Genomic DNA, 112,128 nt, shown 5'->3' on the forward strand with positions numbered 1-112,128 from the left:
GCTATCAATGTAGCTATTTTCTTCTGGAAAGTACTCCTGTGCCTAAAGAAGGTCAATTCCTAGGAGAAAATGCATTTTATTCCAGCATCTAGTGAATCGATAGTGGGCATTTTTCTACCTTTCCATTGCCCTAGTCTCTAAGCTAACCCAGAACAAGGATGTAACTCATCTACCTACAGATCTTCATGTAGTTGTTTCATGAAGTAGAACCTCTTTATGCACTTGGACAGAGAGTGGATGAGAAAATATGTGTTCCTTTATAATAAAAAAATAACCCAACCTGACATAGCTTTTTCCCTTGTTTTCTTTCAGGTTGGTTATTTCAGCCAGAATGCACTTCATTCATATGTAAAATATGTATGAGAATATGCTTGGGAAATATGTTGAGATGCCAAGACAGGGAGCAAAAAAAAAAGCAAAGAATATGTTATCACAGTTACAGTGTGAAGAACAGGAAGGAGAATTTTGTCATTTTGAGGTAAATGCCTATCTATATGTAGTGTTTGACAGTTTGGGACAAGTTAGTTTACCACTGATATATGTAATGATCAAAGGCATATTTCTTAAATCATAATTTTAATGACTTCCTAAAAGGAGAATATACTGAGATCTCATTGTAAAGCAAAGCATTTTGAATATGCTATTTGTTGATGCTGCCAGAAAGAATATTCTGTATATAAATAATTTTATATGTTCCTATTTATTTACTTTCAATAAATATTTTTATGTATAGGATTATAAAATTAAAACATGAGTTTGATCAATATCTCAAAAATACTCATAGAAAGAATCTTCATTCACAGCTCCTCAGCACTCAGCCGTGTTATGACATATTTCCAATATTAATAACACTATGGATGCAAAGGAATTTTTCATTTATTCTTTTGATCTGGTTCTCAGAAATGCAAGTTCCTTTGGAGTTCTTTATTGACTAATGAAATGCTGGTATTTGTCCTTGGCAAACCTCACAGGACTCTGGACAGCATGAAGGAGGCCATTGAAGGAATTTCCTTACTCCTGTCACAAGGCCTAGCAGTGAGGGCTATTCTACAGAAAAACTTCCACGTGATGCAGAACTGAAGGGAAGTTTCTCTCCTGGAGAAAACCATGTGACTTCTTCCTCAATGCATACACTTCAGTTGAGAGCCTGGACCAGTACCTGAGCAGGGTCAGTTGCGTCAATGTTTTCCACTGGCTTGCGGTATTTGAATGATTATTCTTCAGTTTTTGACATCCTGACTTTTTGACTGCCTTGTATGTATTGAGTTAAGATTGCTACCATTCCGTGTTCATAAAAGAATTGGAGATCTTGGCATTTTTTAAAACCTCTAGGTCTCATTCTGAATTGCTACAGGTTTTTTTTTTTTTTGGTCATGGGACTGGGTGTTGTCCCTGAGCCCTTTCAGCTCAAAGCTAAAGCTCTTGCCCTACCCTGGAGCCCCAGCGCCACTTCTGATTTTGTAGTCGTTAATTTGAGATAAGAGTCTCATTGACTTTAGAGCCTGAGCTGGTTTTGAACCGTGATCCTCAGATCTCAACTTCCTGAGTAGCTAAGATTACAGGCACGAGCCATGGTGCCTGGCCAGCTGTTTATGTTTGTTTGTTATTGTTATGTCTTTTTTGTTCACAGTGGGGCTTCCAGTATCCTCCATACTTGTGTTCTCTATTCGTGGGATAATTTCAACAGTTGCTCTGACTTTATTAATGTTTATCAGATAGTATACTGAAGAGCATTTTATACATGTCCCATACCTTCTCTTGTCATGTCCTCACTCCCCACTGCTGCCCTTACTGCAAAAGGTCCTCTTGTACATTCCTATTATTCATCTTTAAAGTCTAGATTCACAAAATGGAGAGAAAATGTGACATTTGGCTCTCAGTGTGATGTATTTGGCTTAGCATGATGAGTTCTCCTGTCCATTGTCCTCATAATGATTTCACTCCATTTTTAGAGCAGACTCATTCCTCATTTTGTCCACATATAGCAGTTTTGTATATACTCATTGATGAGTAGGCAATAGTTTTGATTCCTGTGTTTCAACATTTTTATTGTTGTTGTTGTGAGACCTGAACTCTGGGCCTGGGCTCTTTCCCTGAGCTCTTCAGCTCAAGGCTAGGGCTCTAACACTTTGAGCTTCAATGCCACTTCCGTTTTTCTGGTGATGAATTGGAGAGTACTGTGCCATGTATTTCCTGCCTATGCTACTTTGAACTGTGATCCTCAGATCTCGTCTCCTGACTAGTGAAGATTGCAGGCGAGAGCCACTGGTGTCCAGCTTCAACTCTTTTGAATAGTGCTAAAATAGGCACAAAGGTACGATGAGAAAAGTTATGTTTTGTGTAACTTGACTCCATAAGGATATGGAAATTAGCATATTTTAAGTTTCTGTGGAAGCAGCATCTGAACTGGTTTGGAAATGAACACTGCTGTCTAGACACATCACTGGCCATGCTCACCACCTGCGTGATTTCACCTCACAAAACCTGATTGTCCTGCACCATCTCAAGCTTATCCTCCATGCTTGAGCTCATATGCTTACAACTGAATGTGAGCAGATAATTTTATGGACCTGTAAACTTTAAAAATGAACTCTGTTTCATGAATAAAATTGTGTCCTTTGTTCAAACACAAAATCTTTTTCTATGTGGTTTTGTTATTGTAATATATAGTGGGTTTACAGTTATATTTGCCAGATAGTAGGCACATGACTTCTCACACACTGATACTCCTCATGTGTTGTCCTCATTCCCCTTCCCCACCCGATCATCTTGTTTTATCCCCTTCCATTTCTTATTTCAAATAAACAAATAAACGTATGTACATTATACCTGACAACAAAGTCAGATATTGTAACGATATGAGATTAACCAAAGGGCAACAAAAGAGAAGAGAAATAACATAGTACATTAAGAACAATAATCACACAAGATAAAGCTCTTGTTTCCATATTCTGGAGATCCTTTCATTTAGCCTCATCCTATATGGCCTTATGTATCTAGGTTTTATGCGATTGTAATCCTCTACCAGGAGAATCCTAGGTGCAAACACAAAATCTCTAAATTGTAATTTTCTTGACAACACTTTCACATTAATTTTTTTAAATAACATTTATTGCTGTAAGTCTTTTGGGTGTGATGGTAGATTTCATTTAAGTTCTAAGCAAATAATTGGATTTTACTATGCTACAGGTCAAACTTCCTGTGCCACACTTGTGAGCTCTATACCTTTGTCTTTAAATTCTCACTGTCTTGCCATCACTAGAATGCCTGCTGGATAAGTGAATATTAATAACTTCTATGTTAGGTATTGTGGGAAACCAATATGAGTCTGGGGTCTAACAGAGTTATACTCGAAAGGCCTATATTGAGGACAAAGGGTGAAGAGTACAATCTGCCTGCCTTCATGCAAGGGTGGAGTGACCTTTTTGCCTAAATTCTCATGGGTCATGACAGTGTGCTTTGATAGTATTCCCAGACTTGTTTGGTTACCCTCTCCCTCCAGGAGATAGATTTGCTGAAAATAACTTGATAGTTGAGACTGGATGATTCTTTATACAAACAATAAGTCTTCTGAGAATTCTTGTTATTATTCAAGTATGGAACTGTAGCTTGATTGCCAACATAAGCAATTGCTTTCTGTTCACTTGTACTAAGGTATAAAATAGACAAGCTGTTTAATAAAGTTGTCAGATGCAGCAATTGCTCTGGCCCTCCCAAACCCCTCTGTCTCTGTCTTATTTTCCTTTTAACCTCTCAGCCCTACTCTTCGAGGACCCTTGACTGGCTGGCTCCGGCAAAGTATGGGGAGTGTAAGTTATCAATGTGTTTCTCCTATTTGGATTCTGTGCTTACTGTTCTTCTCTCATCTATAGATGTCATGTAACCATTTCATCCCACCTTATGATACAAACCCGGTAAGTTTCCGTGTATGCACACCTGGAAATGCGCAGACTGTGACACATGCCAGCCACTGCTGGGTGTGTGAGAGTACACTGATGATGGTTTTGCTGTTTATCCAGTGTTTGAATATTTCTACACCAAGATTAAAAATTACAGAAGCAAAATATTTATTGGAACACCTAGAGAAATATGTTATCTGTCCCAGTTGTTAAAGTAGCCATTTCCACCAGTGAGCCTTGGCTCAGAACTCTGATGGGATTCTCTAGATGTTTGAACATACAGAGAAGTCACACAGGCCTGTGTTAAAAATGAGATTCAACCATGTCTTCCTACTCAGCTCATTTCCACACTGGTGCCCAAAACATGTTTTGATATATAATTCATGAGATCCGGCTAGGGAACACGATGTTTAGAAATCAACAGGGAAATTTGAACTTTCTTGAAGTTAATGAAGAAAATAATACTCAGCAGCACACTCACTTCAATATGGAAGTTACAAGTTGTTTTCCAAGAGGTACAATACATGGGAGTATGGGCAGTATGCCTGAGAGACAGGAGTGGAGTGGGGGTTGGTTAATGCTATCGAGATGAGGTTGGTCAGATGCAATAGCCCTTAATGTTTTAAAGCAGCTTCCACAAAATAATGAAGTAGAAGTAAGGCAACTTATTTGAACTAATCAGATAATTCTGAAACAAAAAGTTGGAGTAATTCTGAATCTTTCCTTAGCAGCAATCAGTGACATGTGGCTAAGGTCACATAGAAATGCCAATGATATCCAAATACAAATAAATTCAATAAACCAGATAACAAAGTGAGATACTATACCAATATGCTACAGTATCTCACTTTGTTATCTGATATATTGAATTTATTTGTATTTGGATATTTGAAATTTGATAGGGAAGGGGGGAAAACCAAGACGGGTGGCGGGTGTGGGGGGGAGGGATACGGGTACCAAGACATGTGAAAGGGTATCAATGTATGTGAATTAATGCACCTTCTATCTGGCAAATATCATGTAACCCTTTTACTAATTGCAATAAAAAAATAAAAATTAAAATTAAAAAAAGGAAGAAATGCCAATGATACAATCAGATCACTACCTTAATTTGCAACAGTCAAAAAGCATAATATAGCTAAAAAACTAGAAGAAAGGTTGATGAACAGTTCTTTCCTTATGACTATACACTAATGTTTCCTGTGGTTTTGTGGCTTATTTTCTAGTTCACTTGCTATGTGGGATACAAAGCTCATTTATCATCTGCATCTGTGCTTCCATGATGCTTCTGTTCCTCCCTGCTGGCACCACTGTTGGCTCTCTGTCCAGCCTATCTGATTGATAAAGGATCTGCAGAATTCCCATCCGATATGGTGGTGGGCCTTTCAATATAACAGAGTTGTGGGGTACAGAAAACTGATTCAGGCTTCATTAGCTACTCTGTATGTGAAGTTTGTTTCCATTCCCTCCAGTAAGTTTGAGCTGCATACATGTACTGTGGCCATCTGCATTTGACCTTGTAGCTCCTCCTACTTGACTTCCAAAGAGAACAGGAGCAATTGTCTTTCCACATAGTCTACTGTTGCTAATTTTCAAGATTGAATATAAGGCTTTACTGTTATTGATAGCCATTTCCAACTCACCAGCATAATGCTGGACGGGAAAAGCACAGTTCAAGACTTCAAGCATTAGCAAGGAATACAGAGTCATGGGGCATAATGCCATAAAAGCAGTGTGCATGCATGCACACACACGCACACAACACACACCCATTATAATTTCTTTGAGAATGTGATTTCACTAGAATACCCAGTCACAAAACTATAATCAACGGTTTTTCTTGACATAGTTGTTGTTCACATAATTGTCCTCATTATCCATGCTAAAGAATGAAATTATAGTCAAATACCATGTAAATTCATTCGACTTACTTTTTTCACACACTTTTACTTCAATTTATCTAAGCACCATTTTAAATGGTGCTTATGAAGAAGGATATTTCCTGTTTTTTCATAGACATGAGACTCTACAAAAGCAAAGTTTTATGCTACATTGATGAAAATTTCTTTCCTGGTTAACCAACCCAATGTTAAATGTCCTCTTGTTTAACCCATTTTAAAGCTAACATACTTTGTAGGAACTTATGTCCTTACTCCACATCTAAAATTCTGCTTCCATGTTCCCTCTTCTCACTCTTTGCTGTGCTAATGCTTCCTGTCTGACCTGCCTATCTGATAGGGAAAAGGAGCTGAAGGATAGAAGCAGGACCCTCATCAAATGGGGCAGTCAGAGTAGGAGAATTCTTTGGTATTAAGTGTTGATCCTGGGTTTGTTTGCTCCTTTGTTTCTTAGGGCCTTCTCACTTCAGTGGCTTGTGACTTCCATATATCCATTGTGGCAATCTTACTAAGCATTGTGTTTGTTAGTAGTTGATTTCACAACAGACCATAAGCAATTATCTTTTGTCCTTTTCAATTGTTTTCCATTTATTTTTGTTGTATGAGAACTCAGTCAGTGAAAAACAGAGAAGCCAGATTTTGAGAGGCAGAACTGGGAGTCTTTATTGGAGAGCCAGTGACTGCAGGGAGACTTCTGTTCAAAGACCTGCAGCCTAGCATAGAGCTTGCACAAAGCTTTTAAAGACAAAAAAACACATGATTTGGGTGAGGAGCAGTCATTCTCTGGAGCCAATCTTCCCTAAAGCCAAACAGCATGACATCTCCATATTCTCTGAAGACAAGCTCTCCTAAAAATGGCTTGTTTCACTTTGAAGGTTTTGTAGCTGGATGAAAAGCCCTTATCACCCAGCTTGGTGCCAGGATGGATGAGAGAACAAGGTGATGGTGTGGAGACCCAGTCTCCTTATTTCATTTTGACATCTGAAAAAATTTCATGCAGATATTTATGGGCTGTTATGCATCCTGTATATTCTTATCATATTCCAAAATGATTAAACACAAATGACAAGTTAACACAACAATGATCATGTCTAGTGGAGGAAGTGACAGTGGCTGCAAACAAGCTGTTTTCACCATTAAGAAATTCAGCACATATATGAAAAAAGAATCTGGAAGTAATTATGGAAGAAATCGTACATCTTTCCATAGTGGATGGTCCACAGTAGTGTACCCATGGCCTTGAGCGTGTTTGGTATGTGCACTGCCACTTGAGATCCATCTGTAGCTCCTTCTCCCCACCACTGTTTTTGTTGGGTACTGAGATGGCAATTGAGGGGCCTGTAATAGACAAAGCTCTCAAGATAGAGTCACTATTTCACACTGTCCCCAAACCTCCAGAGAGCCACAACTGAGTTAATGATCAGACAGCCCATTGACCTGATCAGGGTTTATGTTTTCTCAAATACATATATCTTAGTACTTTACCTTCCTTTTGTAGAAATCATAATTAGTTTATGTCAGCTTCTGGAAGATTTATTTGGGGTCATTTTATCTCATTTTCTCAATGAGATCATGCCAAATGGCTGTATGTCCTTTCTCTGTCTCTACCTCATGACTCTTTAGTAGATGTAATGGTTTGGGTAGCTCTGCCCAGTCTGTTGGACTCTCATAGAAGGAAATTTTGCCTAAAAATCATCACAATTGGGTAGCTGAGTTGAAATGGGAAACCAAATAGCCAGCAAGTACGTAGTAAATAGTCGACACTGAGGGGATGGTGTGGGGAAGGGTAAAAAGAAAGAAATGCATCATTTAGTCATGGCTAAAATGTTATTATTGCTTAAGAAAATACTCTGGGGTTGGTAGTGTGGACTAGTGGTAGAGTATTTGCCTAAAATACAGATAGTCCATATTCAGTCCCTCTGTACCACATACACGTAAAAAAGCCAGAAGTGGTACTGTAGCTCAATGGCAGAGCAGTAGACATGAGCAAAATGTGTCCAAGGACGGTCCCTAGATCTTGAGTTCAAGCTACAGAACTTTCAAAAAGAACAAAAATAATAAAGTACTCGGTCATGGGTCCCAGTAAATCCCTCAGAAGCCACAGTAGGCCATAATTGCTAAAACATTTCAGGCTCCCCTGCAATTACCTTACATAGCCACCAGATGGTGATGTGCCCATGAACTATTTTTTTTTTTTTTTTGCCAGTCCTGGCCTTGAGCTCAGGGCCCAAGTCCTTGTTCTTAGACTTTCTCAAGGCTAGAGCTCTACCACTTGAGCCTTAGCACCACTTCCAGCTTTTTACTATGTATGTGGTACTGAGGAATTGAATCCAGATCTTCGTGCATGCTAGGCAAGCACTCTACCACTAGGCCAAATTCCTGGTCCAGCCCATGAACTATTGTGCACGCTGCTTCCAGCCTGCTCAGGGATTCAGAAAACTCTGTGTGTGTGTTTGTGTGTGTGTGTGTGTGTGTGTGTGTGTGTGTACTTGTGTTGGAGGGTTTGAACTCACAGCCTAGGCAAGCCCCCTGAGTATTTTTTTGGTCTAGTACTCTGCAACTTTAGCTACAGCTCAAGGATTGTTTCTTTTGGGGGTGGGCAGGGGAGATAATTAATTGGAAATAACAGTCTTGTAATCCTCTTTCCAGGATGGGCTTCATACAATAATCCTAAATTTCATCTTCCTGAGTAGCTAGGGTTACAGGTGAGAGTCACTAGCAACCACTGAACTATGGGTTTATAGATGTAAAGGTGAGGCAGGGGTGGGGCGGGTGGGAGGGCTGTTGTGTGACTTCCTATTAGAATCCTTGTCTACCATGCCAAAGGGTGGAGGGTTAAAAATTAGGAATACAAGTGGTTTAGAGGCATAAGCTGGGACTCACAGGAGCAGTCTGCAGCCAACTAGTAACGAAAGGAAGGAACCTGAAGAACTGTATGTGAGCCCTGACCATCAAGAACAGAAGAACAAGAACAACAGGGTTGGGGAGGCCATATACTGCTGGGCAGCCTGGGTGGGCATCAAAGCTACGTAGTGTGGAAGATGAACAGACTGTGATCATAGCTAGTTACCTGATTGATGGATTGATTCTTCATCAATGGACAGGGCCATCGAGGTCACAGAGGAGGGGATGCCTTGGGGCAACAACAGGAAGATCCTGGGAGTTCCCAAGCAAGACAGTGAGTGAAGAAAACTCTGCTTTGGGGAAATGAACCTAGCCTTGAACCAGTAACTTCTAAGCCTGATTTGGGGAAGGAAAAGCATGATTGATCTCATCTTAGTAAAGTGGACAACTTGACTCATACACTGTCAGGCACTTTCCAGAGCTACCATAAACCCTCTGCATGCAGTTGTTTCCAGGAAGCATCTGCCTGGGACTCCATATCCCCATGTCCTCACCCTGCAGACAGAGGAGTCAGGTAAGTGAGAGTGGGCTGCCCAGCATGGGCCAGCATGACTAGTCTGACCCCTCTTCACACCTCCTGCTCACACTTTCTTCCCTCAGAGGGCCTGGATACACTGAGCAAGGCTACAAACATGGTAAGTCAAAAGACAGCCCACAGATTACACAATGAGTAAATGCTAAACATCTCCAGTCATAAAGGAAATGAAAATCAATCCAACACTAACATTGCATTTCACTCCAGTAAGATTGGCCAAATTCAAGAATATGAGTGGCAACAAATACTAAGGAATGGAAGGGAAATGGAACTTAGTACACTGTTAGTTGTTATTATTAAATTATTAATTCATATTGTGATTAAATGTTACTAATATTGGTTGTAAATAATTTATTGTTAGCATTAAGTCATCTTTAAATTTACAACATGTATTAAGCACCATAACAGAGGTAAAGAAAATTTTGGTAGTTCCTAAATGTTCAATTCCAATGTGTGTAAAGAAGACTGTGACAAAGAAAAGTAAGAACCACTCATTGTTTCCCTTTCCTTCCTCCTTCCCTCCCTCTCTTCCTTCCTTCCTTTCTTCTTTCCTTCCCTGATTTCTGCATTTTATCCACTAGTTTAATTTAGCTTTAATATTCTGTTCTTCCACATAGTAAATAAAAAAGGGAACTAAAGTAGAAGATGGAAAGGGAATGAAGTATCCAAGGCAGTTTTGCTCTTGTCTTTGTATATGCAACAGATGATGATTAAATGTTGCAAGAAGAGAATAGAGTCTGGCACCAGAGTTTTACACCTGTAATCCTAAATATTCAGGAGGCTGAGATATGAGGATCATGCTTTGAAGCGAGCTGGAGGAATGATATTAGAAATATTTCTTTGGAAATAAGCACTGAAATTTACAAGATGAGGTGTGATTCTAGAGGTAGATCACCAGATAAGAGAAAAAGAAAGAGAAAGAAAAACTACAAGTTCTGGTGTATAGGAGGGGGTAAGAGAGCTAGGGGGAGGAGCAGGACAGAAGAGGGGAGGGGAGGAGCAGAAGCAGGGGGTGGAAAGAAGAGATGAAGAAATTGAAAACAGAAAAAAGGGAGAGAAATAGTAGATAACAGAACAATTTTACCTAGAATTGAATTACTCTGAGCATCTGAGTCCACCCAGCAACACACCCTAGAGTGAATTTACAAATACTCTTCCCATGGGAATCAGAGCCATCGGTAGGGATGACTCCAGGGCTGCACCCTGTTGAACACAAAAGCCTTGCTTACTTCTGGTGCTAGTAAAACCCAGATGTGTTCAAGAAAGGATGAATATTTCAGGAGACTCAAATCCAAATGGAGAGGGAAACACTGATAGGCAGAGGGGAGGATGGGGGAAGTGGGTCACAAGACCATCTGAGGGAGACATGTCTGGGGGGAGGAGGTGCTGCTCCACCTTGAAACCCACCACTCCCAGCATTGGCTGCGTGTCCTGGGGAGGGCTGGTGGCAAGCTCTTCAGCACCCAGGGAGGAACCAGGATCATCTAGGGCTGCAAATTCCCTATGCAGTGACAGAAAAATCACCTGTGGCCAAAACTCACCACAGGGAGCTGCCAGTCATTCCTGGGGTCCCAGGTATCACCAGTGAGGAACCCCCGAGGTAGCCAGTCAAAGCCATCTGGCCAGCAGTCCAGAAGATGCACCAATAAGGGACCAGGCATGGGACGAAGGGATGCTCCTGAGCCGCTCAGGCTCTTGTCAGGAGGAGAGTTACACCAGCCAGGACTTAGGAAAGAAAGTTACCCTCCTGGGCCTTCAGTTGTCCTGTGGACCACCAGGCCTTGCTGCTCACACACTGGGGGCCAGGGGTCTATGAGAGAGGCAGGACCGATAAGTGAGCGTGGGCTTCTGCTGGGGCCTAGGGGGGAGCTACCAGGAGATAGGACCTGGATTGGACGTGGACTTGCTCTGGGGGGATGGGGGTTACAGGAAGACAGGACCTGGACTGGACGTGGACTTGCTCTGGGGCGGGTCTACAGGAAGACAGGACCTGGACTGGACGTGGACTTGCTCTGGGGCGGGTCTACCTGAAGACAGGACCGGGACTGGACGTGGACTTGCTCTGGGGCGGGTCTACCTGAAGACAGGACCTGGACTGGACATGGACTTGCTCTGGGGCGGGTCTACCTGAAGACAGGACCTGTATTGGACGTGAACTTGCTCTGGGGGCGGGTCTACCTGAAGACAGGACCTGGACTGGACGTGGACTTGCTCTGGGGCGGGTCTACCTGAAGACAGGACCTGGACTGGACGTGGACTTGCTCTGGGGCGGGTCTACCTGAAGACAGGACCTGGACTGGACGTGGACTTGCTCTGGGGCGGGTCTACATGAAGACAGGACCTGTATTGGACGTGAACTTGCTCTGGGGGCGGGTCTACCTGAAGACAGGACCTGGACTGGACGTGGACTTGCTCTGGGGCGGGTCTACCTGAAGACAGGACCTGGACTGGACGTGGACTTGCTCTGGGGCGGGTCTACCTGAAGACAGGACCTGGACTGGACGTGGACTTGCTCTGGGGGCGGGTCTAACTGAAGACAGGACCTGTATTGGACGTGAATTTGCTCTGGGGGCGGGTCTACCTGAAGACAGGACCTGGACTGGACGTGGACTTGCTCTGGGGGCGGGCCTACCTGAAGACAGGACCTGGATTGGACGTGGACTTGGGCAAGGGCGGAGCCTCAACCAGGATGTCACCGATGCAGCCTCAGCTGGATGCTGGGACACTGGGAACATTCACATCCCCGTCTTGACGGCCATTTCCTCCAGCTGCACCTAGGGGACTAAGTTCTGTCCCCATGGCCTTCCTGGGGAAGGAGTGGCAGGACTCCTTTTCACCCTCGGGTTTCCCGGCAGCCCGGGTCACCTGTCCTGCCGGCAGTTTTGAAGCGGCCTGGAGCCCAGGAGCACCCAGCAGCGGCCTGTGGGGGAGGCCCGGCCCGCAGGTCCACTTGGGATGTCAGAGCCCAGACTGCAGAAGAGGTGACCGCTGCTCGTGGAACCTCCATCCTACAGGGGCTGCCGGGCTGGCCGAGTGGTGGGGCCAAAGGCCCAGACTTGCTGTTCTCCAGGCCTAGGAGTTGGTGCCTGCCTGACCCAGTGGGCCGCCTGCAGTGAGAGAAGAGGCATCTAGGCAGTGCCAGACTGGGGGATTTGCCTGGCGGACCTGCCGAAGTTATTCCATGGCCTGGCCTAAATTGCTGCAGCCCCAAAGCCCCAGGGTTCTGGAAACATGGGGAAGGGGCAGGAAGGACTGTGAGTGAAGGGATGGAGGCCAGCTCCTCTTCTTCCCCAGATGAAGAGCAAGTATGCCAGATTGTCTCCCTGTAGCACCTGTATTCAGACTGTGGCCTGCCTGGACTGGCTTCCAGAAGATTTGACCCTGGCCATGCAGTTGCTAATACTGAGTCCTGAATTAAGCAAGCAGAAGAGGTGATGCAGGCCAGGTTCAAGGACGAGGGAATGCATGAGGGACAGGAACAGGATTTCTGGAGGCCATCGTAGTTGTCCAGGAGTGGTCTGTGTGTTGAAGCAGAGCATTCAGTCTTCACTACCTCAGGTATTAGTAAACTGGGCACTCATGGAGAGCCTAGCATGCATCACTTGCACCATCAGATGGGAACTAGTTACCACCCTTAGAATCGACAGGGAAAGTGGATTTTTCTTCATGTTCGCTGCAAGCTAATTCATCTACCCTGCATTTCACTTTTTTTAACATTGATTTTTACATCCTATTTCAAATGTCATGTTTAACAAAGGGAATCTCAATATACAGTCACTGGCTCATAGATTTTAGAACATAAATAAAATTAAGCTGAGTCTTTGTATGGCATAGATAATATTAATCTACATAATAAAACATTATGTCTATAGAGTATTTTGCCCATCATAGTTTTATGTCTATGTAGTTATGTTTATATATACTGGTTAATGTTCTTTCTTTACATTGTCAGAGTGAGGAAACTATCACTCCATATCACCCAGAGTGAAACCCCATAACTAATAGCAGTCATATTTCCTGTTCTTTTCCTGACTCTCCATCAGAGCTATAAACAACTACCAATGTATCTGTGTATTTGCTTTTTCAGACTTTTCACGGATTGTTTTTCTTAGTATGCTTTGGAAGTTCCTCCTGGTTGTAGTATGTATCTATATGTCTATTCTGCACTCTTTTGGATGGTCAATACCCCATCGCATAGACATGGCATATTTCAAGCATTCATTTGTGTTGTTACTACTTTTTGGGTGGTTTGAGTAATACAGCAGTGAATATTTGTGGATAAGTGCTTTCATTTCTCTTGGGTATGTACACAGCTTACATTAGGAGTATTGAGTCCTATGGTCACTGTGAAGATCTGCCTCATTACATGCATTTTCCAAAGCAGTTGCATCACCTTGTAGTCTTGTTCCCAATTCTTCCCCATGTCTCTTGTCAGCCTTCAGTATTGTCTGTGTTTTTGGGTACAGCCAGCTGTATTTCAAATGTTTTCATTGTGAGGAAAAATTCATTCGGTTCTATTTCCCCTCAATAGTATTGCATAGAGAATCTGTAGTATTCTGAAAAACTTTTTTCAGTATGTTGAGAGATTCCTTTCTCACCATTCCTGTGCATATTGACACATAAGTTACAAATAATCTTGTATTAGCTTATATTAATTTTAAGGTGGAGAATTGGTTTGCCTTTTTTTCGTACAGGTATACAATATATTGTAATCAATCTTCCTTTATTACTTTCCCCAAATTTTTTCAACAGGTTTCCTTGCTCTGTCAGAATTTTTGCAATCAAACTAGCTATTTCAATATTTACCCACTACTTTTATTTTACCCACCCTTCTCCATTTATACTTAGGTAGTCCTTTAGTCAAATTCCTGCTGTATATTTATCCATATAGGCCTAAACATGAATATATACTCCTTTTAGTTTTTGATTCCGCATATGAATGAAGACCTAATTTTTGTGAAGTTAGTTTGCTGGGTTCTATGAGATGTTCTCAAATTGCCTCCCATTTTGTTGCATTTTTAATTTGTATGGCTGTGTAATATTACAGCTATACAGACATTATATTAAGCTCATGAACAGTCTTTATGAAAATAAGAAGTCATGTTTATGTCTACTCTTCCTACACATTACTTTCTATAACTAGGACAAATTCTGAAGTGGATAGGTCGTATTGACTTAACTGTTTCAATTTTCCTTGGTATTGACATTGGTTTCAGCATTTTGGTATAATGAGAATTACTAATTTTGTTTGCATACTTATCATTTTGTAATGATTAATTGATTAGCATTTATGAATAGTACCATGGGGTTTAATTATGATATTCCTATATATATGTACATTGAACTTTGAATGAGTTTCTCCTGTCCTATTCCTTTTTATCCCATTTGTTCATAAAGGATTTAATAGGTTTCAGCAGATTCTCTCCATATATAGGTGAGTGTCTGTATGAAACATCATCTTCCTCATACCTGGTTTCCATCTCCCTCTCTGACTTATTTAATCAGCAGGTTTCCCTTTGTTGTGTTTTTGTTTCACTTTGTTTTGTTTTTTTATTACACATATCCCATTTTTACTATTGTTTATTATCATTACTTTAGATCTAGTTTCCACATGAATGGAAACCTGTGCTATTTGACATCTTGAACTTGGTTTATGTCAGTCAACATGATGATCCTAGTTGCATTCATTTGCCTAGAGACAATGATACTTGACTCTTCTTCATGTGAATCAAACTCCATTGCTTGTAAGTATTACATTTTTTCCTTTTGCCAATCCTAGCACTTGAACTCAAGGCCTGAGCACTGTCCTTGGGATTTCTCAGGGCTAGGGTACTACCACTTCTGGCTTTTTCGGGCTTTTGTGTAGGTAGTACCAAGGAATGTAACACTGGGCTTCGTGCATACTATGCAGGCACACTACCCCTAGGCTATCCTCTGGGCCTGAGTGTTACATTTTCTTTACGCATTCATTGGTTGTTGTTTACCTTGGCTGAGGCACAGCCTAACTGTTGGGAAGAGCACTACAATAAAAATGGGTATTATAAATGTTTAACTGTTTTAACAACTTACACTTCTCCAGATGTATGTCCAAAGGTCATATAGCAGCATCTGAGTTTTATGTCTAATCAATCCTTTGACTCTTTTGCAAAGGTCACACAGCAGGATTATAAGGTTGCTCTATTTTAGCCTATCCCAAGTGCCCCTAAGTAGGAGAATTTTAGGTCAAGCCCTAGAGTTTGTTCTCTTGGCTTGCTTGCTGGTACTCAGCCACTTAAACCATACTCCAGCATGGCTTGTTGCTGGTCACTTTGGAAGATGAAGTACCATGGTCTTTCCTCCAGGGCTGGGGGGGGAACTGTCATCTATCAGGTTTCACTCTACTGATTAGCTAGGGTTAATGGAACTAGCCAACATAAATAAATAAATATATATGTATAAATACATTTATGTATATACACACATATATACTGATACATACACATATATACATACACACTTATATGTGAGTTTGTGTATATATATTTGTCTATATATTTACATACAAGTATGTATATATTTATAGCATCCTATATGTATGTGATTTCCACAGTGGACACATGAAATTACATGCCCACCCACTGTAGTGTATTGTATAAAGGATATTTTCCCCATGTCTACTCTTACAACCTCATCATCAGCATTTGTTGTTTGCTTTTATAATAATTGCTATTCTCACTGTGGTGAGATTGCAGTCTCAGGGTCACTTTGCAAATGAGGTGGAAACTGTTTATACTTCTGCAACCTGAAGAAGTCATTTGCTAATTTATTAATTGGTTTTTGTTTGTAGAATTGTGTATTCTTCATATTAACCCTTATGTGTTTTATAGAGGACCAAGATTTTCTCCTATTGTGTAAATTGTTGCATGAATTTATGGTGTCATTTGATGTGCAGAGACTTTTTAATTGATTGGAATCCTATTTGTCAACTAATTCTTGTTCTTATTTTCTTGAGTCCTATCCAGGAGATAATTTCCTGTCTCTCTTGTTCACTGCCACCCTGTGTTGTTCTGTAGTGATGTCAAAGTTTCCAATCTTAATATAAATAGCTTTGATCCATTTTGAGTTGATTTTTGAACTGTATAGAGAGACTATGATTGTAGGTTCACTCTTCTACATGTAGATAAGCAGTTGTTCAAAATTGTTAAACCATACTTTTGATTCCTTTTTCCAATAATTGTATGAGGATGGCTGTGTGCATTTAATTTTGAGTCTTCTATTTTGTTTTCTTAGTTTTCTAAGGACCATGTTGTTTTTATCCATGTAGCTTTACAATCTTTTTTAAAGTCTGGTAGTATAAAACCTTTAGTGTTTTGATCTTTTTACCCAGGATTATTTTTACTACCTGGGATATTTTATGTTTCCCTATGAATTTAATGATTTATTGCTATGATGATTTCAGGAAAAAATCACTGTGAAGTTTGGGTGAAATTTTCCAGAGATGTGAAGATTACTTTCAGAAAGGTTTAAAACTGATATTAGTAAATAATTACCATGAAATAATGATACATGTTAAGGCTTTACTGTAACTATCCCTTAATTATAATGATGAAGTCCTATTAATATAAATTCCGACAATTCAGTTTTCCATGTTTTAATGCCTTTATCCATTTTTTGAAGGATTGATAGAATATGCCCCTCTAGTTATTATTTAGGTTTCCTGCTAGGTATTGTTTTAATAAAGGCTGGTATTAATTGAAGAGCTTAATTTTTAGTGTATATTTACTACATAAAGCAGTATATCCATAATATTTGCCATGTGTATACACTGCATTTTAATAGGAAGAATCTCATCCTATTTCTCTTTCCATCTCCCATTCCTCTGTTCATTAACAGCCTTTTTATTTACTATAGTTTGATTATATTTAGCCTCCATGTTGGTGTTTCTGAGTATATGTGTGTGTAAAGGCATATATATATATAATATACATGTACTGGTATGCCTTTAAAGTTTGGATAACAGCAATAATTGAAAATGTGATATTTTCTTTTTGAGCTTGGTTCATCTCAATCACATGATCGTCTCCAGGACTGTCCACTTTACTGTAAATCACAGGATGTTAGGGTATTTAAAAAAAATTACTGAGGATTTACGGAAGACGGCATGGAACTGAGGACCCAGACATTAACCCACAGACCTATGGTCACCTAATCTTTGATAAGGGAGCCAAAAAAATAAAATGGAAGAAAGAAAGCCTCTTCAACAAATGTTGCTGGCAGAACTGGTTCAGCACCTGCAGAAAACTAAAGTTGGATCCTTCTTTTTCACCTTGCACTAGGATTAATTCCAAATGGACCAAAGACCTCGAAGTAAAGGCTGATACACTGAAAACTTTACAAGAAGGAATTGGAGATACTCTAGCTCTCCTTGGCACAGGTTGAAACTTTCTTAATAAGGACCAAGAAACACTGGATAATTGGGACTGCATTAAACTGCAGAACTTCTGTATGGCAAAGGACATAGCTAGCAAATTAACTAGAAAGCCTACAGAGTGGGAGAAGATCTTCACTAACCATAGAATAGACAAAGGCCTCATATCTAAAATATATGAACAGCTCAAAAAATTGAATCACTCCAAAAGTAATCTCCAAAGAAAAAACCATCCCATTAAAAGATGGGCCAAAGACTTAAAGAGAGACTTCTCTGAAGAAGAAATAAGAATGGCCTATAGACACATGAAGAAATGCTCGACATCTCTAGTCATAAAAGAAATGCAGATCAAAACAACTCTAAGATTCCACCTCACTCCAGTTAGAATGGCCAGGATCAAAAAATCTATTACCTGCAGATGCTGGAGGGGATATGGACAAGGAGGGATCATTACTACACTATTGGTGGGAGTACAAACTCATTCAACCACTATGGAAAGCAAGGCAGTCCCTCAAAAGTCTAAATATAGAACTCCCCTATGACCCAGCAATTCCACTACTTGCCATTTACCCAATCATGCAGAAACAAGGACATACTAAATCCACCAGCACAACAATGTTCATTGCAGCACTGTTTACCATAACAAAGATATGGAACCAATCCAGATGTCCCTCAGTTGATGAGTGGATCAACAAGATGTGGTATTTGTACACAATGGAATTCTATGCTGCTGTCAGAAAGAATGACACCGCCCATTTGTAAGGAAATGGAAAACTTTGGAAGAAACCATATTAAGTGGAGTAAGCCAGACTCAAAGGAACACAGGGTCAATGATTTCCCTCATTTGTCATAATCAGTAGAAACCTTGGGCTCTCCTAGCAGAGATTCACAATAGAACCAAATCCTAGATTCGTAAGGCCATATAGTATGACGCTAAATGTAAGGACGTCCAGGATAAAGAAACAAAAGCCATATAATGAGTGATTGCTGTCCTTAACGTACCATGTTATCTCTCATCTCTTTTACTGTCCCTTGGTTATCTCATATTATTACAATATTTCACCTTGTTATCTGATATATTTTATATGTGCTTCATTGCTTATTTGAAATAGGAGAGGGAAGAGGGGAAATCAAGTTGTGTAGTGGGAGGGGTGAGTGGAATGGGGACCATGACATGAAAAAGTGTATGAATATATATGAAGTAATGTACCTTCTATCTGGTGAATATAATGTAACTCTTATATTAATTACAATAAAATATATGAGAGAAAAAATAACGGAGTCATATTCCATTGTATATATGTACTACAATTCTTTATTTAATCTTTAGTTCCTAGACACTTTAGCTGAATCCATCATATGCTTGTGGTAATCGAATTGAAATAAACATGGTATGCATGGGTTTTCCTGTATATTCATTAGATTCCTTGAGATATATCCCCAATCGCATTATGGCAGGGTCCCAAGCTAAATCTATTTGTAGAAGCTACATCCTTCATCAGGGTGTTTCAAACCTACACCTAGTATTCTTGAATTAGATGGACCCATGTTTTCTTACTCTCCCTGTATCTGGTATTATTCAGCAGCATTTTCATTAGTAAGATTGTGATACTGTCTCCATTCACAGATACATTCTATTTCAGTAGTTTTCAACATCTATCATTCTCTTTTCCTCATTTCCTTCTCATCTAATAAAACATTCCCATAATAATGAAGATACTCCTGTATTTTTGTATATGATCCCATGTATCCTTTTAAATATGTTTTTGTACATATGAGAGGAAACATGTGATTTTTCCCTTGTGAACCTGGCCTGAAAACAATATAAGTTCATCTTTATGGATGAATAATACATATTATGTAGCTATACCCCGTTTATCAATTCATTTGACAGTTTTGGGTCAACTGTTTCCATATGTTGGCTATTTTAAACAGTGCTACAAAGATTGTGTGTTTGCTTGTGCTTCTATCATATCCTGATTTACATTCTTTCAGATACATGACCCAAAATGTTATCACTGTATTGTGTGGTAAATGTATTTTTAGGTTTTTGAGGAACCTCCGTATCAGTTTCCATAGTGCTTGTACTGATTTCTGTTTCCTTACCATTTGTTGTTGTTTGTGTTGTGAGTGATTGCCAATTCTGACTGATGTTGAAGAAGTTCTCATGTTTGGTTTGTATTTCTCTAAGGGCAAGGAATTTTTGAAGACTTCTTCCTGATTGTATTCTTTCAAGATATGTCTCTTCCGTGTGTTTGCCCATTTGTTGGGTTACTGAGTCCCCCTTTGTGGTCATTTTTTTTCATAGAAATCTCCAAGGAGTCATATCCAGGGCATTTTAGCTTTATTTCATTTAATTTTCCTCTGTTACTGTATTCAACCATAACTATGATGTATAGTGTTAAAAATGTTAATTTGCAGTGATTTATTTCTTTTCATTTCTTTTTGAGGGAGGCAGCTCTTGCTTTTTGTCTGGTCCGGATGAGCTTTGTGCACTCACCTTGCTGGGTGGGATAGGCGTGCAACACAGATCCCAGCCATTGTGTCTCCCTTGGAGCTAGGATAACAACAGTTAGTTCAGATGTGCTTTCAAGAACTAGTATTCCGGTGTCCCCAAAGGCTGAGGGCGGGGACGCGGCCAGGTGGTGGCGCCTTGGGACTCCAGGCAGCAGAGGCCGCCGCTGCCTCCCCGTGTCTGCCTGGGCGGGTGGCCTCCATGGAGATGCCTCTGCTTGTGGAAGGGAGGCGGGTGCAGCTGCCGCAGACAGCTTTCAAGGTTTCATAGGCTATAGATTTTAAAAGGCTCACCACCACCTAAAACAGTTCTGTGTGAATGACTTTCCATAATGTTTGGTATATTAAGTATATTTTCAACACAATCAGTGTGAAATTCTTCTATGTTTTCCTTCTCTTAGGTGAATGATTTGTTACCTAGTGATACTATACTGAGATATATCCGGATTACACTGTAGCAGTGTTGACCCTCAACAAATGTAATATGTAAGTCATGGGATTCAAAGATGCTAAACCATGAGTAAAAGTCCCAAGCTTGGCTGATGAAATTGAGAATATACCTATACTTTCTTTGTTAATAAATGTCAACTCTATGGAAATGATATGTCACACATTCACAAATTAAACACATTTCTTTTTCTTTCTTTCTTTCTCTTTTTCTTTTTGTGGTCTTGGTACTTAAAATTCAGGACATTAGCACTGTCCCTGAGCTCTTTTGCTTGGAGCTAGTTTTCAGATACTTTGTGCCACATCTCCATTTCTGTTTGTGAATTGCAGATGAGAGTCTCAGGGACTGTTGGCTGCGGCTGGCTTCAACCCTGAGCCTCAGCTCTATCTCCTACAGAGGAGAACTACCAGCGTATGCCAGCACCACCAGGCTTCCTTCTGTTTAAAATACTGCAGTTGAGATGCTGTGATAGGCATGCCTGAGTCCATGTAAACTGGGCTCTGGCAGCAGCTGTTGATCCAGCATGAGCAATTGGTGAGTGGATTTACCTGTCATCTGAAAGTAAAATCATTTTGTAATATGGTACCAAGACAAAGTTGATATTACTGCCCAACCATATCATGTAACTATTATCTGTTTTGAAAATAAATACCAAAGGAAAGAGGTCAAAAGAAACTTTCTCATAGGCTGTTCTAAAGTTAACTATGAGGAGCTAAAAGAGTATCACAGGTGAGGCACTCAAGTCACAATGACTAGTTTGAAGTGAGGAGGAATTCAGATATGAAGTAGCTAAAGGAATCAGGAGAAATGTGTCCAAAGCCAGGACTATTTCACCTGAAATACCACCATCATGATGGATAGGAATCTTGCTTCCGCTGTGCAGATCTTTTTCTCCATAAGACAGGCAGGAAAGAAAGCTAGTATTGGTGGAAGCAAGGAGTAAAGGGGAAACAGAATCAAACATTTAGATGATATATCAGCTGGAATTTTTTTTATAATGCGTGAAGTGGAAAACAGTGAACACGGATACAAAATTTAAAAGCCATATCAGCTGGAGTTTCTACATAACGAGCGAAAGGGAAAAGAGGAGACCTGGAAGCAGAATTTGGGTGATATATCAGATTCAGCTTCTACATAGCAAGGGAAAGAAAATCTAGGAAACAACAAAACCACAGAAAACATTGGTGTAGGTTCACAAGGAAAGAATTCTTCATCAGTCTTGTCTAAAAGCTTTGTTTTTTAGAGATGAACATTTAGTTAGATCCCAATGTCTCTTTTTTAGGAAAACGCAAGAAATACCCTCTTGAATATATATATATATATATATATAATGTATAGTTAGTCTTCAATGAATTGCAGCTAATTTGTGTGAAAAAGTACATATAGGAAGGGCCAGGTGTATGGCCTAGTGGTAGAATGCTTGCTTAGCATGCAGGAAGCCCTCGGTTCTATTTCTTGGTAACACATACACAGGAAAAATTGGAAATGGTGCTGTGTTTCAAGTGATATAGCACTAGCCTTGAGAAAGCTCAAGGACAGTGCCCAGGCCCTGAGTTCAGGCTCCAGAATTAGCAAAAATTAAAAAGTATATATAGGATTTTACATAGTATTTGACTGTGCTTAATTTAATGATTCAAAGCAGATCCCATATCTATCTAGAGAGGTCAGCTATGATAGGTCAAATAATGAACATAGATAGGCATATGTATGAAGATATACAGAGACTAAATAAGTATGTAGGACCGATTATTTTCTTTGATTTTATTTTGTAGGATGGGGACTTGAACTCTGGGCCTATGTGCTATTGTACCTGAGCTCTTCAGCACAAGGCAGGGGCTATACCACTTGAGCGATAGCACTACTTTTGGGTTTCTGGTGGCTAACTGGAGATTCCAGTCTCATTGGACATTACAGTGGCAAGGCTGGCTTTGAAATATGATCCTCAGATTTCAACTTCCTGAGTAGCTAGGATTTTAGTCACATGATCCCTGCATTATGGAAACTATTTTGAATGTCACAGCTGTGCAGCTCTATCTGCGCCATACTGTCCTTTTAAAGTTGGGTGAATGATTGAGACACCAGTGAGGAGATGGGGTTCTTGATGTTGCAGTGAACAGTAAAGAGAACTCTTAGAAAACTCTGATAGGATAGCTTGTTTATAAGACCCTATTCTGAGAGGCTGTACACATTTTGTAGACTGCAATGACAAATGATCACAGAAAAAGTAGCTTCCACAGTAACAATTTACATCACAACACTGGGGGATATAGGGCTCAAATCAAAGGGCCCACAGCTACTTGGCCCCTACTCAGGGCTGAGGAAAAGGAAATTCCTTGTAGATCCCTTTTCCCTGTTTTCCTGGTTGTGGACAATTGTCAGGCCCATGATTCCTCCTCTAGATTGCTGCCCTACTTGGCACATGCCATTCTTATTTTTTCATATATTTTTTATTGTAATTAATAGAAGGGTTACATGATATTTGCCAGATAGATGGTGCATCACATCACATACATTGATAACCTTTCACATGTCTTGGTCCCCATTTCCCTCCCCCCCACCCCCACCCCTCATCTTGTTTCCCCCCCTTCCCTATCCAATTTCAAATAACCAAAAACAAATATATCTGATATATCAGGTAACAAAGTGAGATACTGTAACAATATGAGATAACCAAGGGACAGCAAAAGAGATAAGGGATAACATAGTACTTTAAGAACAACAATCATTCATTATATGGCTTATGTTTCTATATCCTAGAGATCCTTTCATTTAGTGTCCTACTATATGGCCTTTTTTTTTTGCCAGTCCTGGGCTTGAGCTCAGGGCCTGAGCACTGTCCTTGGACTTTCTCAAGGCTAGAGCTCTACCACTTAAGCCTCAGCACCACTTCTGGCTTTTTTCTATGTATGTGGTACCGAGGAATCGAACCTGGGTCTTCATGCATGCTAGGCAAGCACTTTAACCACTAGGCCAAACTCCCGGCTCCTATATGGCCTTTTGTATCAAGGTTTTGCCCTATTGCAAATCTCTGCTAGGACAGCCTAAGGTTTAAACTGATTATGACAAATGAGGGAAACCACTGAGCCTAAGTTCCTTTGAGTCTGGCTTACTTTAGTTAATATGATTTTTTCTAAGTCTTTCCATTTCCTAACAAATGGGGCAATGTCATTCTTTCTGACAGCATCATAGAATTCCATTGTGTACAAATACCACATTTTTTTGGTACAGTGAATATTTTTTCAAATTCTAAATCCAAGGGTTATGACTCAATGAATAGTGTGTAGATATCAATAACCTTGGGTAAGCATTGAAGTCTAGGCATCAAGAATGATTTTAATTGTGGAAATGAACAGTGACTGGGTGTTCCAAAGAAATCATATTCTCAAAGAAATTAGGGAGTGTGTGTGTGAGAGTGTGTGTGTGTGTTTATATGTGTGTTTGTGTGCTAGTACTCTGGTATTATGACATCTGCCACTCTGCTCTTGTGCTTAAGTCTGATACTTTCTTTTCAACTCTTCCTTTCCAGTCCAATATTTTGTTGCCAATATTTTGAATTGGAAATGTCCTTTCAAAGCCATTTCTACTCTGATTTCCTTCCATTTATTATCATCAGTCCTCTCAGTAAATGTCATTATTGACTTGAGCAGTGGTTCACCAATCCATTCCTGTCCATGCTGAGGGCACAACAGGGGTTCATGTGATGAGACTGCGTTGCCAAATGCTAGTCTCATCCCATGCAGCTTCATCTAGTACAGGCTTCGGAAGTCAAATCTCAGTACTGCAAAGAGGCCTGGTAGGGATAGCAGAGGTGGAGGGGTAGCTCCTGTAGCAGATCCAATGCTTGGCATGGAGAAGTCCATGGTTTCAATACCCAGCATTGTAGATAGAAAATGATAGTTTTCTTTACTTTTTAGACTCAATTTTTGCGTATGTGTTTGATTTCTTCGCAGTGTGAACACTTACACCCAGAGGGGAAAGTTGTCCCAGTCCTGGCCGGCCCTGAACATCTGGTGAGTCCCCCGTGTACTTCTCATCACAGTGCTAACCAATATGCAATGTTGTAACCATAGACAATACCCATGGCAGGCACACAGTGTCAGTACAACCTTGTTTTCAGTTTTGAAAATAAACAGGCCACAATGGAACACACCAATAAACAATTGTTCCTATTCTCTTTGGAAGTCAAGTTGCAGGATCTACGAAGATAAATGAAGATGGTCACAGTGAATATATGAAACTCACACTAATTGAATGGAATGGAATCAGATTTCACATACAAAGTAGCTAATGGAGCCTGAATCAGTTCTTTATACCCCACACTTATGTTACCTTGAAAGACTCAGCATCACATTAGATAGAGGTCCTGCAGATCCTTTTATCAATCAGAGAGGTAGGACAGACAGCCACTAATACTGCAACCAAGTAGGGAACAGAGGAGCTATGGAAGCAGAAATGTAGAGGATATGTCATCTTGATTTCCTACATAGCAAGTGAAATGGAAAATAAGGGAAGCCACAATGCCACAGTCAACACTGTGCAGATTCATAAGGCAAGATCTCTTGGCCAATGTTGCATAAAAACTTTGTTTGGCAGAGGTGAACATTTATTACAGTACAAAGTATCATTTTCCAGGAAAATTCAGGAAGTACTCTCTTGCATATACAATATATAGATAGTTTTTGATGAATTATAGATACTTTGGGAAAAAAGTAGGTGTGAGAATTAACATAGTATTTGACTGTGTATAATTTAAAGATAAAGTAGTGATCATAAGGGGAAGGAAATGTATGTCTAGAGAAGTCAGCCATGAGGGTCAGATACTGGAATATAGATAGGTATGTGTATAAAGTTGTACAGAGAGTATGCATCAAGTGTGTGGGCAGTATTTTGAATGTCACAGTAGTGCACTTTTATTTGTGCCATTCCATCCTTTCACGAGTTGGGTGAATGACTAAGATGAATGAGGAGAATGGAGTTCTTGTTGTTCTAGTGAGCCATAAAGAGAACTCTTAGAAAAATCTATAATCAGATCACCTCCATGAGAGTTTATTCCAATGGATTGTGTATGTTTTGTAGAGCTCAGTGACAAATCACAATGAAGTAGCTTCTGCACTAACAATGTATTTGAGAGCACTGAGGGAGGGGATTCAGTTCTGCAAGGGCCCATGCACACTTGGCTCTGACTCAAGGATGAAGAAAATAATTGAAGCACAAAGTCCCATTTTGTTGTGGTAGTTTTCTTGCCCATGGATTCATCCTCTAGTTTTCTGACCTACTTGGCACATGCCATTCTTTCTGTACAGTAAATACTAACATTTTTTGGCCAGTCCTGGGCTTGAGGTCAGGGCCTGAATCCTGTCCTTGGATTTTCTCAAGTCTAGAGCTCTACCACTTAAGCCTCAGCACCATTTCTGGCTTTTTTTTTCTATGTGTGTGGTACTGAGGAATTGAAGCCAGATCTTCATGCATTCTAGGCAAGCACTCCACCACTAGGCCAAACTCCCATCCCAATGCTAATTTTTTGACAAATATGAATCCAGGGTTTATGAGTTGATGCATAGAGTATAGACATCATTTATCTTGGGCGAATCATTAAAGTCTTGGGATCAAGACATGATTTTAATTGCTGAAGTGAAGAGTGACTGGGTGTTCCAAAGAAATCACATACTCAACCAAAGAAATTATGGATTGTGTAACCTGTGTGTGTGTGTGTGTGTGTGTGTGTGATATGTGTGTTTATGTGTATTCATATGATTATGCACTGGTATTATGACATGCCCCTCTGCTCTTGTGCTCTAATATAACGCATTATCACTCAAACTCCACATTTGTAGTCCAATGTTTTGGTGCAGGATTGGAAATAGCCATTCAAAGCCATTTCTACTCTGAGTGCCTTTCACTTGCTATCATCAGATCTTCCACGAAATGTTATTCAGTGGTTCACCAGTCCATTCCCTGCCATTCTAAGAGAAAACAGAGGTTCACATGATGAGGCAGCATTGCCAAAACTCGAATCACTCCCATGCAGCTTCATCTACCCCAAGGTTCTGAAGTCAAACCTCAGTACTGCAGAGAGGCCTGGCAGGGATAGAAGAGGTAGAGGTGGAGCTCTAATATCAGATCCCATGCTTGGCATGGAGAAGACCATGGTTTCAATACCCAGCAATGTAGATATTTTTCTGTACTGTTCTGGCTCAATTTTTGTGTATGTGTTTAATTTCTTCACAGTGTGGAATCTGACACCCAGAGGGGAAATGTATCCCAGTCCTGGCCGGCCCTCAACATATGGTGAGTCCATGTACTTCTCAACTGAGTGATAAACAATGTAAAGTGTTGTAACCGTAGACAATATATATGACAGTCAATCAGTATCAGTACATCCTTGTTTTAAGTTTTGACATAAATAAGACTTTCTTTGAAAGTCAAGTAGTAGGATCTATAAAGGGAAATGAAGATGGTCACAGTTCATGTAGAAAACTCACACCAATTGAATGTATTGGAAACAGATTTCACATAAAAAAAACAGTAATGGAACATGAATCACTTCTTCATACTCCACTCCTCTGTTACCTTGAAAGGCATACTATCACATTGGATGGGAGCCTACAGATCTTTCTATCAATCAAGGAGGCTAGAAAGACAGCCAACAGTAGCACCAGCAAGTGGGAATTGAGGGAGTCATGGAAGCAGCAGTGTAGATGGTATATCAGGTTGATTTCCTGCATAGCAAGTGAAATGGAAAATATGGAAAGACACAAATCCACAATATAAGTCTTTGTCAATCATTTTATAAAAGATTTCTTTATCAGAGGTCAACATTTCTTTGGACCAAGAACCTCATTTCTAGGAAATTCCCCCTTCCAAAAATAGTATATTTTGTGATTGTTTTTGATGAATTGTACCAAATTTGGGTGAAAAATAGTTTTAGGAATTTCCACAGTGTTTTACTGTGTATAATTTAATGATTCAAAACAGATCACACGTATATCTAGAGAGGTTAGCATAAAAGGACAGATACCAGAATATGGATATACATGTGTACAAAGATGTTCAGAGACTGAGCACAAAGAATGTGGAGAACTACTGGAGTGTCACGGTAGTGCGATTTTGTCTGTGCCATTCCATCCTTCTGAAAATTGGGTGAAGGACTCAGACTCCAGAAGAAAGTGAATTCTCCCGGTCCTTGTGAACAGTGAACGGAACTCTTAGAAAACTCTGATCAGACCACCTGGGCATGAGACACAGATCGAAGGGTTTGTACACATTTTCTAGGACTGCAGTAACAAAGGAGCACAAAGGAAGAACTTGTGCACTAATAATTTACCTCCCACGACTGGGGATTATAGGTCTGAAAGTGGCTGTGAACATTTGTCTCTTGTTCGAGACAGTAGAAGGGAATGTCTCCACAAAGTCTCCCTTTTGGTTTGGACAATTGTTTGGCCCATCCACTCCTCCTTTAGATTTCTATCCTATTTGGCAGATGCCATGTTCTTCTGTACAGTTAATGCAACCTTTTTCCTAAATGTGAATCGAAGGTTTCTGACTCCATGAATAGTGCACAGACGTCATTTATTTGGGTAAAGCCTTAAAGTCTTGGCATCAAGACATGATTGTAATTGTTGAAATGAATGAACAGTTGCTGGGTTTTCTCACAAGATCACATTCTTCATCAAGGAAATTACCAATTTGTGTGTGTGTGTGTGTGTGTGTGTGTGTGTGTGTGTTCCTGTGCCATGGGTGTTGCTTCCACTCTTGATCTGTACATTCCCTCATCAGCATTTTGCTGCTGAACTGAATTAGCCTTTCAGACACATTCTTTTCCTTAGTGACTTTGTTTTTGTCATCTGTCTTCAGTTCTCTCAGTACATGATCCAGTAGATCACAGAGGTCTGACAGTGGTTCATCTACCCATGCCAGATCATCCTGAGAGCACAGCCAGCAAGGGATGATTGAGTCAGCATAGACAAAAGCAATCTTCTGTCCTCAGAAGCTTCATTCAGCACTGGGCCCAAACTTTAAGCTGCAGGTTCAGAGACAGGGATTGAAGCTATAGAACAGTTAGATACACAACTCAAATGCATATCTAGCGAAAACCATAGTTTAAACCCCCAACCTTTTAGGGAAATGCATTGTTTCTTCTCCCAGTGTCCCACTTAATTGTCTCTATGTTTTGTATTTTGTTATAGTGAGCACCACACATTAGAGGTCCTCCCATCTGAACTGAGCGCAAATGTTTGGTGAGTTGATTTGACATCTCAGTGTACAACCGTTTTGGAGTCTGAGGACAATACAGATTATACAGACAGCCTAGGAATATCTTTATGAAGTCATTTTGAATATTGACACAAATAGAGGATGATTGAGTTGGTCAAAAAACACTGGTGGATTGGTTGCTCTGTAGTCTAGGAAGCAACCAAAATTTTCATAGTGTCAGTGCTTGTATGTTGCTTTCTATTAGCCAACAGAGGTGACAATCCTACTCAGAACTAACCCCATGGTGAAATGTTGTGTAGAGCTTAGTATTAAAGTTCTTATTGAGCGTGGATTGACCCTGCATTCTCCAGAACGGTGATACTGAAAAGCCCACCATTATATTGATGGAATTCCTGCTTCTGGCCTACTGTCCATTGTTCCTATCTGAGAGTTGAAATCAGTAAATATATCCCAGATTATTGAAGGAATGGAGGAAGCAGAAAATTAGGGAATTCAGGGTTGAGTTCCTTTGACTTGCATTGAAAGTTACACAAGATGGAATTAGGCATTGTGGTAGATGTACTGAGAAAAATTCTTCCATCTTGGATGAAACCTTTAATTTTCTGAGGTCCATATTTAATATCCCCAAGAGATACAATTCCATTTCTATGGAAAAATGGAATACTGCTTTTCATTTAATAACATGCCTCTCAGTTTTGCACTGCAGTACCAGAGAAAATCACTCGAGGGAACACAAGAGCTGGAGATGTAGATGTAGCTCAAGTGGCAGAACATTTTCCTAGCAGGGGCAAGGCCATGATTTCGATATCCAGCTTGTATAAAACATGTTTGAGTTCCTCTACATGGTCCAAATCAATTATCTGTTTCTAATTTTATTTCATTACTAGTGATGTCACGATGTTTCCAGCCACTGCGGTTTGTGACTCAAACATTGACATTTGGTGAGTTGTCTATCATCTGAAAGTTAAACTGATTTCAATGTAAGTACAATGCCCAATCAATATGGCAGCTTCTCAGAGAGTTCTCATGTAATCCTTGTGTGTATTGAAATAGAGAATGATAGCATAAATGAACACACACTTGATCATGGTCTGCTTTGAAGTGAAACCTAGCAACCAAATCCTTATTTACATATCAGTGCCTGCATGCAGCTTTCACAGAGCCAACAGTGGTAAGAATCCCAGTTAGAAACAGTGAGAATGGTCTTAATGGTTTCTCAATGAAAAGAACAACAGATCTTTTTCATTCTCCAGAATTCTGATACTCGCTATCAGAACTGATGAGAATCCTTCTTCTTAGGCTACCGTTCCTTGTCCATTTGTGAGAGGCAGTTAAAAAAACAACCAAATAAATGAAAGGACAGAGGGAGTAGAGCAGACTTAGAATGCAGAAAATTAGAAGTTCTAAAGCACTGAGTTCCTCTGAAGTGAGTTCCAACTAGCATTAAACTGCATAATATCAATAGCATTGTGCTAAGTTTACTAGGAAAGAAAACGACTTTAATCATGCATAAAAGTTTTCTTTTACAAAAGAAATTAATTTTCCTTTCCAGGGAAAAATGAAAATACCTTTGTTCATTTTGCTAAGTTATGTATTATTTCTATTCCTATGAATTGATTTGTGTTAGGTAAACTGTAGCCAATTTGAATAAAAAACTAAGATTATGAGTTCACATGGCATTTGATTCTATCGTTTAATCCTCTAGCACGAATGGAAAAGATCCAACAGAAGTTGGGACCGAAGAATTGACAAAAAGGTCAGATATCTATATGTAGATAAAGATATGTAAATATACATGGTTGTTAAACAGAGTGTTTCTGGGAATTATTTTCAAAATGTTCTCAGTGCAGCTTTTGTCTGTAATATTACTCCTTTTCCATGGTTGTTGAATAAATGAGAAACGAGTCTCACAAAAGTGTTTTGCTATTTTAGTAAGCAGTGAAGCAAAATTCCTAGACAATCCACACCTTGCTGATATATGAGATCCTACTAGAATTAGATTTTTTTCCTTTGGTGTTACAGCAGTGACACACAATTCCATGCATTTGTTCTGACCAAATGAATTTTTTCAAGGTGAAGAAATAAAATGCCATACCAAAGAGACTACAAGTTTGTTTCATTGTGAAAGGGGTAAATAACCTCTTGTACAACTCTTTCCCATATTTTTGCTGGTTATGCCCAGTTCTCTGATGGGTGTGCTGTTTCTCTAGATCCAAAACTTAATTTATGCATTATATTTTCATTGTACACTTCATGCCACATTTTAAACACTGTGGTTCTAAGGTTGGTGCCACTATACTGGTGAAAGAGATGAATCCATGGCATTATGATTTTATTTTAATTCTTACTGCTCACATGTGAATACAGGGATCATGAAAAAATTCACATTTCAAATAAAAGAGTTTGGAGACAGATTGGGTCCAAGAGCATAGGGGATGGAGGCACTCTGATACTATGGCTTCTAGTCAGGGCTTCAGGAATATTCTGCTTTCTTGCTTATACCTGAGGCTCTGCTTCTGGAACTACACATACAGGGCAACATTTTACTGGATCCTTGGAGATGGACAATTACAAAAATAAATTTCTACCCTGGATGTTTTCATATTGCTGTCCTCTGATCTTTGCCACCTGTGTAGAGATAATTATACATATTAACCAAAAGCATGCACATCCATCGTACATTCTGGTGAAAGCCCAAGTGGAAAGATCATTGATCAAGCAAGCCTAGGCACAAAGATTCACATACCATGAACAGAGAGTATCACAGATAGTGCTCTGAGTTGAGACCTGAATACTGGAAATAAGGGGTGTTAGGGACAGAAAATCTAGAGATACAGCTCCATTGGCAGATACTTGGGTGGCATACTCAAGATCATAATTTCTATACCTAGTAGAGTCAGAAAAAATGTGTGATTTTTTTCCAACATGGTGCAACCTGATTTTTGTATATGTTTAATATGTCCACAGTGAAGACAACGACTTAACAACGGTTGTTTTTCATTCTAATGAAGACAACAGTAATTGGTGATTTGATTTTTTTTAGTAATATATTATTCTGGAGGATAATGTGTCTTCAGACTACACAAGAGTGCCTGTCCATATCTGCAGGTAATCATGATCTGGTTTGAAACTTATTAGAAAATGATAGAGTAGATCAAAATACACTGGCTCATGGGGTGCTATGAAGTCAAGTACTAGCATCTCAAATCCTTAGATCACCACAGTGCCTGTCAGCTAGTCACATGAGCCCAGGCAGCTGGGAATCCCTTTCTGAAACAAAAAAGTAATCCCAGCGGTCTATATAGCCCATGAAGGAAGACTATATCCTTCCTTCTATACATGCCTGCAACCACAATCAATGGTAGCCCTGCTTCTAGACTTCTGTTCCTTGTCCCTATCTTAGCGGCAGGAAAGTCACCAGGGAATAGAGGACACCTAGAATGCTGATATTTAGATGATATCCAAGTCTTGATTTCCATTGAAATTAGTTGAACTGAAACCAGAAGAGGTTATTCTCCATCAGATCAGGTAGATTTATTGGGTCATAGTATTCTTAACTTTTAGGGAAAAGTCTTACCTTTTGCAAGTAGAAGAGTTTAATTTCTCTAAGACGCCTCCAATTGAGTTTCCTAGCTTGCATGGATACTGAACATAGCTATCCAAGTAGACAAATGTGGAGACTGAGAATTGTGATGTTCATGGAGGTTTCCAGCACTAGAGCACACCATTAACCTAGTTTCTATCTGATCTGAATACAGGGTGTGTGGGAGTCTTTCTAACTTTGTTTCTTTAGATAAAACAGAACCTTATCTGGATAAAAGAGAAACATGCCAGGAAAGCAATGTTTCGTGTCCCTGTTGTGTTTAAGACACTGTAAAAACACCCACACAATCTAAAAGAACATTTCATTCAAAATGCTTTGGTATGAGATTTTTCAGATTGGGTGAAGGACAAAAGAATCCTGAAAGAGCAAGAAACAAAGAATTTGGAAAGAGCCAGAAACAGGCTGCAGTTGGCAGGGCGTAGAGGAACCTTCAACAGCAGGTGAAGCTGGTTCTACAAGTACCCACTCATCATCACTGTTGATGGAACCCCACCTCACATTTATACGTGTTTCATGTTTATTCTGGTGGATATGGATGGATGTAAGAAGTTAGTCTAGGGACTTAATCAGGAATTTCTTGGTTGCAATGAAGATGTGTCCCTCCAGAGTGTAATTGTACTTAAAAAAAGGGGACTATGCATTGGTATTAAGATGATAGGTCCTTCAATATGAATCCATCAGCTTTTCCTTTGCAGAAGTGTAATGTTCAGGTCACTATCACAGGAAAACTCATTTCTAGTTAAAGATGTTAGATATGAATTAGGATGATATAGATGAACATTCAAGGTCAGTTATTACCAGACTCATCAAAGAAATGCAGTGATTGGCTTTTCCAAAGTTATATTTAATAACAGTATCTATGTACTTCTGTCCATATTGATAGCAGACACCTCAATCCCAGTGTACATTGTTCAGAGGCCCAGCTGCAGGTCTCTAGTTTATGGCCCTTGGGTTACAGCGTGAAGTCTCTTATGATGGTGAACTTTCGGGGTTAGTGACAGACACTGGGATCAAGAACTTAAATAGTATACAAGAGATGTATACTAGGAGAACAAACTGAATCGGGAGGTAACAGAAACCATCACCAAATGCTGTATCCTTTTTGCATCTGAGAAGAAAGGCAGAGGAAGCAAACATTTTCCTATATGCAATAGGTGTTTAATGCATCATAAATTTATACAACTCAGTAAATTGTAAAGTCATATACAAACTTCCAAGTAATTGATTTACATGGGCATAAGGTTCCTGTAGCTATAAGCTTCGGAATCATTTTTATGCAATATTTAAGAATTTATATATCAGATCTGATATGTGATCAAATGTATGTTATCACAAGTGTGCACATATACATATGCAGAGATATTTATAAGGAGTGAACACACAAAACACATGAGTTAATGATAGCTAAGTGTGTAGAGCACATGATTGGAAGTGGGCAGGATGAAACAAGAGGAGAAAGGAAGAAGACGTTCAAATTTGTAAAACGACCCTCTTGAGGGTTTGGAATTGCTGTGTCATTTTAACTGTCATGCTTGTCAGTGATGTGTCAGGGGATGACATCTGTCTTCAGATGAAACTGAGTGAGGGAAGAACAGGTCATGAGCAATATACTTTATCTACCTTGCTCACATTAATAACATATTCCTTCAGCAAATATGAAATACATTACCTATGGGTCTGTGTTGGAGTCCTTCTTGGACATCTAGGAGGGGGGTAAGGTGGTGACGGAGCCCACAAATAGTCCCTGGAACAGACTCTGGAGACCAGACTCCAGACTCTCAGTGCAGTTCGCTAAATACAGATCGAGTGGTGGACGCCACATCAGCAAATGGGGACCTCCCTGTGTATGACTGTCAGCCAATGATGTCCTGAGACACGCCCCACTTGCTAGGAGTACCCGGGAACTCCTATTTCTGGTGGGAGGGGCCAGGTGCCCTCTGGCTCTAGAGTGCTTGGGTCGCTGAGTGTGTACATGCTGAAGCACAGGTGGCAAGCAGCGGGGCTCCTAAATCACTAGCTAGGAGTCCCCGCAGTTTTCCCTTTTTCTTTATTTGTTGACACTCATAACGGAATGTAGGATGGGGCCCAAACCTTGTGCAAAGATATTAGCTAGATGGCATCCAGGTAAGCCTGGATAAACTCAACCAACTTAGCTAAAGCAAACATGGGTCCTGCTGCTGTGGAAATGAGTGTGGTGGGCCAGAGAGAACTAGGGCTAGGTGGGTTTAAGATGGGACTGGCGTTAACGGGAGTCACAGCCCCCATGTACTCCCCAGCATGCTTTGAGGGAAGACAATAGGGTTGCAGTTCCTCTGATTGTATTGTTCATAATCATATCACGGTCCCATGCCAGGGTAGACATAGGATGAGGTAGCTTTGAGGAGAGTGTGGAGACAGAGTCTGTGGCATCCACAGCCAGCAGAGCAGTCATCCAGGGTGGTTTTTCTGGATAGGTCGGTGTCCTAGGTCATACTGGTGAGGTCGCAAAGGTGGAGGCAGAACTCAGGTCATCTGGCTACGGCTGGCAGCCTTCTTCCAGGGGGGGGGGGGCTGGTCTCCCAACTGGCGCCGGAGCTAAGGTGACTGAACCCTGGAGGCAACTCAGAATAGCGACCACGATGGGGAAGAAATGAGGCAAATCACCAATGTGCTCCCCTTTGTGACCTGCCGGACTACCCTTTTCCACATGGACTCATCCCGTATCCTACCTCCAATCCCTCACAGAGAGAGAGAGACAGAACAATTTCATAAACTTGCTCAAGCTGTCTATCAGAAAAGTGAAGGTGCCTGCTCTCCAAGATCCCTTTCCACATAATTGCTTATAGAGGTCCACTTACCTACTAGTTATGCCCCACGTCTGGGCACCAGTTTTTGGGGTCTTTCTCAGACTTCTAGGAGGGGGTAAGATGGTGACAGAGCCCACGAATAATCCCAGGAACACAGAGTCTGGACACCAGACTCTCAGTGCAGATCTAAGTTTATTTTAGAAAACGCGATGGCTAAATACAGATCAAGCGGTGGTTGTCATGTCATCAAATAGGGACCTCCCTGAATGCGACCATCAGCCAATGGTGTCCTGAGACAGGCCCCACTCGCCGGGAGTATCCGAGATCTCCCACTCCAGGTGGGAGGGACCAGGCATCCTCTGATTCTGGACTGCTTGCATCACTGAGAGTGTACATGCTGAAGCACAGGTGGCAAGCAGCATGGCTCCTAAACCACTAGCTACAAGTCCCCACAGGTCTGCAGTAGATTGCAGAAAGAAACAGACGTAGAGGCTAGTGAGCAGCAGAACTATTTGTATGAAAGATCAAGGTCATGTAAGTATTCCTTATAATATACAGCCCTGTCATCATGTGAAACTAGTGTTTACAATGCCCCTGGGTCTAGCTGTGCCCCTCTGCCAGCTTGTTCTGATCCTAATCTCTAACAAACTGAAAAGACATTTACCCTCACTTTGTATTGTTTTATAACAATGTAGATATTTTTAATGGTGGGTATAAGAAATTGCTATGAGAAGTGGAGAATGTGGAACTTAGCTGTGAGAAAAGAAGAAATTTGGAATGAGAAAACAGGGCCATTAGAAGCTAACAGCACTGCTTTTACTTAGTTGCAAACAATGAGCATAAAAGTTTTGTTGTATGGATATGGCTTTCTTGTATGGAATTGTCCCAGACCAAATATGTCCCTTCCCAAACTACTCTCTCTTCTTTCTGTGGAAAGGTTGTTGCCAAGTCTCAAAGTGACTGGATTGATATGGTAATAATGTTCATTCTTGGCACACATACTCTGAAGATTATCCCAACCTGTGAATGGAGGATATTGCAGTATCGTTCAGAGCAAGTAATGACTCCATGGTTACTTTCTCTCCTCTGTCTTCAGTTACTTGGGAAAACTGGAGGTTTTGATTACATATGATGAAGATCATAGATAGATGACTACCCTGCCTTCTCCTTAGGAAGTTGTGGCCTAGTGTCTTGGTGACTCAATGAGTAATGTGTTTTCTTTATCTTTGGAGATGACCTTGCACCTGTCTTCTTTTCTGACCCAGTGAGCTAGATACACAATTACTTTAGAACGCTTATTGTTAATATTTTATCACCAAGTATATTTCTTTGATAATCTTAAACTGTAATGTTGTGCTGATTTGAAATCAAGTGTGAGAAGAAAATCTCAGTTATAGGGAAGAAGCATAGTCCACTGTTTTGTGACTTGTAAAATAATTTGACCCAGAATATGAAGTTTAATTATTCATGTGATATCTGACTATATGTATTTTTTGTTCCTATAGCACATCTGCATTTGAATTTTGTTCAGCACACGATGATGACAGTGTGACTGAAAGGTAAGCTATAATCCAAGCCATATAATAGAGTGCTAGACAAATGTATATGTAGAAGTTTATGTACATATTTTATATGAATGTATGTACAGACACATGGACACATAAGTATCCACATTCATAAGGCTGGAGCTGAGCCCTTGTATTTGAAGAAATACAAACAGCATGAAAGGAGCGGTGACATGTGTGATGCAGTGCAATTCAGAAAGTGAAAGATTCTGTGTTGGATCACCAGTGCTGCTAGGAAAATGAAAGAAATATGCATCAGGAAGGGTCTGCCTGTCACACTGACTGTGTGGTGTGTGGAAATTGGAGGTGATCCTATGTAGAAGCCAGCATGGAAAACAAGTTATTGAGACCTTTATCTCAAGCAGTGAGCCTGTCCTAGGAGCTCACAGCTGTATTCCCTTCTCCCAGGAACACAGATAACCAGGTGATGATCTGAGGCCACTTCCAGACCTAGACAGAAGGAAGACCTTCCTGGAAAGACATCTAGAGCACCAAATGACTTAGGCCATTACTCAGGTGGTCGAGTGTTTGCCTAGCAGGCAAACAGAATGCCCTGTCATCACACTCCAGTGTGACAAAAAGTGGAAGCATTCAGTAACTTTCCAACAAGCTCCTACTGGGCTCTGTAAAACATTAGGTGTGACTCCTTCTGTGCTAATACACCACTGACTCTGTACCCACCTCCAAAACTCCCCACCCTGTGACTACTATTCTACCTCAAACTTCTTGACTATCATGTTGAGCTGTCACATTAAAGTTAGTATGTTTTTCAATATCATCACTTTGTTTTCATTTGCTTCAAGACACTTTAAATTTCTTTCTTGGTTTATCAGTCCCCCGATCATTCAAGTGTCTATCACTTAACTTTCATGCGTTGTTTTGTCCTCTATCTTTTTGTATCTCTATTGCTTTTGTAAAAATAAGATACATTGGTATATCCAATTTTTGTTTCAGTTTCTTCTAACCTGGTTATTAGCTTAACATGTGATTTTCTGGTAGAATGTATATTCTTCAGTTAGAAAATGAAATGTTTTGAAGTGTCTTCTAGACAAATTTGAAATGTGGTAAACTTTGATGTTTTGTGATTGACATTTTTGTCTGAATGATCCTTCTTTTCTAGCAATGGCTATGAATGCATGTAATATACTCTTCAAGTATATGTCTCCTTGTAGGTCTCATGATGTTGGTTTTATAGAAAAGCATTTTCCTGCACTATATACCTCTATCTTTACAATAACTATTCCTGGTTGTTTATTTGATGTATTTGCCATAATTTCCTGCTCTTCTTGACATCTTTTTCCAGTGATTGCTGTAGTCTGGGTTTTTTTTACATATCAAGAACTGCTTGTTATTACTTTCATTTGATTTTTTCTAGACATACACTCTTCCTTTCCATCCTCACTCTTAAAAATGGGTATTCAGCAGCCAGCATATCATTGGGGCAGGGGTTTTCAAACTTACTCTACTACCATTGGCACTTTCATTGGATACAATAATGCATATTCCCCTGTTTCTGATTGATCAGAAGAGACATATTGCTCCCATTCTCATTTATTTCTGTCATATATCCTTGTTTCATTGCTTCTTTGTTATTTGTTGGCTGCCAACCCAGAGAAGGATTGATTCTCTTCTTCTTTGTGTATTAGCCTAAAATTGTACCCTGTATGACTGGCAGTAAGTTGACTTAGTGAGTGTCAGTAAAGATATGATTAAAATACTTGATTATCATCAAAGTACATATTTATTTCAGCTTGAAATAAATGCTTTTGTGGGGTCTGTGGTAATATTAACAATCTATTGTTAAGTGAAGGATAGTTATACAATCAGTAAATATTAATATATCATTTTTATTATAATCAAAATGATGACCTAGTTTCATCTATCTTCTGATTTTATCTATCATTATGTATGGTATCCTATGAGGTAGCAATTTGCTATGAGTAGTGAAAATTGATCATTTGTATAAAGTAGATTGTTCTTTGACTGAACATATATGCTAAAGTTATGTGTCATGCCTGCCTATGTATTCCAATACACTTCTCTCCTGAAAATTGGCTGTAGGACATAATGTGTGATCTAGGATGGAAATGTGAGTTAATATCCTTGAAGGCTCTCAATGATCTGATGGTATTTACATATATACATATCTATGCGTATTCCTAATGTCAGAATGAAGGCAAGAAATATGTGCATACACAAACAGATGTCAACATGTTAAACAAGAAGTAGCAGAGCAATATGGTATAGGCATGAGATCCCAGCTGTGAGACATAGGTAGGAATACTATAGTCTGCTGTCAAACCTAAGCAGTGAAGGAAACTCTATGGGAAATGTATGAGAGGTAAGAGATTTTGCCCCAAAATGAAGAACTGTCATCTGATACTACAACTGAACTTCCTGAAAGAAACAAAAATGAAGGGTAGGGTCTAAATATACATACACTCTCACCTATGTGTATCTATGCATATTTGCATGTTGGTAAGTCCAGACACACGTGAATGGATAGTTACAGAAAAGAAAGTGATAGAGATTAGAGAATTTAATTTTAAGTATTGATGACACTGCAGAGCCTTTGATATTTTTCTAAGACCCTTGGGCTCTAGTATCAATAGAGACCTTTCTAAAATCTTAGGTATTTCCAAGAAGAAATACCATGAATTCTTCTTGTTCCTAATCTATTGTAGTGGCCAAAACCAATTCAGTGTTATGCTGTAAGACTCAGCAGGTTAAGAAATTTCTCTCCGGTGACTCCATTTTTTCTAGCTAGAGGATAAAGCAAGTTACAGGGGTTCTGTCTTGTCTGTCTGACTGACTGTCTCTGTTTCTCTCTCTCTGTCTATTCTCTGTGTCTCTGTGTGTCTCTCCCTGTCTCTCTCTATGTCTCAATGACTGAGAAAAGGTTGGTCATTAGGGGTTTTAAATTTGATGTGTATGTTCCAGAAATGCCTTACTGTTAAGGTGTGTTTTCAGCCCCAAACAAAAATTTGCCTAATTATGTGCTGGATGTCTGTCTCAAGAGATGATGATGAAAAGACCAGAGAATCTTTTCATGCCCATGATCATCCCTGATATGTCTCATTTCATTGCTGTGGGAAGGAGGCTGGCTAAAATAGAATGACTTGCCTAGGATTTCACATGTTCTGGGGAAAACAGACAGCTGAAGACAGCTCCCTCACACCATTTGCGATATTTTTAGTGGATGAGAAGTCTTTTACCATCAAGTGATGGTAGGAATTTTATGTGAAAGGTAATACCGAAAGCATGTCTGTGTGTTTGTTTGCACATATATTTTGTAGATTAAGGTAAATAACTCATGAACTACAAATCCTTTTATGAATCAGAGAGGCTGAACAGACAGAGGACAGTAGTGCTAGCAAGGAGGGGAGAGAGGAAGCAGAAATGTAGATGGTTGAGCAGCTCCATTTTCTTCATAGCAAGGGATATGGAACATAAGGAAACCCACAAAATCACTGCAAAAAGTGGTTTAGGGTCATGTGAAAAAAACTCCTTTTACACCTTGCATAAATCTTTGTGTATCACATTTCATTGGAGAGAGAGGTCTCATTTCTAGGAAAACACAGGAAATAACCCCTAGCATATAAAGAGTATTTAGACTTAGTATTCAGCTAGTTATAGCTGTTTGGAGAGAAAAAGTAGTTTTAGGAATTTCCATAGTATTTGACTGCGCACAACTTAATGGTTCATGTTGGTAATGAAGAGCAGAACACTCAGAGATCTACAGAGGACAGCCATAAGAGGTCAGATACCCAAATACAGTCAGACTTGTGTAGAAAGCTGTACCGAGATGAAGGAACATGTTAATGGGAACCATTTGGAAGGTCAGGGAAGTGCAATTTTGTCTGTGCCATTCCATCATTTTGCAAATTGGGTGAAGGACTGAGACTCCAGTAAGGAGAGGGAGTGCTCACTGTCCTGGTGAGCAGTGAAGAGTTCTCTGCTTCTGGCCTGCCACCCATTGGTGCAATGTGAGAGTAAGTCAGTAAAGACATCCAGGATTACTGAAAGTAAGGAGGGAATAGAAGGAACAGAGGAAGCAGAATATTAGGTATGACCTCAGGGTTGAGTTCCCTTGAACAACATCATATTGAAAGTCATACATATTGAAAGTCATGCATTAGGTCCAGTGTTAGGCTACTGGGAAAAATTCTTCTACCTTGGATTAAAACAGTCCATATTTAATTTCCTGAAAAGATTCAACTGCATTTCTGTGGTAAAATGAAAATACTTCTTTTCATTTGGTTCTGGTCTCTTAGTTCACACCAGAGTACTCAAGCACAGTGCTAGATGGAACAAAAGAGTTGGAGATGGAGCTGCAGCTCAAGTGGCAAACATGATCCTAGCATGAACACAGACATGGTTTAAGTTCCCAGCCTCGTAGAAAAGTTTGATTTCTGCAGTATGTTCCAAATGAGTTTTCTGTGTCTTATTTTATTTTATTGTTTAGAGATGACACAACGTTAACTGCAATTGCAGTTTGTGACTCAAGAATTAACATTTGGAAAGTTGTGTTATCTGTCATCTGAGTGTAAATTCATTTGTAGTGTGAGTTTAGTGTACAATCTATGTGACAGCTTATCAGTATCCTCATGTAATAGTTATTTTTGTACTGAAACTAAGTAGAAATTGATAGAGTCAATTAGTACATACTTGGTCATGGTCTGCCATGAAGTGAAATTAGCAATCATATCCTTATTTACCTATTATCAGTGCCTACGTGCAACTTGCACTGAGCTAATAGAGATACGAATCCCAGTCAGGAACAATTAGGTTGTCTCAGTGGTTCTGAGGTGAAAAGAGTTGTTGGGCCTCTTTCCTTCTCCAGAAATCTGTTTCTTAGACAGGCCCACTGTCAGTTCTGATGAGAGTCCAATTTCTCGGCTGTTGTTCCTTGTATTTTGTTGATAAGCAGTTAAGAAAAGAGCTAAGTTGGTGAAAATAAGAAGGGAGTAGAGCAGACTTAGACAGCTGAAAATCAGATTGCATAAAGGACTGAGTTTCTCTGTAGTGAGTTGCATGTACAATTAAACTACATGATACCAATAAACATTTTGTTAATTTTAAGAAAGAAAATTTCTTTACTTGTGCATAGAAACTTTCTTTTGAAGAGATAACAGTGTAAATTCCCAAAGAAATTAATTTCCTTTCTAGGGAAATGTGGAGACAGATTTCTGATGTTCAGGGAAAATCTTCTAACAAAGGAAATGACATTAACTAAGTTTCTATATCATCTCGATATTGTGTGCCCGGGAATCTTTCTAACTTTGTTTGGAAAAACAGAAATATATAAAAGATATGTTTCATGTCCCTGTTGTGATTGAGATCCTGCAAAAACACTAGCACAATCTAAAGGGCATTTCACAATCCTTGGACACACACTACCAAATCCCCACTGTTGACTACTCTTCTGTCTTACACATCTGGAATATCAACTTGAGCTACCACATAAAAATTAGTGTGTTTTGCAATAGAATCATTTATTTTTCTATTTGCTTGAAGTAATTTTTACTTTCTTTCTTGGTTTATCAGACCTCTGATTGATCAAGTACTTATCAATTTACTTTCATGTCTTATCAAAATCCCTAAAGTCTTTGGGATATTTGTAGCTCTGTCTTTATAAAAATAAAAGATACATAGAGCCTGTATCCTAGCTACTGAAGAGTCTGAGAACTGTGGATCGTGGATCAGACACAGCCCTGGCAGTAAAGACCTAGAGATTCCTACCTCCCATTAACAACCAAAAAACCCCCGAAGCAGTGCTGGGGCTCAAGAAGTAGAGTGGTAGCTCTGAGCTGAAGAGCTCAGGGACAATGCCCAGGCTCAGAGTTCAAGCCCCTTGAATAACAACCAAGTGATACAATCCTTTCTGGACGAAGCAGTGGAGATCTAATCAGTAATATCGGTGGGAAACTCTGGAATTCTTATCCAGTTAACTTCCTGAAAGCCAGAAGTATGGCTCAAGTGGTAGAGTACCTTCTTAACAGTGAAAGCTAAGGGAGAGCACCCAGGCCGTAAGAGGAAGCCCAATATTACCTGCACATAAACACAGTAAAAAAGAGAAAGAAGGAAGTCCACCTCCCTATCAGAGACAGTCACAGGCCTGATATGAATGGATGGAAAGAGATATTCCAATATGGCACCCAAAAGGAAGCAAATGTAAATGTACTCCTATCTGGCAAAGAAAACTTGAAAGTATTACAACATGAAAGTCATTTCATTTTGCTAAAGACACTGCAATGATTAACAACAAAAAGGCAACTAATCCTCAATGCACCCAATTTGACACAACAGACATCGCTGAACATAAATGAGTAGATGGATCCCAACCATGTTAGATCCTTTCCAAAGAATCCGCAAGAAACCAGATTCAACTGAAGGCCAAGAACTAAAGACAGCACATATCTGCAGAACATTCCACACAACATTCTCAGAATAAATATCATCCCAGCAACCCTCAAGCTTTCTACAAAGGAAATTAATGTTTAGAGCATACAGGCAGCATTATTCTCTTTTTCCCTTTCCCTTCCTCTAATATTCCTCTACAGTAAATATTCAAAGAGGTTTCTTGGCAGAGTATAAAGGAAGTCTTAACAGTCACATATAAGAAAAGACAATGTTACTGTTTGCTATCATACTATGATGGAATTCAATTGGAAATAGACAAAAGATAAAAGACAGAAAATATTGAAATACATAGAAATGGAACAAAATGCTTTGAATGGTTAATTGATTATTGAAGAAAGAAAGGATGGATATGTATTCAAGTCTATAATAACCATTAGAGAGTCTGACTATGACATTTGGTTTCATCATATAGGGACACCTCATCCTATACCACAACCAAACTTGACAAAACAAACAATAATGAAGGGTAAGGTCTAAATATATATATGTACTCTCATCTATGTGCATCTATGCATAATAAAATGTATGTAAGTACAGTCATACATAAAAGGATAGTCACTGAAAAGAAAGTGATTAGGATTATTGAACTTTATTTTAGGTATTGATGACACTGCCGGGCCTTTGATATTTTTCTAAGATTTTTGGGCTGTAATATCAGTAGATAACTTTCTAAAATCTTAGGTGTTTCCAAGAAGAAATGTCAAGAGTTATTGTTCCTAATCTATTGTTGTGTTCAAAGGCAATTTAGTGTTTTGTTGTAAGGCTCAGCAATTTAAAAACTTCTCTCTGATAACTAGAGGAAAAAACAAGTTACAGTTGCGAGCTCTCTGTCTCTCTCTCTCTGTTTCTCTGTCTCTCTCTCTCTGTCTCTCTCTCTCTCTCTCTCTCTCTCTCTCTCTCTCTCTCTCTCTCTCTCTCTCTCTCTCTCTCTGTATCTCTCCTTGTCTCTTTGTCTCGATGAATGAGAAAAGGCTGATTATTAGGGGATTTTTAATTTGATGTGTATTTTCCTAAAATGCCTTACTGCTAAGGTGCGTTTTCTGCCCCAAACAAAAATTTGCCTAATTATGTGCTGGATGCCTATCTGAAGAGATGATGATGATGATAAAAAGACCAGCGAATCTGCTCATGCCCATGTTCATCCCTGATGTGTCTTATTTCATTGCTGTGGGAAGGAGACTGTCTGATATAGAATGACTTGCCTAGGATTTCAGTTGTTCATGGGAGAAGTGGCAGCTGAAGACACCTCCCTCATACCATTTGTGATTTATTTAGTGAAAGAGGAGTTTTTTTTTATCATCAAGTTAGGGTTGAAATATTATGTGAAAAGCAAATATTACTAAACAGCCAAAGCATGTCTGTGTTTTTGTTTCCACATATATTCTGTAGGTTAAGGTGAATAAGTCACGAACTAGAAATCCTTTTATGAATTAGAGAGGCTGGAGAGACAGAGGACAGTAGTGCCAGCAAGGAGGGGAGAGAGGAAGCAGAAATGTAGATGAATGATCAGCTCAATTTCCTTCATACAAGGGAAACAGAACATCAGGAAACCCACGAAATCAGTGTAAACAGTGCTTTAGGGTCATAGGAAAAGAACTCCTTGTGAATCTTGCATAGGTTTTTATTTAGCACAGGTAATCATTTCATTGGAGAGAGACGCCTCATTTCTACAAAAGCACAGGAAATACCCCCTTACATATATAGTATATGTAGAGTTTGTTTTCCGGGTATTATAGCAATTTGGGAAGAAAAAGTCTCTTTAGAAACTTCCATAGTATTTGACTGTGCATAATTTAATGGTTCATGTTGATAATGAGGAGCAGAACATACATAGATTGACAGAGGACAGCCATATGTGTCAGATACCCAAGTATAGACAGAGTAGTGTACAAAGCTGTACAGAGAACAAGCACCGTATTTGTGGGAACAATTTAGAAGGTCAGGGAAGTGTAATTTTGTCTGTGCCATTCTGTCTTTTTTGCAAATTGAGTGAAGGATTGAGACTCCAGTATGGAGAGGGAGTTCTCCTTGTCCTGCTGAGCAGTGAAGAGTTCTCTGCTCCTGGCCTGCCACCCATTGGTCCAATCTGAGAGTAAGTCAGTAAAGACATCTAGGATTACTGAAAGTAAGGAGGGATAGAAGGAACAGAGGAAGTAGAATATTAGCTATGACCTCAGGTTGAGTTCCCTGAAAGAGTATTGTATTGAAATTCATACAAGATGTCAAGAGGTACTGTGGTAGTTGTACTGGGAAAAATTCTTCTACCTTGCATGAAACCGTTCCATATTTAATTTCCTGAACAGATTCAACTGTATTTCTGTGGTAAAATGAAAATACTACTTTTCATTTGGTTCTGGTCTGTTAGTTCACACAGGAGCAAAGAGCTAGAGGGAACAGAGGAGCTGGAGATGGAGCTGTAGCTCAAATGGCAAACATGATCCTACATGAACACAGTCATGGTTTTAGTATCCAGCCTTGTCGAAAAGTTTCATTTCCTCTGTATGTTCCAAATCAATTGTTTGTGTCTTATTTTATTTTTTTGCAGATAACACAATGTTAACTGCAATTGCAGTTTGTGACCCAACCATTAACATTTGGTAAGTTGTATTATCTCTCATCTGAGTGTAAATTCATTTGTAGTGTGAATTTATTCCACAATCTATATGACAGCTTCTTAGTGTCCTCCTGTAATCATTTTGTTTGTATTGAAACTAAAAGAAAATGATAGAGTCAGTTAGCACATACTTGGTCATGGTCTGCTATGAAGTGAAAAGTAGCAACCATATCTTTATTTACCTATTATCATGGCCTCCATGCCACTTGCACTGAGCCAATGGAGGTAAGAATCCCAATCAGGAGCAATGAGGTAGTCTCAGTGTTTCTGAGGTGAAAAGAGCCGGTGGGCCTCTTTCATACTTCAGAAATGTGATATTTGGACTCTCAGTTCTGATGACAGTCCAGCTTTTGGACTCTCTTTTGGTGAGAAGCAGTTAAGAGAACAGCAAGTTAATGTAAGTAAGGAGGGGGCAGTGCAGACTTGGAAAGTTGAAAATCAGATTGCATAAAGGATTGAGTTCCTCTGTAGTGAGTTGTATGTACAATGAAAGTACATGATATCAATAAACTTTGTGTTAGCTTTACTAAGAAAGGAAATTTCTTTACTTGTGCACTAAAGCTTTCTTTTGAAGAGATAAAAGTGTAAGTTTCCACAGAAATTAATTTCCTTTCTGAGTAATAGTAGAATTCCTCTGTTTATTTAGCTAAGTATGGAAAAATTTAAATTCTACAAATTCACTAGTGTTTGGGTAACTTGCTACCTTGAGTAAGACTATGAATGTACATGGTATTTGACTGTATATAATTTAATTCTCTAGCTTGGATAAAAATGATTCAACAGAATTTGGGACAGAAGAATTCAAGCAAAGGTCAGATATCTATCAATAGAAAAACGTACATAAATATATATGTAATGAAACAGACTGATCATTTCTGGGTAGTTTCCAAATACTTTCAGTGTACCTTCTGTCTGTCATATTACTCCTTTTCATTTTGATGAGTAAATGAGAAAGGAGATGCACAAAGTGTTTTGCTATTTTAGGGAGCAGTGCAGGAAAACCCTCCAAACCCTGCACATTGCCAATGTATGACAACCTACTACAATTGGTTATGTTCCTTTTTTCTGACGGCAATGACATACAATTCTATGTATTTATTTCCTGCCATAACAATTTCTTCACAGGTGAAGAAATACAAGTGTCAGTTCAAAGTGGCTATACAACTTTGTTTGATCTTTTCCGTAGTTTTTTGGCTATGTCTGATTCTTTGATGGGTATTCCCTTTCCCTAGGTCTGGACCTTAATTTTTACATATACCTTTCATTGTGCACTTAATGCCAACTTTTAAATGCTGTGGTTCTATGTTTTGTGTAACTATAAACACTGTCTCTGTACCATTTATATTGGATAATCAGATGACTCGGTGACATTATGACAAGGTCCTTACAACTCACATCTGTGAATACATGGTTCATGAATAAATGTACATTTTTAATGAAAGAGCTACGAGACAGAGAGTTAGAGAGAGAGAGTCCATACCTGTGTGGCTGAAGGACGGTACTCTGATATCCCTTCAAGTCAGGGCTCCAGGAATGTTTTCCTTTCTTACTTATCACTGAGGCTCTGCTTCTTGATACACACGTGCAGCACACCATTTTGCTGATTCATTGGAGATGGCCTACCACAGAAAGGAATTTCTACCCTGGATGGCGTCATCTTGCCATCCTCTGGTGGTCTTCCCCCCACATCCACCACACCCCTGGAAAACAGAATCACATCTGTGAACAAAAGGCTTGCACATCCATCTGAGTTCTGGTGAAAGACTAAGTGAAAGTGTCATTAAACAGGCAAGCCTAGGCATGAAGGCTCACCAGGCCATGACTAAAGGTGTAGCAAGGACAGGGCTCTGAGTTGAGACTTCAGTACTGGATGAAGGTTTGGCAGAGACAGAAGAGCTAGAGACATAGTACATTTGACAGATAACCTGTGTAGCACACACAAGGCCATAGTTTTCTAACCGAGAAGTGTCAGAAAAATGCATCACTTCTTCCTACATTGTCCGATTTAATTTCTGTATGTTTCAATATATCCACAGTGAGGACAGCAGCTTAACCAAAGTTGTTGTTCATTCAGATGAAGACATCAAGAGGGGGTGAGTTGACTAATTTTAAATTTTATTTTATTTTTGATTGTTGGGGTAATGCATAGAGGGGTTACAATTACATCTGCCAGATAGTAGATGCATTACTTCTCACACAATGATACCCCTTCTCATGTTATTGTGCCCATGTGCCTTCCCCCTCCCAATCATCTTGTTTTTTCTACTTCCTTTTTCTATTTCAAACAAGGAAATAAACCTATATACTGTGTGCCAGGTTACAAAGCCAGATACAGTAATAATATGAGATTAAGCATAAGGGGAAAAAAGAGAAGAGAAATAACATAGTACATTAAGAACAGCAATCACACAAGATAAAGCTCTTGTTTCCATATCCTAGAGATCCTTTCATTTAGTGTGAGTTGAGTTTTTGGTCATCTAAATGATAAACCATTTTGGACAATGATGAATTTTCACAGTATGCCGGACCACCTATCCATATTGCATGGAATCATGATACGTTTTGAAACTAAGGAGAAATGATAGAGCAGATCATAAGACAGTGGCTCACGGAGTGCTGTGATGTCAAGAACTAGCATCCAGAATCCTGAGATTATCACAGAGCCTATGAGCTACTCACCAGAAGCCCAGGGACCTGGCAATCCCTTTCTGAAACCTAAAGGTAGTCCCAGGTGTCTGAAGAGCACAAGAGGAAGAAGCACATTCACACTGAATGGGAGTCCTGCTTTTAGACTGTTCTTCCTTGTCCCTAACTGAGGGGCAGGAAATAGAGCTGGGAATGGAAGGCAAGTGGCATGCGGAAATTAGATATAACTCTTGAGTCCCTTTGAATTGAGTTGGGTGCAAATAGATGAGGCTGTTATCCACCAGGTTAGGAATATTTATTTGTTTATAGTGTTATTAAACCTTGGATAAAAATCATCTTTTGCAGGTGTAAAAGTTTAATTTCTGCAAAAAGCCTCACTTCAGTTTCTTTGCATGTGTGGATACTGAAGATACCTAATAAGTAGAGAAATGTGGAGACAGATTTCTGATGTTCAGGGAGAGTTTTCCAGCACTAGAAAATGACATCAACTAAGTTTCTACCTCATCTCGATATTGTATGCCTGGGAATCTTTCTAATTTTATTTGGACAAAACAGAAATATATTAAGATATGTTTCATGTCCCCATTGTGATTGAGATCCTGCAAAAACACCAGCACAATCTAAAGGGCATTTCACAATCCTTGGACACACACTACCAAATCCCCACCATTGACTACTCTTCTGTCTTACACATCTAGAACATCAACTTGAGCTACCACATGAAAATTAGTACGTTTTGCAATAGAATCATTTATTTTTCTATTTGCTTGAAGTAATTTTTACTTTCTTTCTTGGTTTATCAGACCTCTGATTGATCAAGTACTTATCAATTTACTTTCATGTCTTATCAAAATCCCTAAAGTCTTTGGGATATTTGTAGCTCTGTCTTTATAAAAGTAAAAGATACATAGAGCCTTTAATCCTAGCTGCTGAGGAGGCTAAGAATTGTGGATCTGGTTCAGAGTCAGCCCTGGCACAAAAGACCTTGAGACTCCTACCTCCCATTAAGTACCAGAAAAAAACAGAAGCGGTGCTGGGGCTCAAGAATTAGAGTGGTAGCTCTGAGCTGAAGAGCTCGGGGACAATGCCCAGGCTCAGAGTTCAAGGCCCTTGAATGAAAAAATATCAGATATACTTTTGATTTCATTTTTTCAGCTTCTTGAGATCTGGTTATTAGCATATGATCTTCTGATAGAATATATATTCTTCAGCTAGAGGAACAGGTGATGAAGAGAATTTTTTCTAGTCAGTATGTCAGCTGCACTTCACAAGATGTTACAAATGCAGTCAACCAAAGGATAGAATCCTTTCTGGAACAAAGAGGTGGAGGTCTAAATAGTAATATCGGTAGGAAACTCTATGAGATTCTTATCCAGTTAACTTCCTGAAAGCCAGAATTATGGCTCAAGTGGTAGAGTACCTGTCTTAATAGAGAAAGCTAAGGGAGAGCACCCAGGCCCTAAGAGGAAGCCCAATAGTACCTGCACATAAACAGAGTAAGAAAGAGAAAGAAGGAAGTCCACCTCCCTAGCAGAGAAAGTCACAGGCTTGTTGTGAATGGATGGAAAGAGATATTCCAAGAATGGCACCCAAAAGGAAGCAAATATAAATGTATTCCTATCTGGCAAAGAAAACTTGAAAGTATTACAACATGAAAGTCATTTCATTTAGCTAAAGGCACTGCAATTATTAACAACAAAATCCTGCTAAGACTCAATGCACCCAATTTGGCGCAACAGACAGTGCTGAACATAAATGAGTAGATGGATCCCAACCATGTTGGATCCTTTCCAAAGAATCCGCAAGAAACCAGATTCATCTGAAGGCCAAGAGCCAAAGGCAGCACATATCTGCAGAATATTCTACACAACAGTCCCAGAATATGTATCATCCCAGCAACCCCCAAGCTTTCTCCAAAGGAAATAATATTTAGAGCCTAGAGGCAGCATTATTCTTTTTCCCTTTCCCTTTCTCTAATACTCCTCTACAGTAATTATTCAAAGAGATTTCTTGGCAGAAATCTTAACAATTGCATATAAGAAAAGTCAATGTACTCTTTCCTATCATACTATGGTGGGATTCAACTGGAAATAGCAAGATAAACTGCAGAAAATATTGAAATAGATAGAAATCGAACCAAACACTGTGAATGGTTAATGGGTTATTAAAGAAAGAAAGAAGGGATTTGTAATCAAGTCTACAAAAACCATTAGAGAGTCTGACTATGACGTTTGGTTTCATTCTATAGGGACACCTCAACTTATACCACAACCAAACTTGACGAAACAAACAACAATGAAGAGTAAGGTCTAAATATACATATACTCTCATCTATGTGCATCTATGCATAATTAAATGTATATAAGTACAGTCACACATGAAAGGATAGTCATTGAAATGAAAGTGATTAGGATTACAGAACTTTATTTTAGGTATTGATGACACTGCAGGGCCTTTGTTATTTTTCTAAGATTCTTGGGCTGTAATATCTCTAGATCACTTTCTAAAATCTTAGGTGTTTTCAAGAAGAAATATGAAGAATTCTTCTTGTTCCCAATTTAGTGTGGTGGCCAAAAGAAATTTAGTGTTTTGTTGTAAGATTCAGCAGGTTAAACGTTCTGGTGACTCCGTTGTTTCTAGTTAGAGGATAAGACAAGTTAAAGGTGGTGGTCTGTCTGTCTGTCTGTCTGTCTGTCTGTCTGTGTGTCTGTTTGTCTCGCTCTCTCTCTCTTTCTCACACACTGTCTCTCTCTGTCTCTCTCTGTCTCTCTGTCTCTCTCTGTCTGTCTGTCTGTCTCTCTCTTTCTATCTCTCTCTCTCTCTTTCTCTCTCTCTCTGTCTCTCTCTCTCTCCCTCTCTCTTTCTCTCTCTGTCTCTGTCTCTGTCTCTCTCAATGAATGAGTAAAGGCTGATCATTAGGGGCTTTTTAATTTGTTATGTATTTTCCTAAAATGCTTTACTGATAAGGTGCGTTTTGGGCCCCAATCAAAAATTTGCCTAATTATGTGCTGGATGTCTATCTCAAGAGATGATGATGATGATGAAAAGACCAGCGAATCTGTTCATCCCCAGGTTCATCCTTGATGTGTCTCATTTCATTGCTGTGAGAAGGAGGCTGTCTAAAATAGAATGACTTACCTAGGTTTTCAGATGTTCATGGGAGACGTGACAGCTGAAGACAGCTCCCTCATAGCATTTGTGATTTATTTAGTGAATGAGAAGTCTTTTACCATCAAGTAAGGGTTCGAATTTTATGTGAAAGGCAAATATTACTAAATAGACAAAGCATGTCTGTGTGTTAGTTTCCACATATATTCTGTAGTTTAAGTTGAATAATTCATGAAGTACCAATCCTATTATGAATCAGAGAGGCTGGACAGACAGAGAAAGCAAGGAGGGGAGAGAGGAAGCAGAAATGTAGATGAATGACCAGCTCAATTTCCTTCATAGCAAGGGAAACGGAACATCAGGAAACTCACGAAAACAGTGTAAACAGTGCTTTAGGGTCATAGGAAAAGAACTCCTTGTGAATCTTGCATAAGTTTTTATTTAGCACAGGTAGTCATTTCATTGGAGAGAGAGGCCTCATTTCTAGGAAATACCCCTTTACATATATAGTATATGTAGAGTTTGTTTTCTGTTTATTATAGCAATTTGAGAAGAAAAGTCTCTTTAGGAACTTCCATAGTATTTGACTGTGCATGAATTAATGGTTCATGTTGATAATGAGGAGCAGAATACACATAGATTGACAGATGAGAGCCATTTGTTGTCAGATACTCAAATGTAGACAGACTTGTGTAGAAAGCTGTACAGAGACTAAGTACCATGTTTGTGGGAACCCCTTGGAAGGTCAAGGAAGTGAAATTTTTCTGTGCCATTCCGTGTTTTCACAAATTGGGTAAAGAATTGAGGCTCCTGTAAGGAGAGGGAATTCTCAATGTCCTGGTGAACAATGAAGTGTTCTCTGTTTCTGGCCTGCCACACCTTGGTCCAATCTGAGAGTAAGTCAGTAAAAACATCTAGGATTACTGAAAGTAAGGAGGGAATAGAAGGAACAGAGGAAGCAGAATATTAGCTGTGATCTCAGGTTGAGTTCCCTTGAAGTGTATTGTATTGAAATTCATACAAGTTGTCAAGAGGTACTGTGGTAGGGGTACTGGGAAAAATTCTCTACCTTGCATGAAAACGGTCCATATTTAATTTCCTGAACAGATTCAACTGTATTTCTGTGGTAAAATGAAAATACTGCTTTTCATTTGGTTCTGGTCTGTTAGTTCACACCGGAGTACCAGAGCAAAGAGCTAGAGGGAACAGAGGAGCTGGAGATGGAGCTGTAGCTCAAATGGCAGAACCTGTTCCTAGGATGAACGCAGTTATGGTTTTAGTACCCAGCCTTGTAGAAAAGGTTTGATTTCCTCTACAGTTTCCAACTCAATTTTCTGTGTCTTTTTTTTTTTTACTTCACTTTTTAGGGATGACACAACGTTAACCGCCATTGCGGTTTGTGAATCGAGCATTAACATTTGGTGAGTTATCTGTCATCTGAATGTAAATTCATTTGTAGTGTGAGTTTAGTACACAGTCTATATGACAGCTGATCGTTGTCTTCATTATTCCTCCTCCTGTATTGAAACTAAATAGAAAATGATAGTATCTGGCAGCAGATACTTGGTCATGGTCTACTGTGAATTCAAACATAGCAACCGTATCTTTATTTACCTATTCTCTACCTTATTTACTTCTTGCCTGCATGCAACTTTTACTGAGCCAATGGAGGTAAGAATCACAGTCAGGCACAGTGAGATGGTCTCCGTGTTTCTGAGGTGAAAGAGCTGGTGGGCCTCTTTCATTCTCCAGAAATCTGATACTTGGACAGGCCCACTGACAGTTATGATGAGAGTCCAGCTTCTAGGCTGTTGTTCCTTGTCCTTTGGTGAGAAGCAGTTAAGAATACAGCCAAGTATGTGAAAAGAAGGAGGGAGAAGAGCAGACTTAGAAAGCTGAAAATCAGATTGTATAGTGGATTGATTTCTTCTGAAGTGAGTTACATGTACAAATGAACTAATGCATACCAATAAACAGTGTGTTAGGTTTACTAAGAGAGAAAAATTATTTGACCATGCATAAAAGCTTTCTTTTGTAGAGGTAAAAATATAAGTTCCTGCATACGAATTTCCTTTCTAGGGAAAAAAATGGAAATACCTTGTTCCTTTAGCTAAATATGTAAAAGTTTCAATTTCTACCAATTTGTCAGTGTTAGATTAACTTACTACCTTGAGTAAAAAAGTAAAACTATGATTGCACACGGTATTTGACTGTATATAATTGAATTCTCTTTAGCTTGGATAAAAATGACCCAACAGAATTTGGGACAGAAGAATTCAAGCAAAGGTCAGATATCTATAAATAGAAAAACATACATAAATATATGTTATGAAACAGACTGATCATTTCTGGGTAGTTTCCAAATATTGTCAGTGTACCTTCTGTCTGTCCTATTACTCCTTTTCATTTTGATGAGTAAATGAGAAATGAGTTGCACAAAATGTTTTGCTATTTTAGGGAGCAGTGAAGGAAAACTCCTAAGCCCTCCACCACATTGCCATTGTATGAGATCCTACTACAACTGGTTGTGTTCCTTTGGTTTGGTGGCAATGACATACAATCCTTTGCATTTATTTCGTGCCATAACAGTTTCTTCACAGGTGAAGAAATACAAGTGTCAGATCAAAGTGACTACAAGTTTGTTCGGGTCTTTCCATATTTTGTTGGCTATGTCCAGTTCTTTGATGGGTATACTCTTTCTCTATATCAATTCTTTTCATTGTGAACTTCATGCCAACTTTTCAAAACTGTGGTTCTAAAGTTTGTGACACTGTGAATACTTTATGGACACCATTTATATTGTATAGACAGATGACTCCACGGCGTTATGACAAGCTCCTTACTACTCACACCTGTGAATACAGGGTTTGTGAATAAATTTATGTTTGCAATGAAAGAGCTAGGAGACTAAGAGAGAGAGTGTGTGTCCACACGTGTGCGGTAGTGGGGCTCCAAATCAGGTTTCCAGGATTAATCTGTTTTCTTGCTTATCACTGGGCCTCTGCTTCTTGATCCACACATGAAGTGCACCCTTTTGTTCATTCAGTGGAGATGTACTACTGCAGAAAGGAATACCCTGGATGGCTTTCTATTGCTATCTTGTCTTATTTGCCCCATCTGTAAACCAAAGGTCTGCACATCTATCTAAAATTCTGTTGAAAGCCTAATGGGAAGGGTCATTGATCAGGCAAGCCTAGGCATGAAGGATCAACATGCCATGATCATGGGAGTAGCAAGGACAGTGCTCTGAGTTCTGACCTCAGGAAAAGAAGGGTTGACAGAGACAGAAGACCTAGACACATAGTACATTTGACAGACCACCTGTGTAGAAAAACAAGACCACAGTTTTCTAACCCGGTAGTGTTAGAACATTGTATCATTTCCTCCCACATTTTCCCACTTAATTTTTTTATGTTTTCATATGTCCACGACAAGAACAGCAACTTAACAACTGTTATTGTTCCTTCAAATGAAGACATAAGTAGTGTGCGAGCTGATTTTTTTTTTTTGGTCGTGACAAGGTATAGAGGGGTTACACTTACATTCGTCAGGTAATAGGAAGATTACTTGTCACAAACTGATTCCTCTTTTTCATATTTTTTCCCATTTCTTTTCCCCACCCCCTCCCAATCACCTTGTCTTCCCTCCTTTCCTTTCCTATTTCAAATAACCAAATAAGAATATATACAAGATACCAGATAATAGTCAGATACAGTCCCAATAGGAAATTAACCATAAAGAGGAAAAAGGAAAAGAGAAATAACATAGTACCTTAAAAACAACAATCACACAAAATAAAGCTCTTGGTTCCATTTTTTAAAGTTCCTTTCATTTAATGTAAATTGATTTTTTGTCATCAAGTGATAAATCAGAATTGGACAGTGGTGACTTTTGAGGATACAGAGGACTACCTATGAATATCATATGTAATCCAGCTGTGTTTTGAAACTAAGCAGGATATGAAGAGCAGATCAAAAGAGAGTGGTTCATGGAGTGCTGTGATGTCAAGAACTAGCACCTAGAATCCCTAGGTGCCTGTCAGCTACTCACAATGTGCCAAGGTCGCAGGGAATCCTTTTCTGAAACAAAAAGGTACTCTCATTTGTCTGTAGTTCCCAGGAGGTAAGACACTGATAAAACACCAGCACAATGCAAGGGACATTTCACAATCCCTCTACCCACACTGGCAACGCCTTATCTCTGACTACTATTCCATCTTACACATCTGGAATATCAGCTTTACTACCATATCAAAGTTAGTGTGTTTTGCAATAGTATCAATATTTTCCCATTTCCTTTAAGTAAGTTAAACTTTCTTTCTTGGTTTATCAGTCCTCTGATCAATTACTTATCAGTTAACTTTCATATCTAATATAATCTCTAATACCTTTAGTATTTTTGTAGCTCTATGTCCTTAAATAAGATACACTGCTGCTGTCATTCTGGCCACTCAGCAGGCAGAGATCTGAGGATCACAGTTCAAAACCAGCCCTGGCCTGTGAGACTCTGTGAGTCTCTTACCTCCAATTAACCACTAGCAAAACCATAAGTGGTGCTGTGACTCTAGAGACAGGGTAGTAGTCTTGAGCTGAAGAGCTCACGGAAAGAGCCCAGGCCTAGTGTTGAAGCCACATGAATTGAAAAAAGTAAGATACACTTTTGATTTCAATTTTGTTTTTTGATTTCTTCAGACTAGGTTAGTAGCTCAGCATATGATCTTCTGATAGAATATATATTCTTCAGCTAAAAGATGAAATGTTTTCAAGTGTCTTCTAAACAAATTTGGACTGTAGTAAACTTTGATATTTTTGGATTGATATTTTTTGTCTAACTGATCTTTCCTTACTAGCAATGGATAGAATGCATCTAATGTCATTCAAGTGTATGTCTCCTTGAAGATTTCATGCTGTTGGTTTTATAAAAGAGCAGTTTCCCGCACTATATACCTATATTGTTACAATGACTATTCATGGTTGTTGTTTTTTTGTCGGTCCTGCGGCTTGAACTCAAGGCCTGGGCAATGTGCTTGGACTTTCTCAAGGCTAGAGCTCTTCCACTTGAACCATAACACCATTTCTGGCTTTTTTCCATGTACATGGTACAGAGGAATCGAAACCGAGTCTTCCTGCATGCTTGGCCAGCACTCTACCAGTAGGCTAACCTCCCTTCCCCCCCTTTTAATACACTTATTTGAAATAGAGAAGAGGAGGGGGAAAACAAGATGGGGTTTCTATTTTTGTTAGTTTTATATATTTTAACCTGAGTTCTCCATAAATAAAGTCTAGAGACAAGAACTTACGACTAATTTCCTTCTTTGGGAATAACACCTCAGAAAAGCAGAAATCAGAAGATATCTATGCTGCCACGGTTGTTTATTTGATATAGTTCACAAAATTTCCTGCCAGTCTTGATACTTTTCCACTGTTTACTGTGCTTTTCTTTTAACTGTGTAACAAGAATTTTCTGTCATTGCTTACATTTGATTGTTTTCCAGAAATAAATTCCTCCATTCCATACTCACTCATGAAATGCGTGTTTAGTGGGCAGTGTATCATTGAGTCAAGGTTAAATTCATTATATTTAAACCATTGGCATCTTTCATTAAAGAGATTAGTCCGTATCACCCAAATTCTGCTTGACCATGAGGGACATATTGCTCACATTTCTTTTTCTTTACTGTATCCTTGTTTCTTTCCTCCTTTGTTGTTTGGAGAAAGTGTAGAGAAAGTTTTATTCTCTTCTTTGTGTATCTGGCCTATCAATTTACTCTTTACTACTGGCAGTAGTTAACTTAATGAGCAACAGGAAGCATATGGTTAAAAGACTTAATAATCAGTAAAATCTGTGTGGGTGCAGAATTTACACTCTAACTTTCCAAATGATACATGCCTTCATGTGCATATATGGTAATACTAAGAAACTGTTGTTAAGTGAGGGACAGTTCCACTATTAGTAATCATTAACAACATACTTTCATTCGAATCAAACTGATGACCTAGCTTCATTTATCTACTGATTTTAACTACTTATATGTATACTGAAGTATGAAGTATCAGCGTTATAGCAGTAGAGAAAATTGATCACTTCATGTATAAAGTAGGTAGCTATTTGACTGAAAATGTGTATAGTATAGTTGTGCCTTCTGACGAGACTTTCTTATCCTGGAAGAAGTGTCTGTAGAATGTTATGTGGGATCTAGCATTGAAATGTGAGTTCAAATCTAGGAAGACTCTCTGAATATATATATATATATATATATATATATATACACGTATACATACATATATCCACACATATTTCTAAAGGCAGCATAAAGGAAAGAAATATATTTGTGCGTACTCCAACAGATGTCAAAATGTGAAATAAGAAGTATGGGAAGCAAGTAAGACACAGGCATGACAGCCCAGCTACTGAGAGACAAATGCACATCTTTCTTCCTTCTTTATAACAACTATGGTAAGAGAGGAATAGGTCATGAGGAGAATTTTTCTAGTCATTATGTCAGCTACACTTCCCAAGATGTTACAAATGCAGTCAACCAAAGGATAGAATCCTTTCTGGAACAAAGCAGTGGCATTCTAAATAGGAATATCGGCAGGAAACCCTATGAGATTCTTATCCAGTTTACTTCCCGAAAGCCAGAAGTATGGCTCAAGTGGTAGAGTATTCATCTTAATAGAGAAAGCTAAAGTAGAACACCCAGGCCCTAAGAGGAAACCCAATAGTACCTGCAGAGAAACATAATAAGAAAGAGAAAGAAGGAAGTCCACCTCCCTAGCAGAGACAGTTACATGCTTGATGTGAATGGATGGAAAGAGATATTCCAAGAATGGCACCCAAAAGGAAGCAAATGTAAATGTACTCCTATCTGGCAAAGAAAACTTGAAAGTATTACAACATGAAAGTCATTTCATTTTGCTAAAGACACTGTAATGATTAACAACAAAAAGGCAACTAATCCTCAATGCACCCAATTTGACACAACAGACATCACTGAACATAAATGAGTTGATGGATCCCAACCACGTTAGATCCTTTCCAAAGAATCCGCAAGAAAGCAGATTTAACTGAAGACCCAGAGCCAAAGGTAGCACATATCTGCAGAATATTCCATCCAGCAGTCCCAGAATAAGTATCATCCAGGCAACCCCAAGCTTTCCCCAAAGGAAAGAATATTTAGAGCATAGAGGCATCATTATTCTCTTTTTCCTTTTCCTTTCTCTAATACTCCTCCGTAGTAATTATTCAAAGAAGTTTCTTGGCAGAGTCTAAAGGAAGTCTTAACAGGACATATAAGAAAAGATAACATTGGGGCCGGGAGTTTGGCCTAGTGGTTAAAGTGCTTGCCTAGCATGCATGAAGACCCTGGTTCGATTCCTCGGTACCACATACATAGAAAAAAGCTGGAAGTGGTGCTGAGGTTCAAGTGGTAGAGCTCTAGCCTTGAGAAAGTCCAAGGACAGTGCTCAGGCCCTGAGCTCAAGCCCAGGACTGGCAAAAAAAAAAAAAGAAAAGATAATATTACCATGTGCTATCATACTATGGTGGAATTCATCTAGAAATAGACATGGAAGTAAACAATAGAAGAAATTAAAATACATAGAAATGGAACAAAAATCTGAATGTTTAATGGGTTATGGAAGAAAGAAAGGAGGGATATGTAATCAAATGTAGAAAATCATTGGAGCCTCTGACTATATATTTTGGTTTCATTCTTTAGCGATATTTTATCTGATACCTCAACTGAACTTGACAAAGGAACCAACAATGAAGGGTAAGGTCCAAATAAACATACAATGTCACCCATGTGTATTTATGCATATTTACATGTATGTAAGTACAGTCATCCATGAAAGGACAGTCACAGAAAAGAAAGTACTTGAGATTAGGGACCTGTAAGTATAGATGACAATTGAAGGTCTTTGATATTTTTCTAATTTACTTTGGCCATAATATCAGTAGTTCCTTTCTAAAATGTTAGCTATTTCTAAGAAGAAATATCAAGAATGTTTCTTGTTCCTAATCTATTTTAATGGTCAAAAACAATTTAATGTTTTGCTGTAAGATTTAGCAAGTTAAGAAACTTCTTTCTATTGAATTTGTTTTCTCTAGCTAGAGGATGGTTATCTCCCTCTCCCTCTCTCTCTTCCTCCCTCTCTCCCTCCCTCCGTTCCTCCAGAATGAATGAGTAAAGGCTGGTCATTACTGGGTTTTAATTTGATATGTATTATCCAAAAATGCCTTACTTCTAAGTTCACGTTCAGGCCTAAACAAAAATTTACACAGTTATGTGCTGGATGTCTATTTCAAGAGATGGTGATGAAAAGACCAGAGAATCTTTTCATGCCGTATTCATTCCTGATGTGTCTCCTTCAATTGCTGTGGGAAGGAGACTGGTTAAAATATAATGACTAGGATATCAGATGTTCATGGGAGACGTGACAGCTGAAGACACCTCCCTCATACCATTTGTGATTTATTTAGGGGATGAGAAGGCTTTTACCATCAAGTGAGGGTTAGAATTTTATGCTTTTACTAAATAGTAAAAGCATGTCTGTGCGATCATTCCAACATATATTCTGGATATTAATGCGAATAACTCATGAAATACAAATCCTTTTTATCACTCAGAGAGGCTGGATGGATAGAGAACAATAGTGCCAGCATGGAGGGAAGAGAGAAAGCATAAATGTAGGTGGTAGATCAGCTTGATAAATTCCATAGCAAGGGAAATGGAAGATAAGGAAACCCATAAAAACAGTGCTACCAGTGGTTTAGGAAAAGAATATTTCAGTCTTGCATAAGTGGTTGTTTAGCACAGGTGAACATTTCATTGACATGAGAGGCCATATTTTTAGGAAAGCACACGAAATACCCCCTTGCATATACAGTATAGGTAGAGTTAGTTTTCAGGCAGTTATAGCTATTTGGGGAGAAAAAGTAGGTTTTGGAATTCTCACAGTATTTGACTGTGTGCAATTTAATTATTGATGTTGATAATAACTAGCAGGATGCACATGGATGCACACAAGACAGCCCTAAGTGGTCAGATACCCAAATGTCGACAGACTTCTGTAGAAAGCTGTACAGAGACTAAGCACCATGTTTGTGGGAACCATTTGGAAGGTCAGGGAAGTGCAATTTTTTGTGCCATTCTTTCTTTTTGCAAATTGGGCGAAGGATTGAGACTCCAGAGGAGAGGGAGTTCTCTCTGTCCTGTTTAGCAGTGGAGAGTTCTCTGCTTCTGGCCTGCCACCCATTGGTACTCTCTGCAAGTAAGTCAGTAAAGACATCCACGATTGTTGAAAATAAGAAGGGAATAGAAGGAACAGAGGAAGCAGAATATTGGCTGTGACCTCCGGCTTGAGCTCCCTTGAATTGCATTGCATTGAAAGTCACACAAGATGGCATTAGGTACTGTGGTAGGGGGAACAATTCTTCTATCTTGTGTGAAAACTTTACTTTTCTAAGTTCCATGTTTAAGTTCCTGAAGAGATTCAAATCCATTCTATTGTAAAATGGAAATACTGCTTTTCATGTAAGTACAGGTCTCCTACTTCACACCATAGTACCAGAGCAAATAGCTAGAGGGAACAGAAGAGCTGGAGATAGCGATGTAGCTCAAGTGGCAGAGCATGTTCCTCAGATGAACACAGTTATTTTTTTAGTACAGAGCCTTGTAGAAACAGTTTGGTTTCTTCTAAATGTTCCAACTGATTTTCTGTGGCTGATTTTCTATTATTTTATTTTTTAGAGATGACACAGCATTAACTGCCATTGCAGTTTGTGATCCAAGCATTAACATTTGGTGAGTTGAATTTTCTGTCATCTGAGTGTAAATTCACTTCTAGGGTGAGGTTAGTACCCAATCTATATGACAGCTGATCAGTGTCCTCATGTATCCTTCTCTTGTATTGAAACTAAATTGAAAATGATAGCGTCAGGCAGCAGATACTTGGTCATGGTATACTGTGAAGCAAAACATAGTAACCGTTTCCTTATTTACCTATTCTCTACCTTATTTACCTATTTCCTACATGCAACTTGTACTGAGACAATGGAGGAGAGAGTCCCAGTCAGGAACAATGAGGTGGTCTCAGTGTTTCTGAGGTGAAAATGTTGGTGGGCCTCTTTCCTTCTCTAGAAATCTGGTACTTAGTAGACAGGCTCATTTTCAGGTCTGATGAGAGTCCAGCTTTTAGGCTGCAGTTTCTTGTCTTTTGGTGAGAAGCAGTTAAGAAATCAGCCAAGTTAGTGACAGGAAGGAGAGAGAAGAGCAGACTTAGAAAGCTGAAAATCAGATTGTATAATGGATTGAGTTCTTCTGAAGTGAGTTGCATGTACCATTAAACTACATGATACCAATAATCAGTGTGTTAGGTTTAGTAAGAGAGAAAAATTCTTTGACCGTGCATAAAAACTTTCTTTTGAAGTGATAAATATATAAAAGTTTCCATTTCTACAAATTTGTTAGTGTTAGGTTAACTTACTACCTTAAGTAAAAAAGTAAAACTATGATTGCACTTGGTATTTGACTGTATATAATTTAATGCTCTTTAGCTTGGATAAAAATGATCCAACAGAATTTGGGACAGAAGAATTCAAGCAAAGGTCAGATATAGACATACAGATCAATGTGTATAAGTATATGTTAGGAAACATATTGATCATTTCTGGGAAATTTCCAAGTATTGTCAGTGTATCTTCTGTCTGTCATATTATACCTTTTTGATTTTGATGAATAAATGAGAAATGAGTTGCACAAAAGTGTTTTGCTATTGTAGGGAGCAGTGCATTAGGTTTACTAAGAGAGAAAAATTGTTTGACCATGCATAAAAGATTTCTTTTGAAATGATAAAATGTAACTCCCCTATACCAAATTAAATTCCTTTGTTCATTTAGCTAAATATGTAAAAGTTTTGATTTCTACAAATTTGTTAGTCTTAGATTAACTTACTACACTGAGTGAAAACGTAAAACTATGATTGCACATGGTATTTGATTATCTATAATTTAATTCTCTTTAGCTTGGATAAAAATGACCCACCAGATCTTGGGATGGAAGAATTCAAGCAAAGGTCAGATATCTACAAGTAGATAAACATACATAAATATAAATGTTATGAAACAGATTGATCATTTCTGGGTAGTTTCCAAATATTGTCAGTGTACCTTCTGTCTGTCAGATTGCCCCTTTTCCATTTTGATGAGTAAATGAGAAATGAGTTGCACAAAAGTGTTTTGCTATTGTAGGGAGCAGTGAAGGGAAACGCCTAAAACCCCCCACATTGGCAGTGTATGAGATCCTACTACAACTGGATGTGTTCCTTTGGTCTGATGGCAAAGACACAGAACCCTATGCATTTATTTCCTGCCATAACAATTTCTTCACAGGTGAAGAAATACAAGTGTCAGATCGAAGTGGCTACATGTTTGTTCGGTCCTTTCCATATTCTGTTGGCTATGTCCAGTTCTTTGATGGTTATAGACTTTCTGTAGGCCTAGACCTTAAATTATACATATTATTTTCATTGTGCATTAATGCCAACTTTTCAAAACTGTGGTTGTAAGGTTTGTGACAGTGTGAGTACTTTATGGACACCATTTCGATTGGATAGACAGATGGCTCCACAGCATTATGTCAAGCTCCTTACTGCTCACATCTGTGAATACAGGGTTTGTGAATAAATTTATGTTTACAATGAAAGAGGTAGGAGACAGAGAGAGATAGATCAATCATGTCCACATGTGTGTGGCAGAGTGGCAATATTCGGATACTATGGCTTCAAGTCAGGGCTCCAGGAATATTTTACTTTCTTGTTTATCACTGTATCTCTTCTTCCTCATTCACACATGCAATGCATTTTGCTCATTCAGTGGAGATGGACTTCTGCCAGAAGGAATACTCTGGAAGGCTTCATATTGCTATCCTCTGCTCTTCACCCCACTGTAGACAGAATCACACCTGTGAACCCAAGTCTACACATCCATCTACCATTCTGGTGAAATCCTAAGGGGAAGTGTCATTGAACAGGCAAGCCTAGGTAGGAGGGATCACCATGCCATCACCATAGGAGTTGCAAGGACAGGGCTCTGAGTTCAGAGTTCAGTACTGGAGAGAAGTTTTGGCAGAGACAGAGGAGATAGAGGCATAGTACATTTGACAGAGCATCTGTGTAGCATGCACAAGCTATAGTTTTCTAACCTAATATTGTTATAAATACAACATTCCTTCCCACATTGTCCTACTTAGTTTTTATATGTTTCAATTTGTCCACAGCAAAGACAGCAACTTAACCACTGTTGTTGTTCATTCAAACAAAGACATCAGTACTGCGTGAGTTAATTTTTTTTATTTTGGGGATCATGTATAGAGTGTTTACACTTATTTTCCCCAGATAGTAGGTGAATTTCTTCTCACACATTGATACACCTGTTTATGTTTTCATCCCATTTCCCTTCCCCTAGACCTTTCCAATCAACTTGCTTTATCCCCTCCCTCTCCTATTTCAAATAAACATATGTAATATTCCAGGTAACTTTTCAGATACAATAACAATATGAGATTAACAATTAAGGGGGAAAAGGAAAAGAGAAATAACATACTACATTAAGAACAACAATCACACAAGTTAAAGCTCTTGTTTCTGTATTCTAGAGTTTTTTTTCATTTACTGTAAGTTGATTCATTTTTCATCTAATTGATAAATCGTTTTGGAAAATGATGGCTTTTCAGAGCACACAGGACTGCCTGTTCATATCACACAAAATCATGACATGTTTTCAAACTAAGTAGAAAATGATAGAGCAGATCAAAAGACAGTGGTTCTCGGTGTGCTGTGAAGACAAATACTAGCACCCAAAACCCTTAGATTAGCATTTCTCATTATAGGCCCAAATTGTCACCATACCATGAGCAAAGGAGTAGCAAGGACAGGGCTCTGGGGTGAGATCTCAGTAGTGGCAGGAGTGGCAGGGACAAAAATGGTAGAGATGAAGCTCTGTTGGCAGCATTTTTGTGTTGCATTCACAAGACCTTAGTTTCCTAACTTAGTGTTCTGGAAAAAAATGCATGATTAATTCCCACATTTTCCCAGTTAATTATCGGGTGTTTTTAATATGTCCACAGTGAGGATAGTGGCTTAAGAGCTGTTATAGTTCATTCCAATGAAGACATCAGTAGTTGGTGAGTTGATTTTTTTTGTCATGTAAGTGATAACTCGTTTTGCCCAATGATATCTTCAGGGTACAAAAGCACTGCTTATCAATATTGAATGTAATCATGATGTGTTTTGAAACTCAATAGAAATGATAGAACCTGTCCAAAGACACTCGCTCATGGTGTGCTATGAAGGCAACGACTAGCGCCCAAATGCTTAGATTATCACGGTGCCTGTCAGCTACTCCGAATGTAGCAAGGGACCTGGGAATCCTTTGCTGAAACCAAAAAGTAGGCCTAGCACCAGTAGCTAAGAGGTGATCCTTCCTTCTTTTGAATGCTTAAACCCTGAAAGGCCCACATTCATACTGAGGGGGAGCCTTACTTCTAGACTGCTTTTTCTTATTCCTATCTGAAGAGCAGGAGCAGCAGCAGGGAATATTAGATGATAATTAGATGATATGTAAGTCTTGAGTTCTTCTGAAGTGAGTTGAACGTGAACAAGAAGTCATTATCTACTAGAGTAGGTAGATTTGTTGGGTTATGGTATACTTTTCTTTCTCCCTCTCTCTCACTTTTTATTTTTTATTTTGGTAATTCATTGGCTTGAACTGGGTGCTGTCCCTATTAGTGCTCTACCGCTTGTGCCACAGCGCCACCTTGAGTTTTCCGGTGGTAAATTGGACAAAAGAGTCATGGATTTTCATGGCTGGGTTGGCTTTGAACCATGGTGCTCAGATCTCAGCCCCTGAGAGATTTGTGGATCACTTTCTTTTCTAATACCATTGAAGCGTTGGAAAAAGACTCAGTCATGACAATATGCTTCAAGTACATTGTTAACATTAGTAACATATTCCTCTAAAAAACATGACGTTTCCAACTTGTGAGTCTGTAATTGATTGGACCAAAGGAGCAGATCCTATGTGCAGAAAAGTAAAAGAAACAAAAATAGAGGCTACTGAGTCTGCACAGAGCTGCATGTATAAGATCAAGATCATGCATGCATCCCTGATAGTTCAGAGCCCTGTCATTGTGAAATTAGTGTCTACAATGGCACTGTGTCTTGCTCTGCCACCATGCAAGACTTGTTCTTATCCAAGTCTGTTACACACTGAAAAGGCTCAACCTTGTGCCACACAAAATATTAGAGCAAGGTAGATATTTATAATGATGGCAATAAAAAGTTGGCACAAGGAGTGGAGAACCTGGAACTTAACTAGGAAGAAAGAGGAAATTTGGACTGAGAAAACAGAGGGCCATTAGGGAGAAAACACAAAAAGCTAAGAGCACTGCTTTCACTTAGTTGTAAGTCATGAACATAAAGATTTTGTTCTATCTAATTGTCTCAGATTAAATTTTTCCCTTCCCCTAATACTCACACTTATTTGCATGGAAAAGTGTTTGATAAGTTTCAAAGTGATGGATTGACATGGGAATAAATGTTCAATAGAGGGACTACACAAAAGTTCCTTGCTCCAAGTCACTCTGATGATTTCCCCAGCATGTGAATGAAGGACACTGAAGTTTTCAGATCAGAAATGAGTCTGTAGCTACTTTTTCTCATCTAACTGTAGTTACTTGGAAAAACTGGAGGTTTTGATTAGATGTGAGGAAAGTCATGGATAGTCGATGAGCCCGCCTTCCCCTTAGTGATTTGAGGCCAAATTTCTTTGCTGGCTTGGTGAGTAATGTGGTTGTTTTCTCTTTTGGAGATGACCTTGCACCTGTCCTCCTTAATGACACACTGAAGTAGAAACATACTCACTCCCAGAATGCCAGTCATGCTAACTGTCATTTTTGTGTCATCAAGTGTATTTCTTCATGGTCTGAAACTGTAAGGTTGCATTTATTTCAAATCAACGTGAGAAGAGAACCAGTTATAGGGAAAACAGTGCATGAATGTAGGACCTGCATCAGAATTTGACCCAGAATTTGAACTCTTCCGTATTCATGTGATATGTGACCATAGGAGTTTTTGTTACTTTAGCACAACTGCACATGATCCTTGTCCAGCACCTGATGATGGCAATGTGACGGAAAGGTAAGATATAAACCAAGACAAGTGTAGAGGTGGAAGTTTATGTTCATATTATATATATATATATGTACAGACACATGTACTCATAAGTATGCACATACACATGGCTGGAGCTGAGCACTTGGACACAAAGAAACACCAACACCATGAAAGGACTGGTGGCAGGCGTGATGCAGCGCATGGCAGAAAGTAAAGATCCTGTGCGGGAACACCAGTGCTGCTAGGAAAATGAAAGAAGCATACATCAGGAAGGGTCAGCCTGTCACACATGCCTCTCACATGGCTGTGTGGTGAGTGGAAGTTGGATGTGATCTCATTTAGAAGCCTGCTTGGGAAGGCACTTATCTCAAGCCGTATCATTTTTATTCTAATTAAATGGTGACCGAATTCACTTATCTTCTGATTTTAGCTACTAATATGTATGGTGTCATATGAAGTAGCAATATGACATGAGCAGTGAAAATCGATTGGTTCATATGTAATCAGGTTTTTGACTGAAAATTTATGCTAAAGAAAGAATCCTTTGTGGAGCAAAGTCGAGGATCACACATAAGCTCTTCTTTAACCAGTCCTAGGTCATCTTGTGAGCCTGTCTGCCTAATTCCACATTATGGTGAGATTTTTATGAATATGATGATGACATTTTATCATCAGAGTCATGTAGTTTGGTTTCTCTTCAGATTGTATAAATCTTTCACTTTTTAATAAAGATACTTTTATAATACTATTTTCTGAGGTCCTCATTGCTAGCCTATAAAGTCCTATTGTAGTAAAAATAAGAAGTTCAACAATACATCTTTCGGCATTTTGCTGCTGTTGTTAATCCATGGTCTCAAGGTACTCTGAGCTCTCCTGGAATGATCTTTCTTCTCCTGCGTTCAGTGTGCATTGATTACAGGCATGCAGAACTATAACCAGGTTGAAATCTTCTGTCTTCACAGGCCTGATATGATCAATTAGAATCATTTTCTAGAACAGATGACATGGTAGATTGCTACGTGTAAAGTTTAGAAGATCAGCTTGCTAGTTAAACATTAATTATAACTAACTTGACCCAAACTGACATGGTTTCTTTTGCATTCCTTTTTATTCTTTAGCAAAACTGAAGTAGAAACCGAAAGAGTACCTACAAGTGGATTACCATTTAAAATGTAAGATAGAAAGTTCAGTGTGTGTGTGTGTGTGTGTGTGTGTGTGTGTGTGTGTGTGTGTGTATGTGTGTGTGTGTGTATGTGTGTGAGTCTGTGTATAAAGAAGCAAACATGGAGATCACTGCATTGGCATCCAAGTATCCATAGATTTCTTTCAACACTGTTCTTAAAGTCTTCTCACAATTAAGATTTTTTTAAAGAATTATTCTTTATTTTTCAAAGAATTTTATTTTGAAAAGGTATACAGACTTGTTTATTTGCCTCATATTCAGAACAAAAAGAGCAAGGGCCCCACCCACTGATGCTGGCTGAGATGGAAGTGTAGCATTCCTGCCATTCTTACTGGCCCACAGCAATGGGAGAAAAGCCTGCTGTCAGGAGCAATAGCTCCTTAGTGTTCTGAGGCATAGGCTTTCTCATGTTTTCTGGGGTTCTGTGTCTTCACACTTGGTTATTTTTAAATTAGCTGCACTGCTCCAGAAGCAATCAGAGGAACAATACTGGATCAAGTGTTGGGAGTCCTCATTCAATCCATCTGCTCATCTGATTCGGGTTCTACCAAACTATTTTATTGCTGTTCTTTTACTCTCAGAAACACATATGAGTCTGGATCTAGTTTGGTAACTACCCTCTAGAGGTCCACCTTCTGTAAGTTGGGAGGCATGTGCTTTAAGGTGACATTTTTAAGATAAGTGTCCTTGTGAGCCATGTGCCCTTTGGTGAAGGGAAATTCCTCTGGAGAAAGGCTGCAAGGTTCCCCTTCAGGATCCTGTCTTCTCCTTCTCTAGAATGTAAGGGAAAAACTTCTCTATCATTGTGAGTCAATACTGCAAGCAGCTGCTAAGGACATAACGGATTCTCTCCATCTCCATTTGACGTATACTAACCTTCAGATCTTCCTTTTTGGCTCTTTGAGATTTTCTTCCATGTGATCCAGCTGTTCTGTGACGCATTCTACAATTTCACACTTGCTTTCCAGAAGTTCAGGAGCAAATTTTGCATCCTCCAGGCCTGCTCCAGCCTTTCAATGAGCTCTGCAAGAGTTAGGACCACCTCCTCACTGAGTCTTGCCCTATGAAATCCAGTTCCTCTGTCATCTTCTCTGAAACCAGGAACCTCACCTCCCGCCATCCAACTCCCGCACTCCTGCACCAAGATTTTGTTTTTAACTTTAGACTCTAGATATATTTATGGCTATTTTCCCCACATATTTATATATCTTAGTTTACTCTAGAAGATGACAAGACAGCTTCCCCCCAGCAAAACCCTGTGCTAGGTAAATTTGCTTTACTTAGGTAGCAAGAGGATAACATTAAACATGGAAGCTTTAATTTGTGGCACTGAATGATGGTCTAAACAGGGCACCCTTCAGAAGGCACAATTAATGACCCACCTAGCTTTTCAGCAATACAAGCATGTTGAGGTCTTCCAGCCCATTTGCTTGACATTCATGCTTTATGCCTTGAAGCTTCTTTGTAATGGCATGGAGTTCACACAGATCATTTGACTTTTTTTCTCCCACAAAAATATCAACTCTTTTAGAATTTGTGGTTTCAAAGCTTGCATCATACAAAGCATAGTGACAACCTGTTTCAAGAAGCACTCCCCCAAAATGCTTGAAAGGATCAGTTATGATAACACCAACATCTCCATCCAAAATTACTTTGCCTTCTTCAACAATGATGTAAGTTTTGTCTGCAATGAGACAAAAAAGGACAACCTTCTTCCTTTTCTTGCTTTATTCTGGTGTGGAGAATTTTTAAACTTCCATGTCTTAGAAAATGTGACACACTTCAGCAACTTGCACTCTAGAGGCCATCTTGGTTGGGGTGGTCACAGGGACTGGAAGGGCTGGGAAGGGAGACGGCCAGTGTCTAGACTTCACAGCATTTTCCTCACTGAAGCAGGACAGACTATTCCTCTGTCTTTGGTTTGAGATAGGATATGTGTAGCAAGTCATTTAAGTGTCTAGCATGGGCAAGTTCTTGGGTCCAATCCCCATTACAATGCAAGAGAAAGACAATTGGACAAAGGGAAGACATAAAGGATGAAGACACAGAAGAAAAAGAGTAGGGGGAGAAAGTGGCAGGAAGAGGAGAAGAAGGAAGAAGGGGGAGGAGGGAAGGGGGGAGTGATTTTCTTATTGAGGGAATCATCATTCCTTCATTTGTCACTTAGATACTTCATGTGGACTCTCTCAGGGAGATTAAAGTTCTCTTAAGTTTTACAAAGCAGTAGTGATTTAATTATTTTATTTGGAGGTAATAGGATGTAGGAGGCTCCACTGTTTTCTGAAGACTCTTTAGCAGAAAACAATGAAACTAAAATCCTAGAAGTATTCATTATCCTGCCAGAGTGCTTCTGCTATGGTGCTTCTACCAAGTGAAGTGAGGGCCACAATTCTAATCCCAAGGATCGAGCTCCTGCCTCAGGACTATGGTTTCTGAATCCCATCTGAGACAGAAGCTTCAAGATGATGCTGAAGAATGGATGAGATGAAGGAATCAGCAAACTGGGTGGATTGAGGGCATTTACACCTCCAAACTGCAGCTGATTGAAAAGACAAATCAATGTTGTCACTGACATTTGATTTGATTGTGAATGCCACAGCTCAAGTCTTGAGTCATCTCACTTTACAGTTAATATATTTCATTAAAAAATTGTCAAGTATCACTGGGTGCCATTGGCTGACCCCTGCAATCCTAGCTATTCAGGAGGCTGAGATTTGAGGACTGCAGTTCAAAGTCACCAAAGCACAAAACTCCAGGAGACTCTAATTAATCATCAGAAAACTGGAAGTGCAGCTATGGCTCCAGGAGCATAGCACAAGCTTTGAGCTGAAGACTTCTGGGAGAGCAGCCAAGCCCTGAGTATAAGACTCTGGACCAATGCCCACCGCATTCTCCCCAAAAATCAAGTATCAAGCCAGGTGAAGGAAAAAGAAAGAAAGAAAAAAGACAGACAGAGAGAGACAGATAGAGACAGACAGAGAGACAGAGACAGAGAGATGGGGAAAGGGAGGGAAGAAGGAAGGATGGAAGGAAGGGAGTGAAACTAAGAAAGAAAGGAAATAAAAGAAAAAAATAAACAACTGGTCTGAGTGGGTGGTCTACTATTAGATTGCCTATCTAGCACACAGGAAACCCCAGGTTTGATTCCTAGGTACTACATGCACATAGAAAAACTCAGAAGTGCTGCTATAGTGGTAGGTTGTGGTAGAGTGATAGATTGCAACAGCTCAAGGACAGTGCCCACACCCTGAGTTCAAGACCCAGGACTAGAAGGACAAAACCAACTAAACAAAGCAAAACAGCCGAAAAACTCAATGTTTAGTGTTTCATCTCTGTGAAGACATATCAAGACTTTATAGGGCTGTGAGAGAAGCTCCATCAGGAATGATGAAGGAACTTGTGAAGGCCTGGGGCACCCACCTAACATAGGGACAACACTACCTGAGAGGGAAGAGCACTTGTAGGATTCTTAGCTTCACTGAACTTTCTGAAGTCACCTCTGCTTCTTGCCTACCACTACCTCATGCTGTTCCAAATGCGATTGTCTTTATGTAGCCACCCCAAGAAGAGTCTTATATCTAAACAAATGATAAATTCCAGGAGACAGGAGACTCACCTAAGAATTCTCCATGTGTGTGTTTTTATACATATATATATATATATATATATATATATATATATTGGCACTGCTTTGCTGAAATTATGGAATCATGTATACTATGTACCTCATGAATACTATACACCTGGGACTTTTTACCTCAGTCAAGGTAGACGACACAGATTCTGGGCAATGGTGTCTCATGCCTGTAATGGTCAGTACTGTTGAGATCTCATGAAGACCATGGTTCAAAGACAGCATAGGCAGGAAATGTATGAGATTGTGATTTCCATTTAACTTGCAAAAAGCTGAAAGTATGGTTCAAGTGGTAGAGTACCAGAATTGATTGAGAAACCTAAGGAAGAGCAACCAATCCCTAAGCTGAAGCCCTAGTAGTTCCAGCACAAAAATATCCCCAAAAGAAGTTCACCTCCTTAGCAAAGACAAGTACAGGTTGATGTGAAAGGATGGAAAAAGGTATTCCCAGAATGGAGCTGAAAAGGAAGAAAATGAAAATGTATTTCTATGTAACAAAGAAAACTTGAAAATAATACAAGATGAAAGTGTCTTCATGTGGCTAAAGATACTGCAATGATTAGCAACAAAAAGGCAGCTAAGCCTCAATGCACCCAATTTCACACAACAGACACCGCTGCACATAAATGAGGAGATGGATGACAACCATGTTCGATCCTCTCCATAGAATCCACAACCGATTCAACCGATGACATATAGCCAATGGAAGCACATATCTGCCTAATATTCCACTCAACAGTCACAGAATAAGTATCATCCCAGCACTCCCCAAGCTTTCTCCAAGGAAATAACATTTACAGCACAAAGGCAGAATTGTTCTTTTCCTTCTCTATTACAATGTAACTATACGAACGGTTTTCTTTGTAGAGTATAAAGGAAGTCTTAATAGATACACATAAGAAATGATTGGGGGAGCTCTGTTTAGTCTTTTGAAGAAATGCCATACTGCTTTCCATAGTGGTTGAAGGAATTTGAACTCCCACCAACAGTGGAGTAATGTGATTCCTCCTGTCCACATCCTCTCCAGCATCTGTTGTTATTAGATTTCTCAATCACGGCCATTCTAACTGGAGTGAGGTGGAACTTTAGAGTTGTTTTGATTTGCATTTCTTTTATGGCCAGAGATGTCGAGCATTTCTTCATGTGTCCATAGGCCATTCATATTTCTTCTTCAGAGAAGACTCTTAAGTCTTTGGTTTGTCTGTTTACTAGATGGTTGTTTCTTTGCAGATTAGTTTTGAAATGATTCATTTTTTTTGAGCTGTTGATACATTTTAGATATGAGGCCTTTGTCTGTTGTATGGTTAGTGAAGATCTTCTCCCACTCTGTAGGTTGTCTAGTTAATTTTCTAGCTATGTCCTTTGCCATACAAAACCTCTGCAGTTTAACGCAGTCCTACTTATCTAGACATAGAACTCCCCTATGATCCAGCAATTCCACTACTTGGCATCTACCCAACCGTCCAGAAACAAGGACATAGTAAAGCCACTAGCACAGCGATGTTCATTGCAGCACTAGTTACCATAGCAAAGAATGGAACCAACCCAGATGCCCCTCAGTTGATGAGTGGATCAACAAGATGTGGTATTTATACACAATGGAATTCTATGCTGCTGTCAGGAAGAACAACATCGCCCCATTTGGAAGGAAATGGAAACACTTAGAAAAAAATCATATTAAGTGAAGTAAGTCAGACTCAAAGGAACATAGGCTCTATGGTGTCCCTCATTTGTCATAATCAGTAGAAACCTTGAGCTCCCCTAGCAGAGATATACAATAGAACAAAACCTAGATATATAAGTCCATGTCGTATGACGCTAAATGAAAGGACCTCCAGGATATAGAAACAAAAGCCATATAATGAGTGATTGTTGTCCTTAATGTACTGTTATCTCTCATCTCTTTTGCTGTACCTTGGTTATCTCATATTGTTACAGTATTTCACCTTATCTGATATATTGTATATAGGTATATTTGGTTATTTGAAAACAGATAGGGAAGGGGGAAAAACAAGATAATATTCCAGGGGGAGGGGAGGGAAATGGGGACCAAGACATGAGAAAGGGTATCAATGTATGTGAAGTGATGCACCTTCAATCTGGTGAATATAATGTAACCCTTCTATTAATTACAAAAAATATATGGGAAAAAAGAAATGATTGTATTACTGCATGCTATCATCCCATGATGGAATTCCAGTAGAAATAGACAGCTAGATAAACTACAGAATATATTGAAATACATAGAAGTAGAACAAAACATTTTTGAACGGTTGCTTGATGGTTATTGGAGAAATATGGGGGGATATGTAATCAAGTCTAGAAGATACCTGACAATGTTCTTTGTTTTCATCCTGTAGCGATATCTTGTCTGATACCACAACAAAACGTGATGAACTTAACAACAATGAAGGGTATGTTCTGAACATATATGCACCACTCACCTAGGTACACTTATAGATATTAACATGAATGTAGGTACAGACACACATGAAAGTATAGTCAAAGAAAGGAAAGTGATTTAGATTAGAGAACTTTCTTGGAAGTATTGATGACAATACAGGATTTTTGATATTTTTCTAAGATGCATTGGATGTAATATCTGCAGCTACCTTTCTAAAACCTTAGCTGTCTTAAGAATAAATATCAAGAATTCTTCTTATTCCTAATCTATTGTGGTGGCCAAAGCCAATTCAGTGTTTTGATGGAAGCCCCAGCAGGGTAAGAAACTACTCTGCAGGTGCTCCATTATCTCCAGCTAGAGGATACAACACCAGCATTGATCCTCCTCCTCCTACACCACCACCTCCTCCTCCTCCTCCTCCTCCTCCTCCTCCTCCTCCTCTTCCTCCTTCTTCTTCCTCTTTCTCTCTCTCTCTTTCCCTCCCACCCTCCCTCCCCCCTCTCTCTCTCCCTCCTCCCTCCCCCCTCTCTCTCTCCTTCCCTCCCTCCCTCCCTCCCTCCCCCCTCTCTCTCTCAAAATGAGAAAAGACTAGTACTTAGGGAAGTTTTAATTTGAAATATGTTTTCCTATAATGGCCCACCTCCAAGGTGTATTTCAAGCCTTAAACAAAATTCTGCCCAACTACATGTCAGATGTGTATATCAAGAGATGATGATGAAGACAGGAGAATCTTTTTGGGCCTGTGTTTATCCCGATGTATCTCATTTCATTGCTCTGGGAATTGGGTTGGCCAATATATAATGACTTGACTAGGTTTCCAGTTGTTCATGGAGAACTGACAGCTGAGGACAGGCCCCTCATATTGTATGTGCTTTATTTAGTGGATGTAAAGTCTTTTACCATCAAGTCAGGGTTAGAATTTTATGTGAAAGGTAAATATTACACTAAAGATTCAAAACTTGGTGTATGGTATATGTATGTTTGTTTCCTCATATATTCTGGATGTGAAGGTGAAAAACTCATGAAACATAAATGTAAATATTTTAGTTGTTTATTAAAAGCATTTCATTATAAAACTGGTGTAGAATATCCCTTTAAATTGATATTATACAGGACTTTGGTTTTGGTTAATCTTGTACAATGCATGTACTTTTGTTTGGATTTGCACCAAAGTTTTGGTTCCTAAGACCAACAGATTACTATTTTCCTAAAAAGGTAAAAAAGCCATATGAAGAGAGACAAAATGTGACTGATTTTATTTTTATTCACATTTTACAGCAACCACATGCAGAAAATTGCAAATAAAATTCTACTGTCTCTATCATTCAGGTGGGTAAGACTGTAGAAATACAAGCAATGAAGTATGTATATAAAATATAACATCAATATTTGAAGTGAAAAGAATCTAAGAAAGTCAAAACTGAGCAACAAGAGTTTCTACTGTTAAGATGTTGAAAAATAACCCGTGTGTGCCTTCATACTATAATCCAATTGATCTTGGAAAATTGTCTTAAGCTGGTCTTATAACTCAGAAAAAAAATGGCATTTAAGCAAGTCAATGTAATGACATATGGCTATGTGTTTTTCTACTCATGAAAGTAAGTAAATATAAGTTGGGTGCTGGTGGCTCACATCTCTAATCCTTGCTGAAAGCTGAGAATTACCACTGGAAACCAGCTTGGACAGGAAAGTTCTTGAGATTCTTATCTCAAATAAATGACCCAGAAAAAGCCAGAAGTGGCATTTTGGCTCAAGTGAGTTTGCTAGTCTTGAGCAAAAGCATGGACAGCACCTAGAGTACAAGGCTCAGGAATGGAAAAGGAAGAAGGAAAGACAGAAATACTGGAAGAATGAGAGTAGGGGTGTGAGGGAGAGGGAGGGGGAGATTGCGAGGGGGAGGGTGTGGGAGAGGGAGAGGGAGTGCAAGGAAGGAAGGAGGGAAGCAAGGAAGGAAGGAAAGTAGGAAAGAGGGAAAAGTATGGAGTGAGGAAAGAAGGAAAGCAAAAATAAAGGAAAGAAGAACAACGAAGTGTTAAACTTTTGGAAGTATAGGTTGTATTCTAATAACTCCCTTATTTATATGATTCCTCCATTCTGGAAACACGTTCCTTAGGCTTCCACTCTACATATGAGAATAATTTTATACTGTGCCTTAGAGTACATAAAAATTAATAGTATTTTCATTTGAGTTTCAGTTTTAAAGACTTTGAAATCTTCTCAATTCATCGTCATAACGACATAAACAATACAATCAACCAATGGGTAGTTCGTTTAAAATATGTGACAGAAAGGCTTCAAAGCACTTAGAGTTCAATTCCATAAATATGTATGGAATTGAATTCTTTTTCATGTGTCCATAGCTGCGCAAGGAGTACCCCCACATAAATAATCATATACATGTTAAAATCCTCAATAAAAATCTTAGGATCCAAGTGGGCATTAGTCATTTTAGGGCCTCATGCTTCCTGGATAGGCATTTTACTGACTGAACTAGACTTCTAGCCCTTCCTACTTTCTTATTTCTGAGATAAGGTTTGGCTTTTTGCTCTGACTGACCTGGACTTCAGTAGGAAGACTGAAGTTGCCTTATTGACCTGGCTGGGATAAGAGGCTCACATCATCACGCCTAGCTTGTCTTGTTGAAGTGGGTTTGTGGAATTTCTTTGCTGGGGCTCGCCTTGACTTGGTATCCTCCTCAGTCTCATGAGTAGCTAATATCATAGCTATGAACCACCGCACACAGGCAGGTAGTCCTTCAAGCGCTTAGGTCAGTTATGCCTTCACTGAGCTTTAACTATTACAGTCTGACAAAGATTCAGATTGATGACTTTTTATGTGCTAAAAGAAACTGATAGATTCATCTTCAGAATTTATCAATATTTAAAGAGTTTATACTGACAGACTAGTCATTTCATTTCCATTTGTGTTCTAGCTTGCAGTTATTGTGTGGTTTCTACATACCCTCCAGTATACTGTTTAGGAGGGAATGTTGTTCACTGTTCAGTGCTTCTATTGGATAAAAAACTGGACAATGTTTTTAGATAGGAATGCACTAATTCTTCATACCACTGGCCACTATAATCTTAAATAATGTCTTTTTGGCATCTGACATATAGTATTAGGAATTGTTGAAATGTGGTGCCAAACTCTCATTGTCTTTATTTATTTTAGGATTTTGGCAATACTACTGATTTTTGTCGATCTTGGTGTAATGGTAACAGATATTATAGTTACGACCAGCAAACTACATATTCCATTAGAGTACAGAACAATTTCCCTTGTGATTGCTATATTATTCCTTTTGGATGTTGTTCTACAAGTATTTGTGACAGGGTAAGTTTTATTCTCTCTGAAGCCTAAATCTGAAGAACCCTACTGAGACTGGCTCCTCCACCAAGTAGCTCAGGCTCACTATTTCCCTTAACTGTGTGCTTGAAACTCCCATTTATCTCCTTGATTTACATAAAATAACATTTATTTGCCAGTCCTGGTGCTTGAACTCAGGGCCTGAGCACTGTCCTTGGACATTTCTCAAGGCTAAAGAACTACCACTAGAGCCACAGCACCACTCCCAGTGTTTTTCTATATATGTGGTGCCAAGGAATTGCACCAGGGTCTTGGTGCATGATAGCAAACATTCTACTAGGACAAACTCCTAGCCAAATGTTTTTCAGGATACTAAATTAATTAGAAGATCAATCCAAACAAATGTGTGCCTCTTGAAAAGCATTCTTGAAGCCAAGGCCCAAACCCAGATTTTCATTGAGTAGCTTTAATTAGTTTTATATTGCTTGAGACACTCTCATGGAGTAGTTGAGAAAAGTCTTTGAACAGATAAAGCTTAAAGGGATTTACCAAAAGGGACCAGGTAATTAATATGTCAATGTGTATGTTAAGAAAGAGAAAGTATGAGTGCCAGGAGTCTGTCTTAATGGTGGAATGCCTGCCAAGCATGCAGAAAGACCCAAGTTCAATTCCTCAGTTCCACATATAGAAAAAGCCAGATGTGGTGCTGTGGCACAAGTAGTAAAGCTCTAACCTTGAGAAAGTCCAAGGACAGTGTGCAGGCACTGAGTTGAAGCACCAGGACTTGAGAAAAAAAAAAGAAGAAGAATCTGGGCCCAGTGTCTCATGCCTGTAATCCTAGCTACTCAGGAAACTGAGATCTGTGAATCACAGTTCCAAGCCAGCCCAGGTGCTAAAGTCTGTGAGATTCCTATCTCCAGTTAACTACTAGAAAACCAGAAGTGTTTCTCTGGCTCAAGTGTTGCATGGTATCTTTGAGCTAAATAGCTCAGGGACAGTACCCAGTCCCAGAGTTCAAGCCCCATGACTGTTAAAAAATAGAAGGAGAAGTATATACTTGAGGTCTATAGATCAATACTTTGATTCTGACTGGAATTTCAAGTAACGTTTGATAGTATGTGTAATACTAGATACTTGACTCTATATAGTCCCGAGTTCATTGAAAGGAAAAGTTTCAATGAAAGCATCTGCAGGTGATGTGGAGATTGCTTATCTCATTAGTGAGATGTAGCAAGAAAGAAATAGATTGCTTCCCTTTCCTGCTTGCTGGTTTTCTGAAAAGTAGGATGGGTGAGGCAAGCCTTGGGGATGGGCTGCTGGGCGAGTCAGGCACTGGGTTTCCTAGCCTCCCTTTCTCCAAGCCATTTCAGAAGGCAGTGTATGTTCTTTCCTGAGGACTTGTTCTCCTTCTTCTCTTGAGCTAAGCAGAGTTATTCACTGCCAGGTTAGTCTGATCCTGACAGACTGCCTCAGAGTGTGAAGATGCTTTTCCTGGAGGACTAGTGCTCACCTCTGCAGGAGTCAGTGGTGGAAAGGAGTCTGGTAGATGGATGTCTGTCTTTGTCCTTTTAAGGACACAGCAGCCCCTTGGGATTCCATTGTGGGTCCAAGGACAGATTATGAGTTCAGAAGCGCAGTTCCTACCCATCTCATATGATACTCACATATTGATCTGGGAATAGTATGATGTACTGAAATTGTTGCTCAACAGAACTGTACACTTGCACTTGTCTTCTTCCAACTCCATTGGAGATGGCAGTGCATACCTCTTGTCAAATGGCTGGGGTAGATGGCTTATTCATTAAGCTTTGATTGTCATCAGGTATGCAAGTATGTAATAATAAAAATTTACTACTTGAATACCTTCCACCAGTATTATGTTTTCTCTTTCCCAAATCCAGTCGATCCATTTCATAGAATCTATTCCAATAACAATTTTAATGAAGTTGAGTCAAGTACTTTTTGCTCTAAAGATTTTCCTCTATCCTCTTAAAGCAGATAACCATTTTTTTAAACTTTCTCTTACAAGAAAAAGCATTATTTTTCAGATTTCCTCAATATTACAGATGCTGCAATCACTATCATTATTTTATTTATGGACATCACATACATATTCTTTAATGCTACATTTTTTAAAGATATCCAAAGGTAGGAAACCCATGACTTAACTGTCACACTTTTCTTTCATTTGTTCCTTAATTTGTACTTATTCTTGTCTTAAATTGTGTATACTGAACTGATTTCTGTTTAAGTTCTGAACCTGATACTTTTTTTGAAAATAAAATATTAGGGATGATGACATGGATTGAGTGGTAGAGGCCTACTTAGCAAGTGTAAGAACCTGATTTCAAGGGACTGTAACACAAAAATGGAAGAACAAATGAAGGGAAAATGATACATTTTCATACCCTTGGGAACTAAATAAAGACAGCATTTAAGGCCAGTTACAGGTGTCTTCACTAACGTACTTCCATTGGATAAAGGAACTGGAACATCATTTTGAAATTCTCCCCTTGATGATCTACTAATCTGCTTTTCCTAATATTGCAAGTGTATTGACTTGAACATGTATGAAGTTTCAGTGGCTCTAGTTATACTTCTCTAAAAAATAGCCGATGGAAACCAGGAAATCCCGTATATGGCAACCCAGATAATGGATTTTTGCAATGGCAGTTTGGTAAAATGAAGAATGTTAAGGCAAAGTTAAAGCAGTAAGGGATTACTAAGTAATATGTGTATGGGTGTGGCTGTCTGTCTGTATCTGTGTCTGTGTCTGCCTCTGTCTCTATGTCCCTTTCCCTAATTGAGATAGAAAAATACCAATGTACATTTGAGGGCTAATGTTAGGAGGCTTTTAGCTATATTCATTAGAAGTCAAAGAAATAGATTCTTTCTTACCAAAGTTTCTGAGAGGTCCAGTGTGATCCCCAAGTAAATATTGCTTTGGCTAGGGTTTGGATCTTGAAAATGACCTCAATCCATATGGTCCTTCAATGGGCAACCTCAACACCACTTGAGACCTTGGTAGCAAGACAACACTTGAGGTAGGAGCTACAGCAGCTGAATCAAGATGGATCGGAGTCAGAGTCGTGGTCATGGCCAGAGGTAGCATGAAGGATGATAAGGACAAAAAAGGAAATATGAAGTACCTGTACCAACTAGAGTGGAGAAATAGAAGAAGAAAACGAAGTGACCAGATGCTGCCAGCAAACTGCCACTGGTGACACCTTACACTCAGTGTCGCTTGAAATAACTGAAATTAGAGATAATTAAAGATTATCTTCTCATGGAAGAAGAATTTCTTAGAAATCATTAACAAAGGAAGCTATTAGAAGCAAAGCAAGAGGAGGAAAGATGGAAGGTGGATGACCTGGGGGGGGGGCCCTGATGTCGGTAGGCACCTTGGAAGAGGATCACTGCTGACATTTGTGCCATGGTGTCCACATCTATGGGCTCTGAGCACTGTGTCATCATCCTTACCATCCTGGACAAGAACCTGCTGGAACCAGGCTGCTCAGTCCTGCTCAACCACAAAGTGCATGCGGTGATAGGGATGCTAATGGATGACACGGTCCCCCTGGTCACAGTGATGAAAGTGGAGAGGCTCCCCAGGAGACATATGCAGATATGGGTGGCTTAGACAACCAAATCCAGTATATTAAGGAATCTGAGGAATTGCCGCTCACTCATCCTGAATATTATGAAGAGATTGGTATAAAACACCCATCATTCTCTATAGGCCACCTGGCACAGGTAAAACTGTTGGCTAAAGCAGTAGGAAATGAAACATTGGCCACTTTCTTGAGAGTGGTGTGCTCACAACTTATTCAAAAGCACCTAGGCAACGGGCCCCTACTTGTATGGGAATTGTTTTGAGTTGCAGAAGAACACGAACCATCCATTGTGTTTATTGATGAAATTGATGTCATTGGCACCAGAATGTAAGATTTGGACTCTGGAGGTGAGAGAGAAGTTCAGAGAACCATGTTGGTGCTGTTAAGCCACTTGAATCGTTTTGATTCAAGGGGGGATGTGAAAGTGATCATGGCCCCAAACCAGATAGAAACTTTGGATCCAGCACTGATCAGACCAGGCTTCATTGACAGAAAGTTTGAGTTCCCCCTGCCAGATGAGAAAAAAAATAAGCTCACCTTCCACATTCATAAAAGCATGACTGTCCTGGCAGACAACGTGACTCTAGATGACTTGATCAGGGCAAAGATGATCTCTCTGGGGCCAACAATAATGCAATCTGTACGGAAGCTGGGCTGATGGCCTTGAGAGAACGCAGAATGAAAGTATCAAATGTAGACTTCAAAAAATCTAAAGAAAACCTTGTTTATTCAAAACAAGAAGGCACACCTGAGGGGCTCTATCTCTAGGAACCACAACTGCCTCAGGAAAGTGATGGGAGTTTTCCTTGCTCTCCACTGGGAAGCTATTAGTGCCTGCCCAGTGGAAACCATGGGTCAGATGATTTTACTAAAAATTCCCCTTGTCTTAGGAAATGTGGCTTGTAGGTCTCACATCTGGCAATCTCTGTTGTCTATGCTGTGCAGCACTCTGCTTCCCAATAAAGTGCGTTTTTCAGAAAGAAAGATAGAAAGAAAGAAAGGAAGAACGAAAGGAGGAAGGAAAGAAGGAAGGAAGGAAGGAAGGAAGGAAGGAAGGAAGGAAGGAAGAAGGAGGAAGGACAGACGGACAGAAAGGAGGAACGGAAGGAAGAAAAGAAGAAAGAAAGAGAGAGAGAGAAAGAAAGAAGAAAGGAAGAAAGAAAGAAGGAAAAAGAGAAAGAAAAGATGAAAGAAAGAAAGAGCACATCAGCCTCCACCCTAGACCACTGAATTGGAAACTCTGGGATCTGTGAACCATGGTTGAAGCAGTTCTGCCAAATGAATCTTGTTGGACATGACCACACCTTTGTGTTTCGGAATGGAAGAGAAACACCAGCCAGTATGGTTGGGAAGTATTGCAACCTGTTCCCTGCCTGATATGCATGTACTAGCTGTAAGGGGGCCTCTGTTACTAAAAGGAACAACACCAATGTACAAACAATCAAAGTTCATTTGGGGGGGAAGATGAAAACTAAAGTAGTCTATAAATCTGAATGAACTCGTTACTGTTTGTCCAGACAGTAATTTCTCAATCTTAGCATTACTGATATTTTGAGAAGATAGTTATTACTTGGGTAGGGAAGAGAGGACAAAAACATCCTATCATTCTTCTTAGATTCATATTTATTGTAGAGTGTTTAGCAGCAGTCCTAGATGTGATTAGCACCTGCATCCATTTGGTTGTGACCACCAAGTATGTCCATATGTTACCCAGTGTCCTCTGGGATGAGGGGTATAGCTGACTGACTGAGCACTAGAGCAGAACGTGGAGGCCATGGGGGTGGTGCAGAGCGATGTAACATATGTACACAGATTTAAACGTATGTATTGATGAACTCTTCTCTTTCTGAACTAAAAGTATGTATCTATAAATTTTTAGAATGATTGTATTCTTTCGGCTTCTGAGGCTGATAACACTTATGAGGATCTTTCACCTTGCAACTCAGAAAAGACATCTAGAAAAATTAATCAGAAGACTGGTAAGTGGGCAGGACATGTTTGCTTCCCATCCTGGTAAAAGTTTTAGGTAGCAATATCAAATTCTTTGTGGTTGACTTCTGTTTTACAGCTTCATCATTTTTGTTCCTCCCAGGTGTCTGGCAATAAGAGACGATATGCCAAGGATGGATTTGACCTAGATTTAACTTACATCACTGGTTTGTGAAACTTAACTGTTGATTGACTTCTCTTAATTATAGTACTGTTTTTTGAAACTTGTCATGTGATTGACTTATGTTTAATCCACATTTTCCTTTGAAGTAAGAATATTCCCTTTGATTTTCCCAAACTACAATGTTTTTTATCTAAGGCACATTGGTTTATGCTTTTTGTTTTTGATTTGTTACTACGTTGGCTTCTTTGGTGGTTCTGGGAAAAGAACTCAGTCTCTTGCTTGCTTGGGAGGCTCTCTTACTTCTGCCACACCACTAGCACTTTTTATGTAATTGTTATTTTTTTCAAGGTAGGCTCTTGCTTTCTGTCCCAGCTTTTCTGAGCTCCATTTCTTCTACTTCTATGCCATTGTACCAAGCCATTTATGGAGATGAAGTCTTTGCATGTTCCTCAGATCTTTGCCTCCTGAATAGCTGATTTTCAAGATTGAGCCAAAAATGCCTAGCTTTTTTGCTTTCTCTCTCTTCTTTTTTGTTTCTCTTCTTTCTTCCTTTCTCTGTCTCGCTTACCTTCTCTTCTTTCTTCTTTCCTTCCTTCCTTTCCATATTCTCAAAGTATTTTTCTCAATGATTTCATAGGCTACTGTGTTATGGTAATATATTGGTAGATTACATCTGGGCACAGATAATCTCATTCATTTCAAACCAAGACTCCCTGGTGGTTAGACAGTAAATACGATGCAATTTCAAGTGGCTCCATTAAAATTTCACTTATTTATTCATTTTTGTTAGCTATCTAAGCATCCAAGGGAAAGAGACCTTAATTTTCTAAAATTCCAGAGAACAAGTTCATTATCCATGAGGTCAGGTTTGCTAAGGGAAGAGGGCTTCAAACACTAAGTTCCAGTTGAGCGTAAGGGTATTATGATATTGCATAGCTTATTTATTTACTTTTGTATTGTATTGTCAGTCCTGGGGCTTGAACTCAGAACTTGGGAACTGTCCTTGAGCTTCTTTTGCTCAAGGCTAGCACTTTACCAGTAGAGCCACACTGCCACTTCTGGTGTTTTCTGTTTATGTTGTCCTGAGGAATCCAACTCAGAGTGTTTTTGCATGCAAGTCAAACGCTCTGCCACAAAATCACCTCCCTAGACCTCTATTGCTTCATCTTAATGCATCATCTTGGTTATGTCACTATCATATCAACTCTTCTTGTACTCTGAGAAAAGAACCTGGATAGATGTACAAATAATTTTTGCTATTGTTGTTCCCATCTGTACTGACTTTCCTAATAGGGATTCTTTTGCCAGGACAGTTCCTGGCACTGAATTCAAGCCCCAGGATTGGTAAAAAAAAATATATATATATACACATATAGTTTAAGAGAAAATATAGAACCTCACGCATCATCAGAAAAATACAGGTGGAAACCACAATGTGATATCACTGCAACATTCCAACAAGCATGGAAATTATTGAATAGATAAGAGGTAACACATGCTAGTAAACTTGTGGAGAAAGATGGCCTGTGACAAGCTATTGATGGGGATACCAATTAGCATAGCCATTCTAGAAAACTGTGTGACGATTCTCAAACAAATCACCCTTCAATGATCCTGGCATCCAATCATACCTCGACTGGGTATTGATGCGACTTTAAGAGATCATTATGTGCCAGAGACATATGCACCCGTGGTTAATAGCTCACTGCTCAGCAGTGAATAGCCAAGGGATGAAATGCACCACTTCAGTGTCCATCCAACGTGAATGGTGTGGCACCTCTAATGATAGCACATTGTTTACTCCTGCAAACAACTATCTTTGTCAACAACACAAAGGAAAGTTATATGTTAGAAAAATAAGCCAAATGGCAAGTATGGAATATGCGAAATAGCAAAGCATTGATTTCAAAGAAGGTGAGCCTAGACTAGTGAATACCAGAAACTTGGGTGAGTCAGAAGGAGGAAGGTTTGGAAAAAGGTTGATCAATGAGCAAGAGATTGTAATGACATAAGAGGTAACTTTTCACTCAGCTGTTGCACAGTAGATTGATTACATACAACAGCATTGTGTTATATATTAATGAAGAAGAAAGGATTTTAAAGTTTCACTATGATGTTATCTAATGCTTGACATAATAGTTGTATTTAACCTGATTTATGTACATGTATGTGTGTGTTTTTGTGTGTGTATATGTATATACATGTGTGTGTCTCAAAATCTCATGTGGTACTTATTAATATGCATGACATTTATTCTTCTGTATGTATCAATAAATAACAATAAGGTACCACATACCTATAAAAAAGGCGGAAGTGGTAGTGAGGCTGAAGTGGTAGAGCTCTAGCCTTGAGAAAGTACTAGGACAGTGCTCGGTCCCTGAGCTCAATCCCAGGACTGGCAAAAAACAACAACAACAACAATAAAACAGTGGGTGCTTAATTGAAAAACCATCATTATGTAATGCATGCTTATATAAATAAACCTTTACTGATGCAGACTCCACATTGCCCTCATCTTACATTTGTCTATTAATGCAATTATGAATGAGGGCGTGCAATGAACACAACTGTCAAATTGTTGACAATGTTCTGGCATTTGTAATCACTTTCCAAACACTGAAAGTGTTCTTTTGAGTATTGATTACCATAGACCAGTTTTAATGTTTCTTGAGTTTCTCATAGTAGAAACATATGGTAGCTCTTTTGTAACTGTGTTTCTATCAGCAAAATAAATTCTAGGTTTGTGCCCTGGTTGTTCTTTTAAAAATAGGATTAATATTTATAGATCTGTGGAAAATGCACACACAGAAAATATAGTGTTATATACTGCTCCAAAGAGTCATGAAATGCATTATATTCTGCAAATCCATTTGGTAGAAAGGAAAATGTGCAAATATGACAAAATAAACCTAGAGGAAGTGTAAATTTGACAGCTGGAAGTTTTTGAGTGGACATTTTATAGCTCATATGACTTTAAATATTTGAGTTTGAAAACTATAAGGGTAATCATTGTACTTTGTGTTGATCTGTACATCATAAACATAACACTGAACAAACTTAATTCCTGAGGAGGCTAATCAGGTCATATGTTCCTCCTTGTCCTTCAAAGGGAAGAAGGTTTCAGCATTGTATTTTGAACAACACTGAATATAGAAAGAAAAGGGTCAGAGTGCAGATGCGTGGGACACAGCCACAGTTACTGGAGAAACAAACACAGTGAGGAAGCATCAACAAGTCTGGCCACTTCTGTATGCAGTCAGACCATGTCCCTTTGCCTCTAAGTAAAGTAAAAGCTACTTTTGCTGGAAAATACAATGTGTTCTTGATCTTAGCCATTCTCTCTTGCAGTCACTTCATAGATATCTAGGGATCCAGGAAGAACAGGATTTATAAAACTGCAAAAGGCAGACTGCTTTCCAAACACAATGCCTTTTCTTGTCATCTTGAAGAGAAAAATCCAGAACTATAAACACTGGCCAGGCCCCAGAGACAAAGGCTAAGGGCAGGTCATTCAGACTGAGACTTGGACAGATTTAACATGCCTACCTTAATGCCTCCAGTACCTTACTGGTTAATCTGAGGGTCTATCTGGAGATAGACAAGGATTAGAAGGCATGAATGCTTGGCTGCTTTGTCCTTTAGAACAAGGGGGGAGCTAGTGTATACTCTTAGGTCAAAAGAAGCATTTCGCAGACTTGAAGAAGAAGAAAATCAGAAGATTAAAGCTGTGACAAAAGCGTTTTCAAAAGTAGACAGCATGTTTTACTAGTATCTTTAAGTAGTTGTACAAAGGAGCCGCCTTCAACAATATAGTTTAGGAATGTATTTATCCTTTTTAGGAAGTGGCTCGTTTCTTCAACACCAGACATTATTGTGTATACAACCTTTGTAGTATGTATATCACTTTAATATATTTGCTACTGTAGATATGTAAGAAAGTCACCTTGGGTATCTTTCATTTCATTGTAAATATTACATAGTAAGAAGTCAGATGTGCCGGTGCTGTGTGGTAGGAAAAGTGAGCTTGGCAGCACAACATTCCCTAAGAGAGAGATGGGACAGTGCGAGCGAAGAGGCAGACTTGCAGAGGAAGTGCTCAGGAAAGATCTGCTCGTGCTCTTATGCTCAATCAACTCTTCTTGCCTTTCATGCCAGATTGTATCACAGACAATTCAGCAAGTATGTTCCATGATCCACCAGAAAGTGTTGGTGATGAGAATAAGGCGCGTGATGAGAAACGACAAAAGAAAACAGAAGAAAGAGAAGAATGTGCCCCCAGTTTCTCTGCTGTGTCTGTCTTCAGTTTTTCTCCTGTCTAGACACTAACACCTGTCTAGATTTTTTTATGGTGGTGTGGGGTTTTTGTACTTTATTTAGGGTTAATGTATAGAGGGGTTACAGTTAGATTTTTTTAGGTAATGGTTACATTACTTCTCAAACCGTGATACCCCTTCTCATGTTTTTGTCCTCTTTTCACTGTCCCCTGATTTCCCAATCATGATTTTTAAGTACATTTTTTATTGCATTTTATTGTCAGAATAAACATTTAATGATGTTTTCAGGGACTGAACATTTAGACAGCACCATTAACCTCTGCTTAGTGGTACCTATGTAGTATTGTAGAATAAGCAGTCTAGAAAATAAAATAAGCAGAATGCAGGATGATAGGATATACGGTCTAGAAAATAGAATTAGCACTCTGTTAGAAGGTTGAAGGTAAGGAATATGAAGCATGAGCTGATTTTAGATTACTTGGGATGAAAAAGTCTTTAAGGACAAGAATCTGTCCCTAACGTCCTTCATGTCTCTTTGGCTCTTTGGTCCACTGGTCTTCCTGCGTTCCTCTCAGGGAACTTTGTGCTGGTGATGTTAAAAATCCTTTTAGAACAATTGAAAGGAGATAAGAATTCCTAAGAGAAAATTTAAACTTCGTTCCTAACTTTCATGTCAGTAGGCATACAACCCTGATACGTATCTCATTTCTTCCAGGCGAATGGTCTTATGACCCCAAGTATTTTCATCACCAAGTGCATAAAATAATGATAGATGATCACAATGTCCCCACTCTTGAGTAAGTCTGATGCCACACTGATGGTCAGAAAAGCACTAAATTCACTGGGCTTGAAATTTGGGAATGAATTTTAATTAACTAAAAATCCTTATTAAACCAGAGAGATGGTCCCAAGCTCCTTGAGCTGATTCAAAACTTTGGAAGGGTAGCAGGGTATAAAATTAACCCTCAAAAATCAACTGCCTTCCTCTACGCCAACAGTGAGAAGAATGAGGCAACAATCAGGAAAGCAACTCCTTTTGCAATAGCCTCAATGAAAATAAAGTAACTAGGAATTACCTGAACTAAGAACGTAAAGGACCTTTTGGATGAAAACTTTAAAACCCTGAAAAAGGAAATTAATGCTTGAAGTCTTGAACTGTATCCCACATAGCAAGTGAACTAGAAAATAACCCACAAAACCACAGGAAACACTGGTGTAGATTCATAAGGCATGAACTCTTGTTCATCCTTTCATAAAACCTTTGTTTAGCAGAGGTGAACACTTAAATGGAGCAAGAAAACTCATTTCTAGGAAAAGGCAGGAAATACAGCCTTGTAGAGTCAGTTTTTGGTGAATTATAGGCATTTGGGAAGGACAAGTAGGTGTAGAAATTCACATAGTATTTGACTGTGTAGAATTCAACAATTCAGTGCTGATAATAAAGAGCAGAGTACACATACATCCAGAGGAGTCAGCCAAAAAAGTTCAGACACCTGAATATAGATAGAATGTGTATAAAGATGCACTGAAAACAAGCACCAAGATTGTGAGGAACTAGTTTGAAGGTCACAGCAGTGCAGCTTTTGTCTGTGCCATTCTGCCCTTTGACAAGTTGGGTGAATGACTGAGACACCAGTGAGGAGATGCAGTTCTTCTTCTACTGAGCAGAGAAGAGAACTCTTAAAAAATCCTCATCAAACCACCTGTGTATGAAACCCAATTCGAGGGGTTGTATGCATTTTCTAGAGTACAAGAACAAATAATCACCAAGTAAGAGCCTATGCACTAACAATTTACATCACAGTACTGGGGGATACGGGTCTCCAAGGAGTAATGTCCTCAGTTGGTGTCTGGACCTAAGCACCTGATGAGTCCATGTCCTTGTCATCTGAGTGCTTTAGAATATTGTGACAATACCAGTATACAAGACAGAGTATTGGTATCACCATGTCCTCGTGTTCTATTTTGAAACTGAATTGGAAAGTTCAAGGCTCTGAGTTCATATCTCACCACTGGAGAGAAGCGGTAGAGGGGAAACCTAAGCTGGAGATGTCGCTCAACTGACAGACCACATGCCTAGCATGCACAAGGCCATGCCTTCAATACCCAGCACTGTAGACAAAAAGTGTGATTTCTCTGATATTGTCCAAATTAACGTTTTGTGTATTTGCAATGTTGAAAATGTGGACAATATACTCACAAATATTATCATATACTGAACTGCCCAGCCAAATACCTGGCATATCCATGTACTAGTCCTCTGAGTGTTAAGCCATTCTGGAATATAACAGTACATAGTATACTCGAAAGCCTGTCCATATCTTGCTCAGGGATGCAATTATGTTCAATTTTGAAATGAAACAGAAACAGTAGACAAAGTCAAAGACATTTTCCGTTGTGATGTCAAGTACTTGCAACCACGATGCTTAGTCAGATAATCACAGTCTGTGTACGCCACTCACAATAAGTCCTGGGACGTGACAAAGATTTCAGATGAGGAAGAGCTATTTGACCTTGCGTCAATCCCTCATACTCCAGGACTCTGCAGCTTAAAATGCTAAGCATCACTTTGGATGGAGTCCTGCATTCCACCTGCAGATGCTTTTATCCATCAGAGCGGCAGGACAGACCGCCAACACTAGAGCAAACAAGAAATAGAGAAGACATAGAAGCAGAAATTTAGATGTTATATCATATTGAACTCCAATTAGTACATGAAATACAAAATACATGAAACAACAAAAGCACAATGAACACTGAATTAGGTTAGCTAGGAAAGTAATATGTCTCAATCTTGCATAAAAGCTTTGTTTTGGAGAGTTTACATTTTAACTTTTGCTAGAAGAAGCTTCATTTCTAGACAAAAGCAGGAAATACCCTTTGCATTTACAGTATGTAAAGTTGGTATTAGGTGAATTATTGCTAACATCAATGAAAAACTAAGTCTATGAATTCACATGGTCCTTGACTGTGTATAGTTTAATCATTTAGCACAGACAAAAATGAACAGCCGGGCACTGATGCCTCATGACTGCACTCCTATCTACTCAGGAGCCTAAGCTCTGAGGATCAGAGTTCAAAACAACCAGGCAAGAAATCTGAGAGACTCTTTTCTCCAGTAAACCATCAGAAAACTTAAAATGATGCTGAGGTTCAAAGCAATAGAGTACTATCCTTGAGCTGATGAACTGAGACAACACCCAGGCCATGAGTTCAAGGCCCATGACTTAATCAAACAAAAATGAACCATACTTGTGAAGTCTTCCATCAAAGGCTAGATATCTGCATATAAATACACATGTGTATAAAGATATGTAGAGACCAAGGAGCTATTTTCAAAGTCATAGCAGTGAAGCTGTTGTGAATGAATGAGAAACAGTGAGTAGACACTTCTCAGAGGAAGAGGTAAGAATGACAAAGAAACAGAGGACGTGCAATCCACCATCCCTAGCCATAAAGCAAATGCAAATCAAAATGTCTCTAAGATTCCCTCTTATTCCAGTTACATTGCCCAACATTAGGAGTTAGAACAACAAATGCTGGGGGGATTTGAGGGAAAAGGAATTCTATTTCACTGTAAACTAATACAACCGCTTTGGACAGCAGTCTAGAGGTTCCTCAAAAAATCCCTTAACTGTGACCTAGCCATATCATTTCAGGGCATCTATCCAGAAAAACACAAGCCAGAGCACTGTAAATACAGTTGCGCCTCTATGTTCATTTCTGTAATATTCGTAATAGCCCAGTTATGGGAACAGTCCAGATGGCCTACAGTGGTGAGTGGATCCAAGTGATGCAATATTGATACACAATGTAGTTTTACACTGCCATTAAAAATTATGTAATTTGGGGTCGGGTGTTTGGACCAGTGGTAGAATGCTTGCCCAGGACGCACAAAGACCTGGGTTCAATTCCTTGGTACTACATATATGGAAAAGCCAGAAGTGGTGCTATGGCTCAAGTGGTAGAGCACTATCTTTGATTAAAAAGCCAAAGGACAATGCTCAGGCCCTGCATTCAAACCCAGGACTGACCAAAAAATAAAATAAAAGAATGTAATTTGGGAGCCTGGAGTGTGGCCTAGTGGTAGAGTGTTCACCTACCATGTACGAAGCCCGGAGTTCAATTCCTTAGTATCTCATATTAGAAAAAAGCTGGAAGTGGTGCTGTGGCTCTAGTGGTAGCGTGCTAGCCTCAAAAATCCCAAGGACACTGCCCAGGCTCTGAACTGAAGCTCCAGGAATGGCAAAAAAAAAAAATCTGTCATTTGCGAGTTAATGGATGGGCCCAGAACAAATCATATTAAGTGAAGATAAGTCAAGTTCAGAAAGACAAATGACACATAGGCAGAGAATAAATCTAAAATACATGGTGACATGATAAGTCATAGAGGACTCTGGTCAATCATAGATCGTTAGACCAAAGCAGGCACTCTTGGAGGAGGAACAAAGAGCCTCTCTGCTTCTGTCTATGGGGAGGATAAGGGAGGTACACAAAAGTGGAAGGACAGAGAGTGAACAAATGAAGTAGTGATATTCAGTAGAAATCATGTAGAAAATGAACTATGTAACTCGTGGAAGGGAACAGAGGTAAAATATGGGAGAGAATAAAGGAGGGGATGTCATTATCTAAAGACAAATATATTCATTACCTGACTGGTGATATGGTAACCCCTCTGTATATCACCTATATAATAAAAAGAAAATTGCAAAAGCAGCAAGAAAGCACAACACAAAAAGCTGCCACTCTAAACACTTAAACAGAAAGGTTCCATTGTTGAACTGATGTTGCAAAACTAAATGGGTCTATCACAAATCTGTCAAACTCAAAGACATAGAAAAATGATGAAAAAATTATAAGCAACTACTTTATATGAGAACAAATCGCACTATTCATTTAGCTGTAGAGAAATACTAACCAGAATGTATGATCTAGGAAGTCATATAATGTCAAGAGTCATATGTACTTTTTAATTACATAACAATATTGCATTCTTATATTTTTGAATGGGATAGATTGGATAGTAATATTCACAAAAGACATGTGGAAAATAATGATGGGCAAGTAGAAATCCATACTCCCTGTAAAGAGGCTTGTGTGTGTATATGCATGTGTACATGCACATGTATATATGTTTATATGTATATATGTATATATATACGTATATATGTGTATATATGTAGGCAAGTATGTCTGTGGCCCACTGAATACACACAAAGAAAGCCAGAAGTTGGCATGTAGGAAGATCATAATGAGGACTAATCTTACACAGAGTGTCACTGTCTATATTTCTGCATAGTCATATTGTAGTATATGCTTGCACTATTGTATCTTTAGGAGTTCTCTGAAAAAAAGTGTAAAAGGTTATTAGTCAAATCTTTACTTTTCCCAGTAAAATGAAAGATTGGAGATAAATGAGCACCTAATATGCATAGATACAAGGGGGTTAATACTAATTTGTTGTAATCACATATATGTGAAATATGTGTGGACATATGTATCTTTGTGTTTTTCTTTGGATATGTATGTACATTTTCATACATGAGCCTCTATCTATGTATATATTATACATATTATACCCACAACACAGATTACAGTATTATATAAGATATGCTATATGTAATACCTAATATAAACCAGATTTACTATATATACGGTACATATAAGCATATGTAGTATATATTCACACACAAAATACTCAGAATGTGGAATTTGCATTGGGGAAGTTCATATATAAAAACTGCAGTATAGATATCACTGTCACCATTTTTGCATGTTCATTGTAGCATGAGATGTACCTTTCTGATTTATTTGGATAAATGTATAACATGTTAAAAGAGCATTGTCTTTCTTCTAGTTTTTTAGCTACATTATGCATTTTGACCATTGCAAATTAAGTGTAGTGATCTGAATGTATCGTTGGCATTTCTATGTGAACTTAGTCACATGTCACTGATTGCTATTAAAAAAACATTCAGAATTATACCTACTTTCTGTTTCAAAATTATCTGATTAGTTCAAATAAGTTGCCTTACTTCTACTTCATTATTTTGTGGAAGCTGCTTTAAAGCATTAAGGGCTATTGCATCTGACGCAGCTTCCACAGAAAGTTAAAATATTTCAATTTCCAATATACTTAAGGGGTCAAGAAACACAAAATTGTATCTTTTCTCATTGTACCTTTGTGCTTATATTAGCACTATTCAAAAGAGCTGAAGCTGGGCACTGGTGACTCAAGCCTGCCGTGCTAGCTACTCAGGAGACTGAGATCTGAGGATCACGATGCAAAGCCAGCCTAGGCAGGAAATCCATGAGACTCTGATCTCCAATTAATCACCAGAAAAACGGAAGTGGCACTGAAACTCAAAGTGTTAGAGCCCTAGCCTTGAGCAGAACAGCTCAGGGAAAGAGCCCAGGCCCAGAGTTAAAACCCCATGACCCACAAAAAAACAAAAGCTACCTATTCACCAATGAGTACATATAAAACTGCTGTTTGTGGACAAAATGAGGAACGAGTCTGCTCTAAAAATGGAATGATATCATTATCAGGAAAATGGATAGGAGAACTCAGCATGCTAAGCCAACTGCATCACACTGAGAGTTAAATGCCACATTTTTCTCTCCATTTTGTAAATTTAGATTTAAAGATGAATAATGGGAAAGTACAAGAGGACCTTTTGGGGGAAGGACAGCAGTGGGGAGTGAGGACATGACAGGAGAAGGTATGGGACATATATAAAATGCTCTTCAGTATACTATCTGATAAAGTCAGAGCAACGGTTGAAATTATTCCGAGAGTGGAGAGAACATGTATGGAGGATACTGGAAGCACCACTGTAAACAACAAAGGTATTCCAATAAAAACAACCCCAAATCTGCAGACATTCAGAATGAGAGCTTGAAGTTTAAAAAAAATACCCAGATCTCCAATTCTATTATGAACACTGAATGATAGCAATATTAACTGAACACAAGGCAGTCAAACAAGTCAGGATGTCAAAAAATGAAGCGTAATCATTCAAACTTTGCAAACCAGTGGAACATATTGAAATGCAACTGACCCTGCTCAGGTACTGGTCCAGGCTCTTAACTGAAGTGTATGCATTTGATGAAGAAGTCACATGGTTTTCTCCAGGAGGGAAACTTCTCTTCAATTCTGCATCATGTGGAAGTTTTTTCATAGAAGATCCCTTGATGCTAGGCCTTGTGACAGGAGTATGGGCAAGAGACTGAGAGTGTGCAATCACCAAGGAAATTCCTTCAATGGCCTCCTTCATGCTGTCCACAGTCCTGTGAAGTTTGCCAAGGATAAATACCAGCATTTTCTTAGTCAATAAAGAACTCCTTAGAGGTATTCAGTGGTATTTTACATGGAGAAATGCTCATCATGAGGCAAGGCAGACTCCTCTGAGACCAATTCAGACAACTGAGAGAAGACATTAGAATCATCTGCTCCATTTATTTGGTGTGTGATCTATAAATTAAATAACAGTATTTCAAAATGTATATGTATTTCAGAAAATACCTTCAATCCCATACATCAAATATACAAATGAGATAATTATTCATTACCATACCTGGAGTTCTTTTTGCTTCTTAAAGGTTAGAGGAAAAATTAAAAAGCAAATGCATAAGATAAAGATGTAAAGATCCTATTTCAGGTATAATTCATGGCTACCATTCCTTAATTAGTATTCAAAATTAATTAAGTAAAAATGTTTGAATTCATAAAAAATTAACTTTGTTGTTTTCAGTGTCTTTATCACTGAGCTCTTTTCTTCTGATTTTCATGTGAAAGCACTGTTGTTGCGGCCATGGTTGTTGTCAGGTCATTGTTCATGTCATTCAAGCATGTGACTATAGAAAAACCTTACAGATATACAGAAGTACGGCTGGTGAGAATATTTCAGCAAGCAATTAACTCAAGAACACAGAAAGCAACCTTGCACATCCCATAATCTTTGGAGGATAGGGTATCAAATACATATTTTTTAAAACACTAATATTTTCACTAGGATAGTAATAAAATACAGAAACACTTTCCAGGAGAGAATTTGCTTATGTATCAAAAGATGATATTTGTATGATAAGAAGGATCCTAATACTGAATTAAGCAAAAGAAAAGGTAATGGTCAGCTGGGCTCTACTAGCTTGCATCTGTAATCTTAACTTCTCAGGAGGCTGAGATCTCAGAATCCATATTTGAAATCTGCTTAGGAATCAAAGTCTAACAGACTTATCTCTAATAAACCTTCAAATATTCAGTAGTGGAGCTGTGGCTCAAATGGGTGAGTGGTAACCAAGAGCAAAAATACCTCAGTGGGCCGGAAGCATGGCCTAGTGGTAGAGTGTTTGTCCAGGATGCACGAAACCCTGGGTTCAATTCCTAGATTCCACATACATAGAAAAAGCTAAAAGTGGTGCTGTGCCTTAAGTGGTAGAGCACTAGCCTGTGAAAATGCAAGGACAATGCCTCTTTCTTTCTTTCTTTCTTTCTTTCTTTTTTTTTTTTTTTGCTAGTCTTGGGGCCTGAGCTCGGGGCCCCAGTTATGAATACAAGCCTTGGAACTGGCACAGAAAAAAAGAAAGAAGAAAAAAAAAGAAAAACATCTCAGTGCCCAGGCCCTCAATTGAATTCCTATGATCAACAGCAATAGAAAAAGAAAGAGTATTTTCCTAGATGCACAAGGACACAAGAGTATATTTATCTATGCGTTAAGAAAAAGCATTCACTAACAAGAAAACTCAATGGAATTATATTCAGTGTGTTAGTTTTAAATACTGAAAGTTTTACCACAATGTAAAATTCCCCTTAGGAAGAAAAAAGCATAAGCTTAAAGAAATTAAAAGGACAATTTCTTACTGCTTGTGCGCTGCCCCTCCCTCTCTCTCTCCCCCTCTCTCTCTCGATTTCAGATTCTGACCATGTCAACTTTTAAACTTAGGGCTTCTCTTAACTCTTGCTCAACTTTCTACACCATGTCTGGCTTCGACCTCATCTCATAAGGCACACTGCCTGCCTCCTTTAATGCTACTTATTGTGAACAGGGAGTCTCCCAGAATTTCGTGATGGGTTGGCTTTGAACGTGGACCTACCAAATCCCAGGCTTTTGATTACCTAAAGGAGAAGTTTCTGGTAAGAAGAGCTATTTCTTTTTTTCATATACTTTTATTGTAATTATTAGAAATGTTACATTTTATTCACCAGATAGAAGGTGCATTTCTTCACAAACATTGATACCCTTTCTTATGTCTTGGTCCCCATTTCCCTCCCTCTGCTCTGCCCCTCATCTTGTTTTTCCCCCTCTCTTAGCAGTAATGGGACAGGAAAATGTGAGAAACATGTATATGACATGAAAGATCATGAATACAGGGGCTGATACACAACTTGTATGGCCAGTATGTCTTTTTAAGATGTAGAGCCATTGACCAGGAATCCAAACTCCTATGTCCAGTCACAACTTCCTGACACACAGAGTGATAGCTAGGGTGCATATTTCCAACAGGATTTTATTGGGAATAAAAGCAGGAGGACAAGTCCTGAGTTCAAGCCCCAATTCCAATACCAGGAAGTACATAAATGACAGATAGAAAAGACAGACTTATACATGATAGATTGTGTAATCATATCTGCACATAGGTACTTGTATTCAGGGAGGAATTATCTGAACATATTAATATTCAAAGACATCAGCAAACTAAATGGTTATGGAAGTGTAGGAGATAATTTTGAAACTTTTTGTGTGGTGACAGTTTCTATGACTAGTTTTTATCTTTATATTCATCACTATTCATCGCTTCAGAATTTTTCTGTGAAATGCTGTGTAACAATTAAAAGAAACAATAAATAGTTGACCTTTCTAACCCAGAGTCTATAAAACTAGCCTCATGTATCTTCAGCTAATCACAGTCTTTTTACTTATGATATTCAAATATCTATTGCTGAAGAAAGCACATAATCCTACATTCCTATACATGTTCTTTCTTATGATCTTTCCTTTTGTTCCAATTAATAGCACTGCTAAGAATTAGTCTCTTCACTAATAACACTTTTCTATGTTTTTAAATCTGCTTACTTAAGGCGAAAAAGCAATACGTTGAAATGCAAACTGGCCTTCTCCTGTTTTCTAACACAGTACTAGAGCTTAAACATAGGGCCTATATGTTATCCTTTCCCCTTTTTCAGTCAAGGCTAACGTTCTACCACTTGAGTCATAGCTCCACTTCTGATTCTTTGCTGCCACTACTGGCTTCAATCTGATCCTCAGATCTCAGCTTCCTGAGTAGCTAGGATTCCAGGCATGAGTCCCTGGTGCCTAGCTCAAAGAAAATCTTTATACATATGTCTTGCCATTGAGCAAAAGATCAACACAGAAAAAAACAACTAGATTGAGCTTTTTACCTCAGTATCATAGTCCCAGTAATGTTCATAAATATATTAGATGGTGTGATTACATCTCTGCTGCCAAGGGCATTTTGTGCACCATCTGCACCTGTGGAAAAAATGGCAATGTAAACATATTATTGGTATAAAAATGCTATTTTTCTTTTTGTCTTTAATTTGACGCTGAAGACCTGAAGGCAAAGGCTTCATACACACTATGTACATGATGAAGCTACATTTCTTTTGTCAAGGAGTAATCCTTAATTCTAATGCTATATCATTTACAATCTTTTGGACAGACTAATTCCCTGCTCCTACCTAGGAAAGCATTCTGCTCTCTGGATTTACCAGTTCTGAATATTTCATACTTTTTTGTTTCAGATTTTATGAACAAACTACTAACCCAATAGCTCCATGTAATATTCATAATATAATTACTATATGTACAGGGCTTCATATGACTTGAATTTTGATGAAGCCCCGGAGGATGGGTAGAATAAATGTACATCATCAACAATTAAAATGAAAGGTCAAAACCACTACACTGTTAGCCTGAGAAATTAAATTTAAGAAGCCCAAAACACATGGGATCATCAAGGATACAGAACAATTTTTACACTTCTACATTATTTTAGATACATTATTGGGGAAAAAATCTGACATTTTCATAAAATTTACACTTACGTTTTATGAGCTAGCACTTATATTCCAGACATTTCCCTCAGAAAAATAAATGCATCTGAAGAAAGACTTCCATAGAATGTGTTGCCCAGGCTCAGTGCCTCACACCTCTAATTCTAGCGACTCAGGAGACTGGAATTGATAATATCATTGTCCAGGGCCAGACTAAGCCAAGTACTCACAATCCCTCCTCTCAACAATAAAAAGCTGGACGTGGTGATTCATGCTGTCATCCCAGTTCTGTGAGAAGCATAAATAGGGGGATAGAGGTCCAGAATGGCCTGGGAAAAAGGAAGGCCCTATTCAGAAAATCACAAGCACAAAGCTAACAAGGGGTATGGCTCAATGGTTAAAATAAAATCAACCCCAAACTACCTGGCAAGCACAAGCCTCTGAGTTCAAACTTCACTAACTATAACAAGGAAAAAAATTAAAACAAAAAACATAATGCAGAGTGTTTATGTAATTAATGTAAGTATCTCAGAATGAAACAAATTTTATAGGAAATGTTACGTTTTGCAGTGTTCCTAAAAAATTACAAAAACTATACTATGGTAGGAAACAATAATATGTCAGCTATGGTGAAGCTTATGTGTAATAACAGCTCCCAGAGGGCTGAGACAGAAAGATCTGGAATTCAAGGCCAACTAGGCTCTCCTTGTCTCAGACCTTTTCCCAAAAGAAGAAGCACAGTAAATGGAAGGAAGGAAGAAGGACAAGAAGGAGAAACTGGGTGTGATGGTACATGCTTTTAATCTCAGCTACTCTGGAGGCAGAAGGATCATGAGTGTGACATTCCTATAGTAAGCAGATGCCACACAATTTGTAATTTATGGTGGCCTTTTTGGGGACTGTACTGGCACAGCCACAATCTCAGTCTCTAAGTTCTGCCTTGTAGCTTTTAACTTAAAGGTTGTGCTCTACCATTTGAGCCACTCTCCTCCACTTTTCACTTTTCACTGGTTAACTATGGACGTTCCTGCGTGGCCTGGCTTCAAACCACCATCCTCAGCTCTTAGTCTACTGACTAGCTAGAATTACAGGAATGAGGTGCCCAAGGACACAGCTTAGTTGCAAATGTTAATATTCTGTACCTAAAACTGTAACAAACAAGGCTTGACTATCTTGAAAACTTGGATAAATTTTCATCTTTTTCTCATTTTTTTTTGCCATTCCTGGGCTTGAGCTGAGGGTCTGAGCACTGTCTTTGGACTTTCTCAAGGCTAAAGCTCTACCACTTGAGCCTCAGCACCACTTCAGGCTTTTTTCTATGTATGTGGTACCGTGGAATTGAACCCGGTCTTCGTGCATGCTAGGCAAGCACTCTACCACTAGGTCAAACTCCCAGCCCTAAATTTTCATCTTATCAAGAAATTTTAAACTTTTATGAGAATAAAAGTTGATATATAAATTTCAGTGGTGACCTCTTCATCAAGTTAACTTACAATTGCCAAATCAATATTCTCTGTACTTCCTAAAAACTTTTTGTAAGTTATTATTTGAGTGAAACTGGAATATATGGAAAATGACAATACTATTATTAAGAAAACTTTTAGTTGGTTGTTAGTGGCAAACATCTTTCACCGTAGCTACTCAGCAGGCTGAGATCTCAGGATGACCGTTTGGAGCCAACCTAGACAGGGAAGTCCAGGAGACTCTTATCTCCAGTTTACCACCAGAAAGCCATAAGTAGTGTGGCTCAAATGGTATAGCACTAACCGTGCGCAAGAAACCCAGACCTTTCCCCACCCCAGTTCAGGACCCACTCCCCACGAAATAAACGAACAACTTCTTAATGATAAGTAAACTACATATAAATAAACATCTAAATTATAACTGCAGTACCTATTTTAAGGTAAAGTCAATGTACGAGCAAACTCCAGATGCTCCTTTAGTAGGTCTACCAAGAGCCCCTGTCCGTTGGCCTCCACTGTGCTTTCCACAGGGATTCCAGGCAAGCAGCTCCCATGGTCCTCTGGGCAGGAGGGGCGTGTCTAAGCGCGGGTGGGTGGGGCCGCGGGGCGGGGCTTGGATGGACTGCAGTCCACCTGCAGGCTGCCAGCCCAGCTGCTAGGGGCACCCTCACTGAGCTCTGAGGAAAGGTCAGTTGAGCAAGAGCCAGCCGAACTCTGCTAAACCATCTGGAAGAAGATGGGTGAAAACCAGCTGGTTGCCACGAAATAGCTCTTGCAGCTGCAGCACTGATCTCTCAAACTTGGCCAGGATTTCTGTTCTTTTTGGTTCTTTCCATCTTCTTGTTAACTGAAGATAAGAGCTTCATACCCTTTGCAAACCAAGCTCAATTTGCACTGCAATCCTCAGTTCTCAGCCTTCTGGGCAGATAGAATTACAAGTCAGAGCCAACAATGCCCTGCTTAAACCTCTCTTGATTTAGACATTCATTCTCAGGTTTTTGGTTCATGAGTGGAAAATGGACTCAAAATATCTAGCATTAGAACACCATGTGTTGACCTAGTAAGACATGTATCAAGCACTAAAAAGCTTTCACAGATTTACCTAGCCAATTCCAAGAAACTAGTGCCTGCCTATCACATATTTATATTGTCCTAATACTTGTGCATGTGTGCCAGTGCTGAGACTTGAACTCAGGTCCTGGGCATTGTCCATGAGCTTTTTGCACAAGGCTAGTACATGATCACATTAGCTATTGTTCCACATCCAGCTCTTAGATAGTTACTTGCAGATAAGAGTCTCTCAGACTTTCTTGCCATTATGGCTTTGAACCATTGATGCACAGATCTCAGTTTCCTGAGTAGCTAGGGTAAGAAGCCTGACCTACTAGTACACAGCTAGTAGTTTTGAACCTAAAGGCTAAAAGCAAATTATCCTCAAAATGCAGAATGTGATTTTATTTTTCTATTTCAAACAAATGAGATCAGATACATTCTTGGGGTTAATGATGACCAATAATAGTTTATGATCATTTTTGGAAAAAGTAGGACTATAACTCTCAGTTAATTATAAAACACAATCATTTATAGAGTTTTAGAGCCTCACAACTGTAATCCTAAATACTCTGAAGGGTGAGTTCTGAGGATAGTAGTTCAAAGCCAACCTCAGCAGAAAAATGTAGCAGATTCCCGAATCCCAGCAGGAAAAAAACAGAATTGAGGGGGGGTCCTCAAGGGGCAGACAACCAATATTGAGTGAAAAAGCCAAACAAAAGGGCCAGGCCTTAAATGATGCTATCATAAATAATTAGAAGAGAAGGATGGAGAAAGCAGAAGGAGGAAGAGGAATGGGAGAAGAGGAGAAAAGAAAGGAGAGAGAGAGAGAGAGAGAGAGAGAGAGAGAGAGAGAGAGAGAGAGAGAGAGAGAGGGAGAGAGAGAGACAGAAAGAGGTTGCTTTACCCAAATCTCCTTTCATGCTGAAATATTTCAGAAAAAGAGCAAGAGGCCTCTGCTGTGACTCAGCATTGTCCAGAGAAATAGTCCTTGCCATCTTCATGGACTTTGGATACAATCTTTATATTCTCACTTGTATTTTGGTGCAGTCCTGGGATGAAGGCACGGCCTTGGCACTGTCCCTGAGCCATTTCACTTTCAAGGCTAGAGCTCTACCACTTGAGCCACAGTGTCTTTGTGAGTTTTTCTGAGTAGTTTTTTGGATATAAGATTTCAAAGTGACTATTTTTCCCAAGCTGGCTTTGAACAATAATCCTCAAACTATCCTACAACCTGCTCATATGTGTAAAGTTTCTCACTTGTATTTTGCACATTCAGTGGTAAATTTTGATCATATCTAAAAAAAGACACTACTATAAAGTGTCTAAATGCCAGTCTCACATCTATTTAAACTATTAAACTATGCACACTAAGGATATATAATTAACTTGTAAAATACAAAGAGGATTGGGTGTTACAAGCTGTACCCCTACAATTAAACACTCTAAAGGCAGCATATGTAGGCAAAGACAGCTGTCTCTAAAGAATATCTATAGTGGAAGTGGGACTGTGGCACAAGGGAAAGGGCAGTAACCTTGACCTGAAGAGCTCAGGGACAACACCCATGCTCAGAGTTCAAGCTCCATGACCTACCAAGAAAATGTCTATAGTAAGGGAATAACTCATTGAGGTCAAGACATCACATTATACATTTTATAGCAGAGAAGTAGTCATAGATGTAGTAATGATAACTAACAGCTATTTAAGTAGTATGTGTGTGTGTGTATGTATGTGTGAGTATATGTATGTGTGTGTGTGTGTGTGTGTGTGTGAGTATATGTATGGGTGTGTGTGTGTCTTCCATGCTACAGTTCAGAGCAAGTCCTTATACTTGCTTACACGTGGATATACCTAGATTTCTACTCATGAGTTATTTTGGGAGGTGGTAGTGCTGGCACTTGAATTCAGGGCCTTTCCCACGTTCTTGCCTGTTTTGCTCAAGGCTGACACACTCTAAGCGCAGCACACCTCCATTTCCAGCTTCTTTTCTGATTAATTGAAGAGAATGATGGCATTCCTGCCTGGGCTGACTTCCATGCATGATACACAAAAGTCAGCCTCCTGAGTAGCTAGGATTACAGACCTGAGCACCAGTACCTGACCACTTAATGCATTTCCTGAAGTCAATAAAAATACCATATGCAGCACAAATGATACCCCCAACTGAAAACAAAACTTAAAAATCAAGAGGGAGGGATCCAAGTTGTGAGCAGAAAAGGAGGTAAAAAGTAAAAGGGAAGAAAATGTGACCCGGTGTGACTATCATGTAGTGAGTTCTTACTGGAAGAGGTATGATTGGGGCGCTTCTTTTGTGTGTGAGACACAGAAGCTTTGTCTTTGCATCATGTCACTGAAGTATAAACATCAGTACCTGCTGGCTTCATGAATGAATAAACGAGACACCAGAAGTTTGTTTCTCATCTTTATGAAGTATAGAAAATTTAAAGTTTAGCCCAGTAGCTCATGCCTGCCATCTCAGCTCCATGAGAAACTGAGATTGAGAGGATGGTTGTAGACCATAGGCCATGCAAGTTACTGAGGCTCCATCTCAACAGAGAAATCCAGCCATGGCGCCATGCTCCTATCATCTGTGGCAGAGTATGAAATAGGAGAGTCATTGTCCACATACACCTTGGGCAAAAACCAAAACCCTGTCTTAAAATAACTGGTGCAATTAAATACATGTAGCAGTAGAAAATAAAGTACAAAATACAACTGAAGTTTCAGTGAACGATAGAACAATATATATATATATATATATAATATATTAGATTTTAAAATACAGGCTTTCTGCAAAAATTTAGAAATTCTAACATTTCCTCATTAGAAAAATTTGTTTTCTTTTCTTTTTGTTGTGCATTGTGAGTCATGGGGCTTGAAGTTGGCTTGGGCACTGCCCCTGAGCTCTTCAGCTCAAGGCTACCGCCCTACCCTTGGGCCAAGCCTCACTTCCCCTTATTTAGAAGTTAATTTGAGATAGAGTCTTAGGTCCTTTTGTGCCCAGGCTGGCTTTGAACCTGATCCTCAGATCTCAGCCTCCTGACTAGCTAGTATTCCAGCCATGAGCCACTCTGCCTGGCTTAGAAAACTTTTCTGAAGTTCAGGATGATCTTTTGGGAATGCTCTTTCCAATTTCATTTGTCTACCTACTGTTCAAAGAAAATAAAATAGAGATAAATTGAGCATCAGACATGCACACTTTAATTCCATTTCTGCTCTCATACCAACTCTCCATTCTTTGAATTATATTCAGTTTTGAAAGTATCATCATTTTCATTCATGTAGATTGAATACTTTTCCTGTACTTTTGTTTTTTAATTCCTCAATGTGGTAAATATTAGCATTTTCTTCACACTCCATCTACCTCAAAAGGGGCTGAGATTAAAAGCATGTGCCAACATACCCAACTAACTTCCTTCCTTCCTTCCTTCCTCCATCTCTCACTACCTCTCTTTCTTCTTTCCTTCCCTCCTGTTCACCTTCCTTCCTCTTCCCCTCCCCTACTCTCTGCTTCATCTTTTTTCTTTTGAGACCAGGTCTGAGGGATAGCCTAGTTGGCCTTGAATTCCAGATCCTTCTGTCTCATCCTCCTAGGAGCTGCTGACAGATAAGCTTCACCATACCTGAGCTATACTTACTCTTTCCTACCATAGTTTAGTTTTATTCCTTTTTCTAGAACTTCATATAAATGTAACAATGCACAAAGCACTGTTCCCTATGAAACTTCTTTCATTCTGAAAAAAATACATTTAAACTATTACATGAACCCTTTGCATTCTTTTTGTCTTTTGGAATAGTACCTCATTACATTTTATTCATTCATTCTATTCATTGACATCAGGTGTGTTTGTACTTTTGGGCTGTGAAACCTACAACTGTTACAGATATTCTCTCTTTTTCCTGTTTACGGTTGTGTCTTCTTTTTGGTATGCTTAGAGTGAGTGAACTCAGAGGCTTGTGCTTGCCAGGGAAGGTTTAGGGTTGATTAATTTTTAACCAGTTGAAACATACCTCTGACTAGCTTTGGTTATTGTTCAGATAGGTCCTTCCTTTATCCCAGGCCATCCTGGACCTCTAGCCCCCTACTTTGGCTTCTTCCAGAACTGGGATGACAGGCATGAGTCACCATGCCCAGCTATTTATTGTTGAGATGAGGGCTTGAAGCACTTGGCTTGCTCTGGACCTGGACAGAGATACTCTCAATTCCAGCCTCCGGAGTAGCTAGAATTAGAGGTGTGAGCCACTGAGCCTGGGCTACACATTCCATAGAAGTCTTGGTTTAGAATAATACTTGCATTTTCTCAGGGAAATATTCTGGAAAATCATTACTAGCTCATAACACATAAATGTTAATTTTATGAAAATGTCAGATTTTCCCAACATTACATCCAAAGTGATGTATGATGTTCCAATTGCTCTATTCCTTGGTGATCCCATGTGGTTTTGGCTTTTTAAATTTTATCTCTCCTACTAGAAGTGTAGTGATTTGGGTATCACATTTTAATTGATGATGGCATACATTTATTTTACACTTAATACTGAGCTTCATCAAAATGGAGGCAATCCAATGAAGCCAAGTACATATAGCATATACAGTATGAATATGATATAAAGCTAATTAGGCTTAGTAGTGTGGGGAATCTGGTAACATCTGTATGTGTGTGTCTGTGTAGAGTAAGCCTAGAAATCTGAGGCTCAAATGCTTGGCATTTGATTAGGACTGGTTTTGTATCACTGCACTTGAGCCTCCACTTTCTTGCTTTTTACTGGTTAAGTATTTACCTGTCTCGGGTAGCTATGAACCCTAAACCTCTGAGTCTCCTGTGTATCTAGGATTATACCTATGAGCTACTGGCATCCAGGTCTATCCGCATGTGATTTCTTTCTTTTATTAACTTCACCCCAATGTCAAAGGAAAATGTATCCCTTACAGTTAGGACTACTCAGATAAGACACAGGAGGTTAACACATGGGTAACTTTAGTAATTCTTATCAACCTTCTCTATGATTTATATCATTTATATGAGTACTACATAATTTGCTCCTTTTAGCTCTAATTTTGGAAACGTTTTAGTCACTTATAAACAAATTGATTCCCACTCTTAGGATTTGTGTTTGTTTATTTTGTTTGGCTTTGCTGTTTTGTTTTTTGTTTTTGTTTTTGTTTTTTGCCAGTCATGGGGCTTGAACATGATGGCTTTCTCAAAGCTGTCTCTCCACCACTTAAGCCACAATACCACTTCCGGCTTTTACTATGTATGTGGTACCTATGAATCAAACCCAGGCCTTCGTGCATGGCGGGCAAGCACTCTACCACTAGGCCAAACTTCCGGATCTCTTTCTCTTGGTTTTATAAATTGTTAGCTATTTCAGGACAGGGTTTATTGAGGGTTAATTCTCCCCTGCTTACGGAAAACCTTTCTGATGTCCTCTGTTTTGTAAGGTTATCACTCACCTGCAGTATGTGTGAATAACAGGTAGTTTCCTGTCGTGTCTTCGTGTATTTCTACCTCAATGCCAAGCCCTTTTCTGAACACATTTGAGTCCACATATGCTAGGCATAAATTGGTAAACTACCCTAGGCAGCTGGTCCTTTAAAGAATGAGCAAATGCCAGTGCTACAGCTGAAGGACCTTAAGAATGAGTTCCTCCTAAAAATATAAGTTGGGTTCCTTCCCTTCCTCACTGCCTCTCTATCCACTACCCACGTGGGATATGCATCTGTCCTCATTGGATACACAGCCTTGGGCTCTGACCCTGCAGCCTCCAGAACCATATGACAGACTTTTACTTTTCAAATACAGTTTTCTCACTCAGGTCTACTATTATAGCAATGCAATTATCAAGACAACCACCATTTCCCCTCATGTTCCCACTATTCCCTAGCTCGGTAAATTCAATTGATTGGAACAAGTGGAGAATTACCATTTTGAAAAATGCATACAAGTATAATATTCATTTGATTTTCAACAGTCTGAATGAGTCTGTAATATGACAATATGATATTTAGAGGAAACTACCTTAAACATCACGTAATAATACAATTTTACTAATGGTTCTTAAGATCATCATTTGGGACTTAGTGACAGTTATTTTTTATTGTAATTAATAGAAGGGTTACTGGAGAAAGTAATGTAAATATTAGATACTTTTTGAGATTATTTCCAATAGTCTAAATTGAATAAGTTTGTATTTTGTCCAATTCTTTAGTTGACCTTCTATGATAAGAGAAATGTTCTATACTGTACACCCTAGAAGTCTCATGTGACTTTGGGTTCTAGGAGTGTGGCTAGTGGTAACTTTTCATTTGATCGCATCTGAACCAATTGAAATGTACTATGACACAGATATCTGTGTCTGGTGGCTATCATGTTAAATAACACAGATTATTCCCTTTTCTGCATCTACCCGGGTAGCTCTTATTATCTTATGTATTTGTGACATGTCTTTGACAAATGAATGTGTAGAAAGATGGATGTTGGAGAAATGGATGAATGGTTGAGTGACATGGAAGGATAGGTGGAGGGATGGTTATGTGGGATGGATGGATGGGTGAACACATGAATGAACATGTTCATTAACCTCAAATATACTTAACAAAACAGTAAGTGCCAAAATTAACATACAGTTTGCCTTTGGTTTTTTAGTTCCGTTTTATTTTCATTTTTATCATCGGGTAATGTATAGAGGGGTTACATAGTTCCGTTTTTGGCAGTGCTGAGGACATACCAGGGCCTGTGTATGCTGGGTGGTCTTTACCACACATCTCTGCCTCAGCCCATAGCACTGCTTCTTACCATCTTATATCCAGCGCACCCTTAGGAGGCTGTGGCCTGAGCACCCTTAGGAGCTGGGGCCTGGGCCTTAGCTGGCATTGCAGCTGGAGTCTGGGCCTTGGATTGTGCCCTAGCCAAGGCCTGGGCCCTGGCCTTGGGCCAGGTGAGCCTAAGACCTTTGGAAATGTAGGAATGGATGCGATTCCCAAGCCTGGGGTGGGCGATGTAGACAAGTTGCTGGAGCTTGCTGGTAGCCTGCTGTGGAACTTGTGTTTGTTGCTTTGGGCTTCTCCAGGGTCTGATGGCCTTGGGCCATGTTCTCATGGCCTTGACATCGTTGGCCTTCATCTTCTTAAAGCCCTTCTTGTTGTGCTTTTTAGCAACACGCATGTTCCTCAGGAACTTGGGGTCCTCCCTTCAGAGATGCGTATCTTTGTGATCTGGGTGTCCTGACGCCATTTCTGTGCCATTTCCTGGACTGTTGTGTGCAGTGTGGTTCTTGGACGTGGCCATGTCTATCTGAACCGCTAACCCGCCGGAGCTGATGCACCTGGACTCAGGAGGGAAAATTTGTTGTTTAAAATTAAATTTTGTACAAGTTTCTCGTCAGGTGAAAAGACAACAATAGTAATTTATACAGCAGCCCAAAGAACTGAGCTGAGGGACACGAGAATATATCATGATTCCTGGCTGCTGCTCAGCGGGCTCAGCTATGAAGACCACAGTGGATAGCCAGCCCGGAGAGACAACCCTGAGAGCCTGACTGCCAATAAACCATGAAAGGGCGATAGGAAAGCTGTGACTCACGTCGTACAGCACCAGCATTGAGCAAAAACAGCTAAAGGAAAATACATTCATCCAGTACCAGCACAAACACACACAAAAACTTAAAATTTAAAATATACCTAGAAGTAAACCAGGGTGGTGGTTAATAGCCTGTGATCTGGAACTAGACTGCCATGTTTGATCTCAGTCTTCCCTGCTGGCCTCTATCACTCAAATTCACTGGGCCCCTAACTCTCCTATTAACAGTTGACAGTAACAGATCCTATTCCATTTGCAAGGCCCTTGAAACTATTGGCTCGAGCAAGTGCTCGTTATGTTAGCTGCTGTCCCTATTTGCACAGTATACTTAGACACAAGTGAAGCTATTAGATAGCAAGATACTCTAGGTTTATGGCTACTGTCTAGACTGTAGACCAAACCTAAGTTAATTCTGTTGAAAATTGAATTGTTGATTCTGAAGACACGGTCCAGATTTCAGGGTCTCCTCCAAGGAGCTGAATCCAATGTAAGAGCACAAGAGTCCTTATTGCAAGCTCGAGCCTGGACTCAAGACCGACACTGACACAGCAGGTCTGAATTGAGAGTCCTGACTTCCTGTTGTACACGGTTTCTATAGGGTTAGCTCACAGGGTTGATGTATTATTAATTGATTGGCTAGTGCTAGGGGATATGTGCCGAGCTGCAGGGCAGCTGAAGGGCAGCTGGCCAGGGTATCTCAATGGTTATCACAGGATGTTTCGATGGTTATTTTATCCTGGGGCCTCAAATCACTGGGATGTAGGCTGTAATTTATTACTTTCTTTGAAACTGCTGTCTCTGCTGGTTTAGAGTTAGTTCAGAGTGACCTTCCGGTGGGGCCTGTTAAAAAATACCTTTCGCTGAAGTTCATACAACTTCAATATTAACTTAGCCTTCCCAGTGGTACACTGACACAGCCTCTGCTTAGCAAGTGCTGGGTCTTAGGTTTGATCCCCAGCACCAGGCACACATAAACACACAAATACTTCTTGGAAATGTCCTTTTCAGACAACCTTCCCATAAGTATCACGTTTAGACTCCTACTGGCCTTTGGTAAAGTCATGATTGGCATTTACTAACATCTGACCAAATCTGAGCCCCAGTACCTGACACCTATAATCCTGGCTACTTAGTATGTGGAGCTGAGAGGATCAAGGTTCAAAGCCAATCAAGGCAGGGAAATCCATCAAACTTTTTTCTGCAGTAAACCACATAAAAAAAATCAAAAGTAGACCTGTGCTTAAGTGATAGAGCATCAGCCTTGCACAAAATAGCTAAGCAACAGCACGCAATCCATGAGTTCAAACCCAGTATCATCACACACACACACACACACACACGCACTCTCGCACACAGGCACCACAAACCACCAGTTTATTCACACAAAATTGCATAGAATGCATGCAATTGATAGAATAAGATTTGATTCATGTGCTAATTCCAAGAACTAGACATACTTTGATTACTGTGCTGTTAACACAATCCTCTTGCGTTACTCATAACCCATTGTCTTGCCTGTCTGGCCAGCTGCAAAGAGCCAGAGTTGGCAGTTGGAAGGGGAGCTCCTGTCACAGGTAGTGGGGTTGGAGAGAGGCCAAAGTCAGAGGAGCTGGATAGCAGGAGGACTAGTGGTAGGCAATTATAGTAGTGGGGAGTGTTGTGCTTTATTTAATTTTTGTTATGTTTTGGGGTGTGTGTGTGTGTGTGTGTGTGTGTGTGTGTGTGTGTGTGTGTGTGTGTTTGTATTTGCCTGTGAGACTGTCCTGGGATTTGAACTCAGGGCGCGGGCATTAAACTTATACTTTTTTTGGTTCAAGTTTTGTTCTTTGTGCCCAGAGCCACAAATCCACTTGTAGATTTTTGGTTGTTTCTTGGAGATAAGAGTCTCACTGACTCAGTACCAGCTTTCAGTCACAGTCGTCATATCTCAGCCTCCTGAGTAGCTAGGATTAGTGGCAAGAGACACAACGACCTGGCTGTCTGAAGTTTTAACAAGGACTACCTCGTGTAGTTTTCCTCAGAAATACTACAATGTGGCAACTGGGAAATCCATATTGGACATTTGGAAACTGAGGCTCAGAGGAGGGAAGTTCCAACCCAGGGGGCACTGCCACATAGGCACTCATAGCTTTGCTTCTCTGAAGTCCTGTCTGTGGCTTCCTGACCAGGCTCTTGATTGAGCTATGGGTTTCTGTTGCTGCACACCCTCTTGTGGGGTGTCCCCTGAACACTGAGGACATTGGGGTGGGATCATCCTCTGGGATGTTCCTCATGAGCCCCACTGTGTGTGCAACGTCAGCCAGGGCCACCACCTTCTTCATGCCAGAAGTACCTACTCCCACATGCAGTAGCCAAAATGTACTGTCTAGAAGCCCCCCTGCTTCTGCAGTCAGGGCAGTCCGCTGCCCTGGCATCGGGTGAACACCACACATTAGCCTACCTTCCTGGGGTGGCCACACAACAGCCCAGGGGAGAAAGAGGTGCTCTCCCTTCTGCTCATCCATGCTACACTGACAATATTTGCTCTCCCGGGTGCCAGGGATCAATAATCCTAACTACACAGGGGGCTGAGATCTGAGGATTGTGGTTGGAAGCCAATCCAGTCTATGAGACTTATATGTAATCAACCACAAAAAAACACCTGTAGAACTGTGGCACAAGTACTAAAGCACACTCCCCTTGAAAGATAAAGCAAAAGAACAATGCCAAAGGCCTGAGCTCAAGCCTCAGTATTAGCAAAATCATAAATAGGGAGAGAGCAAGACAAGTACTATGTGTCTTGCCTATAATCCTAGCTACTTTTGCAACTTAACACCTTTGTATCTCAGCTTTATAAAAGCAATAAAAATAAAAAATAAATTTTTATAAATGCTCTCTAAAAGGATGATGGAGAGGAGGGTAGTGACAGGAGGCAGAGGTCAGCTGTGTGTGGGTCTGGCAGATCCCTGTGCGGTGCTCAGGTGCTGTGTTTTCTTTGCCCAAAGTAGAGGGGGACCCCCTTAGCATACGACAAAATGCTAGGTATTGAAGGTCTGTCTCTGGAAGGTTCTAGAGACACTGCAGGGAGCATGTGTGTGATTCTTGGGATTGGATGTGGTGGCTGCTGTCCCTCTCTGTTCCAGAGCCTGTGGGCCAATAGCTGTCCTAGCCTCCATGTGCTCTCAGTTGTCCCCAGTGCCACTCAGTCACAAACTCTAAATCCAAGTGAACAGGGAACAGATTTACTAGATCCAAAGCAGATCTTGGTATGTAAGATGCAACCTTTTAGATGTTTTTGCCAGGCTTTGTGCATTCACTGAATGGCCTCCTATCTGGATATCAACTATTCTGTGCTGCATTCTTTCACAATCAACTTTGGGCACCAGGAGGAGACCCTGAAATCTGGACCGTGTCTTCAGAATCAACAATTCAATTTTCAACAGAATTAACTTAGGTTTGGTCTACAGTCTAGACAGTAGCCATAAACCTAGAGTATCTTGCTATCTAATAGCTTCACTTGTGTCTAAGTATACTGTGCAAATAGGGACAGCAGCTAACATAACGAGCACTTGCTCGAGCCAATAGTTTCAAGGGCCTTGCAAATGGAATAGGATCTGTTACTGTCAACTGTTAATAGGAGAGTTAGGGGCCCAGTGAATTTGAGTGATAGAGGCCAGCAGGGAAGACTGAGATCAAACATGGCAGTCTAGTTCCAGATCACAGGCTATTAACCACCACCCTGGTTTACTTCTAGGTATATTTTAAATTT

At 39.4% G+C, this 112,128-nt stretch overlaps 3 long non-coding RNA genes and 2 pseudogenes across 3 annotated transcripts; 3 read left to right on the plus strand and 2 right to left on the minus strand.

Moving 5' to 3' along the window:
• The first annotated feature begins 24,570 nt into the window (after positions 1 to 24,570).
• LOC150039826 (uncharacterized) lies at positions 24,571 to 28,833 on the plus strand. Its single transcript, XR_016534211.1, has 3 exons — positions 24,571 to 24,615; positions 26,834 to 26,893; positions 28,792 to 28,833. It is a non-coding gene; the product is annotated as an uncharacterized LOC150039826 (long non-coding RNA).
• Positions 28,834 to 63,846: 35,013 nt separating this feature from the next.
• On the plus strand, positions 63,847 to 66,759 carry LOC150039827 (uncharacterized). The gene is made up of 3 exons (XR_016534202.1): positions 63,847 to 63,902; positions 64,695 to 64,751; positions 66,712 to 66,759. It is a non-coding gene; the product is annotated as an uncharacterized LOC150039827 (long non-coding RNA).
• A 2,506-nt stretch (positions 66,760 to 69,265) lies between these two features.
• LOC150039828 (destrin pseudogene) lies at positions 69,266 to 69,732 on the minus strand (annotated as a pseudogene).
• Positions 69,733 to 80,539: 10,807 nt separating this feature from the next.
• On the plus strand, positions 80,540 to 81,650 carry LOC150039829 (26S proteasome regulatory subunit 4 pseudogene; annotated as a pseudogene).
• A 6,334-nt stretch (positions 81,651 to 87,984) lies between these two features.
• LOC150039830 (uncharacterized) lies at positions 87,985 to 100,263 on the minus strand. Its single transcript, XR_016534212.1, has 4 exons — positions 100,180 to 100,263; positions 97,672 to 97,762; positions 94,331 to 94,743; positions 87,985 to 89,907 (listed from the first exon to the last, which is right to left on the minus strand). It is a non-coding gene; the product is annotated as an uncharacterized LOC150039830 (long non-coding RNA).
• Positions 100,264 to 112,128: the final 11,865 nt, after the last annotated feature.

The sequence above is a fragment of the Megascapheus bottae genome, unplaced genomic scaffold (genome assembly GCF_031878675.1).
Source record: "Megascapheus bottae isolate mThoBot1 unplaced genomic scaffold, mThoBot2.hap1 HAP1_SCAFFOLD_79, whole genome shotgun sequence".
NCBI classification, from domain to species: Eukaryota; Metazoa; Chordata; class Mammalia; order Rodentia; family Geomyidae; genus Megascapheus; species Megascapheus bottae.